Genomic DNA, 108,291 nt, shown 5'->3' with positions numbered 1-108,291 from the left:
GCGTTCATCTGTATGTGTGTCTGCAGTCTTCTGCAGGGTCTACACTCCGGATCACTCCTACGTCACCATCAGGAGTCGTCTGTCCTGTCGGGTCGGTGAGATTCTGGCTCTGGTCCGAGAGAAACTCCAGTACAGTGAAGACCAACCAGTTCTGCCAGGAAACCTCATACTGGTGGCCGTCACATCAGCCGGAGGTCAGAACACACACACATATTTTAGCACAGTGTGTGTTTGTACCTGTTTTAATTTGCTGTTGATATAGACTTAAAGTCTCCATGTTTATCTGTTGTCTGGATAAATTAGTTTTTATCTCCATTTCCACAACATTGGCTGCATCAGTACAAAAACATTGATGCTGTTGGTTGAATCCTTTCACTGTTTTGCTGTGTTTTTATTCAGTGTTACATTACTGTCAGTAAAATACCAAACCAGCAGCTCCAGGGACATAATTCCACCATCTTCTGACAGGCTTCTAATGTGAAACCTCTGCAGGAAGTGCTGGATTTCATTGACACTTGCTTAACAATGATCAAGGACAAAGCAGAAGCTCAACAGAAGAAATAACTTGAAAGAAATGGTCACTGAGCCGTATATTGTTGTTTCGTTTTAAATTGTCAGGTATATTAAAATGTAATTAATGAATGTGAACTGTGTGTTCAGAGAAAGCAGTGTTTCGTCCTAGTGATGAAGCCGTGTTTACCACACTGGGAGTCAACACTCACCTGTTTGCCTGTGAACCCTCTGAACTGGAGTCACTGGTGAGGAACTGATTGATCGATTGGTTTATCGGTTGACTGTTTGGTTGACTGAGTGACTATAGAGCAGATGCAGCCAAGAAAAACTGTTTACTTTTTGATTTTGGTCTTCTTGGTTATTAGATTATACCGCTCCAGAAAATATGCAGACATTTCCAATTTCTGATGCCCAAATAAATTATTATTTTTTTCCTTTTCAATTAAATTGTTGAAGAAAAGAATCATAAATTAATGTAAATGGTAAACAGGAACAAATTAAATGTAGTCATATTGAAACAATGCAAAGTTTTTGGGTTGAATCATATCAGAAATACAACTCAGCTCAATAAAAAGGGTTTTACCACAAGTAAAAGTGGGACAAATGTAACTGAAGTGTTGTCAAAAGGCTTGTTGAAAGAGGGCGGGGTCCACTGCATCGCCCCCTGGAGGCCTGAAGGGTTTTGACAGACTGATCAGGGTGCAGGGTGCTTTTCTCTGTGATGAGTTATTAACAGAAACAGACTGCGTGTTCTAATCTGATGATGTACTTATCTTCAGCTTCCTCTTCCTGAGGAGATCCACTGGACACCAGGGGACAGCAAACTCCACGACATGTCAGCAGAGGAAGTGGCCAATCAGCTGGTGGTGTTTGACTGGGAGCTCTTCAGCTGTGTCCACGAGGTCAGTCAGATGATTTCTATCAACGATTGTCTGATCTGGATTACTTGTGATTTAAAGTGATGAAGTGATAAACACAAAACAAGGGTCAGTCCCTGTAGGTGACGGCAGAGCAGCTCACTCTGAGCTTCAGAAACCTGTGGGTGACGTCACAGAGGCAACATCCATCTTTATTTACAGTCTGCACTCCATACACGACTCTATAGCTTCACACATTACTCTGTGACTCTGTGCAAATAGCCAAACCTTGGCTTCTCACTCACTAATTCATAGTTTCCACGTCTACGTTTCCACGTGACGTAGATTTCGTCATCTGCCCGACCGCACACGTCCCAGACAAGTAAACCGGACATTCCTGTGTTGCACTGTTTATTTCTCGTTCTCAGTTGCACACATACTTTGCCTTTATTGACTTTTTCATGTTTTTCAGCCAAATACAAAAAACAAGGGAGCTCTTCTTCTCGCTGTCAGGAGGCATCATGTTCTCTCTCTACACATCCCCAACTGTAGCATGAATAGAAGCAAACAAGCTTTTCTCTTTCAACTTGTGAATACAAATTTGTCAACATGATGGGTCCTGTCACATGTTTAATGTTGTAAACATGAATCACATATGTAGCTGCAGTATCATCATGTTTATTTCAAAAAGAGAAGGATTCAGTTGACTGTGATCAAAAAAGCAGCAAAGTGGCCTGAAAACTAAAACTGCTGCTCAAAAACCAACAAATTCTGAGCTGACAGCGCCTTGTCTTCTTCTTCGTTGGTGTCTCCTGCAGGTGGAGTTTGTGTGTTACGTGTTTCACGGAGAGCAGTCGCGCTGGCGCCCCCTGAACCTGGAGCTGGTACTGCAGCGCTGCAGCGAGGTGCAGCACTGGGTCGCCACAGAGATCCTGCAGTGTCAATCGCTGCCGAAGAGGATCCAGCTGCTCCGCAAGTTCATCAAGATCGCAGCTCTGTGAGTCCAGAGCCGGCCTTAATTAACCACTGGAAGCTGGATTATCCAATGAGACAACTGTTTAGTCATTGCCAGTGTATATAAGTGCTGAAACAATTAGTTGAACCGACAGATAATATTCTACCAGCAACATGTTTCAAATGTTCTCCTCCATCTTTGGTTTTTGGGCTGCTGGTCGAACAAATGAAGACATTTAAAGATTCTGGGAAACGGAGACAGTTTGATGTTTTTTAAATGTTTGACTTTACAACATGAGAAAAAGACTGAAGCCAGAAATGTCCCAGGTTTCCTGTCTGACCAGGAGTCTATGTGTGTGTGTTCCAGCTGTAAGCAGCAGCAGGACCTGCTGTCGTTTCTCGCTGTGGTTCTGGGTCTGGATAATCCCGCCGTCAGCAGACTACGACTCACCTGGGAGGTACGCCGCTCACCTGACGCTGTGATGTTTGCCATTTTAACTGCAACTAACAATTATCTTTACAGTCAGTTAGTTTGCTGATTATTTTCTCAGTGTTTAAAGGTCCATATTTTATCTGAAGCATTGATCTCCATCAGAAGATATTTTTGTGGTTTTAAGAACCAAAAACCATCTCAGTGTAGTTTTACATCTCCTCTCTCAGGTTCTCTCTGGAGCTCTAGTAACAACACGTCAGTCAGCCAATCAGAAGAGAGGATCTGAGCCTTATTAATATAGAACCTAGACCTGCTTTATAATCAAAAACACATGGACATCGGATCCATCAGACTGGATGGATTTTAACATCTGGATTTGAGTGTGGACGTCACTCTGAAGAGGAAGATTTGAGACAATGTAGTTAGAGGCTGTTTTCAGATCAGATCCACAGCACCAACAGAGTTTCTTCTGCAGTATGTGTTCGCTGTAATGACCCCTCTCTCTCTCTCTCTCTCTCTCTCTCTCTCTCTCTCTCTATGTGTAGGGGCTCCCGGGGAAGTTCAGGAAGCAGTTTCAGCAGTTCGAGAGCACCGCGGTGAGTACAGCACAGGTGTAAAACCAACATCATGAATCTGTCGCTGAGACAAATGATTTTTAAGTATCGTTGATATTTTCATCGTGTTCATTCATCACATTTATTTGGCTCATGATGAACTTTTAGAAATAAGTGATTAAAACTGTTACAGAAATACAACAAGGTCTCTCTGACTGGGCTGATTAATACATGCTATTAATATTCAGCTATAAGGACTATCCAATAAGATAATTGATCCTTCTGATTGATCAGTTTGGGGTCTTCTTATCTTACAGGACCCCTCCAGGAACCATAAGTCCTACAGAGACCTGATCACCAGCCTGAGACCTCCACTGATCCCCTTCACACCTCTGCTGCTCAAAGGTACACACACACACACACACACACACACACACACACACACACACACACACACACACACACACACACACACACACACAGTAAACTGTGTGAACTGTACCCTGTATAGTAAGACCTGATTAGCTGATTATTGATCGTGCATGAACAGAACTAACAGACATCACATTATATACACGTCTCAAAATATCCCAGTGGATGAAATATGCTGAGTCTCAGTGATGTCAAACAAGACCAGTGAAAACCTGCCACATGTCTGGACCACTTATGGTCAAGTCCTGATTTATAACGTGACGTTGTCTGACAAAATCACCAAACACTTATATTAAAAAAAAATATATATATATATATATATATATATATATATATATTTAAAAATTAAAGACAAAGACTGAGCTGAGATTTCAACTGTTTACTGTAAAATGATCCGAGAGAAAGTTAGAAGACAGAATATCTTATAGCTCCGCCTCTGTCTGGATCCACAACAGTTTAGTCTTTGACCTCAACTCCAACCAAAAATATTGATAGTGCAACATGAAGACAGTTCAGCTGTGTTCAGCTGTGATTTAGCTGTGATGATGTGATCATGTGATCAGCTGCTGTCTGCAGTGAATCCTGATGTTCAGACTGTTTCACTGTGACACTGAAGGAAACTGAAAAACAGGAGGATTCTCAGTGAAGCTCTGCAGCCTCTGCTTCTCTGGAGCTTTATTGTGGAGGGGAGGACTTCTTGAGGACTTTTACTAATTTCTAACATTCAAGGACAGTTGAGTTTTGTGTGTCTCCAAGAATCCTGGTTAGGGAGGGAACTTTAAATCTGTGATGAGATGATCCTGGTTCACCAGTTAAACCTTCACTTATTGATCCTCTGAGACTCTGTTCGCCTCCAGCTCTCAAACACAGGGAGCTGCTGCAGACACGTTAGCCCCTCCTCACTAATTAACACTCCTGGCTAATCAGCTGCACACACACACACACACACACACACACAGGTTCAGTCACTTCAAAGACTCTTCTCTTCATCGTTGGTTTTATTTTGCTCTTCACTTCAGTTTTTCTTTTCATCTTGTTTTCAGCTGCACTTGTTTAACCCAGCAGGTGTCCGCACACACACACACACACACACACACACACACACACACACACACACACACACAGTGTGTACAGTAATCTCATAAAGTCTTTTGAAACTGAACTAGTGGAAGCAGAAGAAAGACGTGTGTGTGTGTGTGTGTGTGTGTGTGTGTGTGTGTGTGTGTGTGTGTGTGTGTGTGTGTGTGTGTGTGTGTGCAGCCTCAAGCTCTGTCTCCATGGTAACACAACCAGAGAAGGAGGAGGGGGTGGATGGAAGTACATCAAGAGACAGAAATAAGCTGCACCGTGTTGTTGGAGCAGAGTCAGTGATGAGGAGCGTCAGGATCAATAACTGATCATATCAAAGCTGCTGAAGTTTCACACAGTTCAGAACATTCAGGTCAAGTCAGTCTTCATTTATACAGCACCCAATCACAGCAGAGGTTATCTCAGGGCCTGTTTTCATTGGTTGATTCTTCGTTCAGTTATTTATCTAGAGCACATGGAGTCATGTGGACGCTGGTGAAAACTTTCCTGCACATGATCAACTGCAGCATCAATTTAATTCAATTCATTGTGCTGGATTCTTTTTTTGGTGTAGTTCTGGTACTTTTACTTTGGTAGAGGATTTCACTACTTCCTCTACCACTTCCTGAATGAGGGATCGGATGAACTGTGTGTGACACTGTAGCCTGATTTTTTCATCTGGAAGTGAAATGAGAGGCGAACAGCTGACTGAACGTGTTGAACTAACAAACTGCTTCGTTTCCTCTGACAGATTTGACCTTTCTTCACGAGAGCTGCAAAACGTTTCATGGTGAACTCGTCAACTTCGAGAAGATGGTGAGTGAAGTCAGTGTAAAAACCAGTGGGCTCATTTCTCTGAAACCTTTCTGAAGTTTTACTGAGTCATCAGAACGTCCAGTAGATTTAAAATGTTTTTAACTGCACTAAAACACTTTACTACACACAGCTCTAGGTTTTCTGCCTTTTCTCTGATTGATGATCAATAACCTTCTCAGGAGAATATGACTATAAATTATAACGTCCAGCTGCTTGTACATTTATTTTTATTTCCTGATTTTTCTTCATGTGATTATCACAGCAGCTGGTCAGGAAGAAGCTCCTCAGTCAGGACATCAAACTAAAGTCAGACCAGGTTAAATAAAACACAAAGAGCCAACTGGACATTAAACGCTCCTCTGTTCCTCTCTGCTCCCTCCTCTGTCGATCTTTGTCTCCTCCTTTAACTTTCTCCTCCTTCGTCTGCAGCATAAAGTGGCAGAGATGGTGAGGATCATCAGACGATACAGGAGCACTCAGCTAGGTAACACACACACACACACACACACACACACACACACACTCACTGTGTGAATGAATGCATGATGTCTCCTCCCTGCCTCTCCCTGCTCTCAGTACAGTTCAGGCCTCGGGGGGGAACATTATTACATTATGTAATGGTTTTACCTGTTCATGTGTCGACACGCTGCTCCTGCTGTGTGACCTTTGACCTCACTCTCTACATGTTGTACAGGTTTTGTGTTTCTATGGAAACTGTCTAGTTCAGTGCTTCAGGTTTCTTGTTTTGTCAGTCAGAGCTGAGGGAGACGTCTGTCCACAGCTGAACGTCTACAGTTTGATGTAAACATCCACTCTCTGTTAATTCTTTGTATTATATGTTGTAGTCGACACAGTGTCAGAAAATGTCAGAGTTGCGCAGTAAAAACCAGATCACCTTCCTCCTCCTCTTCCTCCCAAACGAAGGAAGAGGAGGTGCAGAGATTCAGATGAAGACACAAACGCTTCAGGAATCCAGGAAGTAGTCTGATTTAAAGGTTCTGTAGACGATCATCACGGCCACTAGATGTCGCACTAGACCACCAGCACCTCAGACCGGAGCTAATGCTCCATCAGACACGCCTCCTCCTTCTCCTCCTCCTTCATGTTCTCAGTCAGTAGCTCTTATAAAGCCCAGTGAACTGTGTTAGTGACAACACAAAACAATCTAAACACAAACAGGAGTCCACGTTAGCGTTACTGTGATATGCTCCAAAGGAATGCTAACAGTTAGCCAGCTAACGATAGCAACACATGCCAAACAAATTCATATTATGAGTAGCAGCATGTTAGCTAACGCCATCAAGCTACTGTAGCATCACTAATGGAAATAGACATTAACATCACGTAGCATCAAGTTACTGAGACATGGAGGAGAAGAAAACCAGGTCTGAGTCCAGCCGGACTTTAGCAGCTGGTAGGTTCTCCACCTCAGGACAGACAGACCAGGACCAGGTCCACGGTCGCACTGGGAAACAGAATGAGGACTGGACTGATCCACTGGTGTGTGTGTGTGTGTGTGTGTGTGCACGCGCGTGTGTGTGTGTGGGGGTGTGTGTGTGCGTGTGGGTGTGTGTGTGCGCGTGGGTGTGTGTGTGCGCGCGCGCGCGTGTGTGTGCATGTGTGTGTGTGCATGTGTGTGTGTGCGTGTGGGTGTGTGTGTGTATGTGTGTGTGTGTATGTGTGTGTGTGTGTGTGTGTGCATGTGTGTGTGTATGTATGTGTGTGTATGTGTGTGTATGTGTGTGTGTGTGTGTGTGTGCGTGTGTGTGGCCACTTCACAGATAAAACCAACTCATGAGATCTTCAAATTGTATTGATCTTTGTCTCCATCTGGTGGTGACATTGTGACACTGCACCTTTGTTTTCTGGTAACTGATAGAAAAATGTTTTTAAAATCATTAATATCATTGTTTTGTTTTTTTTTTTGTTGCTTTTTTTTCTGGTAGCCATGGATACGGAGACGTCCCCCTCCCACCTGCAGACGAAGGCCTACATCCGCCAGTTACAGGTGATCGACAACCAGAACCTGCTGTTCGACATGTCCTGCAAACTGGAGCCCAAAGACACATAAAGACATGAACAGAGGGAAAGGAAAGAGACAGAAAGACTGGGATGAAGAGGAAGAGCAGGGGGACGATGAAGACGCTTGTGTCCAGAAACACTTAAGCAAAGAAGCAAATGGCTAAATGGAGGTTCAGGTAGAGAGAGAGGGGAAGAATGAGGCAAGGAGCCTCATACTGGACCCGCAGATCCAAAATCTCCTCCTCCTCTTCATCCTCGTCTACCTGCAACAAAAAAAACAAATAACAACAAAGGACAAACTTCTCCTCCCTCCATGACTTCGACCATCTGTTCACCTTTCATTTACTCTCTCTCCTCCTGTCTCAGCTTCTTCCTCCTCCTTGTCTTTCTCCGTCATCCCTCCATCAGCAGCTGCCCAGTCCACACACTGTCAGCAGCCCTGAAAACCACCAACACTAAAACTCACGTGTGGAGGAAGTTCAGCAGCAGCAGGTCCTGTTCACTCTGCGAGTCCTGGTTCCTGTCAGCGCAGAACGCTGCTGAAGGGTTTGTAAATGTCTGCAGTGAGCGTTCAGGAACCTCAGGAAAGAGCAAAGACATTTGGTTTTTACTTCAACCTTTAAATGTTGTGTTCGAGAACCTCCTCAGTCCGTTCATGATGATGCTTCGTCCACAGCAGGTTTGAGACTCAGTGAAGCTGAAACAGGACGGAGAGAAGAAGAAGAGGAACACTGGACTCTTCCTCCACTGTTTCATCTGTTTTCATCACATTCTGCACTTTCCCGCCCTCTTTTCCCTCCTCCTGTGGCGGCAGACCAATCAGACTAGAGACAATCTGACCACCTGACTGACACCTGTTGACCTTTTAACCCCAAACAAAACAGCCTCCCCTGTTGTTGCACTGCTGCCCAAAGGCAGATGGGTAAAACTAAAACAGTGTCGTACGGGTCTGGAGATTGGACGATTTTCTTCTTCAGGTGGTTCAACTGAAAAAGTGGGCGTTGTTTTATATTTGAGGACAAGATCTTTCTGTACGTTACGACAATTACACCACAACAGAAGTGTTGCAATTATTTAATTAACAGAAAATTAATTGGCAACTTTTTTCATAATTAACTAATTGTTTCAGTCATTTTCACACAAAAATACCAAAACTTCACCGTTTCAGCTGCTCAAATGTGAACATTTGTTGTGTTTTGTGTCTCAATCACACAATGAAGTGAAAATCTGAAGCAAAGCCTTGGTTTAACTTACCTCAGTGAATTGTGAGGGGCACTTTCACAGTTTTCTGATGTTTTATAGACCAAGCAATTAATCGATTAATCAATGTAGTACTCTGTGTACACAGTATGCTCAGATGTAGTACTCTGTGTACACAGTACGCTCAGATGTAGTACTCTGTGTACACAGTACGCTCACTGCTGCAGTGTGTGTAATTCTGACAGAGTTGTCTTGTCCCAAATCAAACTCTGGCATTTGCACTCACTGGAAATGACGACCTCTACATGTGACCTCAACTGTCACCGTCTCTGTCAGCTTTACTGTCCTGTGTGACATGTGACATGGAAATCGGCACCTTCGACTTGTCCTCCTCCTTCTTCTGCCGCAGTTTTCACAAGTTTGAAAATGCGTTGATGCTCGCTCTTCTTCTGCTGCGTAGCCAAGATGGCGACCGTTGTCATCGTATCACAATCAGTCTTTTGGCCTTTTTCAGTGAACCATCCGGGTACTTCTAGTGCACTGCATGTTGCTGTACTTGTCAGTATGAACACACCTCCATACTTACAACAGTGTAAGAGTGAACTTACACAAACTGGGACACAGCTTTAGTCGACAGGAAGCAGTTTACGAAGCTCAGTGTAGGCGGAGTCTCTGAAGGCTCATGTAACACGTTTTAGAGGAAATCACTTCCTCTCAAATGGAAACCATGATGTTTTACAGAGAACTGGACACCACATTCAAAGATGGTGCCCCGTTCATTCCTATGACAGTGATGGTGAAAAGGCCTCAGCGGGCCTCAGAGCCATGGGCCATTCAGAGCGCTCCACCAGTCTGACAGCAGAGAGTGACAATGAGATTGATCGACAAGTGTCTCATATGTGGGATTTAAATTCGACATTTATTGTTTTATTTAATGTTTCTGTTTAATATGAGAGAAGGTTTGAAGGATGGAACTTCCTCCCTGGACCAATATCTCCTGGAAACAGTCACCAACAGGTTTCGTCCAATAAAAGTGTTTCTTCAAAAAGTCTTTTTCCAAAAGCAGGTGTTGGCTAAAGGCCTGCTGTCTCATGTTGGGCCAGTAGAGTACTTCTGCAAGTGAGCATCAGTGCTTATCTGTGCAAAGACAGGTATATGAGTAACTATAAGTCCACCTGTCAACACCACGTGGTACAGCAGACAGGCTGACTGATTGATCCAGTCCTGTTGGGCTGTGGGTTTGAACAAAACTCTGGAACTGATCTGGATGTTTGAAAATTCTTCCCAGGAGTCATACAAGAAAGAACAAAAACCACCACGTTAACATCTCTGAACAACAACATGCAGACGCAGGGAAATGCAGCGCCAGCAAACGAGCGATTCCTTCACTGATGAAATCACAGTCAGAGACGAGCACCGTGTGGCAGTGGGTTTGTTTTCTTGAGGAACACTTGGACACAACAACTCAGATTGTGCAACACTAAATCTCTGCAGGAACAAACAGGAATGAAACAACCGTGACACTAAACCAGTTTTCATGCAGGTGGAACTGGTGGAATTTTGACTGCATCACTTCCTAAACTGCAACATCTGAATACGAGTTTTCACCTGAGTCTCCTGCTGCTCAGACGCCTGTGACCTGGATTTCATTGACTTCACAAATTACTGATCTCTTTTGCATCGAATAAAGAACACAGGACCACGTTATGGATCTGTACCTGAACTCATAGTTCTGGTTGTGTCCATGGTTTACATTGGTGGTAAGGGCTGTTAGGCTGACCTCTGACCTCTGATTAGTGGTCTCTCTCAGCTGCCATATTTCACACAGAGCAATCAGGAACTTGTTTCTTTGTCTGAACCGTCCAGATTCCTCCAGGATTTACCCTGTGATGGTGATGGTGCGTTCACTGACAGTCTCTGTGAGGGACTTACTGACACTTGTCATGGTGTGTACGGACTCAGATCACCTGATAGAACTCGTGCGTAGTGGACAGTCAGGACATTGGACTTTCCTCACTGGATGAGAGTGTGTAGATGCTGGTTTTCTACCAAACGTAGTCACAGTTTCAGTCTGAAGACATTGACGAACTCCTCTGTCTTTTCTGTTTTTTGTTTGGGGACTTGATGATGAACATTATCATTAAACTTCTATCACAGTGTTTTATGATTCACATCGTACTCACTGTAAAGGACCATACTGCTGTTTTCGTATGTTTTAACCCGTTTACTTCAAATCATGTATGCAATGCAATGCTGCAAATGAAGTGGTTTAAATTTTTGAATGTGGGTTAGATCCTTCGAGGCACCCATAGATGTCAATTTATTTCTAGAAAAAATCAACTTGCATAGTTTGTAAACCTGCAGCTGGACTGATATTATCTTACTACAGATATATCACGAAAGACTTCCAGCTGTTCATAATCAACTCTTTTCTCATGAACCCTGAAGTGTTGAGAATAGATATAACAAAAAAAGCCCAAATGCAGTGGTTCCCAACCTGTGAACCAGGGCCCACTGGTGGGCCACAAAGGTATTGCAAGTGGGCCAACAAATCATTAGCAGAATGATCATTATTAAAACCTATTTGATAAATTAATGATAGGAACATTTAAGTTGTTGCTGCTGGACCACATTGTGTTCTTGTTTTCTCTCAGTGTGATTGTGAACTAAAAGATCACATCCATGGTAAAAACTGGAGAATCACACAGAGAGCTAGTCAGAAACAGGAAGTTGAAAGGAGAGAGAGAGACTGATGGTGAATCAACAAGTGATCTCTCCTCTGTTTTCAGTTTCATCATTATCATTAAAATAAAAAGTGCTGTGGCATCATTTCACCTTCATATTGTTCCAGGGTCGGATTTGTTGGGAGCCACTGCCCTAAACCTGTGAAGCTGTTTCACTTTAAAGAACGTTTATGCAAGTTGAGTTCATGAAATATGTTAAATAGCTGAAACAACAGTTTGTCTTGCAGATGTGAAAACACGTCAGTCTGTTTGGAGAGTTGGAGAAAACGGGTGAAAACATGCAGAAGAAAAAAATCCCACAGCAGGTATAGTCCTTTAAGAAAGTGAAAGTGATCATACGCTGATTGAACTGATAATCGCATGACAGCCAATCAGCTGAGTGTACAGGATGACATCATACCAGAGAGATAAATACAAACGTAGAAAAGAGTCAAAACTTTATTTTCTCAGCGTTTGGGATTGAACGGCTGTCACATCTGAACAACCAGCCTTCTTCAAAGGAAGGACCTGATCGGCCCCCACAGAGCCGCCCTGCCATTGGTCGGTTTGGTAGTACGGCGGGTGGAGGTCCGAGGCAATAACAGCGACAGGAAGTGAAGCTGGTTTGTCAACTTCTCGCATCAACGAAGCACTTTTGCCAAACCTCAGGGCTCAGAGACACAGAGAGGTTTTATTTACTCTTTCTTCTCGATTTTCAGTAGAGTTCAGTTCAGTTGAGTCCAGTTGTGTTGCAATCGATTGAGTCTGTGTTTGTACAGCTGATCTCAATTCAGTCATATTTACTATAATAATAGAAATTTATCGAGTTGTTGTTTTTATGCTGTGATCTCCACCAGGTCTGAGTCCAGTTTCTCCACTGAAACCTTATTTTAGTTTGGTGTTTGAGTGACAGATCAAAGTGCACTGGAAAGAGAGAGAGAGAGAGAGAGAGAGAGAACTCCACCTGAAGTTAAGTTTAATCAAATGTTTTCTTATCACACCTGGTGGACAGAGACCGGTTTCATAAAGGAATACAAATAGTGGAAAAGTATAATTATTTGTATATTATATGCAGGTGTGAGACTGTTTAAAAAAAGCATCATCCTCCATCAGTGCAAAAACCTAACGTCATGTTTTAGTCTGCAGACACATTTCTGAGTCCTGCAGGGCTGTGACATGCTCACAATGGGTCCCAGGTATGGTGTGTGTTTTGTGTCAAAATTAACACAAAGTGTTACAGATGTGATGAAGGTGTGTTGTAAAGTGAAACTGGAAAGAAAAAAGTTGAGTGTTTTATTTCTTATGAATTCAACTTAAGATTTAAGGGCTCAGCTCAACACAAAATGAATTATGATGGAGGGTTGTGTTCCTTTTGTTTGTATGTTTTTTCCTGCAGTGCACTGAAGAGTTTCACTCAACGATTTGTGTACATGATACACTCTGAGAAAAAAAACCTTTACTCTAAAATTAAGTTGTAATTTAGAGCTGAAAAAGTGAATTTTACACAAAATTTACAATTTTTCACAAAGAAAAAAAGCATTGAATCATTAACATTAATTACCCTTTCATCATATCTAATTCTCTAGATAAGGATTAATAGTAATATTATTATTTGCTTTAACTTCCAGTAAGATAAATATTTCCAGTAATTTTCAGTCAGATGTCCAGTCGATATCTTTCGTTGTAGTTGTACTGAAACTCTTCAATGCATCAGGATGGTTCATGAGTTTGTAAAATGTATCTGAAAAGGTGTAAATGGTTTGAACAATGTGTCTGTGCTCAGCTCTGGTGGCCGGTGAGACTTTATCATTCTCCATCTGTACCATAACATCCTGTTCATGAAAGCTCAGTGAGGCTGATCCCATCCAGAGACAAACTTCTCACACAAAGGACATTTCAACATTTCCATCATATCAGTTCATATCTGACTGAAGTCTGGTAGGTTTCAGGTCTGACAACTTGAAATTAAAGTTGGTTTAAATATTTATATAATTTTATTTTTACAACCTATCTTTTATTTTGGTAAAAATGAGGCTTAATTGGTGCAGTGTAAACAGAATTTAATTAACTAATTAATTAACTGTTCATTTAAAACAGAAACATGCAGAAAATCATTGTTTCATTGAGCTTCCCTTGTTTAAAGTGCTGTCAGTTTCACCTGTAACCACACCCACCAGTGATGTCACAGTGTACTGACCACACCCAGAGTACAATTCTACATCACTGCAGCAAAATTAAAACAACAACAACCGAGATTTTCACCTGTGTTTGGTGAAGCTTTTTAAGTAATTTAGTAATTTTACCAGAACTGATGTAAAATTCTGACATTTATCCTTCAACTGATGTTGTTTGATTCTGGATGGGACACAACCTGAAAAAATTCTCCAGTTTAACAAAACCTTATATCAAATTTGGAGTCTTAAAATCTTCTTGTTCTCAAAACAGTTAAAAAAAAAATCTTTCCTAGAACTCCCAAGAAAATGAGTTTGAACTGACAAGATCAGCTCAGGGCCCAACTCCCATTACAAGTTTGAACTGAACAGAGTTAAAGTTCAAACTTCAGAGAACACAAGTTCAAGTTCGACCTCTCAAAAACACAAGTATATACTCTCAACTTGCAAATTCAAGTTTGTATTCCCAAGAACTCCAGTTTTTGGTTAGAGCTGCCAAAAAATGATAATGTGAACTGTACTGCTTCAGACTTCTTAGTCTGAGGTCTGAGTTTTCAGGACTCTGTTTTTGATTTTAAAGGTCTTGTTAAGGAGACGTTTGCGGCGGTTTGGTCGGGTACAAAGTGAAACCCAGTGAAGGTGACATCATCACTAGTCTGCCGGTGGCTCTCTCAGGACCACTTCCTGGGTGTTGGGTGTTTTATCATGGATCCCACCGTAGTTCTGGACAGAAACAGAAGCCCTGAACCTGAACTGTCTCTAAACGAAACCATTCTCAACATTAAACCTAAACTAAACTGACCAAACCGTCCAGTTTTTCGGGCCAATCACAGCCCTGCAGTTCAGCTGGGATCCATCATTTTGGGAGGCGGCGGGCTGTCCGCTGTGTCACGTGTATGAAAACACTGAAAAAATAAGATTTGTATATATTGCATCCTATAAATAGGCAAATACTAACGAAAACTCTATTTTATGTATGAGCTGAGAGAAAGAGTGACGCTAACTCAAGGACAAATATTTGATTTGGTGTTTTTTATTTGTAGAAGTGAGAGAACGTGTACAGTGACGACAGAAAGAGAAAGAAATGATGAATTTATGACTATGAATTGTACAGTTAAATTTCTTTAGTTGGATTGTTCTGTTGTTTTCTATCTAAAGCTTGGGGTTGTTTGTTTGTTTTTTTTGTACAGAAGTGGTTGTTTACATTGATACAAGTCCTTATTTCTGTGAACGTCAGACAGACAACGTGATTGGAGCAGAGGTCTGACATGGGGCGGGGCCTGGAGGGTTGGTGTCCTATACAAAATATTCCAAACAACAAAAAGTAACATTTGAGAACTAGTGTATTGTAATGTAAGATGGAGTATTAGAGCAACTGCTATGGAAAAATAAATATTTAGGGAATAAAGTTAAAACATTTTGAGTTGTTATTTCATGAGAACAAGATTATTAGAATAACACTGAAAAACTCAATATTTCAGAATAAGATCACAATTTTATGAGACACATGTCATGAGATTATGAGCTGTAATTTGTAAAGCAAATTGTAATATGAGATACATTTGTTATTTTACAAGAGCCATAATGTGAATGTTACTTGAGAGAAATTGTAGATAAAGTTGTAATAATTATACGTTGTAATAATTCCAAAACAAACACAATTTTCTCTGTTCTTTAAATATGTTGAAAAATTGTTTCCAGTTTTGCTGTTTTTGCAGTTTTCCTTAAAAATAATGATGGTATTTTAAAATAAGACAAATCTCTTGACCAGTGATTGGAATGAGGACAAAAGCACTCACAGTACAGTTTATTCAAAAAGTGTGTAAAAGTAAATACTGTACAGATGTGTGAGTTAATAGGATTAAAGTGTTGATAAAAGTTATTGATTATACTCACTCTAATTGAATTGTAAACTGATTTGAAGTCCAGCTTAAATGATGGAAAGGGCCGTTTCTGAGTCTCGTCCCGTCTCCTGCAGACCTCTGCTCCTTCTCCTGTCACACTACAGGCACTGAAATAAAACCGCTGGACAACAACACTCAGTTTCTGTTTGTGTGTTTGTCCTTTATTTCCTGCACAAACCTCCTGCACGCAGCACTGTGGTTTAAAAAGAGATAAAAGATGTATTGAGATCCTTTAAAGTAGTAAAAGAGTGAGTCCTGTAGCAGAGAGGAGGGAAAAGAAAAGACTAATCCAGAGTTATTATAATATGGGTAAATTCATGGAGCTTTGAGATAAAGTAAGAGATTGTTTCACAGTTGGGAAAGAGGAGCATATTATAAGTAATAATAATGTCTGAGAAACAAATGTGAAGCTGTACAAACTAAAATTAATTAGTTATGATGATTAAAAGACCAGTTCCTTAAATAACTTACAGCCCTGTTTCCACCTCCTGCACCTCCTGTTCCTGGTGCCATGGAAGCTGCCTCGGTGTGTTGCTGCACACTTTTTCACCTTATTTTCTTTATAAACCCAGTTTTCTGCTTTGGTTTCCGGAGCTCTTTCACCAGAGAGGAGCTCAATAACATCAGAGAAACAACTCCAATAACTCCAACTCCACCTTTCTCGACTCACCTGTGGGATTATTGGACATTTTGGTCAGAGGTCACTGACCGTTGCTCTCGCAGTGAAACGCCGGAGGAGAGGAAAACGTGCTGGTGCGCCTGCGCGTCTCCGCCGGCGCGGACTCCGCACACCGCTCCCAGGTATCTTTCTCTCCAAGGTGCGTTCACTGCCCAACAAGCTGGATGAACTTCAGCTACTGGTGCAGAAGAACAGAGACCGATTCCGGACTCTGCGCTGGAGCTGGCCGGCTTCCAGCTCTTCAGAGCGGATCACGACACAGAACTGTCCGGCAGAACGAAAGGTGGAGGAATCTGTTTTCATGCAAACAGTGGCTGGTGCAAAGACGTGACAGTGATCCTGCAGCAATGTTCTCCTGACCTGGAGACTTTCATCATAAACTGCAGGCCCTTCTACTCCCCCCGTGAGTTCACCTCAATCATCCTGGTCGGTGTTTACATCCCACCACAGGCCACAGCAGATACTGTGTGTGGAGCGGACCAACCCGGACTCCGTAGTTATTGTCCTTGGTGACTTTAACAAAGGGAACCTCAGCCACGAACTGCCCAAATACAGACAGTTTGTTAACTGCCCGACCAGAGAGGGGAACACTCTGGACCACTGTTACACCACAATCAGTGGAGCTTATCCCGCCGTCCCCCGGGCTGCACTGGGCCACTCTGACCATGTCATGGTCCACCTGATTCCCACATACAGGCAGAAACTAAAACTGTGTAAACCTGTTGTTTACAAGAACCTCCAAGAACCTCCAACTGCACCAATCACCAGAACTAATTCCTTGTATGTGAAACATACTTGGCAATAAAACTGATTCTGATTCTGATTCTGAAAAATAAAATAAACTTTAGCCAATGGATCAAAAAACACAAATCCAAACCTGTTTAATATCTGTCAGTCAAAGTCCAGACAACTTTTATTTAATGATAAAGACCTTGGAGGCAACTGATTTTACTAAAATAATTCTGGCTTAAGTCAGAGCCAAGCTGAGCTGTGGAGTTCACACACCTGATACCAGGTAAGCTCGGGTCCTCAGGACATATTGAGACACAATCCCACGGCAGAGATGTAATATAAGACATATATGTCCCTATATCAAGAGTGATGTTGCTGTATATGTCACTTATGATGGGATATATTATTATCAAATATATACATCTACATATGAAGATGTAAATATATGAGATATATCAAATACCAACAGAAAAACTTGTATATCTACATATATTAAAATGATCTGTATGATGATTTTTTATATGGTAAAACATGTTGCAACCACATATGTTAATAATATGTAATTTATATATGCAGGTTTATTAAAACAACATACATATAAAAATTCTATATGCTTATATAAGTTGTTCTTAGTTATTTCCCATTCATTTTAAATGAGTGATCTGAGACTTCCTACTTTATATAGACTAATATCAACATATATTGACAGACTTTAGGATGGATATATATTTATGTAACATATGTCTACAATATAAGTATTAATACACAAACATACATATTTGTATAGGCTAGACATATCTGCCAATATATGAAATTGTTCCAGTTTTTAACAGGTTTCATATATAATTTCTACATATGTGTTTTTCTGTCATATGTACATATGTTTCCATCCATCCAGTATCTACACCACCTATCTGGATGTTTGTGAAGGACCCGTCTCACCCTAACCTGCTGTAAACACTTTTGGTGGCTCTGAGGGTCAACGTGAGTTCAGAAGGAAGGGTCACTTATAATCTGGAAAACTTCGCTCTTAACATTCATTACATTAGTTTTCATTTGGTTGTATCTGGGGCTTCCCTATAATATTACAGCTATATTTGCTATCATCTACGGCTTTCGTTTATTCCTAACATTCATATTTTTCATAGAAAAGGATGAAAAATAAAACACCTCATATTCTTAACGTTTCTAGGGTTTGCTGAATAACTTTAAAATCATTTAACTTCCCAAATAGATAGAATCAGGAGCGTCTCATAAAATCAGTTGTTTGATTTTACCTCCATTTATATACACACACTATTTAACCACTGCTGTAGAGAAATTAAAACATATGTTAGTTTTAGTGCATCCCAACTCTTTTCATTAGTCTTTGGTTGATGTTTTCCTTCAAAGTAGAATCAGTAACAGGAGGAGCCACACAGCTGTGTTTCTGCTGGTTCCTTTGATCCAAAGACATCGCAATATAAGATGCCGTGAGCAGGGGGTGTGTTTTTTTAATTTCACCTGATAGGATCTCTGCATCCCCCCCCTGGACCTTAGACTGGAGCGACGTCCCCCTGAGAGGAGGACTGGTTTCCATCCCTGATTAGGAGAAGGTTTATATTTAGGGTCAAATTTGGGGGAAGAGTGAAGGTTAAAGACACACAGACAAACACAGTGTTTGAGAAGGAGTTAGCACAACTGCAGCGCTGTGTGTGTGTGTGTGTGTTCATTTTGGATGAATTTCAGTTCTTATATAACAGATGCATGAGGAGACAGTTATCCCCACTTACATAATACATTACACCTGTTAACTTGACTGTAGGGGGGAGGGGGCTGTGGTGGAGGAAGAATTAAAATCCTTAATTAAAAGTAAAGGTGCCACATTCAACATGACTTCAGTGATCGTACAGCAGTGTCAGCAGAATGCACCTACAGTATAAAGTACCCACTGAAACTCTGTCAGCATTAATGTGTAAGCAGTAAGCGCCATTTCACTGTCGTAGCCGCTGGCGTGGAGCTGATTCCAGCTCGAGAACCTTTAATTTTCTGTTTTACATTATAGTTATTGCTCATTGTAAGTTTTCAAATCTGCAAAAAACTAAAGCTGCCAAATAAAAGTAGTGGAGTAAAAGATACATGTGCTTCAGAATTGTACTTATGTTCACTGCTCTACAATAGGGTGACCATTTCCATAACACCAAAAAGGAGGACATTATGCGGCATATCAATAAATTACTATGGTGTACATAGGACTCTGGTATACTCTCATTTATAGTACAATTGTGAGTGGTTTAAAGATGACAGGGCATTGAAAATCCGGACTGTCCGGCCTAAAGCCGGACGCCTGGTCACCCTACTCTACAAAAGAAAACTAGCCAAAGCTAAAGCTAAAGCTAAAGCACTTGTTGATATTTTCCTACCAGTTATCTTTAAAATAAAATATATCCATTTTGATAAGCTAACAAATAAATAGAAGAGTCATTCCACATAACTGAATGAAACACAGCACCATAGCTGCTGAATATACACAGACCATCTACCGTTAGCGTGTTAGCATGATATCATGATATCATGTGTATGTTCACATTCAAGACTTTTTAAATGGTTCTTGTTTTAAAATGAGGTACATGGAAACATCAAGATGTCTGCTAGAGATGACGTTTTCAATGAAGTTGTGGAGCTAACGTTAGCTCACTCAGCTAGCTAGCTACAACAGAAAAAAAATCTGTTCATGACAAAATGAGAAGCTGCTTTTGTTTACCTCTGTCGACCCTTTGTTTTTCAGATTCCTAAGAATGTCGATCATAAGTCTGCCGCCATCATCACTGTAAACCACGAATGGAACTTTCCAGAACGTAAAGATTGACAGCCATAGCAACAGTTACTAAGGGGGTGTGGCTTAGTTAACTGTCAGATGATTCAAATCTCTGACTTCAGCCTGCCATCAGCTGCACGGCAACAGAATCTGTAGCTCTCTGATTGGATGTTTCTTACAGCAGTGCTTGCTGGGACTTGTATTGATCTTTCTCTTACTTCTTAAGCACAGTTTTTTTCAGATGAAACAGTTTGGCAGGACCATAGACTGTATATAAAAATGGATGTCGACGCCGGCTCCGGAAAATGAAGCCAATGCAGAAGCGCCTTAAACCTGCATCTGTCTACTGACCATCAGGGGGCGACTCCACTGGCTGCAGAAAGAAGTGCGATTGTATGGAAGTCTATGAGAAAATGATCCTACTTCTCACTTGGTTTATGACCCCAGGAAACGTTTTCATAACGAGTTTATGGTCTCAATCGCTAGTTTCATGTCTTCTTCAATACAACATGATGTTCATGTTTAAAGTTATTGTCCCATTTAATTTAAAATAGATGATGAAGTAGGGTCTGCATTGGGGCGTGGCTAATGTATGATTGACACATTTTGGCTTGTCAATCAAGAGCAGTCCCTTTTAACTATTAACTATTAAAAGTACTTTAACACTTCGTAATAAAGTTTACCTCGACTTATGGAAAATGACTTCGGATTCAGCAGCGCTGCGTAGCCGAAAGATTGATGCCGTTGTCAGGTAGAAGGTGTAGGTGGGCGGGCACAGTGACCTCAGCTCTTAGGTCAGCTCCACCCCTCGCTCCTCCTCAGCTCCACCCTCTTCTCCAAATATGGTTTCTTCTGGTTTAAAAAAAATCAAGATGGCGGCGGCCAAATTGCAAACTCGAGGCTTCAAAAAGGCGATTCGCAAACCAATGGGTGACGTCACGGTGGGTTGCCACTTGGTCAGGAGATTTTCACCAATTTTCACCATTTTCACCATAAATAAGAAAACATTCACATAAAAAGTGAGATGTGACAGGAATCTAAAAAATGTTTGGCTTACTAAGACAAAATTGAGATACTACATAAACATTTTCACCTTCTGACATTGGTGATGTGAGTGAGGACACGTGGACGGGAGTGACACAGCCGGAGACGTGGACAGCTGATACGTTAGTGACAGAGTGAAGCAGCAGGTGAGTGAGTCTGAAGCCGGGGCCAACCATGGCAGCGCTGACGTGGCTGAGCCGGGGCCAACGCTGACTGTCACACATCGGCATAATGTGTTGCACATGTGTACTTCACTTTCAAACAGTTGCACTACACACAGAAATGATTGTTGTTATTAATAATGACACTATTACAAGCATCACTTTATTACATTAACATTATTATCATTATCACAGACGTCTGATCGTGCTTGAATACAACAGCTGCTCCGGGGCTCTCTGTCCTCTCCTCCCCCACTTCGCTCATCATGGGAACTGCTGGGTTTCTCTATGATAGTGTGAGGTCCTGACTCAGTGAAGTGCCCTCAGATAATGTATGTTATGATTTGGTGCCAGACAAATAAAATTGACCTGAATTGAATTGAATTGAATGTGTTGGCTCAGCCTCAGCCATGTCAGCACTGCCATGTTGGGACTGCAGTTTAAACTTAGACTGAACTTGTTGACTCCAGTTGTCCCATCCATAGAAACAAACGCCGAGGTGCGTGGGAACTGTAGTATTTAGAAATATTCAACAAACCAAACAGTGGATATTTTCGAAAAGTGATAATTGTTTTGAAAAGTGAAAAGATTATGGGAAGTAAAAAACTTTTCTGGAAGTAAATGTCTTCAGTGGTTGGCAGATCTGTTCAGACGTCCAACGTGTGTGTGTCTGTAAGACTATCTTTGTGAGGACCCATTTCAGTTTTAGATTCGGCTTCACTCTTCAGAAATCTCCTCACTGTTTCAGGTGTGAGGTACATTCGGGCAAATGGGGACATTTTGGAAAATGAAGACATGTTTGTAAAAGGACATCTTTGAAGAGTAAGGATACTTTCCAAACATGTCTTCACATTTATAAAAAAAGTCTTTACTTCCCATAATGTCTTCACTTTTCAAAAATCTCCTCACACTCAAAAAAGTGAAGAGATTTTTGAAAAGTGAAGACAAGATCTAAAATTGAGGTTGGTCCTCACAAGGATAGACAAACACACACACATTGGACGACTGAACAGATCTGCCAACCACTGACACAGATTCAACCACTCATACTGTGAACACACAACTCACCCCCGACACACACACACACACACACACACACACACACACACATTTGGACCCCCTCCCTCCCCCACAGTGGAGCCTTTAAATAGAGCTCCACTCCGGCTCTTCGGCCTCGGTGATCGCATCCCCGCCGGCGGCAACTCGTCTTCACAGGTTCTCCTCAAATCCCAAAGCCAAGGTAAATATCTACACACGCACACACACACATTTTAAAACACAAAAACTCAAGTATGTTTGTGTCTTTATTCACATCACTTTGACTTTTGACTTTAACAACAGTGAATATGAACTGAGCTGCTCAGAAATTTACTGATGCCACAGAAAGTTGTTTCTGGCGGATTTTGGATAAGTGTTTCAAAAGTATTTTTAGTCAGTTATTAAGTTTTACTGCAAACTATAGGCTGTGTGCATGTGTTGTGCAGCAGCAGCAGGACATGTGCTGCAGTGACATGCTGGATGGCTGCAGACAGCTGCAGACAGCCGGACGTGTGTGTTCAGCACTGAGCCGGTCACATGAACACATGTTAACGGTTCTGTGGGCTTAATTTAGTGTTAATGAGATTTAAAATGACAACATGCATGTGAAATTCAAGGCCATGAAGGTGAAAGTCTGAGGATAAAATCTCTGGTGACATCAAGTGCAAACTAAGGACGCTGAGGAAAAAAGGTGCGACTTTAAAGCAGAAGACCATAACACTGAGGTGACACATCTAAGTTACATGTATGACTTTTGGTACAGTAACAGACCAAGAATTCTCATTTTATCATTTGCAATTTTTCTTCAATCTTTTCTTCACATTGACGAATTTGAATTTCTCAAGCAGAGTTTTTTTCATGTGGTCCGAGGCTGACGTGACGCAACCTCTCTGAGCAGAACGTCAGCAGCAGTCCTCGGGTTTTACTGCCCATGCTCTGCAACGTGAACATGTGCAAACTCAGACAGACTCAGACACCTGAAGACATTACTCGGTCAAATAATCTGGATCTTCAGCAGAAGTCCCTCAGTGTCACATGAATTTTTTAAATTTTATTTTAAGTGACAGTGACTGAATAGTATTAAATGTCTTTAACCACCTCCCACCCCCATCAGTTAGATCAGTCCTGATTGGCTGCTGCTTGATTGTGTCTCAGTTGTGTTCCTTTTTTCAGCTGCGTATTGATGTTGTAGAGGATTCTCTTTGTTAGAGGAGGAGTCAGAGGTGAGAGGTCACCAGGGTCTTGTTCAGAGACACTTCAACAGGAACAGGTTTTACAAATATTCCTCAAAATTTCACCCCAAAATTACAAATTTCCCACTAGAACTAATGTTTTCACATTTTGATTTTAAAACCTGACATTGTTAAACCTTCAAATCAGTCCAGTTTGTTCCAGAACATTTTAATAGAAACAGTTTTGTATTGTTTTATATCCCAAAAACCTGAATCTGAATTTTTAAAAAAAGTACAGTGGCCCTGAGAGCTCAAAGCACTGTCACTTAAGAAAGCACATGCAAAGAGACAAATAACAAGTAAATAAACAACAAAATTGCATCGACATTTGTTGTCACATTGCAGCATTTAAAAAAAACAACTGAGGAACATAAACCAATCAGACAAGTCACAAGCAGCATAAAGACCAAGTACAGAAATTCACAGTGTTACTGAAGGTCTCTATGATTTAAGGTCATTTAAGCTGTAACTTTCTGATTGTATGATTCATGTATTTTCACAGATATATCCCAGTTTTAATATCATTCTCTCCCAGATTCAAATTAACTCTTAAATCAGTTCTGTTGTCTTCTCTGCGACCTGCAGCATCTCTAGATTTGATCTGCTGCTTTATTTCATGCGGCACATTTGTGGTCAAATTGTTGAAGACATTTTCACTTTATGCTTCCATTTTGACTATTTGCTTGTCTTCTCTGTTTGTATTGACTAAACTGACTAAATTAACATTTGGAAGAAAAGGTTTATCCTCTGAGGAGCACGAGTGTACAGTCATTTTTCAAAGAAATTTGTCTGTTAGATTTGTTGAGTCGTGGAAGAACTTTTGGGCTGAGGGTGGCACAGGAATAAAGGTCAGGAAGGTCACCAAAAATTGCAGCATGATGTTGGTCCAACAGACCAGAATCGTGCTGCTCACAGGACAAAAATAGACTCAAAGATTTGAGGACTCGGGGTCTGGTGCGTGATTCAGTTGATAAATCAGCAGAACATAAGCTCCATATGTGACCTTGAGTCCTAATCACACTCCCAGAAACATCACCCCTGAGGAGTCTGAGGGTATGAAAGTATCTCCTGTGGTCAGGTAGCCTGGTGCTGACCCCTCACTGTTTCCAGGAGCTCTCTGAGTTTTCCACCCTCTCAGCCTGAATTCCTGTCAGAGCCACCTGCTTTCAGTGGATATCGGCTTCACATGAGCAGATACCAACAGGCAGTAAAATTAGAAAGCAGGGCAGCCTGGCACGCAAAAGCTTTGTCCAAAAATTATGAGCCGGTGTTGGGTTCAAGTGGATGGTTTCTGTGCTGAGAGAGAAGGAAGTGAGATTCTGACCGAGAGGCTGCTTTGATTTCACATTCGCTCCTGCAGCAGAACAACGTCCAGCTCTGGAGAGTTTCTCTAATGAGGAGTAATTCAATATTGTCTCCTGTCTCTTTAATGTGGAGTCAAGATACTTAAATCCTGAGATCTTTGTAAGACTTTATTACTGTGTTTCAAAAATCTAAACTTGGATAGAAAATAACAGGACAAAAATACATAGTGTCAGTTTGTTTACAGTCTGGATTCTGTTTGTCTGTATGTCCTGGTGTCTGCAGCCTCCTCAGCTGACATGGAGCGTACCTTCATCGCTGTGAAGCCCGATGGCGTCCAGAGAGGCCTGTGTGGTGAGATCATCAAGCGCTTTGAGCAAAGAGGCTACAAGCTGATCGCCGCCAAATTCATGCAGGTAACCATGACGATCATTTTCTTTTCTTAGACGATATCTTTAAAGCTCCACCCGGTCTAAAAGTAGATGTCCATGTGTTTGTGATTATAAAGCAGGTCTAGGTTCTATATTAATACTGTGAAAGTATCAAAGCCTCAGTCCACAGAGAAATGCACACAGCCTGTATTCAGACACTGAGCCTTAAAACCAGCCATCAGGACTTCTGCAACTTTGTGATGTCACAACAAAGCAGTCACCACCCTCAGCCACGCCCCAAGCCCCGCCCACCTGGACCCACCATCCAACCTTGCAGGATTTGGCTTCTCTGAGTGTTTACCTGAAATCTGCTGTATTTTCATTAGATCACTCAGAAAACACTCAGCCAATCAGAAGAGAGGATCAGATCCTCTCTTCTGATTGGCCAGTTTCCTGATGAAAACACAGCTGAAGCAGCTCTCCCAAGGTTGAAGGGTCCCACAGGTTTGACGGTGCATTTTAAAAGGCTAAAAGTAGATTTTGACCCTCAAACAGCTGTGTTCAGGGTCTGAGGATGAGTCCTAGTCCGAGTACACAGAGCTGGTGTCAGATCAGGGGCTGGGGGTATGGCGGGTGGGGGGTGGGGAGGGTGGCAGCTGTTGAGCTGTGGAACGCTGCAGCTTCAGTGAAGGACTCACACTGGTGTCACTATCTCAGAGTGGTTATTCTCAGCTGGGGTGTGTGTGAGTGTTTGGTGGTGACAGTTTCTTCACTGTGTGTTGATTAATAATCTACATTCAAAAAATCTGAGCCACTGACGCCAGAGAAATTTTATTGAAAAACAAATGAACAGTTAATCAATAATTAAATCAGTTGTTATGTATTTATGTCATTTTCTGTTTAAATATTTGATTTGTCTTCACGTGTTTACTTTGTGTGTGTTCAGGCCTCTGAGGACCACATGAAGAACCACTACCTGGACCTGAAGGACATGCCTTTCTATGCTGGACTCTGCAAATACATGTCCAGCGGACCCATCCTCGCCATGGTAACACATACGTTCACGCACGCACACACACACACACACACACACAGAGTAAAGACACACTCAGACATTCAGCTCCTCTCTGGCGTTCCTGTCATTCAGATATCTTTCTCTTTATATCTCTTTCCATTTCATCTACACTCTCTGCCCACCTGTCGTCATTCTCACTCTCCCCGTTCACACACACACACACACACACACACACACACAGCCTCTTGTTTTCAAGGACTCTCTCCTTATATGGAGCAGTCAGTCGTCCACGCCGACCGATCACGCGTCCTGAGAGGTGACACTGTTGACCTCCAGCAGATGATAGTGGGCCCTGCCACACTGCAGCTTCATCTTATCTGAAATGTGACAGAGGAGACGTTAGTGTCTCCCTCAGCTTCTTGTCTCTGTCTTCACTGAACTCTTGATTAACGATTAACATCCTCTTTCAGTTCACCTGCAGGCACAGACACACACATGACAGGTGTGTTAACGTGTGTTTGTGTGCTTCAGGTTTGGGAGGGTCAGAGCATTGTGAAGCTGGCCAGGATGATGCTGGGGGAGACCAACCCCGCTGACTCCAAGCCCGGCAGCATCCGTGGAGACCTGTGCATCAACATTGGCAGGTGAGCAAACACAACTTGACAGGTAACCCCACACACACACGTTTAATAAAATTATTAAAATATCATTAGATAAATCCCAAAATATTACAAAGTAAGTACAAATATAACTTCAAAGTCAAAATTATGCCTTTATATGCTGAAAGTCCAACTTATTCAACATTTTGAATAATATTCAACTGTATAACTAAAATATAACACGAGTAATGAGATATTAAATCAAAATCATATCTCTGTAATTGGCAACTATGACATACAAAACATTAACATTAAGTCCAAAGTGGGAAAAATTCAAAACTGTTTAAGTTGAAATTATAAGATACTAAATAAAAATCATGGCCTAGAACAATGAAGTTATGTTTTTTGAGTCTAAATACTGAGATACCAAGTGTACGTTATGTACACGTGCTATTTTATGTCCAAGTCGGGATTTCTTTGCCAAATTTATGAGCTACTCCCTCAAAACTGTGTCTTACTATACTTTGTGAAAGTGGGAATTATGAGGTAGTTCATCAACATTACAGCTTTTAAAAGACAAAATTGTCGGATGGTAGAAGAAGAATTATGATACTAAGTCATGATGATATAATATCTCGTAATGTTGCTTTACCATGAATATTTTTTAATTGTAATTCTTCCAAAGCTTTCATCCTTTTTTCTCCTGTACTGGTATTAAAGAGCTCCCATAATCTGTCAAGTCTGTGAAAGTCAACTCTGAAAGAAATCCGTCGAAAAACTGTCAGATGATATGAAACATGAAGTGGAGTCAATGAGCTAAAACCTCCTGTTTTCTCAGGAACATCATCCACGGCAGCGACACCCTGGAGAACGCCAAGAGAGAGATCGATCTGTGGTTCAAGCCCGAGGAGTTCGTCTCCTACACCTCCTGCGCCCAGGCCTGGCTCTACGAGTAAACCTGCCAATCACCAACCACTCAACTAGACCCCACCCCCATCACCCCCACCCATCCTGCAGTCAATCCTCTCACTCGGTTTTCACTGATCAATCCAAAACATGTAGCACTTATCAATAAAGTCTCATGTTAACTACAACAGTCTCTGAATGTTTGTGGGTCATAAAGGTTTAGCAAGTTCATCATCCTAGTTTAGCATGTTAGCATGCTTACATTTGCTAATTGAGTGCTGCAGCTGTAGTCCAATCCTGACGTCATCATCACCTGGTTCCTCCACTAACAGCCAATAGGATTTCTCCTCTGTGTTTTGGATGATCAGAGAAAATCAGCAACAGTTTCTGACCCTAACAGGTTTGGTTCAGCAGGATCATCTTCACTAATGACTCCACTTTCTGATGTTTGAAGCCCAAACACAATCAGCAGCAGTAAAAAGCTCATGTTAGGCTGTAAACCAACGACCCCACGGTCACATGACTTCACCGTCACCACCACTAACCTTCAGCCTGTAGTTTGATTCAGCTCTGAGCTCTTCTACAGAAGCCTTTCCTCTGATATGTACAACACTAGATACAGTTTTGATCTGATCAACCCAGTGCAAGAACTTATCAGTCTAATAATACTCTGTTTTCCCTCCAAAAAAAGTTCCAGGGGATGTGGAGAAACCCAGTACACACAGTTACAGGAAAGAGTTGAAAATGAACCATCTCCTGTCTCCATTGTCTCTGGTTGAAGCACAGAGACGCGGAAACATCCTGGTCTCCTCCTGAAAGCAGCTGCTCTCCTCCTGCGACAATATTCTGCCTCAAACTTCTCAAACTTACAGCAGATCACACACAGATGATAAATCAGTGTAATTCGCTTGTTTCCTTGGTACCGCTGCCTCTTAATGGTTAATTTGCAGGTTTAGTATCCATACAGTTCTGCACATGCACATGGTGTGTGCAATATCATAAATGATCTCAGAATGGTACAAGCTGAGTCAAAAAGACGGTTTGTCTGTAGCTGATCACCAGTCAAAGATCCAGGATGATCCTCAGTGATCAAGCCTCCACCTGAAGCTCCAGTCTCCGTCAACAGGACACGGTCACACCCACGAACAGGACAGAAACCTTAGATTCAACAGCTGGAAGCAAACTAGCTTCAGAGACAATACCCTGCTGCCCCCACCAGAGGGCAGTAAACTACATGATGAATACAAACAGGCGTCAGATCCTTTATGGGACAGAGCTGTTCTGAGATCAGATGTAAGGAGAGATATCACTTCACTTCAGTATGGTTCTGATTGATTCTATTTTTAGTTTGAACTGGGCAAGAGCTGCTTGCCCTGCTGCCCTGACGGCACAACACTGTATCAGTCATCTGAGTATAAATAAAATCAGTGCTGACAATGGAAAAAAGACTCAAACAGACTCATCAGCTGAATCCTACCCTCCTCAGCAGCTGACCCAGTCATCCCAAACATGACGGGACCCGCTGATCTCTGGTCTGGAGGTGGAGTCCAGAGGTTCAGGACACACACCAGGCTCAGATCCAGATCCAGATCCGGACCCGGACTGTGTGCTGATGACCTGACACTTCTCTCCTGTTACAGGCCTGAATGTGTGGAGCAGAGGCAGCAGAGAAACGGGGCCAAGAAATCCAGGTGACACCTTCAGTACTTCAGCTGACGAGTTATAATGTTGCTTCACTGATGATATAAAGACTCACCTGTATGATCCAGCTGTCCTCTGTGGTACCTGAGCAGCCTGGTGTTTACTGATACATTTATTTTCAAACATTTTTGAGATTCAAGCCAACAATTACACTGGGGAACAATTTGAAAAAAAATTCTGTTCAGTTAGATTTTTATGCTAAAATTGATCATTGATTCCAAAATTGCAGTCAGTTTTTTTTCTAGCACGTCAAGTTTTTTCTCCACAGCTCACCCTCCAGATAAGCAAAGTTCCACTGATCAGCTGTAGTAAGACTTGCCAGCTGATCACGATTGGACTCATCAACAGCTACGTGGCAACTTGTTTGTGCAGTCACAATGAGACAGTGCGGTGAGAGGAGTGCAGCTCCCAATATCAGTACTATCAATATCTGCAAACAGAAAGCTGGCATAGTAGGAATTAAGAGTATTTGTGCTGGCTTTTCTCTTAACCTTGTAACCATGGGCATACTGTTGTAAGTTCTATTTTGTTTTATGCTGTTTTTGTAGTTTTCAAAGCTTGTAACTATTCCATCTTAGTACAGTATTTTTCATATGTTTTAAGAAAACGGGGATCCTATAGTTCAAAAACTTGACGTGATAGAGAAAAACTGAGATCAGTTTTGGATTCCGCACCCAAAAATTAGTTAAAAACAGCTGTCAGACCTAACTCAACAAAAATTGTGTTCCCCAGTGTAATTTAAAAAAAAGCTGTTATTGAGGAAAAAAAACACATCATTTTCTCAGAAAAAGAAAATAGACCCAGTGCAGTTTGACCTGTTCTGAGAATATAAAATATAAACAATGAAGGAGAAATCTGGAAAAAATACATATTAAAGAAATGTCAGACATGTATATTTATATATATATATTATATATATTTTTTTTTTTAACTAAAACTCATCCCACATCTTTCATTAGTTTTTACCAAAAACTAAATAATTAATAACTTAACATTAATATGTTCAGGTGGAAAACAAATAACAAGTCATTATTTTCTCTGTTTCTTTTTATTGCATAAAAATGTAAAGTGAGTCATTTATTTTACACCTAAATGTAATAATCTCTTCACAATCATGCTGCCAAAAATTGCACAATGTATCAAAAAAAGCTTCATGAAAGTTAACATCAGTACATAACTACATTTTATGTGGTACATTTACAGTATATAGATCTATATCTATATCTATATATATATTTAAAACATTTGCATGTTTTGATAACAGTTCAGTAAACATCATGTTCACAGCATGAACAAGTGAACAACATGGACATTAACAGTATTGACAGGTTTTCATAAACCTCATCAGTGTGGGACACAAACAATGATTCAGATCTCACAGTTTTATCCATTGGCACATTGTAAAAAATCTTTATCAGTCTTGTTTTGGTTCTGCAGACTTCAGCTTTATGAAAATGATCTTTTCTGTGTTTTATTTTCTGCTGGCTCTGTCTTGCAGGTCTGACAGGGTAAATGAAAAAAAATCCACATTTACAGACCAGATACATTTGTAACAGCGGGAGAACACAAGACAAAGCTTATTTGCCTATTTTGAAATTAGTTCTATATCATGGGGAAAAGTCTTTGTAAAAGCAGCCCAAGGTGTCATCAGAAGTTGGGAGTGGCGGTGGTTGCAAATAGTTTTGTCAGGCTTGTTATTTACCTCGTTACCTTTACCAATCCAGTCCTGTTTTTAGTCTTGGTTTGGGTGCAAAATTAAGTTTTGAACTTTTCCAACTTTATATCCAATCCAAGATCTCAAATCTTAAAATGATAAACTCCTGATTATGATCTCACTATCTCACCATCTGGAGGTAAAAAAACTAAAAAGCAACCACTGACAGCCTTCCAGACTCATTTAAACATTATTTTTGTCATTGGGTCCCAAACCATAGTCTAAGAAAACACTGCCATTTTGTAAGTCACCAGTCCTATAAAAACCCATAAAATCCTCCTTCCCACTGCTGATATACACACAAAACATTGCAAACTGACAGAAGACAGCTAAATTTAAGGATTCAAATTATCACCTCAGCTCACAACATTCATTAATCCTTTAAATTGAGCAGTTTCCCTTTAAACACACATCAATCATTTTCTCCTTATACAAAATGTATTGCAAACAGCTCTGTCCAAAATACAAGAACAACTTCTTCACCAGGGTCACAAGACGGTTTGTCAAAATCATTCCATAGAAACATTATCAAATATGTATATATCATCTATAGATAGCACCATAATACAAATAAGACGTTTGACATTATTGGAGATTCAAGTACAAAAAGGCAACAAACACGAACAGACAACATACACACAGTAGTGCGACTAACAAGGATGGAATTAAAAACAGTTCCTAGTTTAGTGTGCAAGATGCTCAGACTAATGCATGCTCACACAGCTGAGTTTCAAACACAGACTCGTAATTTCTTTATGTTTTTCATTAAGAGCCCTATAAAACTTGATTGGTGCATAGGCATCATGCCTTTTTTTGCTAAACAACATACACCAAGACTGGATTATTATAGAAACCCATTTCCTCCAGAAAAAATGAGATAGATAGAAGATACATTTTTTTTTATTAAACATTAAAAAAAACTAATTATATGAGACATTAAGTCAAAACAATGAGATAGTACTTTTGACTTTTACATTTTTTTTTTCTATTTTTCACCCAATCTAAATTTTTTGCATTTTTTTTTCCTCCTGGCAGACATGGGCGTCCATATATTAAATTAGATTTAACCTGATTAAAACTGATCACGTTCACATTGGAAACTTATTAGCAGTGTTAATTTTGGAACTTCCATTTAGATGTATTTTTTGTATATTTATATAATTTTATGTTAGGTTTACTCACATTTTAGTTATTTGATTTTTTTTAGTTTTAACCAAGAAAAACTTAGACATTTTAGATTTTAGCATGTCTGATTTCACAGATGGATGCATTCAGAAAAAGACTTGGCATTATAGAGTGATTAATTTATTTTTCCACTTGTCCGTCTTTCACATAATAATTTAACCCTAACTAATTTTTTATTAGTGGACAAACATTGTATAAATTTCATCATAGTTATAGTTCTTAAAGGTAATTCTTTATTCAGTTTTAGACTTGCTTTTTTTGTGGAAAGAAGTTTGTCAACAAACATTTTTGTCGCAACTTTGGTTAACAAAATTAACACTACTCATTAGGTTTGATTGTCAATTACATTGTAGTTGCTTCAGTCTTATGTATCCACACTGCTCTATATCAACTAGCAAAGGCATTAGCTAAAATCAAGGGGACCTTCAAGGCCCCTCTTGGCCCTTTGACCTTCTTTTGACGACATGTTATATTGGACATGCTTTGATTTCTACGAACTACTTACAACGAGTTGCTTTTTGTAGAGACACAAAGGATGGAGCTGTGATTTGAATCAAATGCACACAAACTAGAGAATATTCACATTCAAATCTGTTATTAAAAATCACTCACAGCATTTATAAATTACATTACTGCCATCTTATTGTCCCTACACACTCTTTTTGACACATTCTGATTTGCACAAGCAAAGACGAATCTAACACTGAACATCACAGAGAGAAAAAATTGAACTCAACATGTAGTGATACTGAGCTGTTACTGTCAGCAACAACCATAAAATATAATGTGGGTCTGTCATTTTTGTTTTATGGCTGATAAGAGTCCTTCTTCAGCTACGTTGACACAAATGAAAAAAATGTCACTTTATTTTTGTCTTCTGCAGTTTTATCTAAAATGAAAATTGTTCTTTGCATCTGAAATATTATTTGAGCATGTTAAAATCCAATATTTGTTTACAATTCATGTTAATGTTATAATTTTAGCACATTAACATAATTGTTATAATTACAAAATTACATATTTTGGTGAATGCAGTGCCCTTACATAGGTTATAAATAATTTTATAAATCAAAATATTTGTTTGTATTCTTTTTTCTTTGTGAACCTTCAGCTCGATGATGCTATAAAGACAGTTAATCATATGAACTATTACTTTGTTACACATATTTTTTGTTAAATTATATTTTGTTATGTTTACCATCATTTTTTTTTAAATATGATCTTTATTATTGCAATTTCTTTTAATCAAATATACTCTTACAATCTGTTTTTGAAATAATCTTTTATATAATTTTGTTTATTATTTTTTAAATGCTAAAGATTATTTTAATCCTTTTTTAACACTTTGTGAGGTATTAATAGTTAGTGGAGACGTACATAAAACGTTAGCTGCTGAACTAACTCGAAAGAACTGTTTCGTATTGAAGGAAGTCTGACCCTGCTTCACATTCATACAGCTGTCCACATTCAACCACCAAGCTGCCTAATACAAAAACACTGGCATTTATACTGGTTATCACTGCGAATGTCCCAGTGAAAGAATTATCTGTTTAATTCTTTTGAAAAAATGATGCAGGGACTCTAAGTGTGATACACTTCTGCAGTAAAGAAATAAAATTAAAACATACATTCTTTGAGCAATAAGTAATTTGTGTCTGATCTAAACATAATCTGTTCATTGATTTTAGGAAAGATAAAAACAATCAGAGTTTCAACATCAGTTTTCTTATGAAACCCTTTGATTATTTAGTTAAAAATAACCAAATAAAAGTTGTGTAAACAACAGCTAGCTAACCCTAACCCTAACCCAACTTTGTCTATATGAAACAGTATGATGGCTTGGTGGCAGCGTTTAATCTTAATGTCTTGGTGAAATTAGTTGATTTTAATGGAATTCAACCTAATCAGTGGATTTTATCCAGGGATAGAGTAAATCCTAGTGAATCTTTTATGTTTAGCTTTGGTGAACGCAGACGAGTGAACAGAATCAAAAACAGTGGAAGCTAACATGACTTATTAGCTGTGTTGCTAAGATCCAGTTTTATTTAATGCTCCAGTTTTACTCTGACTCTGTTGGAGAATAGACTACTCCACAACAAAGACATTAAACTTTCAGCTGGACAGATTCTGAACACACAGTAACAATGTACTGTATCTAATGATTATCTGATTTGAATGTTAATTCTGATTGAGTGGCCTGCTGAACATGATTCTGTAACACTGCAGACATTTGGCAGCAATTCAAAAAACAAAAACAGTAGCTACCACAAGTCCTTGTTGGGTGTTTTCTTGTTTTGTGGCATCCTGACATCTTGTCAATCCAGAATCCAGACCACAGCATTCACACACATAAACACACTCTTACACTGTTTTTAAATGACTGCTAATCTCAACATGACATTACAAAGCATTCAGTATCATTATTATTACGTCAAGAGTTTTCACCCTCGAACACACCACACAAACACATACAAACAACAAAGATCTTGGTGGTAAAAAAAATCATTGTACAAAAGTTTTACCATTGTTCTTTTTTTCTTCTGTTGATCGTTTTCTTCCTCAGAGGAACCAAAAATGAGTAATGCTACTACACCTTTTTCTACTTCATTTGCTTCTGTGATCTGGTCTTGTTTGTCCAGTTTGCTCAGTCAGACCAGTCTGAGGTTGTGTAGTGTCACTTCAGTTGGCAGTAGGGCCATTTTCCCTCACGTGGGCATGAAATCAGTGTTGTGAAAGAGCATTTGTTCCTGGGAAAACCAAAACAGGAGATGACAGGACAGAATTTTGGAAAAGAGATTGATAGCTTGGTGAAACCAATTCAACACATGTCAAACAAATATCAAATATTTGCTGTTTCTAACTTCTCAAATGTGAGGATTTGGCATTTTTCTAGCAAACTGAATATCTATAGGATTTGGACTGCTGTTTGGAGAAAACTAGACATCTGAAGATGTCACCTTGGACTGTAGGAAATAATTATTATTAATAATAATAATAATAATAATTAAAAATTTACTGTCACTTTATACAGTCCTGTGGCTAAAGAAATTCTGAGTCTTCCAGTAAGATGGGGCTTAAGGAGAGTAAAATATTTTAATATTACTTGAGCCACTTTTATAAACATTTGGCTGGTGTTAATCCTCTAGCTAGCTAGCTTTTACTGGCAGTTAGCAAGCCAGCTAGCAAGCTAGTAGGCTATGTTGGCTGGATAGCACTAGCAGGTCCCCAGGTAGAGAACTGATTCAGTTTTTAGGAATAAAACACTTGTGGGGAACTGCTAAATCCTTTAGTTTTTGCTGGCTTTAAAGTAGTCAGTTTCAAAATAGTCTAAAAAAATACAGCTATTATGCACACAATACCAAATTTAAAATGTAGAATATAAACACCTCCCAGGGTTGCTAAATTTTCCGAAATGCTAGCTATGCCACTATCACCAAGCTTCCAACACAACCTAGGATTTCATGAATGTGAGCAGATTAATTTTGGTCTGACCTGACACCAAGCGAAAGAGGGAAACACTGAGGAGTAAAAACTGTGGGGTTTTGACGAAAGGGGAGTGGTATCCTGCAGAGGGCAGTCAGCTGAAGTCATTTACAGTTTCTGCTTACTGCTGACAGGGTGTAGCATGTTTTAAGTGTGTCCAAAAAAATTAAAAATAACTCTGATTTTATCAAAGTAGATGATTTCATGAGGCTTGAAATTCTAGACAAGAGAAGGATAGACGGATGGAGTGTTAAAGGCAGTGAGGGATGGATGAGGCCTACTACTGGTCCTGGTTGGTGAAGAACTCTCCAGAGGATCCATTGGTTTCTGTTTCAGTCCTTTCAGAATATAACTCTGTCCCTTCAGAATTCTCCTCTTTAATCTGTGAACCTGCAGAAACAGAGAGGACATTAGCAGTGCTCTCAAGCAAATTTTCAGGTGAGCAGTATTTTGGTAAAACAACCACATTTTAAAATCTAAATGGCTGAAAATGTAATATTGTGACATTGGTAATATTAATATTGAGGCCCTTTCTGCATTGTGAGGACCTTTCTGCATTGAGAGGACCTTTCAGCAATGTGAGGACCTTTCTGTAGTGCAAGGACCTTTCTGCATTCTGAGGAACTTTCTGCATTGTCAAGGCCTTTCTGCATTGTGAGGACCCTTCTGCAGTGTGAGGACCTTTCTGCATTGTGAGGACCCTTCTGCAGTGTGAGGACCATTCTGCATTGTGAGGACCCTTCTGCAGTGTGAGGACCATTCTGCATTTTGAGGACCCTTCTGCAGTGTGAGGACCATTCTGCATTGTGAAGACCTTTCTGCATTGTGAGGACCTTTCTGCATTGTGAGGACCCTTCTGCAGTGTGAGGCCCTTTCTGCATTAAGTGGACCTTTCTGCATTGTGAGGACCCTTCTGCAGTGTGAGGCCCTTTCTGCATTAAGTGGACCTTTCTGCATTGTGAGGACCTTTCTGCATTGTGAGGACCTTTCTGCATTGTGAGGACCTTTCTGTAGTGTGAGGACCTGCGTGCACTGAGAGAAAATTTGTTGAGTTCATGCTATTTCACATGTTTGAAGGTTTATACTTGATTTTAAGGTTCCTGTTAGAATGAGGTTTAGGTACGCTGGGTTCTGGGCTAGGGAATGAATCATGTCAATGAGGGTCCTCAAAACAATATAAACATATGTGTGTATATAAATACCTGCCCCCCCCTCGGTATTAGAGCTGCTCTCTAGGTCTGCAGAGAGGGGTTGGGCTGCTGAGGCAGGAGTAGGGGGTGATGGGTAATCTGGGGGAGTCTCGTTCTCATCTCCTGACAGGTTCCTGGGGACGCCTGTTACCATGGCACCAGAGAGACTGACGGGTCGCTTAGCGATGGGCAACTTCCTCTCTGAGAGATGCAGGTAATGTCAGTTAAATAGTGTCAGTTGTAGGTGTAAAGGTTTCTGTTCTCTAACAACTGGAAATACACTCAGATATGGCACTTTCTGCAGTTTCTTACAAAGTTTTGCTGAATCTTGCACAAAAAAACCCCCCCAAAAACCAATTTATATATTATTGTTATATTTAACAATTAATTAATTGTTTGGTCTATAAGACATCAGAACAGTCAAAAATGTACATCAAAATTTCCTATAATGCAAGTTAAGTAAATGTCTTATTTTTCCTGACCAACATTAAAATGTTGTAAATGTAAAAGCAGCAAATTTACACATTTAAGATGGAACGATCAACTCTTTGGCATTTCTGCCTGAAAAATGAATTAAAAAGATTTATTAAATATCAAAATAGTTGGAAATTAATATTATCTAATAATGAATCTCTAGTTTAAAGATTTTATAACAGCCAGATTCTGAACTCAGCATACTGGGATCAAACCAAATCAAACACATCTTACAGTAGACTGAATATTTCTATAAGACTGTACGTTAACTCATTGAAACCTGTCTGATGGGAACATATTCTTCTTCTTCATCACTTTAACATTACTGTCACAACTTAAAGACACAGAGACTCACTTTTCTTTTGTCCCTTGTACTGTTGGGATTTCTTCCTCTGTTTGGATGCTGCTGATTGTAGTTCTCTGGAACCTGAGGCACACATACAATTTAGTCTGTACCTAATTCCATCAAGCTAAATATTAACTCCTTGCAGTAAATTTAATATACTACTGCTGCTTGTGCATAGGAATATGGTAGTTAAATGGTCTAGAAAATGTAGTTCCAAAGGAAAGGACTGTTTGACAGCAGAGGACGTGGTGAAAATATTCAAAATAAATCGTACACTTAAACTGGTATGAACCTTTTTCTGCTGACTTCGTCCGCAGTAGCTCATCACTCAGCTCCTACTGCTTCTCTGAACTGGAGCTGATCTGAATCTACTGAAGGTAACACACTGACTTCAGATCAGTACCTCACAGAACCACACATGAAAAACCCAACTGTCACTTTAAGATCTGAGGTGAGTTGTACTTCATGATTAAGGTGAGAGTGTGTTACCTGCGTTTACAGCTGGAGGCTGCAGCTGGTATCCAGTCAGCTGACACCATCCAACCGGGTACAGGTCAGGTGACTCACAGTCCACCCACTGGTCGTACTCGTCCTCCCAGCCGTCAAAGTGTATCCGTAGCAACCGGTGGACGACGCGAGTCACTGTGGCGACGCAAACCAGCCGAGGCTCCATGAGGTCCACGGCCTCCAGCTTCATACCAGGATGGAAACCGTGGTTGGGGACGTCCTGGTGGTGGTGGGGAGGGGGTGGGGGGGGGGGGGGGGCAGTCATGGAAAGTAACTGAGTACATTTACCCATGAACAGTTTCAAGGTAGTATTACTTCAGTACTTTATAGTTCTCCTTCATTACATTTCAGAGGGAAACATCAACACTTTTTACTGAACTGCTTTTACTCATGGAGCTTAAAGTTTTTCTGCAAATGCAACTTTTACAAACGTGACGATTTACAAACTGTAATGTTCTAAACTGATCATTTCCAACCATTTTGTCTCGTGACCCCTCACAAAAACATCTGCTGAGTCTCCTGTCATGTATCAAATGTCAAATAAATTTGTCATCATTTATCATTTACTTACCAAAAACTGAATTCAGACCCCGAGGTTGGGACCAGTGGACTAAACTGTCTAAAGGTATCTGATGTAGATAAAGCAGCTCCACCTGGAGCAGCTCCAACAATGGAATGTTGCTGAAGCATTGTCAGTCACTGGAGACGGTTCACTTCAGGACTTTAATTACATTTACTGAAGATACTTCTGTACTTTGACTTCACTGAGACTCTGAATGCAGGACTTGTACTGGTGTATCTGAGGATTTCTTCCAGCACTGCCACAGTCCTGATCCAGTCCAGATGAGCTCCACTATGTTTATCTTGATAGATTTTTAACTGGACGTTATCTGGACTGAACTATTTCACACTATTAATCTTACAAAAGTGAAAGATGATGATGTTTTAAAGAAGCAGTGTGTTGGTTGATTAATTAAAGGTTCTGTAAACCATCATCACTGCCTCTGGATGTTGCACTGGACCACCTGCATCTCACACCAAAACAAAGGCTTCAAAGGCCACACCCCAGGGATCAGTCACACGAATGACACTGATGGAGCTGGTAAAAACTTCCTGAATGTTCCTTTTTGGATCTCAACTCTTTCTGTGTTGGAGCCTTTTTAAAGAAAATGTGGTTTCTTCTTCAGGAGAGGAAATCCTGAAGGTCACTTTCATCTGAACGCTGCGTACTGTGTCACCTCGTCTGTGGGCGGAGCCTGTGTGTTTATAGACGTGGTGAGGACCAATGGTTTAACAGGAGGGACTCACATGCACTAACATGCACATGCTCGAGACCAGCAACCAAAACAAAGGCCAGAAAAACTCAGATTACATCACACACAGAGGGGGCGTGGCTTCATTCTCTGCTCAGGACGCCATGACTCCACTTTATCTTTACATAGAAAATAGTTGTTTGTTGCTGTTTTATTGTTTAAAATGTGGTTAATAGAACCTTTAATTTGCAGATTATCTTCTTGATTAATTGTTTGGTCTTCAAAACGTCAGAAAATACTGAAAAATTACAAGTTCCTAAAGACACATCTTCAAATTTCTTCTGTTGTGCAGCAGATGTTCAGTTATTTTAATGTCAGACAAGATAAAGCAGCTGAGACGTCTGAAGCTCTGGAACCATCAGAGAATTTTTCCATCTTTCACAAGAAAAGGTTCAACAGCTCAATCGATCATTGAAATAGATGCTTAACTTGTTCCATTAATCGACTGTTTCAGCTCCAGTGTCTGGTCTCACCTTGTTGAAGAGGTTGACTGGAGCAGCCACAGCCTTGGTTTCCTTCAGATACTCAAACCATCTGAAGGGGAGACTGGTGTAACCTAAGAGACAGGAAATCAGTTTCATTTATTCTCAGCCTTCCGTAGGTGGCGGTGTGGTGTGGTGGGGTAGCCGTTACCTCTGGGGGGGGTCAGCTCGATGTTGTTGATCTCACAGAAGCCGGCGGGGAAGATGGAGGGAGAGGTGGAGTGATAACAGAACCAGTCTGAACCGTCCGCCGCCTCTGAACCGTCGATGCCGATCATCAGATACCCGTCAGCCAGGACCTGCAGGAGGAGGAGGAGAGCGAGTCAACGCTCTTCACCACCAAGGATGAAGGTTTCTGTCATCAGGAACTGAAGGAGGGGCGTCTACGTTTCATAAGTCACAGTCCTGATCAGTGAAATATTGATGAGTGACACCTGAAGGCTGGCTGCAAATCCTTACATATCCACGTCAGGGCCAGCATGATGGTCTCAGAGCTTTGATATGATTGGTTTACAGTTGAACACAGAGAGTGAGCTGCTCAGTGATTTGTCCTCCAAAGTTAAACTGAGGATCGTCTGGAGCTGACAGATGTCCACAGACTGGCGGCTCCTCACCTTCCTGACTGTGGCCACACAGATGGCAGACAGGTTCAGAGGGTCGATGGCCTCCAGCTTCATTCCGTCCTCGAACCACGGGCCGCTCTGATCCACCTCCTTCACCTGAACAAGTACACAGAGACGTTTACAGCGTTTAAACGAATGAAGCTCTACACCTGCATGCACTGACTGACGGATTGTCGCTTCTGATTGGTCAGTCTGTGCTTCAGTCCTACCTGTGGGTAGTGACTGAAACTGCTTTGAATTTAAGCAGCTGAAATGAGGAGCTTAGATCCAGATCCAGAGGGAGCTCTGAGTAGAGTGTTTGGACTGGGATCAGTCTGACCTGATCTAATGGGACCAATACTGAGGAGGTCAAAGGTCGGCACTACCCAAAAAACTACAGGTGGAGTGCAGTGATCTGAGAAGGTGCGGATGAGGTGCAGTCAGGTCTTACGCTGCCCCCCTGTGGTACCAACATGGTACAAACAGATATTCTCTTGATTTTAGATCTGAGGCTGAACAGAGGTAACAAGGCGTCCAACATAAATCTAGCTGTGACCAATTCTACAAATCAGACAGAGGGAGTCTGACATCAAGAGCTTTTTTTTCTTCTTCCTTCTTTATAAAGAATAAAACAGGAAAGATGGAGGCTTGGTGCTCCCTGCTGCTGATTGGCTCAATGCACTTTATTTATTTATTTAAATGACACATGGCACCATGCTACCCTCATTGTTCTAATGTTTTATTGTGTTAACGGTTTTTTTTCTTTTTTTTTTGTCCTGTTTTTGTACCTCAGGGAGTGTTACCTGAATTTCATTATATTGTTGTATGACTCCAATATAATGACAATAAAGCTACTACTACAGGAGTACATACAGAGGAACATACAGGAGAACATACACAGGAACATACAGGAGAACAAACAGAGGAACATACAGGAGTACATACAGAGGAACATACAGGAGAACAAACAGAGGAACATACAGGAGTACATACAGAGGAACATACAGGAGAACAAACAGAGGAACATACAGAGGAACAGACAGGAGAACATACAGGAGAACAGACAGGTGTGGTTCTCACCTTGGCGAACAGCTGTCCCGGGGCGTCCACCTGACCGTCCAGCTTCTTCGACACATCTGGAGACAAACACAGACTCTGCTCAGCAGCCTGCAGCAGCTTAAACTGAATGTTTTCTGAATGTAGTCTGGTGACGTCTCCACCTGAACCAGGTGTGCTTAGAACCAGAACAAAGACAGAGGAACACTGAGAAGAGATTTTGATGAGTTCAACTGGTCACATGAGGCTTTTGGATGAAACCAAAACTTAATTAAACCTTGCTGCACTGATCAGCTTTTATTTTTATAGGAACAGAGGATCAGTTTGTAGCTTCCTGTCCGGTTCAGTCTGTGTTCCACCATTCGCCACCTGCTCAGCAGCAGGGGAGCCTGGACTCACCAGATCGTTTGAAGCGGTGTCCGATGGATCGAGACCAGCCGATGCTGTGGATCAGAGGACTGTACATGTGACACCAGAAGTCATCCGTCCCGTCATCACACTCCTCGTACACCAGACGGAGACGACCGCCGATCACCTGCACACACACACACACACACACAAAGGTCATGATGTCATTTCAATGATGTCATTTCTCTGGGTTGAGGACCTCGGTTCCACAGTATGTCCCACCTGTTCCACCAGAGCAACCCGAGTCCGACACAGGTGAGTCTTATCCACCACCTCCACCCTCATCTGCTTCTTAAAGGGAAACTGCATGCTCTCCTGCACCTGGAAGAGGAAGAGGAGGAAGAGGAGGAGGAGGAGGAGGAAAGTGACGACATCTTTATGAAGCAAGTGTCCTTTAGAGAAGACTTAGACATGGTCCCGAGGGTGCGACAGGTGTGTGGGAGGTACTATAGAGTCTGACTGACTGTTCACCTGTGTTCATGATGTGTGGTCTGAGCTTTGATCTCCAGAATGTGGATCCACTCATCGACCTGAATCCTTCATTCAATCTAAGTTTATCGTTCATTGTCAGTCGAGTCGTAAATAAAGGTTGAGTTCAAATCTGTGATCAACAGAAACCCGACAGCTGCCATGAATCCACATTAGCATTAACTCAGCTGATCAGTGCTGACGACCTGAACACGAGTTGAGCAGCAGCAGATCTGAAATATTGATAACTGATTGGTACTGATGGAGCTGGAGCTCCTGGTCCACAGCTCAGAGGTTTGGTTTGGAAACACATGATGTGTAAGACGCACAACACGTTGTAGGTTAGTGGCTAATGACTGGAATGTGTGCATGTGTGTGTGTGTGTGACCTTGGAGGAGAAGTCTGGCGGCAGTGTTTTGGATCCCGTCAGTCTTTTAATCAGGAAGGTTTTCCAGTTGGTGAACCTGTGCAGGATGGCTGAAAGAACAAACAGACGGATGGCATCAGCCAATCACAAGACACCACCCGCCCCCAACTCCCTCAGTGGGCTGATCTCATTGGCTGTGTCTGAAATCACTCACTACTCCCTGTAGAGTCCATTATATAATGAGTTCACCACTCAGCTGTGCAGTCTGAACAGTACAGTGAGAGTTATTATGGCCTATATAGTGGACTCATAGTATCCCACAATGCATCATGAAAAGTAGTGCAAAGCAATGGTCACTAACCAAGCATTATATACCATCATGCATTGCGCTCGTGGTGAAAGACTGCTGAGCTCAGAGTATCGTCCTCTACAGGAAGCTGCCTGGATACTGAGGAGGGAGCAGTGAACGAGGGAGTGAAGACCAGCTCCTGGTTCTTACTCCTTCACCTCCTTCACCTCCTTCCACTGACTGATGTCACACTGTTCGTATTGACTCCCCCTGTGGAGCCTCTCGTGAACACACAGTTGGTTCTCTCTTACTCTGAGGGGGGACCAGAGGCTTTCCTCCAGCTGCACACCAGCCGACCGGGTGGATGTCCTGCACGCACAGGTTCAACCAGAAGTCTCTGGTGGAGTCGCTGTCGAAACCTTCATAACGCAGCAGGGCTTTAAAACCTGCACACACACACACACACACACACACACACACACACACACTAAAATAATTCATGTGGTGCTTGCACACCTTAAAGCGACAGGTGTGTAGGCTCAAAAATCATAACTACAGGACAAAAGTGTTGCACAGTGTGCAGAATTTTTGCCTTTTGTTCTCTATTGTCAATAATCAATAACCAATCATCAGCCTCCAGGTCTGAAACATCAGTAAAAGCTGCAGTTCCTCTAATGACCACTAGAGTCTGGCTCCAGCAGTGAGTCAGTCCCCAGAGGCCCCATGTTCAAATGTCCAACTTTACAGCAGAAAGAAACGTGGATTTATAGAACTCACCTGCCAGTTTAATGATGCCAGCGATCCAGTAAACCTTCATGGGCAGACCACAGTCAGTGTTTGGGACTTCGACCCGAACGCCTTCACTGATGCCGCCCCACGACTTCCCCATCGGGACCTTGACAAGAGACAAACCACGTTTCATCAAAACGACACCACGACCACAACAAACCAGTCAGTGACAAAAAATCTCTGATCAGACTCACCTGTCACCTGTCAGACGCTTTTATCCAAAGTGACTCACAAGTGAAGGACAACAGTAAAGCTACAGTGCAGTGGGAAACCTTCATCATCATCATCATCGTCATTTTTTAGAATTTCATGCTTCAATATCTTCTGATCATAGTTATTTAATAATGTGTTTATCACAAACATATGTTGTTTTTTTAAGTTTATAACTTATTATAACTGCTGCACATGGCCTAACAGGGAGGAAAACAGTTGTACTGAAAAGATAACAACAGCCTGTGGGAGCAGGAGTTAATGTGTGTGTTAATGTGTGTGTTAATGTGTGTGTCACCCACATGTTTAAAACAGCTGACCGGTGCTCCCATCACTTCTCCATCTCCAAGGTAACGACCCCAGTCAAACACCTCCACAGGAACTGCAGCAAACACACAACAGACACACAAACACACACAAGCTGAAAGGAGGAACACACTTTATTGTTGCTGCCATGAAGTCATTTGAAAGTCAACAAACTTTCAAATGTTCTGCATTAGTTTGTTATAATCTGCAGAGCGCAACACAAAAAGACTGAATCAGATTAGTCGACCTGTTGTTACTCAGAGCCTCTCCTCCGATTGGCTCAGATCCTCTCTTCTGATTGGCTGACTGACCTGTTGCTACTAGAGCTCCAGAGAGAAGCCCGAGAAAGGAGATGTAAAACTACACTGAGATGGTTTTTGGTTCTTAAAACCACAGATATATCTTCTGATGGAGATCAACACTTCAGATAAAACACAGGAGAAGAGCTAAACTTGTATCTTTAAGAGTGAATTTGGTTCTTGATAAAGTTTGTTTTTCAGAGTCTGGACAGGATCATCAGAACCAGACTCACCGCTCTTCTTCACGCCGCTGTGCTGGTTGGCCTGATGCTGAGCGTACGCAGCCAGTTTGGTCATCAGAGGCTGTTTCTGAAGAACCTTGGCCTTCTTAGTGGGAGGCTTCCCCTTTAAGAGAAGGAGTGTAACTCAATGCACATCACACAGACACACACCAACAACACCAGTCAAAAGATATGTAAAGAGATATTTATATGAGCAAATACAGCTGATTGACAGCTGATCAGCAGCTGATGCAGCTGTGCAGACTGACATCAGAAACCTGATATCCAGTGTTTCCTCCATTTCCATCACTGCAGGACATCAACGTGCTTTTTACAGAACAGACAGGTAACACAGACGCAGGTTCTCTGCCTCGTCTCCACAGCTTTGTAACAACAGCAGGTGTGGGTTTGTGCGTGTACCTGCAGTCTGGCGAGGATGCTGGCCTTCTTGGAGTTGGAGGAGTAACTTCTGGAGCAGGAGACGCTGCAGAAACGTTTGGTTTTACTGTAGAAAGCATCTCGGACTCCCACCATACCACACATCTCACAGGTCGCTGGGTGAAACACACACAGAGACTCTCTAAGGTCGGGTTGTGTTGTTTAGTTTTGTGTTTTCACTTTAACGTCTTGTCCCTGGTCTGAAAATGTGTCGGCCTCATACTGACCCATGCCCGCCTTCCCATCAGGATAGGTGTACACCTGTCCATTGGTCTTGATGAGTGTGAGGGAGGAGGAGGAGGTGGGGGTGAGTTGAGTCACTCCTCCTCCTCCTCCTCCTCCTCCTAAGTCTTCGTCCTCACTGTCCTCTGGGCTGGAGGCTCCGCTCCCCCCGCTGGACTCGGTGCTGCAGCTGCTCCGGTCCTCCTCCAAACCGTCCAACATCCCAAAGGAGTCCCGGCGTTTCCTGGACGAACGCTCCACCTGAGGGCGGAGGAGACACAGGCAGACTAGTTATACTAGTTACCAACAGCCAGACTTTAAAGAGGTTAGTGAGGTGAGCCACCTCTGGATCATATTATCATGAAAATAAAGACACTTTTAGTTAATAAAACACAAACCATCAGAGAAAAGAGCTGCTCACACAACAAACACCAGATATTTAATGAGCAAGGCTGCTGTCATCTACTACAATGATTAGTTAATCAACAGATAATCAATCAGGATCTATTTCAAAAATGTTATTTCTCAAGCAGAGACACCAAACACTGGCCCTGGTTCAGAGCTAAAATCTGCTGCTTGTCTTCATCTTGTCTGAGGTAAATCAATAAGTTTAGACTGTTGATCAGTCAAAAACACTATTCACTGTTATCTGACTGTTATCTGTTTAAAAACCAAATCAGTAACAGCTTGATTAAAATAATTATTCTGCATTCTATTGATGATTTTAATGATTTTAAAGTTGCAGCCATAAACTAAATTTTAACTGAATTAAATTCAAACTAAATTTTAAGCGAATGATGGATATTTTCTTTAAAGCTGAAGCAACGAAAGTCTCTGAACTGAATCATTTATTAGCAAAGATTAAAATATTCACCTGTTGTATCTTTTCACTGTGAATATTTGCAGGTTTACATCTGTTGGTCGCTTGATTTGACAGGTGAGTCATGTTTGAAGCAGCTTCTGATACTTTTTGGATCAAATGATTGATTGAGAAAATAACTGCCTGGGTAATCAATAATAAAGTTGATCATTTGTTGCAGATAACATCCAGGTATGAGAACCTGAGGCTCTGGAGCAACTGGACCAGGGTAGTTTTCCTCAGGACATAATGGGAGGATCAGAGGTCAGAGGTCAACCACTTTCCCCACCAGCTCCATCTGCTGGACTGTGGCTCTGGTCCTTTTTATTTAATAAAAGCTACAATATTTCCCTCTGAAATCTGCTGGAGTAGAAGTAGAAAAATCACACATCGATATCAGGAAGTCCAGGATCTCTGATATTAAACAACAGAAACCTGAATCTGTGGACAAAACCAGGACATGGTCCACCAGTCCTGATCCAGCAGTCCTGGTCCACACTCCTGCAGGAGGACTGGAAGAACTAGATCACATTCTTCCAACAAGAATGCCTCCAGGTGGATGAGTTAGTGCAGGTACTCAGGTTTCACAGGTGTGTGTTCCTATAATGTAGTTGATTTTTTTCAATACATCCACCTGTATCTGTAGGAACACACACACGCACACACGCACGCTAACCTGACAGCTGTTGCATTCAGTGTTTTGTATGAGTGAGTTTGGAGCCGTGTTACCTGCTGCCAGCACCACTGCAGTGCGGAGAGAGAGAGAGGCTGACTGTCAGCACAGAGAGAGAGAGAGAGGCTGACTGTCAGCACAGAGAGAGAGAGAGAGGCTGACTGTCAGCACAGAGAGAGAGAGAGAGAGAGAGAGAGAGAGAGAGAGGCTGACTGTCAGCACAGAGAGAGAGAGAGAGAGAGAGAGAGAGAGAGAGAGAGAGGCTGACTGTCAGCACAGAGAGAGAGAGAGAGAGAGAGAGAGAGAGAGAGAGAGAGAGAGAGAGAGAGAGAGAGAGAGAGAGAGAGAGGCTGACTGTCAGCACAGAGAGAGAGAGAGAGAGAGAGAGAGAGAGAGAGAGAGAGAGAGAGAGAGAGAGAGAGAGAGAGAGAGAGGCTGACTGTCAGCACAGAGAGAGAGAGAGAGAGAGAGAGAGAGAGAGGCTGACTGTCAGCACAGAGAGAGAGAGAGAGAGAGAGAGAGAGAGAGAGAGAGAGAGAGAGAGAGAGAGAGAGAGAGAGGCTCCGTGGGCTCGACAAGCGACCGTGTCAGCGCGAGAACAAGAGACACCGAATGACCTCCAGAATTCTGCCAATTTTAAGTTTCCTCGATTGTAGACAACGACGTGTGGTCCACATAACACAACTCGAGAGTGTTTGTGAATCAGCTAATGCCTCCATTAAATTCGGCGGATTTTAAATGCACCTAGCAACACAGTTTGTTAGTGAAATGACATTTTTTCATGACAGGTTCACCTTGCCAGTCTGTGGTGAATGTGGAGGGAAAGCAGCGAGGCAGCAATAAAAGTGAAATTTCGCTGAATGACAAGTTGCTTGGTGTGGTGCGTACATGCCGAGTTAAAGGGTGTCTCGTCCGATCTGGTAAACCTCTAAAAAAAATCTGGTCAGTGAGAAATGTGCCTTTGTGACTAAGCGAGGAAACCTAATATCGCAGGATTTTCAGTGGAGTTTTGGAAGGAGACTGTGATCAACGGGCAAAGCATTTATAAATGTTGAAGTTGTGACTGATTTAAGAGCTACTTTGGACAGTATGCAGGCGCCGAATAAAAACGTACCACGAACTATTTCGTGATCAGTTTAAAAGTAATTTTAATTCGGTGTGCAATTTTATTAGATAGCGAGAGAACCTAAAAATATCAGATTTCTCAGTGGAGTTTTGTCTGGATTTTCTGTCACTGACTGCTTGGAAGCAGCCTTTACCGCCGCTGTGAACCGCTATCACAACCACAACAAAGAAGTGAAACGCGGGCTCCCGCCGGACAGATGCCTCCGGACTCACCAGGTCTCTGGGGGTTTCCATCGGGCCGGACCACAGCACGACAGTCTCTCTGAAAACCTAAACCCCGCAGAAATAGTCTTTAAAACCCAACGGCAGACATATCAACAAAATTATCATAGCTGCGATGCGCAGGCGCCGTGATGGTAAATGCGAACCTCTGATTGGCTGACGGCTCTGCTTCGTGTGCAGAGTTCAGATGAGACGGTGAGTCGCCTCCAGCGACCCCTGCTGGACAGAGCGGGAACCTCAGCGATGATCAACCAGCTGATTGTCTCCAGTGTCTGAGTCCAAGTACACATTTACTTTGAGTTAAATAAAAATATTGACACGGAAGCGTAAAAATAATCTATTATACGTAAAATCCTACTTTTAAAATCCTGATTAAATCAAAGAATCAAAAGTATCTCCAACAAAATGTTCTGAGTATATTAAAAGTGAAGAGCAAGGTAGGACAGCCCATTTGGTCTCCTCAAGGTCAAGGTTTGTGACTAAGGTCACCAGGCATTTGCTCTTAGAGCCCCCACACTCTGAACTCCCTCCTGACTCAAATCAGATGCTGTATCTCATGTTTTATCTCTTGTTTTATCCCTAATTATTGTTTTTACATATTCTATTGCCTCTCTTCACTTATTGTCAGATCCTTACATAATGTTTATATATACGATGTGTTTTTAGTCATACTGCTCAGGCTCTTTGGCTTCTCTTTCATCTGTTTTATTTTTCTGTGAAGCATGAATGTAAAAATAAAAATGTCTGTGGATTTCTGAATGAAAAAATGAAAAATCTGTTGACACGTGCTCATGTCATGTCGTGTGGTCAGACTGTGAGGCTCCCGGGCAGGGACAGGTGTCACCCCTCCCACACAGGACCCCCACACTGAACGAAGCAACCTCTTTATCATCATTTTGTATCTTTCGACTGAGCTCAGTCACTTTCAAATAAGAAATCTTGACAGTCACTTCATGCACAGGCTGTGACCTAGGGCCCCCTGACCTCTGGGCCCCCCCTGGCCTGTTCAGTAATTTATCCATGTTTCACTATGTCCTGTGAAGTGCTTTACTTACTCTAATTAAGCATAGCTTCTTTAAGTGTCATCTCTGACCTTTATGGGTTAAGAAATAAGTCGTACAAAAGCTTTTATTTTCCAACTGCCGATGCTTTTCTGAACCGTCATCTGGCCTCAGGCTACAGAACTCAGTGATCCAGAACATCTGCAGAACAAGTGAAAACCTGATTTTAGTATGCACCATGAACCCTACACTAAAACACTCTGCAGGGCAGGGCTGTGTCCTGCCAAAACCTGTTCTGAAAATCATGATTTAAAGGTTAATGCAGATTAAACCTGATCTCCATCAAGTCCTGACACACCTGTGATAGAAGCACCCTCTGGGACACCTGAAGGCTTCAGATCCAAAGTAGGGAGTTTAGACAGCTGCTGAATGAAGGGATTAAGATATGCAGCAGCAGAATAAGACAGAAAAACCTGGATTTACATCTTATTCTCTGAAGAAAATAAAACTTTAGAGGATGAGATGACTCCGTGGCAGGTTCTTCGTGCAGGCAGAGCTTCCCAGGTGGCTCTGGGTTACCGTGTTCATCATGGACCCGGGGTCTCAGTGCATTACAACACAGCTGCTGCAGCTCCTGCATCTCCACACAGCAGCAGGATCTTCTGTTTGTCCAGAGAGAAACTCACCCTGCAGCAGCTGAACAGGAGGCTGGCATTGTACCTGCAGCAGGTAGGACGTGCATGAAGTGGTTCTCCTGGTGGATCCGTCAGCAGCACAGAAATTAAACTAAAATCTATCAGAGAATATCAATTATTTTTTGAAGAGCAAGAGAACAAAACAGTCTGATTTCACAGTGGAGTTTTGCATTGAGCACAGTTTTTGTTACATGATTCCAAAATCAAACTAAGATTGAAAAGTGATGATTAATTATTGTGAAAAGAGCAAGAGAACACAAAAGTAGCAAAAATTCCAATACAGTTTTTCATGGACTGAAAACAACAGTGTTTTAGGATTCCACTTCTTGTTAGTACCTGCAAATGATTTTAATTCTTTTTTGCAAGACAACGTGAAATTACACAAAAACCTTCCCACTAAAAATGCCAAAGTTAAACTGAGGCTTTTATGAGAATATTAGTAATTATTTTAAAACAGAGATCATTAAAATGTCAGATTTCTCTATAAAGTTTTTCCCTGACTGTTTGTTTTTATGATTCCAAGATTAAGCTGAGATATAGACAGAGAATATTTACTGATGCAGATTCCTCAGTGGAGTTATGTATTTACTGAACAAGCTACAGGGCTAAGTTTGCAATTCCTCCTCTTCTTTTCATTTGCATCTGCTTTTTATTCTTTGATGCATTTTTCCCAGTGGAGTTCTTCCTTGACTGAAATGACAACAGTGAGGACATGGCAGCTGCATTTGGAGGTTTAGCAGCCTTGAGGGGATATACAGTATATTCTACAGTTAAAATCATACAGCTGTTTTAGGCTGATTCCAGTTTTATTTAAAGTTTACTATTCTTATGTCAACACATTAGAGGACCTATTAAGTTTTGCTATTGCTACATAGCCAAAACTAGCATTAACAACGGTTGCCTTACCAGTCTTATAATTCGTCCTCTGAGCAGCTACGTCTTCAGGACAGACTGGATACTACAGTGACTTGGTAACAGAAAATGACAAGAGGGTCTGAATGGGCCGGAGCTAGCTGGTTAGCATGCTTACTTCAGAAGAAGCAAAGAAGTGATAGAAATAGAAACAAAACATGAGAGTTGCCGTTAGTGAGTAAAGGAATAAAGTTTGATCCTGAACTCAAAACGTTTCTTCTAGACTGGTAAGAAAACAGCAGTTAATTCTAATGTTGGCTATGCAACTGCTAATTGATTAACTGCCCATCTCCTCTGATGCAGGTTCAGTGTCTTGAGGCAGCCAATCAGATGCTGGAGCGTCAGATCCAGGAGGAGCTGGACAGAAAGTGCCCCAGGGATCTGAGAGAGCTGGATGGACACCTGAGGACAGTGTCCCTGCTGCAGGACCAGGTGAGCTCACGAGCACTGGAGATCCACAGAGACTACACATAAAGTAAAACGAGAAGTAAATTAATTAATTAAATTAATAAAATAAATAAATAAATAAATGTATAAAACAAAATTAAACATTAATAAGAACATAAAGAAAGATTTAAACTACACTAAGGAGATTTTTCCATTCAACAATAAAAAGGTCTGAACAAAGAAAAGTATCTGCACATGGTGAACAGTATAAAATTCTATGTCCTGGGGCCAAACCAGGACCAAATGAGGCCAGAGGTGCCTTTGCAGGTAAACTGAAGTACAGCGTCTCAGGATCTTGTTCTCAGGCTAGGACTTGTCAGGAAGTTGTGCATCTGTTGAAAGGTCAGACAAGTTGAAACGAGCCTGAAATGTCAGGGATTGAACCTGAACTTTAACAGTTCCTGTAAAAACAACTGAGGTTTTATCAATGACCAGACTGAAGAGGCTCAGGTCCCAAGGACCTTAAGTCCCTGCTTATCTAAACTCTGCTTCTGAGGATGGTGTAACCACCACCCTGAGACACACTCTGCGTTTAATATATTCATATAGTTAAGTCCCAAGTCAAGACAACCAAGTCCCATGTCAATATGATCAAGTCAAGACCAAGACCAACAATTCTCAAGTCAAGACAATCAAATCCAGTGTCAAGACCAACATGCCCCAGGTAAAGATCAAGAGACTAACAAGTCCTAAATTCAGTTTCAGGTCAAGTCCAAAAAGTTTGAAGTTCTGTCCCAAGTCACAACAAGTCATGAGTCATTGGTGGGCAAGTAAAAGCCTTTTTTGATTCATGACTTGATTCAAGACATGTGACTCAAGTCATTGTACCACTGCTATTACTAAAGCTGCAGCGGCACTTTAACTTTGAACTAGTTGCACCATAACAGTTGTTGTTAATAAAGCTTCTCTCAAAATAACATAGATCTGGTTATCTCTCTCTCTTTCATTCTCATTCTCTCTCTCTCTTTCATTCTCTCTCTCTCTCTCTCTCTCTTTCATTCTCATTCTCTCTCTCTCTTTCATTCTCTCTCTCTCTCTCTCTCTCTCTCTCTCTCTCTCTTTCATTCTCATTCATTCTCTCTCTCTCACTTACAGATCAGTGACTGTCTCTCAGCCCAGGCTCAGGTGAAGCTGCAGCTGCTCAGTGCAGAGCTCACCATTTTCGACTTCAATGTCGGGTAGATCCACACACACACCTTTCACACACAGCACGACATTCACACACAGCATGGGCAGACATATCCCATCATCCTCTGCTGTGTGAACAGGTGTGAAAGGGAGTGTGAGCATCGAGGCCGTCTGGAGGCGGAGCTCAGCAACCTGAGGTTGCTGGAGGAGGAGTTAAAGGTCCACAAACTGCCAGAACTGCAGAGTCTGCTGAATGATCAAAGACAACAACTGATGGAGCTGCAGATTCAACACCAGCAGGTAAAAACTCACCTGGATTAATCAGACATACCACCTGCAGCTGCATCATGTTTCCTGTCTACCTGTGCAGGATAGACAGGGTCTTCTGGCCCAGGTGTCAAGGGGCATCACTGTAGAGATGCAGAGAGCTGAATCGTCAGACCTGATCCAGCAGCTGGACGACCTAAGGCTGATAAGCGTGATGGTGGTTGACAAGAACCAGAACCAGTGCTGGTTCAATGCCCAGGTAGTCAAACATCCACAGCTTTTTAAATAAAGGAAACAAGAATGGAAATTATTAAAATGCATTTTTGTAATGTAAAACGACATTTCATCATGTGTGTTGTCTTCAGGTGTTGAGTTCTCCTGAGGTGACCTTTCACCTTCCAGATGTTGCCCAGACCGAGCTGGTGGAGCTGAGGAGAGCAGCAGCCAGTCTGGAGGAAGAGCTGACACAACTGCAGGCCCTGGTTAGATACAACTATTACTACTGCACTTTGAATGTCAGAAAATTCCTCCAATATTACAACAACATTAACACAAATGTTCATTTTATTGCTTTCCTGATGTGGAGCAGTGTAGCACAAACATCTGGGCTCCGTACTTTAGCAGTCTGATACATCCACCGACACTTCTGTATGAAGAACTGAATCAACAAGTAAACACATGTCCCTGTGTTGGTTATCAGGGTCAGTCAGTAATTACCGGCTGTGTGATGTGTTTAAGAAAGACAAACGGAAATGTCAGTCTCAACATACTGTCATTACTGTGTGAGGTCTTCATCACACTCTCAGCATAAGACAAAGGTGGAGCACTCTCTTCCTCTGGCCTCCACACTTAGACACAATTACAGCATTGTATCGATGACTTTATCAATAGAAATCTGTGGTGCGACTGCAGGACAAGGTAGAAGCAGCTGTGATGGCTGAGTGGTGAAGGTGTTGGACTTGAAATCCAATGTGGATTCCCCGTGCAGGTTCAAACCCTGCTCACAGTGTACAACTAATACCAGTGTCTTCCTCTTTTCTCTATTTTAGCTTCTTTTTAAGATTCCTACAGACCATGTCATTCTTGATTTTACCACTAGATGGTGACAAAACAAGGGATATACAAAATGTACAGATTCTGGCATTTAAAAAAGGACAAAACAGGATTTCATCAGTCAGTGAAGGACAATGTGTGCTGTGATGGCCGAGTGGTGAAGGCGTTGGACTTGAAATCCAATGGGGTTTCCCTGCGCAGGTTCAAACCCTGCTCACAGCGATTCTTTGCTTACAGAAGACTCTATACAGTTGCACAGTTATATCCACCAGTGCGGCCTAATATATACCCATACAGTACCTGTGACCAGTGTACAGTCATGTCTGTACCTGAAGCATAAGACTCAAATGAACTGAAAATTTAATTCCAAGATCTTGATGTTTTAAAAGTTCTCAATAAAGTTGTGACAGATAGACTATCCTCCACGCAACACTAACATGCAGCCTCATATCTTTCTGCCTGTGTAGAACATCCTGTTGGAGAACTCTGGTCAGGAGCAGGCTGAGTCCTTCATCCTGCAGCTGGTGGTTCTGCAGCAGAGAGAAGATGGTCTGTGCAGAGACTTGGATTCAGTGCTACAGGCTGCAGCTCAGCAGGCTGCAGACCACCACGCCCTGCTGGACATCAAAAACAAGCTGGAGACTGAGATACAAGACTACAAGAGGCTGTTGGATGGACTGGGTCGAGAGGGGTACAAGTTAACAACAACAATGGAAACCTAACAGATGTAGAGCTTTTCAGGATCTGACATCATACACCTTAATACATCATCCTTACAGGACGATACCAGTGGTTTTGTGTGTTAAAACCCATATCACATCAGGTGTAATGGTTGGTTGTACAATTACATACAACTTATACAGCTTGATATGAATTATATATTGTCCTAATTTATCATTTCTCTGTGCTGCACTTTTGCAGCACAGTTGTTTCAGGTTATTTGAGCTCTATATGTTATAATTAGTACTGATGTCTATAGTCCTTTCAAGAAAACTTCATATGAAATTATTAAGAAATTAGAGGACCCATAAATGAAATAATGACCCAGATTAGCTTCAAACCTTTGTGCCTTGAACAATAATTTCTGCTCTGTCCTCACCATTCTTCTTGTCTTTATATTTCCCAACAGAGTCTCAAGTCTTCACTTAAACTCCAACCCTACCTTCATGTCTTCATGTGCTTCAACATTTCCCACTGTCTCTGGAAAAGTCATGCCAGACAGAGTAATCAGTGTTCATGGAGGAAATCTTCAGATGATGGAGGTTCAAACTGTCTCTAGAGACCACATCTGGGCTGTCAGACAAACACCTCTAGTTACCCCATTTTCAGAAGCAGTGACTACGAACCAGTCAATCAGTGTTCTCAGTAAACAGTCAAAGAAATCCCCACTAACATCAATTAACACTTTAAATCTGAATGATTCATCTGAAAACTTGAGAACAGAAGCTCTTCCCAGAAGGACCACAAGGGAATCCATCAATGTGGGTCAGATGAGCCAATGTTTAGACAAAGGAGCTGTTGTCAAGGTTTCTAAAATGGAGATTAATCCTGCTACAACAGGAATTACAATGGTTCCTGACACACAAATCGAAATGGGAGCTGATGTTCAAACTAAACCAGAGACATTTACTTCCAAGCAAACTACCAGAGAAGCTAGCTCACAGGATAATAAAACAGGGACACACATTCAAACAAAGATCACCAAAACCATTCCTGGTGCAGAAACCGAAATAAAGCAAGGGTCACATTTTGTGACACAGACAACTACATCTGATCCTGGCAAGGAAGTGACAGAAACTATGATTTTACCTCCACAGGATCACATTGAGGGCTACATCCAAGCTAAAAAAACAGATCTTGCACAGGTTATGTCTTTAACATTGGAGACTCCATCAGAAACTGACAGGGTTAGAGGTGAAGTTGTCCTCGAGGTGTATGGGTCCAACTGTAATAGGTCTGAGGAAGTTCGGGGTGAGGTATCTAGTGAGGTGACCTTGATGAATGAAAAGGATGTAGAAAGGCAAGTTAAGAAGGACGACAAAGAAAGAATAGGACCAGAAGATGCTTTGCTTGCCCTGGAATTCTATCAGAATTCAGCATTGTCTGATACGTCCAACAGCAAACAAAACAAAGTCAAGGAGGATGCAGGTACAGGGTCCACCAAAGCAACTGCTTTACCTGCTAGCCCAATCAGCAACAACAACCTTGAGAGTTTCCATGATACCAATGAAGTAAAAGTGGCCCCTGCTGAGTCACTTAATCTAGAAGGTCAAGAAGCGTTGTTGAGTAACACAGAGTCAAAAATATCTAACAGTCTAACAGATTCTGGTGTGGTTTTGACTTTATCTGACCATGAAGAGCTTCTAAGCCCAACAATAATGGATGTATTCCTGAGTCCAACAAAAACAGTTGCAAGATTGAGTCCAGAAATATGTCTGAGTCCAGTTCAGACAGAAGTGTTAATGAGCATGACAGACCAAGATTTTGGCCCTGTTGAGCTAGAAGACCACGAAGATACTGAGTCACTTCTGAGTCCAAGTTACATGTCAGACACATGTTTGAGTCCAGTTGAGACTAAAGTGTACCTGAGTCCAAATGATGAAGAGGATGATGAGGAGGCTTGCCTAAGTCTAACTGAGGCAAATACACATGTGAGACCTGTTGAGAAATACATTCTTTCAACAAAAGAGGAGGGTCAGTCCTTATCATTTAGCGGAGAACAAGCTTTGCCAGAAGAGGGCAGAGATAGAATAATCACCATCTTAACAAAAAGTGTGGAGAGTTTGTCTTTTGGATCTTTCAAAGGTAAAGAAGGAAATAGACGTACTCTTACTAGTACTGGGAGCGACCTTCAGCTGAGCAGCAGTATTGGAAGGTTGGAGTTCGGAGGTCCAGGTAGTCATGGTATGATAGCAGATAAAGAAGAACAGCTTGGTTTTGAAGGCCTGATTTATAGAAGTGTAAGAGATGCAAAAAGTCCTAGAGACAGGTACAAAGATATGAGCAGCATTGCAGATAACATGGATATTCAGAGTTCAGATGTCAGTCCAGGAGGTCACTATAGGTCAGAAGACCAGAAAGAGGTTGCCAGTGTAGGTAGTAGTGTGGCTTGTAATTCAGGAGAAATGGTTGCTAGCAACAATGGTACGGCTAGTGATCTTGGAGCTAGTTTTAGTGGCACAGCTCCCAATTTATCAGGTACAGTTAATAGTAATGAGGAAGCTGTAGGAGTACAGGGAAGATTTAGGCGTGGCAGTGGAGAGTGGATGGTTTATGGTGGCAGTTTGGGACATACAAGAATGAGTGCACCCAGCACAGACAGTGAGGAAAGCCTATCAGTGGTCACAGACCCTGTGACAAGCGGACCAAAAACAGGGAGGTTTGGTAGTCGAGGGAGTGGAGAGTGGATGGTTTATGGAGGTAGTCTAAGACTTAAAAGTAGCCTGGATGCTGGAGCTAGCTTACCCAGTGAAGAGAACAAAGAAAACCCATCAGTGGCCACAGACCCTGTGACAAGCCCACCAGAAACAGGGAGATTTGGCAGCAGATGGAGTGGAGAGTGGATGGTATATGGAGGCAGTCTTGAACATAAGAGGAGCATGGACAACGGTGTTAGCTTACCCAGCACAAGGAGTGAAGAAAGCCCATCAGTGGCCATCCTCCCTGCAACAAGTCAACCAGGTGCTGGGCAGTTTGGCAGCAGAGGAAGTAGGGAGTGGATGGTTTATGGTACAAGTCTTAAATCAATGAGCACCCTGGCTGGCAATGATGGTTTACCAAGTGCAGAGAGTGAAGAATGCCCACCAGTAATTACACAGCTGGCAACGAGCCTACCAGAAAAAGGGAGGTTTAGCAGCAGAGGGAGTGGAGAGTGGAGGTTTTATGGTGGGAGTACTGGACATGTGAGCAGTCTGGCTGGGAGTGATAGCGTATCCAATGCAGAGAGCAAAGACAGACCATCAGTGGTCACACAACAAGCTACAAGCCCACCAGTTGCTCAAGGAGGAAGGTTTGGCATTGGAGGGAGTGGGGAATGGAGAGTATATGGGGGGAGAACTGGACGTTTGAGTAGTGTAGGTAGCGCAAACAGAGTCAATGCTAATGATGGTCAAGTGATCAGTCCGCCAAGTAGCTACACAAGTAGTGGACCACGACTTAGTAGCGCTGGGAGTGGTGGCAGGCTCAGCTCAAGTAGTGTTGTTAGGCGCAGTAACAGTGTAGGAAGTGGTGGTAAATTAACTACCTCAGGTAGCGGTGGCAGACTCAGCAGCTCGCCTGGCAGCCACAGGATTAGCAGCTCTGGAAGACTGTCTGGCAGTGGTGAATGGAAATCTGTTTACAGCTCAGCTAGCGGACGTAGGAGCAGCGCAGGGAGCATAGGACGATCAGGTGGAGGGAGGACAACCAGCAGCCGAAGAGCCCCAAGCCCTGGAGGGAGGATGAATGTCAGTGGGGGCAGTGGTGGGTGGCTGAACAGTTCAACAGCAGGTGGGAATCGCATTAGCAGTGCCGGCAGTGGGTCTAAACTCAGTGGCTCGGGTAGCAATGACAAAATCAGTGGAGGAAGGATCAGCAGCTCTTCTGGGTCAGGAAGAACCAATAGTATGGGGGGTAGGGTCATTAGCAGCAACGACTGGCCAATCAGGAGCACCGGCAGTGGAACCGGTGGCAACAAGGAGAGAATCAGTGTTTGTAAGATGGCAGCGCTGTCAATCTCAGCGGCAGGAAGAGAGAGAAGCCAGGATAGACAAAGACAAGCTCAGAGGTCCCAACAACATCAACAGCAACAGGCTGCAGGTGAGAACAGGCAGTTTACAACAATAACAACAACAACAACAACAACAACAACAACAACAACAACAACAACAACACATCAGAAACAAAAACAGTTCATACATGCAGTTTGGATTTTGATTTAATCTGCTTTTTGTTTTCCATTGCAGCTACCTCTCCTCTCGTCCATCATTGGTTGACCACAGACGTTGGGGTCACAGGTGCTGAGCCTGATGGCCTTGATGACATCATGCACCTCTGATTGGTCAATTAACATCAGGCTATAATAGACCAATAGATTCACATTTAGTCTTAAGTCAATATTTCTCCTTAAACACCTGCACACATACAAAAGCAACAAGGTTTTGTTTTGTTGTTTAATTCTTCCTTTGAATAAACAGACATTGAATACACTCCGACATTATCATACTGAGAGCAGATTATAGTCAGCTGTACTTTCAGTTCTAGAAATGCATTGTGTTTGTTTAGGATTTAAAGCGTTTGAGGAAACATTTATGCCCATTCAGGTGAAAATCAGATTATACTGTTAAAATATAATTTGCATCACAAACACTATGTAGATTAATGATTTTCTGATACATAATCAGCAAACAATATCTTTCTGTACATTTTGCTTTCACTTTCTTTCATTCAAAGTATTTTCTGAGCTGACAACATATGTTGAGAAATTGTATGATATTACCCATTAAAATTTCCTGATTGTATTGGTTTGCAGCTGTTGTTTTGGTGTCTCCATCATTTTATTATACAGATCAGTTCTTTAAACTTTAAGAACTTTAAGCTTTTTATTGGAAATTTTCACATTTTATATCTCTGGTCATGGCTTAACATATTATGATCGAACTCTGGGATTTGATATTTCTGTTTGCATCTCTCATTGTGCTGCCAGTCTCTGTCTTAAATATCAGGTTGGATTTGTACATTTTACATCAAAAATAAAGCTGATAAATAACTGGTTTGCCAAATGTTGAATTTTTAAAATGATAAACTTCATATATGGGGATATCTGTTTCAGTGAAGTAATGAAAACAACACTTTCAAGCAGCAAGACCTTAAAAACTCCTGAGTCTACTGATCATCGTCATCAGTTACTCTCACTTGTTGTATTGGCCTCTGATAAAACCAGGACCTGCATCCTTTACAAGTGTGCAAGTGTGAAACCAAACTTCAATGAATAATTCTTTTGTCCCATGCAAGCAAACTGAGATTCTGAAAATATTTTGTAAGTACATGAAGTAATTTTTTTTTTTTTTTTTTTTAAAAAGACTGTTTGACCAGCAGGTGGCAGCACAATAAAAATCATATTTAACATCTAAACAGAAACTTAATGCCGCAAAAAGTAACAAGAGCTGATGAAGCGTTTAGTCACCAATATTACAATGTGCCAATCATTCTGGGATGTTTTTCTCTCCTCTCTGACATTAAGACTAAATTACAGTTCCCAACACAACAGTAAATACAACCACATAAATGGTGTTGTTTCATTTATCAGGGCTCAGTTAATCCATATTTTTTTTAAATAGAAGGTGACTACTTGTGGGGTTTTTTCCTAGCAAACTGGATGGTTGTACATCTGCTACTGAAGCTCATTGATAAAAAGCATGATGTGTAGCTTCTACAGATGTTCCTTAGAGGGCAGTAAACCACAGTGGCTTTATGTGAACTTGATATTTAATCTGTGCAGGTGCAGTACAGGTGTCTGTGTCTAGTGGCTGCAGAATGAAGATGATCCAGCAAATGTGTGAACTTTATTTATATATGTTTTATACATGCACAGTGTTGTACAGGAAGACGAAATGATTCAAATGGTGTTAAAAACAATATAAACATAGACAAACAAGTCTCAACAAGTACTAAGCTGCTTTATAAAGATGTATCCACAGATATGTTTTGTAATTACAGACTGATAAAAAAGTTCTACACAATCATCTTTATAGATGTCAGATGATAAAGGAGGTGCCATTATACTTCCATTAAAGCCTCTTTAGTGAAGACAGATCTTAATGAAGGCATCATGTCAACAGTGTCTTTAGGGCATTTATCCAACATCAGACAGGACTGGACTTGGACTCAGTCATGATGCCTGCTCACAGTGTCATCACTGAACCATCCCAGCTAAGACTCCACCTGCCTCTCTTCTGATTGGCTGACTGTTTGAGTGATCCAAAAAAAATACAGCAGATTTCGGGTAAACACTCAGAGAAACCAAATCCTGCAAGGTTGGATGGTGGGTCCAGGTGGGCGGGGATTGTGGCATGGCTGGGGGGGGCGGTGACTGTTTTGTTGTGACATCACAAAGTTCCAGAAGTCCTGACAGCTGGTTTTAAGGCTCAGTTTCTGAATACAGGCTGTGTGCATTTCTCTGTGGACTGAGGCTTTGATACTTTCACAGTATTAATATAGAACCTAGACCTGCTTTATAATCACAAACACATGGACATCTACCTTTAGACTGTGTGGACCTTTAAATATTTACATCTTCAGTAGGAATCAGTGGGTTTGGAGTCACACTTGTGCGTCATGTCTGTGTGTTTAGCTTTGTGTAGCGTTGGACTACGGACGGATTATGGAATCACATCTTTTAATTAATCTGACGCATCTTTGACAGCTGGAATGTCCCTGTTAAATCAATCACAATGGATCAATCAATCACTGATCAATGATTTAAAACCCCTGGCTGCAGCTTCTCCCTCCTCAGACATGTAGGGGTCAAAGGTCACACACAGCCTGCTGAGATAAACACACAGATAAACACAGCAGAAACAATGGGTATCTTTAACACAGAGTTCACTAAGTGGTCAAAAGTATGTGGACATGTGTTTGTTTAACTTTATTATCCCAGTAGGAAACTGATGTGTCGTCTGGGCTCATACACAGATAACAGTAAAGAGGTGGAGACAATCAACAATTGGTCTAAGAGAGTCTGCAGGTAACACCACACACAGGCAGCACTGTCCTGCAGTTATTATAAAGAGCAAAGATTCAACATGAGAAAACAGTGTTTGTATAAATACTTCAGAAACTAAGAAAGTATGTGAACCTGGAGATGTCCTTCTCCAGTTAAAGTCCGTCCACACCAACAGTCCACACCACAGCTATAATGACAACAACAGTGGAGAACGATATCGTCTGCATCACTTTCAGAGCGACAGCCAATCATAATGCATACAATTCACATGAGATTAGTGGGTGGATACCCAGAGCACCGCCACTGTCTGCCACCCCCCACACCTGCTGTCCAACAAGGTGAGACTACAGCTCAACACATCACTTCAACATGGCAGATGACCTCATCGCTGAGGTTCAAGGGACCAAAACAGTTTTTGTACTGTGGTGGAAAATTGGTGGAAGGCTGCTATAATAGACTAATGTATGTCAGTGTGTATTGGTTATGTGAAGGACCTGGGGTGTCTTGTTCTGGCTGTTGTGAATTTCTGATAAATACCAGAAGATTAAAGTTAATGACGCCAGGAGAAGGGTTGATGGGAGATATGGTGTCGCTCCCACCTTGTGATGGTAGATGATATGGGGATACTGCCACAGACCAGTCTGATCCTGGTTTGGTCAGGTTATAAAAGCGTGGACCTCTGACTGTAAGATAGTTTTTCATATTTGGCTGTAAAAGAAGTGAGTCAGTTTGGCAGTAAACCCTGGCTGCTGCTGAATGCTGTCTCTCTCCTGTTGTGTTTTGGAGTCTGAGTCTATTGTTACATGCTGATGTCGCCAGGGGATGTGGGGAGTAACACAACAATTTAAACCCAGGAAAAAGAGGAGGAAAGCGGCGCTATACCAAAAAAAATAGATGATTTATTTACAATCATTAACTCAAAAGAAACACCAACAAAAAAACTGACTTCTTCAGAGAGATGAGGCTGATCTGCCTGCAACCAATGTTAAGCTCAGGTCACAAACTACCGAACCTGGTACACAACAGCTGCTTACAGCACACACAGCTGCCGAAGGGCCCGATGGCCCTGACTGGGCTTCCTGTCTCCACTTTTATACTTCCCACTGATTGAGATGGGAAGCAGCTGCGTACCTGTTAGTGGTGACACCTGGAGCAGGAGAGAGACACAACGAAAAAGAACCAGGGCCATACCACTAATCTTCAAATTAGAAGTTTTCACCAGTACCAGGCTGTAAACATGTTTCTTTCTGCTGTAAAGTTGGACATTTGAACATGGGAGTCTATGGGGACTGACTCACTGCTGGAGCCAGACTCTAGTGGTCGTTAGAGGAGCTGCAGCTTCTTCACTGTTGAAGCTTCATGTTGCAGACCTGAGGTTGATGGTTGGTTTTCACACATTCCACCAGTTTGAGCCATTCAATGCAATCCAACTTTATTCATCCTTGTAGAGATGGTTGTGGCGACAGCTCATCACCTACACCAAACTAAAAGCAGTGAGGGGACTGTGTGTTATGAGGCTGCAGCCTCTCAGATCAGTTTATTGCAGTAATCTAATAATCAAAGGAAATGAATGTTTGAATCACTGTTTCTAAGTTCTTCACTGATAAAAATGACCTGATTTCCAGCTTAGCCTGGTTATCCCATTATTCCAACACTGGCAACAACAACTTCAGGAAAACTGAGTCCTCGAGTTCATCTGAAAACACTGGACACAGACAGTTCACTGAGCTGCATGTGGTCGTTTCTCTGGTCTGTCAAATATATAAATACATGAATACAACATAACACAGAGTGGATGTTACTGGGTTATGCAACCATATACTTTACAATGTGACAGAGTGTGTGTGTGTGTGTGTGTGTGTGTGTGTGTGTGTGTGTGTGTGTGTGTGTAGGAAAGTATTTTCTTGTTTTTTTTCTTCATACCTCACATATCGAAGGCTCTGTTCCAACAGGCCTCTGGGAAATACCAACGACAACACACAGTCAGGTTCATACATGCATGAAACACACACACACACACACACACACACACACACCAGTTATCATGAAATAATAAATCTTCTGTCTTTAATCTCTGCATTGATCTGTCCTGATTCCAGTGAAACGCTGCCTTTGGTTTTAACCTCAGCCAAACTGTTGCCGTGTCAACGACACACCTATCACTCTCAACCAGGTGTAAAACAGTTACAACACAAGACTCATCAAAAATCAGTTAAGTCTTTCTGCAGTGTTCATAGAGGAAGATCCGTGGAACCTTTTACTTTCATTTGAATCCCTCAAAAATTGTTTCTTGATCGATTCCCTTTTAATGTGCAATGGGAGCCTGAGGTGTCAGGTAGAAATGGAGCACCCTTACTCTCCTTACGCTTCTGACAGCCCTCCCTGTCATGGGGTTGGTTGTCGTCGTCGTTGTCCCTGTTATTATGTTATTATGTTATTTTAATGGAGAAAATTAAAATAGAGGCATCTTAAAAATTAATTTAAAGAGTTTATTGTCATTGAAATGCAACGACCTAACAGAAAATATCAAGTGCATTTTATGCTTAAATATATATAACTTATCCTTTATCCTGATATAACAAAGTACAGAACAGAACAGAACAATAATTTGTCACATGTGACAACCAACCCTGAAGAGAATGAGCGTCTCCCGCTGAGAGAGAGACAACACTACTGAACTCCAGCTCTTCCTTCATTATTTCTAATTGTAATAATTGTTTTATTATAAACACATTGTGTAAAAAAAGTCCTCTCACCACAATGTCAAAGCACTTACTCCAGAAATGTCCTTGGAGGTGACACACAAAGGTTTTTGTATTCTCTCATGAACATGATTTTCCATCATCGTGTGACTTTTACATTTCTGCTTCCTTCAGTGAAAACATGAGAAATGTGAAGTTGTGCAGAGTCTGGAGCAGTTTAGGGGCAACAACAGGAGAAACACAAACTATAGGCACAATGATGGAGCATCCAGAGTTAGTTCCTTTATTGGAACTAAACCATGAAAAACTGGCCTAGAGTGTCCACATACTTTTGTCTGTATAGGATACTTGATATTACACCTTCATCTGTTTTATAAATTGACTGGAGTTGTGTGTTTGTGCTTTTCTTGATCATATTTTTACAGACTTTTCCATGTTTGTGCAGCGACAGCAGGTGAACACAGCGGCGAGTGTTTCCTGGCGCTGTTGACACGAACTGTTGATCAGCCTCAGAGAGCAGAAACCTGGCAGCAGATGAATAGAAACAGATCAGTTGTCAGGCTCTATTGTGGTCAGGTTTGTGTCTGTGTGTGTCTGTGTGTGTGTGTGTGTGTGTAATGGTGCAACAGGTACCTGTTGTACTTTAAGAAACCAGTAAATCCTGTTCAATACTTCTCTTGCCCTATTTTCTTCAATATATAACCTTTTTTTGAATATAGATCAGCAGATGTGGTGATTTCTACAGTTTTAACTGAATATTCTGCAAACAAAGGAAAGATAGTTAATAAGAAAACATTATTCATCAAGTTACTGATCACACACACACACACACACACACACACACACACACACATACACACACACTTCTCGTGAGTAAAGGAATGAAGTTTGATTCTGAATTCACACATCACTGGTAAGTAAACAGCTGCTGATACTAACATTAGCTATATAATAACTTACATATAGCACCATGGGAGCCACGGATCAGACTTTGGTTCTCTTGTACTTGGACTCAGCTCGAGGCCAAAGAGAAGCAGTCACAGGTAAGAATCAGCCTGACATTTCCTTTTATAGTAAAACTGTGAGGAGGTCTGAACCAGAGGAGTGGGCACGTTGGGACGAGTTTCCCTGCATAATGTCGACTGTCAGAGCTACAGAAAAACAAACTGAGAATTTAAAAAATCAGAATTTAACCAAGAAAATGGAAGAAACCTGATGATTAGAATTTCTTGAATTAATTTCTTCTGTTGTGTTTTATTTTTACTCTTTTCAGGGGAGGAGGTGTGAGAACATGAAGGATTTAAATTTTCCCGAAAAACAGGGTTCATGTTGTAAAAGTGCAGTTTTGTGTCTGCAGAGCTGAACAACGCCTCTGTGCAAAGTGCTGACGGTTTGATGAGGAACGATTGATGACAGGTGAGCGAATGATTGATGGTCGGATGAAGGCAGAAAATTTATGAGAAGGAGGGAAAGCCCAGAGGTGAGTGAAGGAAAGAATCCCAGCACTGTCACACCCTGAGGAGGAGGAGTGGGAGGAAGAGCAGGAATCTGGTTATCTAACATATAAATCTGTTTAATGTGGCCTGAGAATCTTTCAACTTCTTCAAGGAATGACGTCCAAGAAATTAAAAAATGCATAAAATGTTTTTCTGAGTTGTGGTTTAGAGGTTTGTCTTCTAACAGAGCAGCTGTCACCTGGAGAGTCCACGCCCTGCAGGTGACTTCGAGGAGAAAGTTTTCATCCTGTCACACTAATTATTGTGTTCATGCATGAACACTGAAGCACATGTCTCCTTGCATTTACACCTGATGTGGTGTAAATGCAAGTGGACTCGTGGACTCAACGAGGCTGCAGGAGGGAGAGCCGGGTGTGGAGGAGCTCGAAGTCACCTGCAGGACGACACAACCCTAACCCTAACCCTAACCCTAACAGCCGCTCGCATTGTTTTCAGTGTAAACAACCACAACCACAAACACAACCACAACCACAACCACAAACACAAACAAAACCACAACCACAAACACAACCACAAACACAAACACAAACACAAACACAAACACAACCACAACCACAAACACAAACACAAACACAAACACAAACACAAACACAAACACAAACACAAACACAACCACAAACACAAACCCTGTCCCAACTCTCTTTTTCAGACTCATCTTTCACACCTGTCCTTTCCTCCCAGGTAAAGACCATCACTGAGCCACAGCCTCAGACAGAAGCAGTGACCATGTGATCATGACTTCTTTGTGTCGTATTTCATAATTAAGAGAAAACTACACAAGCAGGAGACGTTTCTCATCACACACAGGTCACATTTGAAGAAGCAGATGAAACGGACCGGCCTGGCAGCGCCGCTGTGATGTCATCAGTCTTCGAATGCAGCCTCTGAAAGATGAAGCTGAACTGAGACACGGCCGTCATGTGACTAGAGAAAACATGTGATTTTAGCCACAGTCCTGCAGCTGTGTGAATAAAATCCTCACAGTTTTGTATCTGCAGATCTGTCTAGAAGCAGAGTTTCTGAGAAACGACTGAAAACTGAAGTTTTAGAATCTTGGAGCATAAATCAACTGAAAAATACAACTTTTCATCACATTTATGTTTTTCTGCTTCTTCTACTGACCTTATTTTTCTTTCAAATCTAACTTCCATAGTGTCAGAGAGACACACCTGTGGGTACCTGCAGGCAACAGTGTCTTATGTAAGCCCCGCCCTCAGTATCAGGTTATGTCTGTTATGTAAGGTTGGAGCTGCAGGCGGAGGATTCAGAGGGCAGCTGACAGGTTGATGGGGCAAGCTGAAGCAGGTTTACTGGGACGTGGAGGTTTCCCTGAGGCGGGGGGGAGGACAGTGTGCGTGTGTGTGTGTGTGTGTGTGTGTGTGTGTGTGTTTCCTGCTCATGTTCACTGAGTTCAGGAGTCTTGTCTGTAGATTATAACCTGTGGTTAATGTTGTGCTGCAGTGTTTCACATGTTGAGTTTAAACTGTGTCCCTCTGTCTGTTGTGACATCAGACTAAACAAACACGTCAGGCTCCATATTCTTCCTCTACGTTCTGTTGATAACGGATGAAAATAACGCTGCCTATCTACAGTGGCTCAGTGTCGTCTGTGTCTGTGTCTGTAAATGTGTAGTAAAATAATGCACAAGGTCAGTAAAAACACTATGAAATAAAGAAACATGGTGCAAGGAGTGCAGATGACAACAGAAGGTCATCTGCTACTTGCAGTGCGTTTCTGTATTCGGTTGATTTGTGTGTATTTACGTGTGTTTTCTTAAGTTGCTGTGAGATGAAGATATAAACGAGTGGAAACACAACTCACAAGGTTGATTAAAAATATGTGTGTGCACAGCTCAAGACTATGACCACATAGAAAGCGCCCCCTGTTATTATCACAGCAGCTGGAGGTCAGTACTGTTATTTTCATTACCTTTGTCTTCTCCAACGTCATTTTTCATCCTCTCACAGGCAAACAAAAGTTTACACGCCTATTAAACAAACATGTTCACCATCCAGCTGATATCAGATGATTGGCTTTAATGAGTTTAAGGGAGTTGTACACACCTGTCAGTTTCCCCTCTGGCAGCTGCGGATGATGGGAACACGCCTGCAGCACAATACCACACAGCTACACCCACACTGCACAAAAAGAAAACACTTTACAACAAATGATTAAAACTAAATGTGTGAACTTGTTCCAGGACGCTTTAATGAACCGAGTGAATCTGCTGATGCAGCTGTCCCAGTTTGTGCCTCTCATTTAATCACCGTCATTACACTGTGACACAGTGACACTTTTATACTGATGATTATTTAGAAAGAAACTGCTGCAAATGAAACCTGTGCTTTTTAAAGACAGTTAACAACCACACTGGGATAATTCTCTGAGGTCTGTTGACAGTGTGAGGAGGCTGAAGTCCGTCAGTGTTTGCTGTACATGTTTCAGCATCTTGTTCGTGTAGGTTTCTGTGATTAGGCCTGTTTCACTCACAGGTTGATGCAGTTAATCTGAATGTACCACTTTAAGACACCTTGAACCCTGCTCAGGGTCAGTCTCTCTGACACAAAGATCCTGTCTCTTCTCACTTTCTCTCTGAGTGACCATTTCGCACTAAATACAGAAGCTGGAACAGCTCAGCCTGTGTCTTTAACTGATGTGTTTAATGCTTTTGTCAGACAACGTTGTGGTTATGAAGTCAGGATTTGACCATAAACCGTCCAGACATGTACTAGATTTTAAACTTCTTCTCTGGTTTCTCAGCAGATTTATGGACGTTTATCTGCAGTGGTGTGACCATGTCTGTGAGTTCAGGTTTGACTGAATCATGACACATTTTTGACACAAATTGCCTCTGATGTGAGTTTCAGATGTTTTCGGTGCAAAATGTTCTGGATATTGGTATTTGATGGCTTGTTAAATTATATTTTTTATCTGATTTGGTTTGAGATCAGTTTGAGTGTTTTGAGACGATATATGAATAAATGTAACAGTGATATAAGACACAAGGAGCTCTCAGCCTCTTTTATTTGTTAAAGTAGCTCAGAGGAAAAAGGTTGGAGACCTCTGCTTCTTTTGCTTGATTAACTAAAGCAGTGTCCCAGTTCAGGGTCCTTATCCTTCAGAAGACCTGGACTACAAAGGTGTGGCTCTTTGTAACTTGAGGTTTTAAGGTCCATGGTTTTAACATTTGTACTGTTAGCTGTGGAACTGAGCTGAACCCAATTCTTATTTTTAACAGTTTAATCCTCAGGCTCTCTGTCTGTGTTGTTTGCTTTCATTGCAGGCGCACAATGAATCTTGGGATATGTAGTGCCACAAAGGATCCACCTGTTGGATCAGTCATTGTCCAGGAAAAGAAGGCAGGATTTCTTGGCAGGACAGTCCGAGTCACGCTGCTGTGACGCTGTGGTCTTCAAATGTTTTCTCACATTAGATAAGATATGATATTTTGTATGGTAATGAAATGAAACCAACAATGACACAAAGCCATTGAAAGGGCACGCTATCAGCTAGCTAACATTATTAGCTGAACTGTAACTTGAGGCTAAATTTAGAAACTAGGTAACATGAATGTTCATCCATAGATTTCAATCCCTCATTAGATCAGAAATGAATATGTTGAATCAGATCAATACTTTGGAAACATCGTCATCATCCATTCTTTGGATTTGGCTCATTCTGAGTCAAAGCTGGACCTGATAATAATTTTCTTTTGTTAAAAGCTTTTACAGCATTTTTAAGTCTGATGATCTCTGCGAAACTTTTAGGCTTTTCTAATTCCCCATACAAAGAATTTACAGACTTGTCTGTAGATCTCTGCCACTCGAGTTTCAACTCTTTTATTGTTCTTAATAAAAATCTGACCAGCCACTCCTTAGTCTCTGCTTGCTGTAAGCTCTGTTTACTCAAGATTATTCAGCTGACAAAGGCTCATCCTAATCAAAGAAGTGGTTTAATCTTTAAACCAGCCTGGCTCCTGGACCTGCTGCTGACAGATATCCAGCACTGCCCTCAGAGCGTGGATGTCGTGAGGAGCCACTCGCTCATTTACAGCTACTGGGAGTTAGTGGTTTTACCTTAAATGTTATCCAGGTCTGAACTCGCCTACTAACCTTAATGTAAAGTGAGAGTTGGCATGGATCAGCAGGTGGTTGTGCAGGTGATGGGTGGAGTCCACATTTCTCACACACACCCACAGCCCATTAACCTTCACGCTGTGAGCCCAAGAGACTGTTTACGAGTTAATCAAGGGGAACTGTCCCCTCCCAGGTTTGGCACTGGCTCTGCATCCTTCCCTCCTCCCCTCCCTTCTTCCCCTCCTCCTCACAAACTCATCTAACGGTATAAAAAATCTGCCTCTCTCTGAGCTCTCCACTTTCTCCTCCTCAGCTGAAGCAGACAGACTTTACCAGTCTCCTTTACCTGCATCACCGGACATCATGACGTCGGTAATGATGAGAAGCTCCCAGTCATTTGGCGGTGGAGTCTACGGGAGCAGCAGTAGGTCCATGCACGGAGGTGCTGGTGGCCGTCAGGTCCGGATCTCCAGCGGTGGCTCCTCCTTGTCCATGTCCAGTGGTGGCGGTGGTGGTGGAGCTGCCTATGGCTTCAGCTTCAGCGGTGGAGCAGGTGGAGGTGCAGGTGCTGGGTATGGATTTGGTGGTGGTGCTGACAGCTTGGACATCTCCGCCAATGAGAAGGCCACCATGCAGAACCTGAACGACCGTTTGGCCTCCTACCTGGAGAAAGTCCGCATGCTGGAGGCCGCCAACGCCGAGCTGGAGCTGAAGATCAGACAGTTCCTGGAGAGCAAGACCGCCCCCTCCTCCAGAGACTACAGCGCCTACTACGCCACCATCGCAGAGCTGCAGGGAAAGGTAGGCTCACCTCAGACACACAGACTTGTGGTCACATGACATCATGGTCAGTCAGTGCAAACACATCCTGCCTCTTCAGCTGAAAGCTGACGACAGCTGCAGTTTGTTTATGTAACATCAAAGAATCATTCATACAGAAGCTGCAGTCGACTCAAACAAAACCAAACAGAACATTTAATTCTGCCAGAATTCTGTGTTTAATATGATGAAGACACGTTTCTGAAGAAGGTGAAGAGAGATGTGATGATGAGAAAGTGATTTAGTGCTCAGAGAAACTCGACTCTGAACTTTTCTCCAGCATTGACTGACTGACAGCTGACATTTTGTGTCTGTGCAGCCTGAGCAGCGCTGATGGGGGTGAACTCTGCACAGCCTGTTCGACAGGAAACAGCAGCGTTAACCTGAGCAGGAGATGATTTCACTATAATCAAAAGAACAGGAGATAAATCAAGAGATACGTTTTCAGCTGCCAGAGCATCAGGGCTGAGATAACCAACAAACACAGTGACTGGAAACAAATCTAACAATTTAAATCTACATGTTAGTCCAGCTGAAATCAAAGGTCATGTTTTTTGTCCACTACAGGACACAGTCTGTCCTCTGTCCTTCAAAATCTGAATTCAAAAAGGAGAAATTAATATTTTAAATGTTTTAGTTTCATGATGACCTAATAAAAATCTGGTTATTTCTCCATCTACACACCGAGAACCTTAAATTATTAGTAAAAAATAATTCAAATCTAAGAACATCTGTTTCCACTTTCATCCTCCAGATCCAGGACGCTACCAAAATCAACGGTGGAATCTACCTCGCCATCGACAATGCCAAGCTGGCCGCCGACGACTTCAGGCTCAAGTGAGTGACTTTGTTCATTGTTGACGGCTGCCTGAGAAATTCAAAGGCTCTGAATCAGAAATAAGTCTTAGGTCACAACAAGATTAAAAAGCACAAACTGTGGTGCAGATCTTGGGATCAGAGGCAAAATAAATCTGCACAAATGTACAAATGTTGAAATTAGTCAATAATCAATCAGACAAAAAGATGACGGAGATGTTTCAGTAAGACGAGGCAGAACAGCTGCTTTTTTCATATTTTAATCATATTTCATTTTCACAGTCACTAAAAATCTTCTCTCTCAGAGACACAACATCAACTCTTCCTCAAACTCATATTTACAACATATTATACATCTGTTATCCAAGGTCCATTTAACTGAACAGCACATGTAAACATGTAAAGGTCCCAGACAGTATCAAGGTCTGACGGATCAGTGATCAGCAACAACCTCCTTCTCTTCTACTACATGAAGTGTTACGAAGCAGATGTAGAGATGAACCTCATGGTTGTTGTTCAGGTTTGAGAACGAGCTGGCCATGCGTCAGTCGGTGGAGGCCGACATCGCCGGGCTGAAGAGAGTCCTGGACGAGCTGACTCTGGCCAGGAGCGACCTGGAGATGCAGATCGAGGGTCTGAGGGAGGAGCTGATCTTCCTCAAGAAGAACCACGAGGAGGTGAGTGGCCTCAGATCTGATTCAGCAGATCAAACACTGGAGTAAATGAAAAGTGTCAAACAGAATTAAATGAAGCAGTTGAAGGTCTCAGTGGAACAGATGAGGGTTTAGTGAGAACTGAATCCTCACCTCCACCTGTGTCTCCTCATCGTGTGGGTCTGCAGGAGCTGCTGGCCATGCGAGCTCAGATGAGCGGTCAGGTGAACGTGGAGGTGGACGCCGCTCCTCAGGAGGACCTCAACAAAATCCTGGAGGAGATCAGAGAGCACTACGAGGCCGTTGCCGCCAAAAGCCGCAGAGACCTGGAGTCCTGGTTCCAGGCCAAGGTGAGGATGTGATGTCACATTATAGTGCTGTGGTTCTGGGGCTGGTCTCATCTGTGGGTCCACCTCTTTGGACTAAAGTGTCTCAACAACTATTCATTCCTTTTTCTACTGTACGTAAAGACGAGTTAGTACGTCTGGGTAAACGCGTTCTGACCATGTCGTCGTGTTTTCCCTCCACACAGACAGAAACACTGAACAAAGAAGTCGCCGCCAGCACAGAAACCATGCAGACGTCCAAGTCAGAGATCACAGAGCTCAAACGGACGCTGCAGGGCCTGGAGATCGAGCTGCAGTCACAGCTCAGCATGGTGAGCGTCACGTCTCACAGCATCTCTTCATATCCAGAGTGTTTCTTTCTGAACAAGCTGAACCATCTCCTCTCTGTCCCCTGCAGAAAGCGGGTCTGGAGGGTACCCTGGCGGAGACTCAGAACCGGTACGCCATGCAGCTGGCGGGTTACCAGAACCAGGTGCTCATGCTGGAGGAGCAGCTGGTGCAGCTGAAGGCCGACCTGGAGAGACAGTCCCAGGAGTACCAGATGCTGCTGGACATCAAGACCAGACTGGAGATGGAAATCGCCGAGTACAGGAGGCTGCTGGACGGAGAAGGTGGCGGCAGGTGAGAGGATAGGATACAGGTCCAGGAGGTCGGTACCGGCCTCTGACGACAGGTCTGACCAAAAGTGTGTGACATTAAAAACATGACTGTGACTAACACAGTATTTATAACATTAGTGCCATTTTTTGCATCTGAGCCATTTTAACAACATCAATTAAACTATAAACGGTGAGACTCCAGGTTTGATATACCTGTAAATAAATATATTTATTTATTACAACACTCTGACATTAGACTGGTTGATATTTTGTTCCCAACATTTTAACTTGTATGTACATGTAGGTCTGTTTAGTGTTGGAACACAGTGTTCAGAGTGAGATGAGACACAAATCAGTTTTATTAAATCCAAATCAATAATTTTCCACTAATACAAAAAACAAATATCAGAACTTTGTCTTGTCAAACAGAAGATGAAAATACAGAATTTAAATTCATAGTTCATTAACACTGGCTTTCAGAAAACACCCCAGAACAAAATGATTCATTTTTTATCAGTCAATATGACCCTTCATACAAAGTATTAATTTATATTAATTTATTTACATAAATCAACTTCAACTTCTCATAGAGTTTTGCACAGATTACAGATTATTTCTTTCATTTCACATTATTTAATCATCTCAGATTTATTGCTGATCCTCATTTGAGCCTGGACATCAGAGACAATATCAATAATTTATAGCTTCCTCCATCAAAATGATGAACATCTGAACAAAAACTGTTTGTCTCTCCTGCAGCATCTCCATGAGGTCCACCTCTGGCCTCTCCTCCTCTTCATCTGGCCTCTCCTCCTCCTCCTCCTCTGCCGCCGCCTCCGCCTCCACCGCTGCCTCCTCCTCCACCACCACCACCAAACAGAAAGTAATCACAGTCATAGAGGAGATAGTGGATGGAAAGGTGGTAAGCTCTACAGAGACCGTCAGCGAGGCCCAGTGAGCCTCAACAGGGGGCACTCTCACTGCTCACATACAGAAATAAAAGTCTGCTGAGGTGCTTCAAAATAAAAGCTCATCTGTTGTGTCTTTTTTTTTTTTTTGGTCCAAAGAAGCTGCAGCTCTTCCAACGACCACTGGGAGCTGCAGCACAAACATCTTCGTCTACAGTCAGTTTATTTGATTAAAATCGCCACAGATAATTTCTCTTTATCTTATGAGTCATGGTTCATTCACATTAAATAACTATTCTGTATAATATAATATAATATAATATAATATAATATAATATAATATAATATAATATAATATAATATAATATAATATAATATAATATAATATAATATAATATAATACAGAATTAAACACAGAAAAGTTTTACTGAAATAAAGGATGAACACTACTACTGCTGAACGTGACACAATAAGACAAAGAAACTAACCAGTTGTGACAGCTGTAGATCAGCTCCTGTGTTCTACAAGGTAAAATTGCTGTTTTTGTCAATGGACTCTGGTAGCAATGTTTGTTTTCATTAGTTTACTGCCCGGGTATGAACTCGTATGAGCCAGCTAACCTTTTCTCTGCATGAGACAAACTGATTGGAAAACTCTGATTTGATGGTTTTAGCCTCATTTCCGAAGCTGCTGTAGCTAGCAGCCCCCTTCCTTGGCCAAAACAAGCACAGTGCTACGACGTCTGTCCACCTGCTCTTTCTCTGAGGTCTGTTTTTAATTCAGTTAAAATGAGGACATCTCAAGGGACAGCTCCAGCAGGGAACAGGCCATCTAAAACGGGGACGTCTGGCCACCCTACTATAAATGTCACTTGCAGGTTCATCCCAAACCAGCTCCATGGGGTCTAGGTCTGGAGACTGTTCTGGTCTTCATCATGTGAAGCCTCCATTCTTCTAATGTTGTGGCACATTATCCTGCTGTAGGACGAAGCCCTGACCAGCCAGTCTGTCTTCCTTTGTCTTTTTCACGCCATTATCTTTGTATTATTGAAGATTATCCACTGGACTTGAGCTGAGGTTCCAATAATCAGCTGGCTCCTCTCAGCTGGTACAGTTGTACTGTCTGACTTCTTCTCTGGTTGTGCTGATAGTTTGGGGGCTGTTGACGGTGAAAGGGCATTCATCAAATTAACACGAGTCATCACTATCATCTGAAATACTTACTTTGTTGTCATGGTTACAATAATAAACACACAGTTAAGGTTGTGGAATGGTCATGGATAAAAGAAATAACTGACTGTTACTTTCACACAGGAAACAAACAGTTGACCCATCTCTCCACCACAACTGCAGACTGCTGCTCTTCATACTACGTCAACTGACTTCCTTCTTTGCTCCCATTATAACTACCACCACCACTAGAGGGCGCCTGACGTTAAATTAACCCTGGGTTGAAATAAGCTGCTGCACAGCCAACCTATAGGGACGTTTCGTATTTCACAAGTGGACAGTCTGAAACACAGCAACGAAGACCTGAGAACTGGACAAAACCTCTTTACTTTGAAAAAATGTCCTCACTTTTCATAAAAATGACTCCACATTATAAAAATGCTCTCATTTACCAAAATTCACTTATCAAAATTATCCATATTTTTGAAAAATGTCCTCAACTTTAACAACATGTCCCCAGTTTCTAAAAATGTTGCACTGTCCACATCTAGGACACAAACTGACCTATAAAAGTCCTCCGTCTCTGAAGCTGCAGTCAGATGCAGTTAATCTTCCACAGGCTCATTTGTTTTACATCAACATTAAAGGAGGCCAGGTAACCACGACAACACCCACTGAAGATTTGCCTGTGTTGTTTGTGCCAATCCCGGTTTGAAACAGCAGCTTGTAAAAACACAAAGACGGGTTTTACTGCTGGAGCACGAGCGTTCAGACAGACTGCAGCTGCAGGTGAAGGCATCTCTACCTGTGGCATCTGAGTGGTTCACATGAAAACGACTTTATCGGGCATCTATAATGTAACTGTAATTTACAGTCAACTCTATGTGTTGCACACAAACCAACCACACAACAGACTGAAGCCTTTTCCATGAATGGGAGTCTGCACAGCTGCATGTAAACAGGAATATTAGAGGAAAATTCTTTTTCATTGTAAAAAGCTTAGTGTGGTGTTGACTGATAATTTCACTCATCATTATATTGTGATATATAAAAACATCATGTGGACGTTAACGAGGTGAAACACTTCATTTTCATCAGAGCTCTTTAAACAAGTGGACTAAAGGAAAGGGGCTCAGTTCTTTATGAGCTCTGGGTAGATGGAGCGGGACACAGGGTTGGGGTTAGGGACATAGAGGAAATGTTTTGACAGTGAGGACATGTTGATGATTTTGTTTTAAGGCTCAGCTGCACCGTCATTTAAAGCTAACATTAAAGTAACAAAACTTTCACAGCAGGATTTTTTTATGAATATTATTTATGTGATTGCATCTGATCAGATGAGTATTGATTAACAGGTTAATGTAATGGAGTATGTTTGTGGTTCTAGTTTAATCTGACTTTGAAAACTTTTTACCTCTGGACCCGAGGGTTAAACCTCTGGTCACTGTGAACTAGCTGCAGAGCGAAGCTGCTGTTTCCTGCTACACTTTGTCACAGCAAACACAGCCTGAATGAGAAGCTGGAACAAAGCACCTCATTGTTTGCTTGCACAACAGCAGAAGAGAAAGACCTACAGGGTCAAAACACACACATGCACACATGCATGCACACACACACACACGCACACACACACACACACATATTTCGAAAACGACAGATGGGTCTGGACATGCAGAGAGGAATCCAGGTGGATGTGAGCCAGAGGAGGGTCGAGGGTTTGAAATGAGTAAATATGTGAAGCAGATTAGATTCCATCAGGTTTACAGAGGAGGAGATAAACCTGAAGAGACGACATCACTGAGTCACCTGAGAGACATGTCAGATACAGATACCAGAGCAAACACAGAGATTCATATTGTTGTGCAACAGGCCTTAAAATTCCTGCTGTGATTTCTCTGCTGTTGCTGTGGCTGTTTGTCATCCTCCTGCTGCCTCTGCATGTGTCTCTTACCCTGAGGCTTGTGATGGGGGCCGGACCTTGAACCCCTCCCCACTTTCAGGAGGAATAAAAGGAGCTGAGCCCAGTCTCTTCTGCATTCCCTCCTCTCCATCCAGAGCAGGCAACCTCCTCCATCATGGCCTCCTACTCTCGCTCCGTCACCTTCTCCAGTGGAAACCGCCTCGGGTCTGTGAGGGTCCCCAGCATGTACGGTGGTGCTGGAGGCTCCGGGGTCCGCATTGCCAGCGTGAGCGCCCCCAGAAGCTTCTCTTCTGCTGCCGGTGCTGCTGTAGGAGGCGGCTTCAACCTGGCCGACGCCATCGACATCTCCGACAACAAGAAGATGGCCATGCAGAACCTGAACGACCGCCTGTCCTCCTACCTGGAGAAGGTGCGCAACCTGGAGAAGGCCAACGCCGAGCTGGAGCTGAAGATCAGACAGTTCCTGGAGAACAAGACCAAACCTGAGGGCCACGACTGCTCCGCATTCAAGGTCGTCATCAGTGACCTGCAGGACCAGGTGAGACCTTAGATTTACCTCGACCATCAGGTACGATGAGCAAACAGAGGCACAAAGATCAGAAACATGAGGTCATGTGAAAATATCACGGTAATAATTCTGAAACTGACGGTGCTCCGTTTATCTGAAAGCCTTTTGTGCTTCAAAATAAAGCTCCAACCTTCAGTGACGTGAAACACCCTGTGGCAGGTGCTGAGCAGACAGACATGATTTGTTGCTGCATGAGGGATAAATACAGGTGCAGCCACACCCAAACCACACGGAGACCACCTGCAGCCTGGTTCTGCATGATGTGCACATGAGAACAGACAACCACTAAAACACTGAGGGGAAATTTGACTCTTATTTGTATAGTCTTATCTCTTTTAAATCAGTCGTATCTGCCTCATGAACCTTTGTGCGCACACTGTTTTACTGTCTCTACACTTATGTGGAAAGAAAATCAAGACAGGACACACAGGAAGTTAGCTGCTGCTCTTTTTCAGCATTATTAAAGACAAACCTGCAGCCACGCCCTGGTGCCTGCTCCTTGATAAGTGATTTTCAGTACAGGTGAAGTTTAGAGGCAGATGATACCAGTGAACCAAATCCAGCCTAATTCTTCTGTTTTCTCTTGTTTTCAGATCTTAGACGCCACCCGAACAAATGGATCTCTGTACCTGGCAGTTGATAACGCTAAACTGGCTGCTGATGACTTCAGGGTCAAGTAAGTACGAACACTGGACGTTCACATCAGAAACTGCAGCTCAGCTCAGTGTCACCTGTAGTAGGTGACGTCACACTGGACTTCATGTTATTTACTGAGCTGTTTCTGTGTCACACCACTATGTACAGTAAAAATAAAGCTGGTTGGCTTAGCTTAGCATAAATACTGGAAACAGGGGGAAACAGCTAGCCTGGCTCTGTCATCCAGCAGCTGATGTGACTGATGCTGCTGCTGCACAGGTTTGAGAACGAGCTGGCCATGCGTCAGGGCGTGGAGGCCGACATCGCCGGGCTGAAGAGAGTCCTGGATGAGCTGACTCTGGGAAGATCCGACCTGGAGATGCAGATTGAGGCACTGAGGGAGGAGCTCATCCAGCTCAAGAAGAACCACGAGGAGGTGGGCATGAAACCGCAAACTAAAATTTAAAAAATTAAAACGATTTACTATGAAGTATTTCAACCAATGAAATTTAGAGGATGCATTTTTATCCACATACTTCACAATTAAAGAGACCTCAGCAAATTTTGTTGAAAAGGATTTCCAGTGGGAAAAACTCAAAATCTTGTTTGTGATTTTCAAAGGTTTCAAACAGAAAAAAGTTACATGAAGACAGAAGATTGAACTTCACAACTTCAAAGTTATATTTTGAAACAGCAGATTTGTTTGAGTAGCAGCCAAAACCCACTGGGGATTCAAATTTAAACTGATACTTTTAAAAACAGCAAAAAAAACTGCAGAAATTTGAATTGTGTCAAAATAAACAATTATTGTTTATTATTGTTTATTGTTTATTAAGATTGTTTATTATCATCAAGTTCTTTCTCATTGATCTGGATGTGTTTTCCTGCAGGACCTGCTGGCCCTGCGGGCTCAGATGAGTGGTCAGGTGAATGTGGAGGTGGACGCCGCCCCTCAGCAGGATCTGTCCGCCGTCATGGCTGAAGTCAGAGAGCACTACGAGAACGTTGCTGCCAAGAACCGCAGAGACTTGGAGTCTTGGTTCCAGGCCAAGGTGAGTTTTATAAAGTCTCCTGATTCTGTCTGTAGCATTTCAGGTTCCTCATATATAACAGCTGTTGACAGAGAATTGTTTCAGTGCCTCAAAGTGTTTCTACACAAAATGTCCCACTACAGGCCTCACACTCCCCCCGCTATGCCAATAAACAGACACAGCAAAAAAAGACTTTACATTTCTACTGTGTGGTTGCCTCTGTAACTTAAAATATTACCTTTCAGAGGAGACCAGGATTATGACTGTAATCAAAAGGGCTGGAGAACAGTAACCTTTAAATGTGGGGTACTTTATCTTCGAGCTTGTGCACAAACATGGGGGGTCTGATAACAAGTTAAATCACTACCGCTCAAACTGAAAACTAAGTGAGTATTTAAAAACTTAAAAAGCTAATTCAATTCAACAAGTAAAGTGAGAAATAAAAATACAGAAGGGTGTAAAGTAAAAATGACAAACAGTAGAGTGTCATCTACATACATACAGATTTATTTACCAGACTCCCTCAGGCATGGTCACAGACAGTTTTTTCTTTTTTTGTTGTTGTTGTTGTTTGTATAGTCTGATGAGCTCAATAAGGAGGTCGCCGTGAGCACTGAATCTCTCCAGTCATCACGCTCCGAGGTCACAGAGGTCAAACGCTCGCTGCAGGGTCTGGAGATTGAGCTCCAAGCACAGCTCAGCATGGTGGGTTTTTACAACTTCCTTGTCCTTTTTCATTTTGAGTCAACAGAGTCTGTGAATCTTCTGACACTGTTTCTTCTCCCCGTTAGAAAGCGTCTCTGGAAGGTTCCCTCGCCGACACCCAGAGCAGGTACGCCACCATGCTAGCAAGTTACCAGAGGCAGGTGTCTTCTCTGGAAGACCAGCTGGCTCAGCTGAGAGCCGATCTGGAGCGTCAGGGACACGAGTACCAGGTGCTGCTGGACACCAAGACCAGGCTGGAGATGGAGATTGCTGAGTACAGAAGGCTGTTGGACGGAGAGCTGTCGAGGTGGGTCAACCAGTCCAAACTGGGATGATACTGGGATCTGTTAAACAAGAGCTGGTTAGCATTGTCTTGAAACTACGGGAAAACTAATTGCTAAAATAATTTCTTTTCTGCAGGAAAATGCTCAGAAGTTAAAAGTTATTCTCTTGTAGTGACTCAGTTTTTAAATAGATAAAATCATTATTGTGGAAGCCCATTTCTGCCAAAAGAAGAAAAAATAGATAAAAATGATTGTGTGACAAAAATAAAATCTTTAGCGATACATAACACTTATAGGATACTAAGATACTAGATAACATAACAACAAATAACAATTAAACAAAAAACAATGCAAAGTTAACAGGACTCCTGTGTCTGTGTTTTCCTGCAGCTCAGCTTCCTCCTCTACGACTCGTAAACTGCTGATCGTCACCAAAGAGGTCGTAGATGGTGAAGAGGTCATCTCGAAAACTGAGGAGACTCAGTGAGACAACACACACCTGTCAACACGCTGACAACCGTTCTCAGAAATACACAAATAAAACACTTCTGATGAACTGAGACACTTGTGTGTGTGTGTGTGTTTGTGTCTGTTCTCTTCGTTACTGTTATTATATTATTTTATATTATATATGTTAATCCTATGTGTAAAATATTCTGGAAACTGAAGGGATTTTAGTGACTGATGAAGTTTACATTATCACATTTAAATTTGATTCACCAAAGTATCAATAACCTGGATATTAAAGCACTTTTAACAGCAGAAGATCATCATACTAATTTAAAGTCCGACCACTGACCAATCAGATCACCACACTGAGTCATCACTCTTTGACCTTTATGTGTCTGATATATGTGTGTGTGTGTCAGTGTGTGTCAGTGTGTGTCAGTGTGTGTCAGTGTGTGTGTGTGTGTGTGTGTGTGTGTGTGCAGAGTGTGTCCTCTTGTTGTGTGGTCAGAAAACACCACATCGTCCACCAGGGGGAGCAAAGTGTGAACGTCACACCTCCACTGTGTTCTGCTCCGTCAGTGCAGGAGCTGCAGCTGATGGAGGCTCGTGGCTTTAGACTGCAGTAATTCTAATATTGCTGTTCCTCTACATATATGAAAGGTTATGTATTTATCTGAAATCTTGTCATGATAAGAATCAGATTACTGTGTAAAAACACATCACATCTTCATGAGGAAAAAGAATATTTAAAAAAAACTTTAGTAGAGACCAAACTTTATTCTGGAAAAGTCAAAACCTGAAACTTTGTCAGAAACTTTCACACCTGAAACCTGACATGTTAAATCCTGAAGCAGCTGAGCCGGAGGGTCCGGTCTCGTCTTCACAATCCAGCAATGTGAAAGAGAAGTTCAAACTCAGCCTGAGGTGACGTGGACTTGTCTGTCAGCCCATCAAACCCAATCAGCCCTGCTGGTATGCAGCCAAACTGGCAGCTCTCTCTGTGAAGGTTTTGCATGAAGTGACAGGTTTATCAGCAGATCGGCTGCTCCTCAGGTTGTTGTGTCACTCTCTGCTGAAGAGAGAGAAGATACATCATCTCTAATCAGAAACCCAGACACAGGTTGTACAGAGTGATGTTCAGCACAGAAAACTGCATCTGTCACGTTTGTATTAATGTTTCTCTCCAGACACGCTTTAAACTCTGCTATGATTCATATTTTGTTTAAATGTTTAAACCTGGATCAGGCCTTGGCCCCGCCCACCACCTGCAGAAGATGGTTAGAGGAGGAAACATCAGAGAGACTCAGCCTCATGTTGGAGCCTCAGTCAGACCCAGACTCAGAGGAGGAGTCTGTTGAGACCAGAATCAGAGACTAGCAGACGGATCAGAACCGTTAGCATAGTTAGCATCTTTGATTTGTTCATGTTGTTTGTCAGCTTGTAACTGGCAGTGGCTGACACAGTGTTAGTGGTTGTGCTAATGCTAACTCTGGCTCTTCGTACTGATAAGGTTTCAGGTGTATTTAGCCCCGCCCCCCATCCCCACAGGTTGACAGGATTGGTTCCTGAGTTTCTATGACATATGAATCCCTGACTGTCTGAATCTGTGTTTATGAGACTGTGATTGGTTCAAGGTGGAAACACTCAGTCATGGAGTTGAGTCTTCATCAGATGGGTTTAAAAAAAATTTTTCATTAGAGACCAAACTTTATTCTGGAAATTCTTCTGACTTTTTATCTGCACAGAAACTTTCACACTTGAATATTGTCTTTAATCTTCTTGAAAACTGTATTTTTCTCACGTTTGTTGAAGAAAGTCTGATGAAGTGACTCAAGATGTTAAAGCTGCTGTGATGTAATGAGGATGATATTTAATCAACACACAGCAAAACTGAGTACAGCCCTGTGCAAACATGACGGACCATCTCACAGTCACGGTCCTGGTTTTAACTTTACCTGTTTTTTTTAATTCACATTCAGATTCATCCTCAGTCCGACTCCTTCGTACTTTGTTTACTTGACTCTTTGTTTCCCCGTTTATTAATTCTTCTCTGAGTAAAGACTCTTTGCTGCTACACCGGCCTCCTGAGTCGCCTTTTTCTGAGGACTGTGACAACTTATATCCCCAGGCAGCACATTTTCAATAAAGGTGTGTGTGTGTGTGTGTGTGTGTGTGTGTGTGTTTGTGTGTTTGCGTGCAGGTTTGAACCAGTCTGACAGGTTAGGCTTCATTTTGTTAAGAAAATCCACAGTGTTTGGTTCCTGCATGTTTCTATAATGTTGCTGTACAACAAGTTTACAGTTACAGGAACAAGCTGTTTGTTCTACATTTTATTCGTTTTTGGATATTTCTCTTGTCTTTGCTCATTTCTTGTGAAATACTTTTGCATCGTCTGGCCTATGAAACATATTCAAAATAAAACTTGAAAGGTAAAAAACACTGACTTGCTAACAGCTCAGAAATATCAAACTATTTGCTTCAGCTTAAAGAGACAAAAACGCTGCTCTCAGATGTTTTTTATCACTGTTGTTAAAATAAAAAAGATGAGAAAAACAGATTTATGCAACACTAGTTATGTTCTTACCCATTTTTTCATAAACTGTGAAACAGTATGTGTGTTTGCAATGCGTTGGTTTTTGTCATGAAAGTATTGTTAATATGCTAAAAAAAAGAAAGTGTAGCTGTCAGTTTTTTGTGGAAGAATCATTTCTGAAAATACAACAGTTTTTTTAAACCGTTTATTCAGCAGGAGAAAAAAGAAAAGTTAATACTTGTTCTAAAAAAATTGCTTGACAACTAAACCCATACTGTGTCAAATGTAATGAAATATAATCTTTGTATTTCTCCAATCTTTTCTGTTTTCATGTGCAGCACTGGACAGTTTGTTCACTCCAGGCCTTTAAGACATCTTAAAATAACACAAGAACTGTAGAAATATTAAACTTGCTGCGTCTTAAAGGGCCACAGAGTGTTGCTCGAATCTGTTGGTTTTTTCATGAAAAGTGAACAAAAGCAAGAGGAGCTGAAAACACTGATTCTCGTCTGCAGCTTCGTGACGAAGCAGGTTTTCATTTAGTTTATTCAGCAGAGTTTTCTCAACAGCTGAAGAAAAGTTTGATTTGTCAGGAGACGATGAAACAGTGCAAAATAAAAAGAATCACAAATCTCCTGACTCCGCCTCTGTCCTTCAACGTCTCTGGACAGACCTGAGCTGTGAGATGTTTGTGGTCTGGCTGGACGTCTGGTCCTCAGGGGTCCGTGTGGACTGACAGGACCAGTCCATCAGGTGAAGAAGTCTGTCCAAACAGCTGACAGGCCTCACTGAAATGTCCCCTGGGGACACAGGGGCCCTGGGCCCTAGAGAAAGTGTTGAGACTTTCTCTGTTGTCGATAAACCCCCCAGACCTGCTGGACCTCACCTCCTCAGTTCAGAGGAGGTGCTTGATCTCTGGGGCCCCGGGGCAACCCAACAACTGGCCCCGCATGTTTGGCATCTTAGCCTGACCAAACAACCCCCCCCCCCCCCCCCCTTCCCCAGCCTCATTTGGAGGCATAAAAGGAGCCGACCTCCCAGCAGCTCTTCACTCTCCTGCAGCCAAAGATCAGCTGACCTACAGCCATGACCTCCTTCTCCACCCGCAGCAGCTACATGTCTTCCTCCATGAGGAACTCTGCCATGTTGGGCTCCTCCAACTCCTCCTCCTCCCGCCGGGTCAGCAGCATTGGGGCCGGCAGCGTGTACGGAGGAGCCGGAGGATCTGGAGTCCGTGTCTCCAAGGCCTCCTTCTCCTCCCTCGGCAGCACTGCCTCAAATGCTGCTGAAAACTTCGACATCGCTCTCAACGAGAAGGCCACCATGCAAAACCTCAACGACCGGCTGGCCACCTACCTGGAGAAGGTGCGCACCTTGGAGAAGGCCAACGGTGAGCTGGAGGTGAAGATCAGACAGTTCCTGGAGAGCAGGGCCATGCCGGAGGGTCACGACTTCACCGGCTTCAACATCCGCATCAGAGAGCTGCAGGAAAAGGTGAGAACACAAACACAGAACATCTGCACCCTGAATTCAGCCTCTCAGGCAGAACGTCTTCGCAGGCGGGCCTCAGCATTTTCCACCAATCACGTACATTGGGTTGAAATCCAAAAATCAGGGTTAGATATGTAGCTGCAAAGTCAAGTCTTTCCTTAGTAATATTTCTAGGAATCTGAGTTAGAGTTCATCAGCACAGAAAAAAAGGTAAAATACAAACAAGAGATGAGGATTGTGTCGGAGGTTCATGAAGGCACCTCACCAATACATTCATAAATAAATCAGTGGCAGCTAAGATTAGTTTAGATTAATGAAAAAACTAAAAAATAATTTTTAATTCCAGTTTACAACCTGCAGTTACACATGTTGGGTTTTTGAGGCTGATTATTTTATTTAGTTATGTTTCGACTAAATACCATAAAACTGGGCTTAAAAAATAAACGAAGTTAAAAAGAGAGTGTCCGACTCAGCAGGACAAGGAAGGCTGTAAAAACATTTACAGTTTGGTGGCTGGTTTAGATTCTACTTTTTTTTTTATTTCTTTAAAATGAGTTTGATACTTTTTCAACTAGATTTGACTATAAGATAAATAAGGTGTTTAGTGTTCACACCACAAGCAGACAGACCTGACAGTGTAAAGACTAAAACAGAGAAATGTGTCGCTGGATGAGGTTGTGTTGGAGGAATTTCATGACTGATGCCCTCAGTGTTTCTAAAATCCTGCAGCCTTTTGTTGGTCTGATCAACTCTGAATCAGTTTAACTGATGGATTTAAAACTCAGTGAGTGACATTTACTGCTCAAATTAAGAAAACGTAATTGTGAATAAAGTGTTCTACTGCAGCATGTGTTGCACTAATTGATTGTTTCTGCAGATTTCTCATCTGTTTTGGGTTCAATGATAAACAGAAATGTTGATATAATATTTGATTAGATGGATAATGTTTGGTTGAAATCAACTTTTACTATGAAAACTCTTCGAAATGTTCAGTAAGGTTCATAATAAGAGACAGACACAGATGAACATGTGACTGATAATAAACTTTGACAAATTCAGTTTTGTTTGTTGAAATGTTGTTTCTCTGTGACTGTTAGTCTTCAGTAAATATGAGTTACGGATATTTGCAGTAGATGATGTTTGAATTGCAAAACATATTTCAACAAGAGGAAGAGGCAAGATTTCAGAGTTCAGAGTAGAGAGACCGGTCTGTTAATAAAGCAGCTGGAGGGTTGGGGGGTGTCAGGTGTGGACAGGTAGCAGGTTTATGTAACCAGTGTGATGTAACCACTGTCTGTCTGCACAGTTTGTTTTTAAAATCCACCTGTGCATATAAATTATTCTCTGTACTGTCACAGTTAATAAAACTTAAACTTCACTTAAAACTTTGCATTCTCTAAATTAAAGGTAATTTACACTTTTATACAACATTTAGATACATTACGAATTAATAATGAGCAACAATTAGATAAATGAAATATGGGAGAGACTGTAGAGAAATTAAAATATAATCTAATAATTTACAAAAAACACATTAAAAAAAGAAAAACACTTTGCTGGTTTTCAGAGCCCCTTCGTGGCCACGAGGTTCTGAGCTGCTACTGAACTCATTTAACTCTGACATGTTTTAAAAAGAAAAGTCAGCCTGAATTAGACCTAAAGAAGCTTTTTACTTGAGCTGCTGTAATTCATGGTTTTGTCTTGTTTCCTCAGATCAACTTCGCTTCTCGTGGAAATGCAGCCCTCATCCTCTCCATCGACAATGCCAAACTGGCCACTGACGACTTCAGAGTCAAGTGAGTGAGGATCAGAAAAGCACAATAACCAGTTTAGTTTGCCTTTTTGTGATCGTGACCATGGTCCTCCCAAACATTTCAAGATATGGATCAGTCCTGAACTAATTTTCGTGACTTTCCAGGTACGATAACGAGCTGGCCATGCGTCAGTCGGTGGAGGCCGACATTGGTGGTCTGAGGAAGGTCCTGGATGAGCTGGGCCTGACCCGGACCGACCTGGAGATGCAGGTGGAGAGTTTGAAGGAGGAGCTGCTCCAGCTGAAGAGGAACCACGAGGAGGTGAGACCAATGACACCAGAAAAGATAAATAATGATGCTGACAGATGAAGACACAGAGGTGTGACCGGTGTCTTCCTCCTGCAGGACCTGCTGGCTCTGCGGGCTCAGATGGGAGGCCAGGTGAACGTGGAGGTGGACGCTGCTCCTCAGGAGGATCTGTCCGCCGTCATGGCCGGAATCAGAGACCACTACGAGAACGTTGCCTCCAAGAACCGCAGAGACCTGGAGTCCTGGTTCCAGGCCAAGGTGAAACCACAAAGACCTGTTTCCTGCTGTGAACGTGGTCACTGCTGCCCCCTACAGACCTAGACCACTTTTCTTTTCTTTTAGTTTTATAAAAACATTTTTTTTTCATCATGTGATATAACTGAAAGCTCCAGTTATAACAAACACAAAATCCTGATGTTTGTTAAAGTTGAGTGTAAATTTAAAGAAAGCTTGAATAGTTACATATTTTTTTCATATTTGACCAAAAAGGTTTGTTTACTGTTCCAGGATGTGTAGCAGGTAAAATCTGCATTGTTCTGCAGTCTGATATCCTGATATCTGATCAATACTCATATCAATACTTGTGATCCACAGACGGCTGAGCTGAGCAAAGAGGTGGCTGTGAGCACAGAGTTTCTGCAGACGTCTAAGTCTGAGATCAGCGAGATCAGACGAACTCTTCAGAGCCTGGAGATCAAACATCAGGCTCAGACCAGCAAGGTGAGAAAACTCTACACCAACCCCAACAATTATTCATCCATCATTATTGTGGATTCATTCATTTAGCTGACAACTGCATTCTGAGATTTTACCCTTTAAACTTCTTCTTCCTCTGCATTTCACCTTAATCAAGATTAAAAACTGAAAGTCAAAGTTTACATATAAATTGCTCAATTATTCACCGTGACTTTTCATCTATTTTCTCTGGCAGTAATCAACTGCCATATTAATCTGACTATGAAACATCTGAAGGGTTTAAAGGGCTGTTTTACTGTAAAATGAAAGTGACTGACCCAACCTTCGTTGCCAACAGAGAGGAGCTTTGGAGGGGGCTCTGGCTGAGACCAAGAGCCGCTACGCCAACATGCTGGCCGGGTACCAGAAGCAGGTGGCGGCTCTGGAGGAGCAGCTGGCCCAGCTGAGGGCCGACCTGGAGAGCCAGGGGGTCCTGTACGAAGAGCTGCTGGACATCAAGACCAGACTGGAGCTGGAGATCGCTGAGTACAGGAGGCTGCTGGACGGAGAGACGGAGAGGTGTGTTTTAAATAAAGTCCTCCATACATGTTGAATAAAGTGGACAAATACTCACAAGCTGATTCGAAAGAACAGCTAAATCACAGCATCCAGCCCATTAACACTGAGTCCATTCATTACGCATATAGACATGTAGTGACGAATACAAACAAACCACACCATAAATAATTTCACATATAAAAGTGTGATCTATAGCTTTATTTAGTTCCCTCATTTTGGAATAAAATCTCAGGCCATTTGGAACAAGGCAAAGAACACACACACAAATAAAAAAAAGTAATACATGGATTTTTTTCGTTGTTTGTTCTGTGTTTCCCCAGGTCCACAACCACCACCACCAAGACCACTCGGGTGGTGACCATTGTGCAGGAAGTCGACGCCTCTGGAAACGTGGTGACCACCAGCACCAGTTAGATCATTAATACCAGTCAATGTCTTTGCTGATGTAGAGTCTGCAATAAAAAGTCTGGCATCGTTTCTGTGGCTCATGTGCTTTTATTTCACAGATCAGCTGTTCACTGGTTTAAGTTTATTTTATTAAAGTAGATTTTTAAAACCAGAATCAGTTCCATTTTGAATTCAAGACAAATTAAATTAAGACAAAAAAAGTAAAATCCAAGAAAAATGAATAATTTTGAATTTCCTACATTTTACATTTGATCAGTCACTTAACTGAACTTGTGTTATTTGTGGAAGAAATCTGTTATAGTTGCATGTGCCTGTATAATAATAATAATGTTTTAATAATTTAACCAGCTTTAGCTAAAAATCTGAAATTAGCTCCAATAAAAATACTGTATTCTGTATATATCAACATAGAAATAGTTGTGTAATCATAGAGTGATTAGAGAGATTTGCAAGTTGTGCCTCCTGTTTGGGTCAATAACAGCTGATCAGTGACATCAGTTAATATGTAGAGTTAGTGATGACTGACCTCATGTGGCAGAAATCAGAAACTGCAGCTCTGAGTCTAATGTGCAGGAAGAGACAGGTTGTTAGTGGCCTCTGAGGTTCGTTTTCTTTCAAAATGTTTGATTAAATAATTGTTTTTCCTCCTTTATTGGTTGGTGTTGTATTTATGTCATTCATAAGTTTTAAATGATTGTTTTTCATTTGCTGATAGATGGTATGAAAAGGCTGTTTCACTGTATTTCATTATCCTGATAAACCTAAGCAGAGCAGAGATCAGAAGGATGATAACAGCAACACCACATGCTACCAGAGGGTGGAGCTCATCACCGTCATCACTGCAGAGAGGGAGAGAGGGAGGGAGAGAGAGAGGGAGGGAGGGAGGAGAGAGAGAGAGAGGGAGGGAGAGAGAGAGGGAGGGAGGAGAGAGAGAGAGAGAGAGGGAGAGAGAGAGGGAGGGAGGGAGGAGAGAGAGAGAGAGGGAGGGAGAGAGAGAGGGAGGGAGGAGAGAGAGAGAGAGAGAGGGAGGGAGAGAGAGAGGGAGGGAGGAGAGAGAGAGAGAGGGAGGGAGAGAGAGAGGGAGGGAGGGAGGAGAGAGAGAGAGAGGGAGGAGAGAGAGAGGGAGCAGGCAAAGGACAGGCTGAGTTGAGCTGCGTTTCACAGCTTTAGAGATATTTCATGTTATTATGAGGTGTAAAAATGTTTCTAAACACCAGTTAAAGAGCACAGAGTCCATACAGCCCTGACTCTCAGTAAGATACAGGGACAGTTTGTGAATTCCATGTTTGCTCTAGCAGTTAGCATTAGCTTCGCCCATCAGTCTATGAAACAGACCTTGCATTCATGTGGTGTTGGAGCAGTTGGACAAAAGGAGCTGGAAATATTCTGAACGCCCCCTGAAGTCAGAAAAATGAATTGGAAAGTTGTGTCGTTATATACACAGAAACATGGCAGACGAAAGTAAATGTTTGGTTGATGGTAAGAGACTTTTGATTAATGGAGCAAAGTCACGTAGGCTACTGCATATCTAGTTACTTAATTTGTAATACAGTATGTGGCTGTAAGCATTAGCTGCTGTCCATGGAGACTGGCCCTTCAGAAACCCTGATAATACGACCAACATGTTGTTTTAACACTGTGCAAACGCAGCACATCTTCTTTGGAGCGATAACTCCAGAAACAGGAGCATGTCAGTGCAGCATAACAACAGTGCAAGTTTAATGTTTAATGTTAGCTCCAGTAGGTAATGTTAACAAACATGTGAAACTGCAAACATGATTAATTTGTCTGTTTAATTTGGATCGTTGTGTTAAAACTGGGTCTTATGTAAGAACAGAGTATGAACCTCTCAACTATGTACTTTGCTAATGTAATAACCTGTGACAATCCATCATCTGGTTATTAAAAATGCCAATTTCTTCAAGGAGCATGTACTAAATGTTGGAATCAAGCTCTTCAAGTCTTCTACACACCTGTCACACCTGAAGAGGCCAATAAATCTTTCTTTTGGAAGGTGATCTGAGCTGGAAGTGAGTTCTGACCCAGGTTAGGTTTAAAGAAAGACTTGCTGGTCCTGCAGAGGAGGATCTCAGATGACACATAGCCTGGTGAGTGATGGCTCAGCTCTCTGCAACAATAGCTGTCATTGTTTCATCAAGTAGAGAAATTGATGCATCACTTTGGCAGGAAACCAGGAGGAGTACAAGGTCGGGGGAAGGGTGTAGAAACAGGTTTGTTAACATATGACTTGTAAGATTCACTGAATGCAACAAACCAAGCGTTACAGGTAGTTTCACTGTTACTTTATTTGCCCTCCCTCACTACTTGGATTGTTTGCGGTGTTGATCAGGGTGTGATCGACTGTGTTGAGCCCTGGTGATGAAAGATGGGACGCTGAGCTGGGTGTGTAGTTTGGCAAGGGCTGGAATGAGGTGAGGTGGCAATAAACAGACTTATAGTGGAAAATAATGAAGAGGTGCTGAGGGTAAAGGTTTAAATAGTTACACTGTTCAAACAGAAGTTACTTAATGGAGGAAAATGAATGAAATGCAGTTGGCAAACACCACTGATCATATCTGAAGTACAGAGTTCAGGTAGGGGCCATACAACAGAGATTTAGACTCATTTACATGTTGCATGGGGAAAAAAAGAAAAGCAAATGCTGAGGTCCCAAATTGGCAGGACAATGTTTGATGGGATTTTCTGGATGTGTTTTCATGTATTGTCCTTTTTAAGGTTTATTTCCAGATGTTTGCAAAAATCCTCTGCCATGAATGTTATTAAGTAAAAAAAAAAAGCCTACTCATAACCTCTCACTGAGACACCTGGATCAGGCCTTGGCCCCGCCCACCACCACCTGGCTCCAGGTGTCCAGGTGAAAGAGCAGAGAGGATGAAGATGTTAGAGGAGGAAACATCAGAGAGACTCAGCCTCAGTCAGATAAATAAAATAATAATAAAATAAATGACTGAAATGATATATCAAAATAATTTCCTTTAGAATTGATTGATAGTTTTGGTTCTTACAAACACTGGTCAAAAGTTTTTCATCGAACAAAGTTGTATTTTCGTTTTGCAAAGTCCAACAGAAACAGGAGGATTTCACCTCCTGCCACCCGGTTTAACGTGAACGTCGTTCACACTTGGAACGGAAATACCTTGAAGTCATGATGAACCTCCAGCCGAGCGTCCTACGAAGAACATTTACAATCATTCTGCACTTCACTTCCTCATTAGGGGAAAGTACAGGAGCTCGGTGGTTGTGAGGTGTTTAACTTTAGTCCAGCATTTATCCAAAGTTTCTTCTCCTTGACCTGAGCCGTGGTGTCGCTGTCAGACAGATGTGTTTTCAATTGAAGTTTTTATTGACTTTAAGAGAAATTAGAAACAGATACAAAACACATGAAATAAACAAGAGCCTCAGCAAAATGAGAGCATCGTCTCAACACATTCATCAGCTCAGACCCAGTCAGAGGAACAGATTCTGTGGTGCAACCAGAGTGCTAACTATACAAGGACAGCGACAGGGGTCAACCTTTGTTCTGGGGCAAAAGGGGCCCAGCACAGCACAGGGGTGTGTCGATGAACTGAAGTGATGGTGAACTAATGCAGAGGAGGTTAAGATGATGTTCACCACTGTTGTGGTCCAACCAAAAGCTAGAACACTAACGAAATCACTACAGACACACAAGAGCCTGTCAACATGAAATAATAAACTCTTTACAGTGTATAACACGAATCTGTACAACACCTGCTCCTCCAGCGTCTCGCTGCTCAGGACTGAGCACCAGTGTTTGCTCACATTAGATCACATGACATTTTATATTGATAAAATAATGACAAGCTAACACTGGAAATGAAAGGGCTCACTATCAGTTAGCTAACATTAGTTAGTTTAACTGTAACTTAGAGCTAAAGTTAGAAACTAGTCAACAGCATCCATCTGTGAATACAATCTAATTCAGATACTCTGATTATAGGAAACTAAAGTGTATTAAACAAGCTAGCTAGTTAGCATCTGCTACTGACATTTACAACAGTGTCCGCGTCCCGTATGCAAGCAGAGACTTGATACAGTTACAGTCTTTATTTATATAACACTTTCATACAAAGCATGTAGCACAAAGTGCTGTCGTGATAAAATCATAAAACAAACCCATCACCCACCTACACACATTAACACACACGCCTGCAGATGGACACACACATGCACAGGAGCCGAAACACGCAGAGGCTTGAGGACGGAGCCGCTGATTGAAAAGTCACTTGCATCAGTTGAGTTTTTTTCCTCCTTGTTAACAGGTCACATATAAACTAAACTCCTCCACTATTCATGGGAAAGTGCTGGAAGGTCAACTTTTCTTTTGTTCACAATAACTGCTTAATTATGACCTTGATGATTCTTACTCAGGCTGAGATTCAGGAGGTTTATTTACGATGATGATGATGATGATGATGATGATGATGATGTCTTTGTGCGAGCTCTGAGAAACACCACCGCCCTTGGCTTTTGCTCATGCGAGACATGTGGGTCAGGTGCCAGCTGCCTGGGCTGCCTTCACAGTCATGGTAAAATGAAAATAAAATAATCATCTAATTCCTTCCCAAACCTGTTGTAGTTTCAGTGGTTCACGACACAAAAAATGGTTAAAAAAAAAAAGTAATTTAACTACTTGAATCACTGTGCACTGTGACTGTAGCTGAACTACCAGTAAGTTACTGCAAAATGTAATGAAACTAGTTTCATTACATGTAGTTCTCTAATCCCCTGCACTGCATTTTAGACAGCAATCATTTTTTAAATGATCATGTAATTGTGATTTCCTGAAAATCTAACTAAACCATAAATGTACTGATAATTACTTATTTTCCCAGGACAACTCATTTGTTTTCCAGCATATTAACAAATTTACATCTTTTGTTGGACTCAGATGTTTCATTTATTTATTTTCAAACTGTTGGTATTTGGAATTTGTCACAGTGTCCCAACCAAGAATCCTTCTTGTTTCAGAAAACATTATGTCAACACACTTTCTCTTAGTGTGACAGGAGAAAATAAAGTGGGCTTTGTTGCACTGTAATTGCACAGGATGTGTGACTTTATAAGCCACTATTAACTTCAACCTGTTCATGGTGCCAGGAAGCTTCACTGTAACTATACAATTATCTCCAACGCCCACTCATTCCACAGACAAGTGACATTTACACAAGCTTTCACTGGAACCCAAAGCTTCACTCCACTTCTCTATATGAATGCTGATCCTCTGAACCTTGGCTTTTCCTGCCTGTTCTAACAGATTCACTTATATAACTCCATACTTAGTAATTTCAATCCAAAGGTCGCACAAAGCCTGGAGGTTCTGCAGACCTTCAAGAGTGACACTGATAAAAAGAACCCATTATTGTTATTGTCATGCACATACTCACGTTTGAAGGTTACATTTTTCCCTGACCATACCCTGCCACACCCAGGACAGGCCTCCTGCCACATACCTGGCTCCCCGCCTCACCTGCCACCACAGTATTTGTTGAGTGATTGACAGCTCTCCGACTGCAGGAGGTTTAAATAGGAGGCGAGAGTCCCGCAGCTCTTCACTCTCCTCTCTCTGTGTCGTCTCCAGCCACAGCAGAAAGACAGCATCCATCATGAACAGCACCTTCTCCTCTTCCTCCAGGTCGGTGAGGACCTCCATGGGGAGCTCCAGCAGCTCCATGGTCGGCCTCGGTGGTGGCAGACGGGTGTCTTCTGTGGGGGCTGGCAGTGTGTACGGTGGAGCAGGAGGCTATGATGTCCGCATCTCCTCTGCCTCCACAGGTGGACGCCTCAGCGCTGGTGTAGGTGGAGGTTACTCTTCCTCCGTCAGCTACAGCGTGTCCGGCATGGAGGACAGCCTCATCGGCAACGAGAAGTTCTGCATGCAGAACCTGAACGACCGCCTGGCCGCCTACCTGGCCAAGGTGCGCTCCCTGGAGAAGGCCAACGCCGAGCTGGAGCTGAAGATCAAACAGTTTGTGGAGAGCAAGGTCGGCCCCACCACCAGGGACTACAGCGCCTTCTTCATCACCATCTCTGACATCACTGGCAAGGTAAAACTCACCCTCATCTTCATAGGTAAGGTGCAGGGACGTGACTGAGCAGCAGAGCAATAAAGATTTCTTGAATGAATGACATCAACTCACAGGCAGGAGGGCGGCCTGAGTTATGTCCTGCAGCTTCAGCTTGTGGTCAAACCTACAGAAGAGCAGCACATTTTTACTCTGAAGCTGGAACCAGAGAATATTTGACAGTAAATTATCACATTAGTTGCAGATTATTTTTCCATCAACTTTCAGCTCTGACAAAATTGTTTCTTTCAAACCTAAATCTTAAAAAATATAAAACAGATACTGACTCACTGTGTCTTCTGTGATTTTATGAAAATGTATGAAATACTTAAGTATCGTATGAACATATATAGTAAAATACAGTCACAAAATAAATCATGATGCATTTCTATAGATTCATGTATTTATATAGATGTTAATATTGAAGTAAAAAACAAATTCATTTATATTTCATATTTCGACGGCTGCAACCGTCCAAGTTCCACACACTCAGATTTTTTACACAGTTGATTTAAATCACAAACCAAAAACAGGTTCATCATGTTTGTCATATTCATAACACCAGCTCCTTTTTCTTAGCATAATGATTCTTCTTATCTCTACACTGTGGTGGTTTTACTGATATTTAAGTGAAAGGTCTGAGTATGTCTTCTATCACTGCCTGTCACAAGTAAAAAAGTGAGTGAGTGTGCTACAGTGCACGGTTACTCTAATGTGCTGAAAATCATGGAGCTCAAACTCACGATGGCTGCGTTTGGCTTCCAAGAGCATAAAACATCAGTGACTGAGGTTCAGCTGTATTTAAGTTCAGATGAACGCTCTGCCCCCAGATTCAGGACGCCATCAGGGTGAACGGAGCTGTCCACCTCAGCATCGATAACGCCCGCCTGGCTGCAGATGACTTCAGGACCAAGTAAGTCCAGGCCCCAAACACCCCCCCCCCCCCCCCCCCCCCCTCCACAAGAAACTATGACATTAAGGAACAAATACACAGATACTGGGATCAGTATAAACTGTCCTATATGATCAGTTAGTGTTATTCTTATCCCTTGTAGTAACATTAGCAGTAGTACAAGTAGCTCTTGTAGTAATATTAGCAGTAGTACTACTAGCTCTATGTTAAGACTAGTAGTTGAAGAAGTAGTCAAGGAAGTTGTAGCAATACTAAGGTAACTAATAGTAGCACTACTCTGTAACAGTGTACTGTAACAGTAACAGTATCAGTATCAGTAGCAGTAGCAGTAGCAGTAGTAGCAGTACTTTCCCCTGCATGTGTTCAGTGATATTTACTGCTGGAATCGGCTTTCAGACCTTCTACAAACCACAGTGCAGTTTAACTGTACAACAAAGTGGTTTGGATGAGAAAGTTATTGACCTGCAACAGTTTAATCTGATTCTAGATTTGGATCAGTTGCTCAGACCTGCTCAGACCTGGTCATGTTGTGTAGGTTTGGAAGCATCAGATGCAGTGAAACAACAATAGCATGACATCAGTTTCATGTTGATAGAGAAACACTGACTCTGCCAATAATCTGTCACAGGTGTTAATTGAACAACAGGTGAGATAACGAGGTTTGATTTGAGTTCACATTCATGTTTCATCATGCAGGTGAACAGCTCGTCCCTCAGGGCTTCACCTCTCACAGATCTAATGAAGCTCCGACGTGACAGACTCATTATCTGTCCTCTACTAAAGCTGCTAATCTCACTGCGAATCAGCTTAGTGTCAGGATATCAGGACCGCAGAAGTTTAAAAAGCACTGATTTCAGGCTTTTAATGGTATTCAAGTTTTACATTTTCTTCTTAAAGGTCTGAAATAGTTTTGCTGTAGACAGTTTGGCAAAAACAGGCTGAAAATCTAACTGCACTGTTTTTCCACACATGTGAATGTAAGATTCATGATTAGAGCTTTAATGGGTTACTTTTTAACCCGTTAATCCATTCATCCATTAGTTTTCTGCTGCTTATCCTGGTCATGTTTAATGATTAATTAATTATATATATATATATATATATATATATATATATATGTATGTATAAATATTTAGCTTCATGTTTGAGTAAAAATACAAATTATAAGTGACATTGACCTGACAGTTGATTATTTGTGCTGATGTATCATGCAGTTCATGGTAGTTTTTTTTTATTTATTTATATGACACATGAAATAATAATAATACAGGATCAGAATTTAACAGCAGCTCCAGCAATCAGCAGAGCATCACACCAGTCTGTCACCCTGCAGGTATGAGAACGAGCTGGCCATGCGTCAGTCGGTGGAGGCCGACATCGCCGGGCTGAAGAGAGTCCTGGACGAGCTGAAACTGGCCAGGAGCGACCTGAACATGCAGATCGAGGGTCTGAGGGAGGAGCTGATCTTCCTCAAGAAGAACCACGAGGAGGTGAGTGAGCTTTACATAGACATTTTGAATACAGTTAAATAAATTACTATTAAAATGAAGGGGTAAATAGGTACAACGAAAGTCATGAGAGGATAAGTCAGAGGAGGTGTGGCCTACTTAATGCCCACTTAAATAGAAAAGCACCTTTAAGTGTGATTAAATGAGTTCCATTTAATAATGGCACTCCTGGACTCCCATACTAGAGCAGGAGCAGGAGCAGCTCCTCCACAGACTCCTGCTCTCTCAGCTGCAGACTGTACAGCAGAGATGTCAAACTGATCCATAAAGGGGCCATGTCGCTGCAGGTTTTCACCCCAACCATGCAGCAGCACACCTGACTTGACTCAATCAACTCAACTCAGCTGAGCTGAACTGAGCCACACCCTTTAATCAAGGGTGGGTGTGGCTGCAAGTTTTGGACTGTGTGAAGACAGTTCAGTTGAGTTGATTGAATGAGCCAAGTTTTAAACATGAAGAAATGTCACAAGATTAAATGCAAAAACACAGAAAATATTTATTTTGTCCAAAATAACATTTATATAAAAAATGATGAAACTCACCTGATGATATAACATTGGTGCAGGTCATTTTAACACCTCAAGGGAATATTGTCATCACTCACTTGAAAAAGGCGGGAAGCTGTTAAACTCTCAGGCCAGAACCCAGTGTCTGAAGCTCAGTCAAAGAGACACAAAGTTTAATAAACTTCTGCTCTATTAACTACAAATGTTCACATTATCAGTTTTTATGATCCACGCTCTGAAGCTTGTTGAACAAACCTCTGAGTTAGCTAACATTAGCTCCCGCGGTCCAAACACGCTACAGTGTTTGTGCTAATTTAGCGACATGACTGACTCATTCCAGCTTAAACACACTCCCGTTAACTCAGGTGGTTGATTTATTTCTTCTACAAACCAGCGGCTCTTAACTGGACAGAAGCGGAGAAACTTTACAGGGTTTAACAAACTGCTGAAACAGGTTAAAGTCTCTGATCTTCTCGCCCCGCCCCTCTCACCATCCCACAGGTTACAATGATCACAACTTAACACTGATTAGCTGACAGTGACTGATTGACACCTGTCTCTGGCCAATACACAAACAGAAAACGCACATGGGACGTTGAAGGTCTGCTCCAAACATAGGAAATTTCAGTACCTTACTAAAATTATACATTTACTCATATTAATGTCAAAAATAACGTCACACTTACCCAAGACATATTTTAATATACAAAACATAAAAGGACTGAACTGAAAGGAATATTAACAAAAACAAAATATAAACAAGATTAGCAGGGTAATACAACTGAAACTCATTTTTCTGATGTTTATTTGTCTGTCTGTCTGTCTGTCTGCAGGAGCTGCTGGCCATGCGAACACAGATGAGCGGTCAGGTCCATGTGGAGGTGGACGCTGCTCCAGCAGAAGATCTCACCAAGGTCATGGCTGAGATCAGAGAGCACTACGAGGCCATCACCGCCAAGAACCAGAGGGAGCTGGAGAACTGGTTCCAGACCAAGGTGACGCCACAGCACGTGTCTGTATCTACAGAGGTTGCGTTTATGCTTTGTTTACGTGAAGATTGAACCTTTTCATCTTTTTGTCCTGTGCAGTCGGAGGCTCTGAACAAAGAGGTGATCACACAGACAGCCACCCTGCAGACGTCCAGGACAGAGGTCACAGAGGTCAAACGTACACTGCAGTCTCTGGAGATCGAGCTGCAGTCCGCGTTGGGCATGGTGAGCGTCACGACCGCCATAACATCCCTCTGATATTCTGGACATAAGAAACTAAAATCACACGTCAGCGTTTTCAAAAACCTCCATTCTCAGGGATAAAAAGCTGTTTGTCTTTTCTCATAACAGGTGATCAATACAGTTGTGATTTAAAGATATGGTGTCTGCACCTGGATAAAACATTAACAGTTTTTCAAAAAGTTAAAAAACATATGACAGTATGACATGTTTTTTTATCTTACCTTCAAGTTTTCATCAATTTACGTTTTTGTCATTTCAAATATGAAAATCTATCGCAAGAAAATGTTGTTTCTCCTCAGAGCAAAGATACAAAAACCAACAGGACACACAACTTTATTTTGATAGTTTCTGTGTTTCCTCTGCAGAAAGCGTCACTGGAGGCGACTCTGGCTGAGACACAGAACCGCTATGCCATGCAGCTCTCCAGCTACCAGATGCAGGTGAGACAGAAACTCCCACCTGGTCGTGAGGAAATGAGTCGGTGCTCAGTCAGACTGCTGAATGATGACGGCTTCTTCTTCTTGATTTACAGGTGTCGTCCCTGGAGGAGCAGCTGGTGCAGCTGAGGGCCGACCTGGAGCGTCAGGGACAGGAGTACAAGATGCTGCTGGACATCAAGACCAGACTGGAGCTGGAAATCGCAGAGTACAGGAGGCTGCTGGACGGAGAGGCCTCCAGCAGGTGAGACTCAGGGGGAGGTGTTCATCATCACACCTGAGGACTGAGGTCGTCACCTCGACAGTTTGTCTGGAGGATTTAATTTAGTTATATTCTATAAACAAAACGTACAGATTTAATTGGTTTAGTTAGGTCAATGAGGAAAAAAAGAAAAGAGAGGAAAAATAAATAAATGCTTAGAATTTTAATTCTCTACATTCAGACTTCAGGTCAGGAAAGAATCAGAAAATAACGTAACTGAATAAAATTCATCTGGATAATTAAAGAAATATTAAGACTGAAGCTCATGATTCAGGTGTCTGTCTGTCCGACCAACAGCTGTCAGGCTAACTCCTCTGTTTTCTGATTGGTCGACAGCATCAGCACCTCCTCCTCCTCAACCACCACGACCAAGCGGGTGGTGACAGTGGTGGAGGAGGTGGTTGATGGGAAGGTGGTCTCCTCCTCCTCCTCCACGTCCTCCTCCTCCTTGCTGACCCGCTGAGCTGCCGCACAGACGACGGCCGCTGACCTTCGTCATGACAACGGGAGAATCCGACTCTGAACCAATAAAAAGAGAGAGTCCATATGAAACAGTGTCTGAGTTTCTATCAGTTTCGAGGTGTTTACAGAGCCTGAAGCATGTGAACACATTTGATTTCCACAGCAAATCAGAAATGTTTTTCTGTTGTTGCAGCCAAAAGCTGTCACAGTGGGAATTAGTTGTCTAACAATCCTTTTGGTTTGGATTCAGCAGGATGAGATGTTTTATGATACGTAAAAGAAGCTCAGAAGAAAATTCCCACTGTGACCCTTCAGAGAAACTGATCATAACTTTATTTATGCAGCACTTTTCTTAAAAAGGAACAAGGTGCTTCACAGAAAAATGAAACAGATTAAAGAGAATCAAAGAGCCTGAGCAGAGCAGAAAGAGTAGAACAGCCTCAATAAAAAACACATCATATATCAAACATCATAAAAGGATCCAACAGTAAGTGAAGTGCCTCGACCGGTTGGGTTTAGGAGAAGATAAAAAGAGGGGGTGTAGGAGGAGAGAAGAGAGAGAAAGAGAGACCAGGAACAGCTGTGTAGGTAATGGTGTTATCAATAATGATGACAGGTAACAGTGGTTAATAGTAAAGATGAGTAGTGGTGGATCTGGATCCTGCTGCTCACGAGGCAGAGAGACCTGCAGAATGAGGACAGAGAGAGGGAGAGAGAGAGAGAGAGAGAGAAAGAGAGAGAGAGAGAGAGCGCCCAGTGAATCATGGGAATCCTCAGCAGTCTAGCTCTATAGCAGCATAACTAAGGGATGGGTCAGGACATACCCGAGCCAGCCCTAACTATAAGCTTTACTAAACAGGACAGTTTTAAGCCTGATCTTAAAGGTAGAGAGGGGGTCTGCCTCCCGAACCCACACTGGGAGCTGGTTCCACAGGAGAGGAGCCTGATAGCTGAAGGCTCTGCCCCCCATTCTACTCTTACAAACTCTGGGAACCACAAGTTGACCTGCATTTAGAGAGCGAAGTGTCCTATTGGGAAAATAGGGAACTATAAGCTCTCCAAGGTACGATGGTGCCTGACCATTAATGGCTTTGTAGGTGAGGAGGAGGATTTTAAATTCGATTCTGGATTTTACAGGGAGCCAATGCAGAGAGGCTAACACAGGAGAGACGTGATCACGTTTCCTAGTTCCTGTCAGTACTCGTGCTGCCGCATTTTGGATCAATTGGAGGCATTTTACTGAATTTTTGGGACATCCTGACAATAAAGAGTTACAGTAGTCCAGTCTTGAGGTAACAAATGCATGAACTAGTTTTTCAGCATCCTTTAGACATAGAATGGGTCTGATTTTAGCAATATTGCGCAGGTGGAAGAAGGCTGTCCTAGAGACATGCTTTATATGTGAAGTAAAGGACAAGTCCTGGTCAAAAATGACACCAAGGTTTCTGACTGTAGCACTGGAGGCCAAGGTGATGTCATCCAGAGTCAGTATATTATCACATAGTGTATCTCTGAGGTGTTTTGGGCCAATTACAATAACTTCAGTTTTGTCTGAATTTTTGTCTGAGTAAGAAATTAGTGGTCATCCAGGTTTTTATGTCCTTAAGACACACCTGAAGCTTGGCTACCTGGTTAGTCTCACCTGGCTTCATGGATAAGTACAGCTGGGTGTCATCTGCGTAACAATGGAAATTTATCTGGTGCCTCCTAATAATGTTTCCTAGAGGAAGCATATATGGAGTGAAAAGTATTGGTCCTAGCACAGAACCTTGTGGAACTCCATGACTGACTGTAGTGATGATAGAAGAGTCATTATTAACATGAACAAACTGGAGTCTATCTGACAAATATGACTTAAACCAGCTTAGTGTGGTTCCTTTGATGCCGACCATATGTTCTAGTCTCTGTAATAGAATCTTATGATCGATGGTGTCAAATGCAGCACTAAGATCTAGCAGGACAAGTACAGAGACAAGTCCATTGTCTGAAGCTATGAGGAGATCATTGGTAACCTTAACCAGAGCAGTTTCTGTGCTATGATGGACTCTAAAACCTGACTGAAAATCTTCAAACAAACCATTCCTGTGCAAATAATCACATAACTGGTTTGCAACAACCTTCTCAAGGATATTGGAAATAAAGGGGAGGTTGGATATAGGTCTATAATTGGCTAAAACATCTGGATCAAGAGTCGGCTTTTTAAGTAGAGGTTTAATTACTGCAACTTTAAAAGCCTGCGGTACATAACCAGTTGATAAAGATAAGTTAATCAGACTTAATATAGAGGTGTCGATTAAAGGAAAAACTTCTTTGAGCAGCCTTGTTGGAACGGGGTCAAGAAGACAAGTCGATGGTTTAGATGAAGAAACTGTTGAAGCGAGCTCAGAGAGATGTACAGGAGAAAAACAGTCAAAATATAAGCCAGTTACAGTCGACTCTGAGGCTGCTGAACTGGACAGTACATCTGAGCCAGCTGTGGGGAGGAGATGGTGAATTTTTTCTCTAACAGAGACAATTTTATCTGTAAAGAAGCTCATAAAGTCATTACAGCTGAGGGCTAAAGGAATAGATGGGTCAACAGAGCTGTGGCTGTCTGTCAGCCTGGCTACAGTGCTGAACAGAAACCTGGGATTGTTCTTGTTTTCTTCTATCAATGATGAATAATAGGATGTTCTGGCTTTACGGAGGCTTTTTTTATACGTCAATAGGCTGTCTTTCCAAGCCTTTAGAGATTCTTCCAGGTTAGTAGAACGCCACTTCCTTTCTAGTTTCCTTGAATTTTGCTTTAAAGCTCGTGTTTCTGAGTTGTACCATGGAGCTAGCCTTCTCTGACTCACTACCTTCCTCCTCAGAGGGGCCACAGTATCTAGAGTTGCACGCAGTGAGGCTACAGTACTGTCAACAGTTGTAATGACAACAAAACACAGTTTAACATCGAAACAGAAAGAGTGTCTCCATCCATGGTTCAGATGAATATGTAAGAGAGAGAGAAACAAATATTAATTTAAAATAAGGACAGAAGCTGAGCGCTGCCACGTTTACAGTGATTAAAAAAAGCTTCACCTGACACGAGCTGGTGATTCCTTCAGGACCCTGAGATAACAGGACAGAACTTTTATAGCTTTAGTGCCAAAATAATGGAAATGACCACAGCTTCATGAAGCGAACATTTTGGAGTATTTATCGACAGAAAGTATCCAGACTACTTCATTTAATTTTAATGTAATTTCTAATAGATTAAATGAGGAATTATGTCACTCAGTAGGCCACAAAGTGAAAATATGTTTTAGATTTTTTAAATTTATTAAACGTTCAGATCCTTCATCCAGGTCTTTGTAGGACCCCCTTTAGCTGCAGCTACAGCTTCAGTCTTCAGGGGGGAGGGTCTCACACCTGGATTCAGTTTATCTCAGTCTTCCTGTCAGATCCTCTCAGGCTCCGTCAGATTGGACAGGAAGTGTCCGTGAACTGTCCTCTTCAGGTCCGGACCACTCAGGGACAGAGACCCGTCCTGAGGACTCTCCGGTGTTGTGTTGGCTTCTCTGTCTCAGGTCTCTGCACCAGGTTTTCTTCGAGGACCCTCCAGGGCCTCAGAAGAGTAACGATGCTGCCCCCTGCTGGTTTTTGAGGGGACATGAATTCCTGTCTGCTCTGTCCTGGGACACTTTTTAACCATTGAAGTCAGTTGTTAGTAGTTTTCACCTGTTTGTGTGTTTGTCAGCAGGATTATGTGAATGAATTGGGTGGGGGTGGGGGTGGGGCAGGGGATGGGCCATGGGAGAACCCAGTACATTTCAGTGCAGATTGAATGAATCTGATTTTTTTTCCTCTGAAGTCTGGTGTCTGTTTGACTCTGGCCCTGACAGAGGTCTGTGTTCTGCCTGTCACCACTAACCTGTCCTGAAACCTGAATCTGTAAAAGCCCCTCAGTGTTTTGGCAGCAGCAGCTCTTCAGGCTGCTTCACGCCCAGGATCAGGAGAAGTTTAATTTCCTTCTATCATCACCGGTGAAATATTCCTTTTCGTCCCTCTGGGCTTCATTCCTCATTTCACCTGCACACATTGGTAATATAAGTCATACTCCTCTAATGTTGCATGATGGGAATTGGACTTTGTTGGTTTTCTCATGTGAAACAAAAAAAATATATTTCTATTAGAGCATGGTTATAATAAATGTTTTATACGTTTAAAAAAAAATATTTTTAAATGTTTCTCCACATTTTTCACTATTAAAAAATTATGTGAGGGTTTTTTAAAAAAATCAACAGCCCCTTCTTTGTTTCTTTATTTAATTAATAGTTGCTCATGTATTTGTCTGCAGGGTTTTTTTTGTAAATGCAGTTTTACTGAAACTTATAATGAGTAACTGTTGTTTATCCCCTGCAGCAGAAGCCAGAGGAGACCTGCCACACCTACATACAAGTCTTCACCTTAAATGAACAGTTACCAGTTGGTGAGACATCACTTTTCACATTATGGGACTGAAAAGGTTCATGTCCCCACAGTGTGATAAGTGGACACATGAATTTTCACTATATGTGAGGACCCTCATTAACATATGTCCTAAACTCTAACCCAAGACGTGTCTTCACTTCACCAAACACGTCCCGCAAATATCTTCATTTTCCATTTCAAAAAAGACTCCACTTCCCCAGAAGTTTCTAAAAATGTCCTCACTTCCTGATCGAATATACAGTATAATTATATGACTGGTGACCTGCTGAGGAGCGTAGAAGAAGACTTTTACTACAGTTACTCACTCACAGTATCTGATGTTCCCTCATGAAATTTCAAAACATTAAAACTGGCTTGATGAATGGATTCATTCATCAAAACCAAAACATATCCAGATTCATCTCAAGAAAACCTAAAAAAACAAAGTGTCTCAGTTTTGATGGCACTGAATCCCCCACTTCTCTTCAGTGTATTCTGATGGAATGTGATGAATTTGAGAGATGCGGCTGTTGGTATCTGATCTGATGATGAACAGTGACTGGCTGTTTCAGCCTCCAGCAGTTTAGTGATTCCTCAGGAGTTGTGGTAAAAGTTGAATCTAAATGCAGCTCTGATATTTACTGTTTCATCAATCTTTGGCTCCTCTCCCGCCTCAGGCTGCCTGTCAGACTCCCTGCTGTTATGTGACTCTGCCATCAACCTACAAACTGATCATGAATATGATTGTTAATACGTCAGTGTGTTGTCTGAAGGTAGGGGAGAAATAGACATCAAAAATATCAAACGTTGTATTAATGTGTCAGATAAACAGAAGATAAGAAACTGACTCACTTGATGATTTGTCACAACATCATTCCATCATTATTCACTATCAGAGGCAAAGCATCAGGAAGATGACAGTGTGGTCCAGTGTAAAGCTTCATTTCTTCTTCATGCAACAATGAGTACGAGGAGGTAAGAGGCTTTACCTTCCTGCAGGTTTATCAGGGAAGCTGCAGTTCCTCTAATGACCACTAGAGGCTCCAGCAGTGAGTCAGTCCCCACAGACTCCCATGTTCAAATGTCCAACTTTACAGCAGAAAGAAACATGTTTGCAGCCTGGTACAGAAACTGTTCTGGTCTCTAGAGACCATTTCCTCCTTCATGACGACTGTACGGCTGAATTTTTACAACTCACCTGTTTACATTTTATTAAGGACTAAAGTGATGGAGAATTGAGGGTGTGGTCACTTTAGCTGTGTCACAGTTCAGGGGCTGCATCCTTTGGAGGACCCAGGATACGAAGGCGTGGCCCTTCGTATCCGTCATAGACGGCGAAGGTCGAACTGAAACGAGTCTTGCGCACAGAGGATTTTTGCTTTGTGTCAGCAGCTGTGATCAAACCCTGGACACCTGGTCTCTGTGGCTTTCAGAGGGAAAAAGGAGTCTTCTGTAATCTACTGTAGAAATGGTCCAGTGTCATTGACACAAAGTTGGTCCTCACTGAAGGGAGGTTCATGAACTCTACACAACAGAGGAACTATGTCATCTCTTGGCTTGACTGTTTTTAATTCTGAGTGTGTCAGATTCCTGATCAGTTGCCCGTTGGTCTCTGTTGTAACTTGGAGAAAAAATGAAATGTTAAACTTCATTGTTGATGTTGATTGGCACATGGTTTACTGAGCCTAAGCTCCATTCAGGGCTGAGGTGTGGTTCAGTTTGAAGGGTGGAAGTCACCAGAGGAGAGCCTGCAGCCAGCAGGGATAAGCTACTGTAGATGAGAGTGTAATCCAACCAGAAACTTCTGTGTGAAAATGCCTTTGAGCAAGGCACTGAACTCAGCATGGCTCCGGACTGTAACTGTACTGCTGAAGTGAATTAATGTGAAGCTGAATGTTCGGACTGAAGATGAAGTGATACTCTGTGAACTCTGACAGCAGTGTTGGTCCAATGTGAAATATCTCAGCAACTACTGGATGGATTGTATCAGTACTGTTATGTAGACATTTATGGACCTGAATCCTAATGACTGAACCTCTGACTTCTCATGCAGCACCACTGTGAGGTTCACATTATTATTCTGACTGAAATATCACAAACACTGAGCCACTGTCATGGATGAACACATTAAGAACATTTTTTCAACTCAACCCTTGGTCTCGACTTTGGATCACGGTTCTGAATTTGTTTGTCTTGGACTTGCACCTGTGCAGGGACTTTTTGATCCAGGTACCTGTCTTAGGACTTGGTCTTGAGACTGATATACCAAAGGCTGGACCACCGACAGAGCAAAACAACTGCTCCAGAAAGACAGGGGGGCCCAGGGGCCCAAGATTTACAGGAGACTCCATCATCACTACTTGGTGATTAGTTTGTGGTTATTAATCGATGTGAATTGAAATACATTTTGCTTTGTGCCCTGTTTTCATACACAGTCCCTGCCTGTTCATCAAGCCACGGCTATAATGTGACACCACAGTAAAGCAGTGAACACACTCCTTCAACTTGACTGAAGAGAAGAGCCTCTAGCTGTAGGTATAAAAATCCATATAGGACCTATTAATACACACCTGCACGCTTGCGTGCAGAGACATAAGCGCCTGCAAATCACTCCTGTCATTCAGGGTTAAGTGCCTCACTGGTGCAGCGATGAGGCTTTTACATGTGACAGCAGATCACTGCCCATCAATCATATCTTTTCATTCCTCAGATCACAAGTGTTTCTGCTGCCAGCTCAGCAGATTAACTCTTAACGCCTGGTTCACACAGTCCACATCAAATCCACTGTCATACTTCTGCTCTGAAATGATTCTGTCCATTCACTGATGATTTCATTTCATTCGACTGACAAACAATGAATTGGAAACTACTGTGAAAAGCGAATGATCAGTCATTCTCAGTTTTTTATGTTCCAGTGAAGTGAATCTGAGTTTTGGACATTTGAAGACGCCACCTTCAACTCTGACAACATGTTTCACTGTATGATACTGTGCAGCCTGCAGGACTCACCTGTCCAACAAAACAATACAGAAGACACCAGGTGATTCGGACACAAAGACTAAGGACTTTTTATTCTGTCCAGCACTTTGGTTTGTGACCAAATTCCAGCGAAACTAAGGACGTTCCCATCAGCCTCAGCTGTGTTTACTGCTAATTAACAGACGTTAGCATGCTAACACGCTCCATTTACATGGTGAACATGGTAAACATTATACCTACATGTTAGCATTGTCCCTGTAAGCATGTTAGCTTCCTGATGGTAGCATATAACTCTACGCTTTGCACGGCTGGAAACACAGTCACACAACAGTCACACAACTTTGTATTTAGCTATTTTGTGCAATAACGTGCCATGCTAGCTGTTGATAAGTGCTAAAAGGAAGTACAGAGGAAGGACACCAGGCCGCCTCAGCCTCTCCCTCTGGTACGTAAAGACACTCTGAGCACAGAGAACAGGATGAGTCTCCATGGCAGCTATCAACCTCCTCCACTATGACGCTGAATGTCCGGCTGGACCTGAAGCAACTTCAGAAACAAGCATGTACGTTTCCTTAAGGTTTTATTGATCACTTCTAAATCTCTTTGCGGCCTCTCTCTACATCTTCGACCTCTTGGTTCCCGATGCACCAGTAGGCACCTGGAGATCCACAGGTAAAGGTCTTCTGTCTGTTCCAGGGGCCCGGCTGAAGACTAAAAGGGACAGAGCGCTGGCAGTTGGGGCCCCGAGGATCTGGACCGATCTGGCTGAGACCATCAGGTCTGAATCTGTGACCTCCTGCAAGACTCTTCTTAAACCTGACTTCATT

The 108,291-nt window shown here is 42.1% G+C and overlaps 8 protein-coding genes, 1 long non-coding RNA gene and 2 other non-coding genes across 14 annotated transcripts in view; 9 read left to right on the top strand and 2 right to left on the bottom strand.

The window, feature by feature from the left end:
- rapgefl1 (Rap guanine nucleotide exchange factor (GEF)-like 1) overlaps window positions 1-15,785 on the top strand; it is a 34,857-nt gene extending 19,072 nt beyond the window's left edge. The window contains exons 7-16 of one of the 2 annotated variants that reach the window (XR_011685321.1): window positions 27-194; window positions 661-758; window positions 1,293-1,415; window positions 2,189-2,367; window positions 2,692-2,782; window positions 3,303-3,353; window positions 3,629-3,716; window positions 5,004-5,184; window positions 5,563-5,627; window positions 6,057-6,092. Coding sequence is in view for 1 of the 2 variants with exons in the window: in XM_071464545.1 (XP_071320646.1) it covers window positions 27-194; window positions 661-758; window positions 1,293-1,415; window positions 2,189-2,367; window positions 2,692-2,782; window positions 3,303-3,353; window positions 3,629-3,716; window positions 5,563-5,627; window positions 6,057-6,111; window positions 7,574-7,698 (1,043 nt within the window). In the remaining variant the exon portion in view is untranslated. Of the gene's footprint in view, window positions 1-26; window positions 195-660; window positions 759-1,292; window positions 1,416-2,188; window positions 2,368-2,691; window positions 2,783-3,302; window positions 3,354-3,628; window positions 3,717-5,003; window positions 5,185-5,562; window positions 5,628-6,056; window positions 6,112-7,573 lie in introns of those variants that run through there. The other variant, XM_071464545.1, reaches the window with a different exon arrangement.
- A 6,363-nt stretch (window positions 15,786-22,148) lies between these two features.
- Window positions 22,149-27,711, top strand: LOC139609864 (nucleoside diphosphate kinase B-like). Its single transcript, XM_071464865.1, has 5 exons — window positions 22,149-22,300; window positions 24,918-25,048; window positions 25,950-26,051; window positions 26,550-26,662; window positions 27,456-27,711. Exons 2-5 carry the CDS (start codon window positions 24,932-24,934, stop codon window positions 27,571-27,573), a joined length of 450 nt encoding a protein of 149 aa, XP_071320966.1. The 5' UTR covers window positions 22,149-22,300; window positions 24,918-24,931; the 3' UTR covers window positions 27,574-27,711.
- A 2,544-nt stretch (window positions 27,712-30,255) lies between these two features.
- On the bottom strand, window positions 30,256-49,347 carry LOC139609659 (MBT domain-containing protein 1-like). 3 transcript variants are annotated; one of them, XM_071464538.1, is made up of 19 exons: window positions 48,464-49,344; window positions 45,599-45,854; window positions 45,354-45,487; window positions 44,946-45,057; window positions 44,410-44,489; window positions 43,886-44,003; window positions 43,420-43,554; window positions 42,841-42,929; window positions 42,207-42,305; window positions 41,976-42,111; window positions 41,601-41,656; window positions 40,533-40,637; window positions 40,070-40,217; window positions 39,910-39,992; window positions 38,106-38,343; window positions 37,626-37,697; window positions 36,809-36,997; window positions 35,888-35,996; window positions 30,256-34,870 (listed from the first exon to the last, which is right to left on the bottom strand). In XM_071464538.1, coding segments are annotated over exons 1-19 (2,181 nt in total). In that variant the 5' UTR covers window positions 48,485-49,344; the 3' UTR covers window positions 30,256-34,869. The 3 variants fall into 3 exon arrangements, 1 of the variants encoding a protein (XP_071320639.1); XR_011685307.1 differs by lacking the exons at window positions 30,256-34,870; window positions 35,888-35,996 and adding an exon at window positions 37,909-37,984 and having other exon boundaries at window positions 36,930-36,997; window positions 48,464-49,347; XR_011685301.1 differs by lacking the exons at window positions 30,256-34,870; window positions 35,888-35,996 and adding an exon at window positions 37,909-37,987 and having other exon boundaries at window positions 36,930-36,997; window positions 48,464-49,346.
- A 489-nt stretch (window positions 49,348-49,836) lies between these two features.
- Window positions 49,837-59,480, top strand: LOC139609567 (uncharacterized). The gene is made up of 9 exons (XM_071464322.1): window positions 49,837-50,202; window positions 51,384-51,512; window positions 52,623-52,705; window positions 52,796-52,955; window positions 53,026-53,181; window positions 53,288-53,404; window positions 54,443-54,666; window positions 55,105-58,772; window positions 58,919-59,480. Exons 1-9 carry the CDS (start codon window positions 49,996-49,998, stop codon window positions 59,008-59,010), a joined length of 4,836 nt encoding a protein of 1,611 aa, XP_071320423.1. The 5' UTR covers window positions 49,837-49,995; the 3' UTR covers window positions 59,011-59,480.
- Window positions 53,850-53,931, top strand: trnas-uga (transfer RNA serine (anticodon UGA)). The gene has a single exon. It is a non-coding gene; the product is annotated as a tRNA-Ser (tRNA).
- On the top strand, window positions 54,116-54,197 carry trnas-uga (transfer RNA serine (anticodon UGA)). Its single transcript has one exon. It is a non-coding gene; the product is annotated as a tRNA-Ser (tRNA).
- A 10,653-nt stretch (window positions 59,481-70,133) lies between the features above and the next one.
- On the top strand, window positions 70,134-74,234 carry LOC139609782 (keratin, type I cytoskeletal 13-like). The gene is made up of 7 exons (XM_071464756.1): window positions 70,134-70,773; window positions 71,546-71,628; window positions 72,128-72,284; window positions 72,449-72,610; window positions 72,793-72,918; window positions 73,005-73,228; window positions 73,966-74,234. The coding sequence occupies exons 1-7, from the start codon at window positions 70,336-70,338 to the stop codon at window positions 74,162-74,164; spliced, it is 1,389 nt and encodes a 462-aa protein (XP_071320857.1). The 5' UTR covers window positions 70,134-70,335; the 3' UTR covers window positions 74,165-74,234.
- Window positions 74,235-74,880: 646 nt separating this feature from the next.
- Window positions 74,881-77,350, bottom strand: LOC139609880 (uncharacterized). The gene is made up of 2 exons (XR_011685390.1): window positions 77,235-77,350; window positions 74,881-75,272 (listed from the first exon to the last, which is right to left on the bottom strand). It is a non-coding gene; the product is annotated as an uncharacterized lncRNA (long non-coding RNA).
- LOC139609814 (keratin, type I cytoskeletal 13-like) lies at window positions 77,109-80,990 on the top strand. Its single transcript, XM_071464801.1, has 7 exons — window positions 77,109-77,742; window positions 78,366-78,448; window positions 78,688-78,844; window positions 79,299-79,460; window positions 80,019-80,144; window positions 80,231-80,451; window positions 80,819-80,990. The coding sequence occupies exons 1-7, from the start codon at window positions 77,359-77,361 to the stop codon at window positions 80,913-80,915; spliced, it is 1,230 nt and encodes a 409-aa protein (XP_071320902.1). The 5' UTR covers window positions 77,109-77,358; the 3' UTR covers window positions 80,916-80,990.
- A 3,464-nt stretch (window positions 80,991-84,454) lies between these two features.
- LOC139609806 (keratin, type I cytoskeletal 13-like) lies at window positions 84,455-100,141 on the top strand. The gene is made up of 8 exons (XM_071464788.1): window positions 84,455-84,905; window positions 86,616-86,698; window positions 86,821-86,977; window positions 87,062-87,223; window positions 87,560-87,685; window positions 87,999-88,219; window positions 88,540-88,662; window positions 100,115-100,141. The coding sequence occupies exons 1-7, from the start codon at window positions 84,498-84,500 to the stop codon at window positions 88,631-88,633; spliced, it is 1,251 nt and encodes a 416-aa protein (XP_071320889.1). The 5' UTR covers window positions 84,455-84,497; the 3' UTR covers window positions 88,634-88,662; window positions 100,115-100,141.
- LOC139609789 (keratin, type I cytoskeletal 13-like) lies at window positions 94,211-100,141 on the top strand. Its single transcript, XM_071464764.1, has 8 exons — window positions 94,211-94,713; window positions 95,562-95,644; window positions 96,978-97,134; window positions 98,492-98,653; window positions 98,747-98,872; window positions 99,256-99,330; window positions 99,423-99,571; window positions 99,926-100,141. Exons 1-8 carry the CDS (start codon window positions 94,273-94,275, stop codon window positions 100,050-100,052), a joined length of 1,320 nt encoding a protein of 439 aa, XP_071320865.1. The 5' UTR covers window positions 94,211-94,272; the 3' UTR covers window positions 100,053-100,141.
- Window positions 100,142-108,291: the final 8,150 nt, after the last annotated feature.

The sequence above is a fragment of the Trachinotus anak genome, unplaced genomic scaffold (genome assembly GCF_046630095.1).
Source record: "Trachinotus anak isolate AG129_WGS33_773 ecotype Australia unplaced genomic scaffold, CSIRO_AGI_Tana_v1 ptg000003l, whole genome shotgun sequence".
NCBI lineage: Eukaryota > Metazoa > Chordata > Actinopteri > Carangiformes > Carangidae > Trachinotus > Trachinotus anak.
Note: the sequence above shows the minus strand (reverse complement) of the source record. Positions and strands in the feature narration are given on the sequence as shown.

What these genes read in the sequence shown, in the direction of transcription:
- LOC139609864 (XM_071464865.1), top strand. Translation starts at nt 24,932, where the DNA reads ATGGAGCGTACCTTCATCGCTGTGAAGCCCGATGGCGTCCAGAGAGGC. An exon ending in TCGCCGCCAAATTCATGCAG is followed by an intron (nt 25,049 to 25,949) that starts GTAACCATGACG and finishes GTGTGTGTTCAG; the next exon opens with GCCTCTGAGGACCACATGAA. An exon ending in GCGGACCCATCCTCGCCATG is followed by an intron (nt 26,052 to 26,549) that starts GTAACACATACG and finishes TGTGTGCTTCAG; the next exon opens with GTTTGGGAGGGTCAGAGCAT.
- LOC139609659 (XM_071464538.1), bottom strand. Translation starts at nt 48,484, where the DNA reads ATGGAAACCCCCAGAGACCTG. An exon ending in GTGTGGCCACAGTCAGGAAG is followed by an intron (nt 40,218 to 40,532) that starts GTGAGGAGCCGC and finishes CTCCTCCTGCAG; the next exon opens with GTCCTGGCTGACGGGTATCT. An exon ending in CAGTCAACCTCTTCAACAAG is followed by an intron (nt 38,344 to 39,909) that starts GTGAGACCAGAC and finishes CACCACCACCAG; the next exon opens with GACGTCCCCAACCACGGTTT.
- LOC139609567 (XM_071464322.1), top strand. Translation starts at nt 49,996, where the DNA reads ATGACTCCGTGGCAGGTTCTTCGTGCAGGCAGAGCTTCCCAGGTGGCT. An exon ending in ATTTTCGACTTCAATGTCGG is followed by an intron (nt 52,706 to 52,795) that starts GTAGATCCACAC and finishes CTGTGTGAACAG; the next exon opens with GTGTGAAAGGGAGTGTGAGC. An exon ending in TGACACAACTGCAGGCCCTG is followed by an intron (nt 53,405 to 54,442) that starts GTTAGATACAAC and finishes CTGCCTGTGTAG; the next exon opens with AACATCCTGTTGGAGAACTC.
- LOC139609782 (XM_071464756.1), top strand. Translation starts at nt 70,336, where the DNA reads ATGACGTCGGTAATGATGAGAAGCTCCCAGTCATTTGGCGGTGGAGTC. An exon ending in GCCGACGACTTCAGGCTCAA is followed by an intron (nt 71,629 to 72,127) that starts GTGAGTGACTTT and finishes GTTGTTGTTCAG; the next exon opens with GTTTGAGAACGAGCTGGCCA. An exon ending in TCAAGAAGAACCACGAGGAG is followed by an intron (nt 72,285 to 72,448) that starts GTGAGTGGCCTC and finishes GTGGGTCTGCAG; the next exon opens with GAGCTGCTGGCCATGCGAGC.
- LOC139609814 (XM_071464801.1), top strand. Translation starts at nt 77,359, where the DNA reads ATGGCCTCCTACTCTCGCTCCGTCACCTTCTCCAGTGGAAACCGCCTC. An exon ending in GCTGATGACTTCAGGGTCAA is followed by an intron (nt 78,449 to 78,687) that starts GTAAGTACGAAC and finishes GCTGCTGCACAG; the next exon opens with GTTTGAGAACGAGCTGGCCA. An exon ending in TTGGACGGAGAGCTGTCGAG is followed by an intron (nt 80,452 to 80,818) that starts GTGGGTCAACCA and finishes GTTTTCCTGCAG; the next exon opens with CTCAGCTTCCTCCTCTACGA.
- LOC139609806 (XM_071464788.1), top strand. Translation starts at nt 84,498, where the DNA reads ATGACCTCCTTCTCCACCCGCAGCAGCTACATGTCTTCCTCCATGAGG. An exon ending in AGTCCTGGTTCCAGGCCAAG is followed by an intron (nt 87,224 to 87,559) that starts GTGAAACCACAA and finishes TGTGATCCACAG; the next exon opens with ACGGCTGAGCTGAGCAAAGA. An exon ending in CTGGACGGAGAGACGGAGAG is followed by an intron (nt 88,220 to 88,539) that starts GTGTGTTTTAAA and finishes GTGTTTCCCCAG; the next exon opens with GTCCACAACCACCACCACCA.
- LOC139609789 (XM_071464764.1), top strand. Translation starts at nt 94,273, where the DNA reads ATGAACAGCACCTTCTCCTCTTCCTCCAGGTCGGTGAGGACCTCCATG. An exon ending in AGAACTGGTTCCAGACCAAG is followed by an intron (nt 98,654 to 98,746) that starts GTGACGCCACAG and finishes TGTCCTGTGCAG; the next exon opens with TCGGAGGCTCTGAACAAAGA. An exon ending in TCTCCAGCTACCAGATGCAG is followed by an intron (nt 99,331 to 99,422) that starts GTGAGACAGAAA and finishes CTTGATTTACAG; the next exon opens with GTGTCGTCCCTGGAGGAGCA.